General features: G+C 54.1%; 1 protein-coding gene across 5 annotated transcripts; it reads left to right on the top strand.

Moving 5' to 3' along the window:
• Positions 28,443–137,189, top strand: BMP7 (bone morphogenetic protein 7). 5 transcript variants are annotated; one of them, XM_021077320.1, is made up of 8 exons: positions 28,443–29,415; positions 62,865–63,057; positions 89,565–89,713; positions 106,436–106,633; positions 111,886–111,962; positions 113,533–113,643; positions 120,782–120,869; positions 136,223–137,189. In XM_021077320.1, exons 1-7 carry the CDS (start codon positions 28,998–29,000, stop codon positions 120,866–120,868), a joined length of 1,233 nt encoding a protein of 410 aa, XP_020932979.1. In that variant the 5' UTR covers positions 28,443–28,997; the 3' UTR covers position 120,869; positions 136,223–137,189. The 5 variants fall into 5 exon arrangements, with proteins under 5 accessions (XP_020932979.1, XP_020932978.1, XP_005673102.1 ...); XM_021077319.1 differs by lacking the exon at positions 136,223–137,189 and adding an exon at positions 135,004–135,384; XM_005673045.3 differs by lacking the exon at positions 136,223–137,189 and having other exon boundaries at positions 120,782–121,120.

The raw sequence follows: 140,966 nt of genomic DNA, 5'->3' as shown, positions 1-140,966 counted from the left end.
TTTTTTCTGGCCGCACCTGCAGCGTAAGGATGTTCCCAGGCTAGGGGTCGAATCGGAGCTGTAGCCGCCGGCCTACACCAGAGTCACAGCCACAGCAATGCCAGATCCGAGCCTCGTCTGTGACCTACGCCACAGCTCACAGCAGTGCTGGATCCTTAACTCACTGAGCAAGGCCAGGGATCGAACCTGCATCCTCATAGTCCTGTTCTTAACCTGCTGAGCCACAGCGGGAACCCCTTCTCTTTGGATTTTTGTATCTCCTCTGGCACATCTTCACCCACTCCCTGCCCACTTTCTTTTCACTCTCTGGGGTAAAGACAGCAAGCTCTGGGGTGGGGTGGCACCCCGAGAAGCCGCCTGGTATCCCCACCTGCATGGTCAGGTCCACACTGCTCGGCATGATGGGCCTGGGACCTGACGGTCCTTCCTCCTCAAACACCCCCACATGTCCCTCGCACCCCAGCTCCAGCTGCGCCCAGTTTCTCCTCCAAACAAGCCCTTCTGTCTTCCTGGAGGCCCCTCTGCCGGCCAGGGACAGGTAGGATTACCCCTTCCTGAGACAGCCATCTCCCTGACTCATCCTCCCCCCTGGGTGGGGTACCTTTCTGTGAATTTGTAAAAGAAAAAAAAAATTTCTTTAAAGACACCTCTGTGCCATGACCATGTGAGATGTTGCAGGAGGGTAGCAGGGCGGGGGGTTGTGGCGGCAGGGGGGTGCAGGGACTCTGTGCTGTTGCTGCAACTTTGCTGCAAGTTTACCACAACTTCCAGAACAAAATGTTTACAAGGAAAAGGGCCCATTCCTCCCAACCGTCCGTCCTGCTGTGGGCTTGATTTCAGGCCCCACTGGTCCCCTGGGCAGGGCAGCCTGTGTGACTGGCCCTGTAGGTCCTTTGGGTCAGGGTCTCTCCTTTGTCCGCCCTCCAGCCCCCTGTGGCGTCCGCGGGTACAGAGTGGGGCCCGGTCGGGGAGCTACTCAGAATACACACATGTTGGCTCACTGATGCTCCTGGTCGGGGCTTCTCAAAACTTTAACATCATCAGTTTGACCTGTAACCTGGCATTTGAAACCACTTTGCTCAGTGTCTCTGCATCAGAAAGCAGAGCCTGAGACACTGGGTCACGAGCCTGTGATTTCCCGAGCATGTGTGTCCAGGGCAGCTGGACAAGGCAGGAGATGCCAAGCTTGGGGTGGTTTCCAGCACAATGCCAAGCTCAGGATCCAACCTCTTGGGAGCTCTGGAGTGTGAATGACCCTTGGGGCTCAGCCTGCAGAGGCCGGGCTGGACTTGGGCCACTGGCTCAGGGCTGCTGGGACATGGGTGGTTGTTTTCTGTGCCTGTGCAGGAGCAGCTGCCCAGCTGCCATCCTCTGAAGAGAGTGAAGGTTTCCAGGGCCTTGGAGAGTCGGGAGGAGAGCACAGAATCTGAAAGCCCTCGGCAGATGCTGGCACTTGGGGTGTGCAGGACAGACCGTCAGGAAGGGACGGTGACTCTCAAATGAGGGAGGGATGTGCCGGAACCCACGAGCCTGAGCTGGAGCCTGGGGAGATGGACGGGAACTCATGCTGGTCCTCAGCCCCTCTGGCTGTGGTGGGAGGGGGTCTTACCCCGGCCCCCCGGGACCTTCACCAAGGAGCTGAACACACATCTGGCCAAGGAGCCAGAGGAGCTGAAGGAGGAGCCAGGGGAGGGGGGGATCGATGGCAAGCAGTTATGGGTCAAATGGTGTCCTCCCAGAAGATGTGCTGAAGTCTTAACCCCCAGGATCTCAGGGCGTGTCTAATTTGGAGAGCAGGTGGATGCAGATCTTATTTGGTACTTGGTGGAGGTAATGAGATGATGTCATGTTGGAGGAGGGTGGACTCCTAGTCCAGTGGGCTGGGTGTCCTTGAATGGGGATGTGAACTTGGACACAGATACACAGAAGGAAGATGAGGTGACGGTGGAGACAGAGACCGGAGGGATGCAGCCACAAGCCAAGAGATGCCAGGGCCACTGGCAGCTTCTCCCTAAAGGCTTCGCATACCTCGATTTTGGGTATCTGGCCTCCATCACTGTGAGAGATTAAATTTGTGTCATTTTAAGCCATCTAAGGTTTGGTACTTGGGTGTAGCAGCTGCAGGAAATGAATGCAAATCCCCCACCCAAGCTCCAGCGGAGAAGGGCGTTCCAGGAGACGTGGCCTGGCCACGTCTGCACATCGGAGCCACCCAGCCTCTCAGACAAACGTCACCACCTGAGCTGGGTCCTTGCCCAGCTCTTGGTGCCATTCGTGCACGACTAAGTCACTTTGGGTCGTGAGGCATCCTTGCCCGGCTCCCCCAGGAACCGTTTACTCCGGCAGACCAGGGCTCTCTCTGGTTGCTTCTCTTAGTTGTCTCAGGCCTAGCAAAGTGCCGGGCATGTTTTAGGGCTTCTTGTAACTGACCAAAGGGGTCGGGGTTCGAGGGGAGAGAGGAGTGGCCCTCACGAGGCTGGCATCACAGCCCCGTCGGTAGGAGGGGGGTCTCCTCTTCCGGGACCCGTCCTGGTCAGCAGATGCCATCTCAGAGAAAACCCAGCTCTTCTTCCTCGCTCCTTTGGACAGATAGCCCCAAACCCGGGTTATTTATCAGGACAGTAATAACCTTTCGGATGATTTACGGTTTGGAGGGATTACCCGCCAGTGGTGGTAGAGCTGATAGGCGTTTATTACCTACTTAACCATTTAGGTTGAACAAAAAAGGAAAGCCTGGATGCACAAAAGGTGATGAATGTTTCTGTTAAAACACCCTGTTAACATGAGTCATTAACACGACAAAGAACGGCCTGGTCTCCTGACACCAGCCAGGAGGTTGGAAGATCCCACCAGACCTGCGCTCTTGGGGGGCTGCAAGTATGCGGGGGATTTGCTTCTGCTCTGTTTGGGGTGGGGGTGGGGGGCACATTTGTACAGGTCTTAAGCCGGCTGCTTTGTGGGATTCGGGGTTTTTTTAAGAACCCTGACCTGTGTTCACCTCTGGTAGCAGCACGACAAGGCGTATGGGGAAGGGAGTAGCTATCAAAAGAATCCCAGAGCTGTCCTGAAAATCTGCTCCTTATTGAATCATTTCTAGACCGCAGAGTCCAGTAAGGGGCTCCCGACTGGGCCGTCTGATGCTGGTGTGGGTCACTCCGCAGCTGACACAGCACGGTGGATAAGAGACCTTTAATGAGTGGCCATGTGGCAGAAAGTGACCGCGGTGGAGTGGCCGCCAGCTGGGGTTGGGCAGTGGGAAGGGGGCTGTAGGCCGGCCTGGCTTTGAGTCCTCGCTCTACCCACCCTCGCTGTGTGATCTTGAAGAAGTGACTTCTCTCGGAGCTTCAGTTTCCTTGCCTGTAAAGTGGGCTGACACGTGGACCTAGCTCCAGGATGGTCGCAAGGCTTCAGTGAGAGAAGCCCAGCGGAGCTCTTGCATCAGGTCACGCGTGGTGTGCAGCGCAGTGCCTGGCACAAGCCGATGCCAAATAAAGGAGCTCTGGGGCTGTCTCCAGGCTGTGTCACGACATTCCCAGTTCAGCCAAGGTACCCTCTGGCCTGTGCGCTCCAGGATCAGCCCTTCTGTGGAGTTCTGCCAGCTTGTTACTGGTTTTTAAATTTTTCTTTTAGTATATAGCTGACGTTTATCCCATCCCACCTGGTCTTTCCCCCTTGATTCTCACCTCGGCCCCACGAGGTTTGTATTGTCCTTAGCTCCATTTTCCGGATGAGGAATGTTGAGGCTCAGAAAGGGTTAAGTGGCTCACCCAAGGACACGTGGCCAGGAAAGGATGAGTGCCCAGTTCGCGCCCTAATCTGTCTGAATCTTTGTCTTTGGTATTTGCAAATGTGTCTTGCCAGCTGGGAGAGGCAGGAAATGGGCGAATTTCTTAAGGAATCACGTACCAGAATCTTTCATGCCCTTTATCTCAACGAATTACCATGGCAGCACTTCAAAGCAGGTGTTTTATTAGTCTTGATTTATAGCTGCTTGCTCATAGAGTGTTAGTCCTTCGGTACAAGGAGTGTCTTTGGGGAGGCAGGCAGGCTTTGGGGCAAACCACTTTGGGGTTCGGCTTTGCTCTGGAGCTGTGTGACCCAGTATAAGTTGTTTAACGTCTCTGTGCCTCAGCTTCGCCATCGGTAAACCTGGCACCTACCTCGAGGATGGTTTGAGACTCAATGACTTTCTGTCTCCACGCGGGGCTCATGGTCAGGGCTCCGTATCTGTTTCCTGAGATGATTTGGCAGCGACAGGCTGGACTCTGGCGGCCCAGGCCCCGGTTATTGCTTAGCGGGTGACAGTGACCTCCAGGGTTTCTTCTAGTAGAAACTGCCCAAGCTGCTCTGATCCCATTTGATCGCAACTCCCCAAAGCACACCTCCCCATTTCCCTTTTATTTGAAGATGAAATTCATATCTCTGCTATCTACTATGGACGTGTCTGAGAGTAAAAACAAAAAATTAAAAGCCTGGAATTTAAAACCCACAAACCTTTGAAGCTACAGCCAATTGAAAAAATTGCCGTCAACTGTAGTCACTCATGTTTATCACCGAGAGGAAAAAAAAAAAAAAAAAAAAGGTTCACTCCAAACAAAGGCGCTTACCGGGGAGAGGGAAAATATGAGAAGTATTTGGTCAAATGCTTCATTTGCTCCCAAGCCTGCCTCTGAGCAGCTTAACCAGCAAGGAAGGCATTTCACCCACGGGGGGCTTGGCCTCTCCCCCAACCCCAGGAAGTTATTAAGTTGAAAATAATTAAGGTTGCTAAGTGATTTCACCTCTTGTGAAACTGCTAGAAAGGAATCTCGTTGTTGTTTAATTAAAAAATGAAGAAGGGAAAGAAGGAAGGAAGGAAAGAGGAAGGAGGGGTGGGGGAGGGACGGGGAAGGGGCGAAGCGAAGCCAACAATGAGGTGTGCTTAGAGGACGGGGCTCTCAACAACATCTCTTCTTATCACCGAATGAGTGCATTTCCCACTCGGCTGGAAGGTGGTCCCTACCATGGCGCCCGCCCCCCGCCCCCTGTTGCTCCTACCCCTTGCTGGCACCTCTATTTTGGCAGTTGTCTCTTTCCTGCACCCAGGAGAAAACAAAGGGATTTTGAAGTTCTCCTGGCATCACATGCCAGCTTCTTCTAAAGGCACAAAGGGTCCCAGTTAGAACGCAGAGCAGAAGTTCTGAACTCAGCCCTGCTCCAGTGTTTCCCAGTTGTGCGGCCTGGGGAAAGGTCCTTGGCTTTGGCTTGACCGTGATTTTATATCTCCGCAAAACAGGATCGGTAACATACTTGTTCTGGCCACATATTTAGACTGGACTCTTTTTTTTTTTTTTTGTCTTTTTGCCATTTCTTGGGCCGCTCCCGCGGCATATGGAGGTTCCCAGGCTAGGGGTCGAATCGGAGCTGTAGCCACCTACCTACACCACAGCCACAGCAACACGGGGTCTGAGCTGCGTCTGCGACACACACCACAGCTCACAGCAACTCCAGATCCTTAACCCACTGAGCAAGGCCAGGGATCAAACCCGCAACCTCATGGTTCCTAGTCGGATTCGTTAATCACTGAGTCACGACAGGAACTCTTGGACTCTGTTTTTTAAAAGGTCAAAATGGCCAAATAGCATAATTTCACAAGGTCTACCCAAATCAGTTAAAAAAGAAAGAGCACGGGAGTGTTTTGGAAATGCATTAGTCTTGTACTGATGCAAGGCTTTAACTCACTCCACAAGCAGTCACTAAATGTCTTTGAGATGCCAGCACTGGGTTAAGTCAGCATGTCCTGTGGACACTGCTTAATCCTTGCAACAACCTCAGAGATGGATGCACTTGCTTCTCCTTTTATGGATGAGGAAACTGAGGTACATATAGCCAAAATCACATACCCCAAGACATTTAACAGAACGTAGAGCAGCCAGAATTTGAACTCGAGCAGCCTGGCCTCGGAACCCAAAAGCTATTCCTCATTAATTAATCAATCATCAGTTATTTCAAAAAATCTTTATATTCACTCGGTAAATATTTTTGAGTTTTTTAAATGGTGCAGGCATTGTTCTAGGCATTAGGAATACAGTGATAAGGAAGATAAAGTCCCTGCTCCCCTGGGGAGAGAAAGACAACATCCAGCAGATGGATACAAAGTATTACAGATAATGGTAGTAACAGGAAGGAAGATAAGGGGGGAGGTGGATAGGCTATCATATGGTGGGAAACTCTTAAAATCTTTGGAATTTTCTGAGTAATAGGAGTGATCGGAGCATCTTTTTGTTATAAAATTTTGGTCTTTGGCTCTGGTTCCTGACACAGAGCTCCTAAATCCTTTGGAATTTCGTGATAGGAACATATTTTGCTCTAATGGGGTGACTCTTGGCAGATCCCTAAATAGCTTCATGATGGAGCCAGGTCACCAGAAAGACCACATCTTGATTAGAAGCTTGGCACTTTCAGCCCTATCCCCCAACCTCAGAAGGAGAGAGAGGGGCTGAGGATTGAGTTAAGAATTGATTATGCTTATGTGATGAAACTTCCATGAAAAAAAAAGCCCTAAATGATGATGCTAGGGAGCTTCCAGGGTAGTGAACATATCCACATGCTGGGAGGGTGGTACACTCCAGCTCCACGGGGACAGGAGCTCCTGGTTTGACTCTTCCAGACCTTGTCCTGTGTACCTCTTTGTCTGGCTGTTCATTTTTACTCTATAAGATCCTGTATAATAAATCAGTAAATGTAAGTAGTGTGCCCCTGAATTCTGTAAGCAGTTATAGCAAAGTATTGAACCTGAGGGGAGGGGGGTCATGGGAACCCCCAGTTTATAGCTTGCTGGTCAGAAGTACAGGAGGTCCAGGACTTGTGATCAATATCTAATGTCAGGGCCGTCTTTTGGGACCAAGCCCTTAACTAGTGGGATCTAATTCCAGGTAGTTAGTGTCAGGATTGAATTGAATTGTGGAATATCCAGTGGGTATTCATAGAGTTGGAGAATTGGTTGGTGTAGGAAAAAAAAAAAAAAAAAAAACATACGCACATTTGGTGTCAGAAATGCCGGAAGCAGAAACAGAGCATATAGTTGGTGTCAGAAGTGGGATTTGTTGGAACAGCCCCAGCTCATAGAAACATGTGGCTTGAGAAGGGAGAGGATGAACGAATGGGGATGAGGAATTTTTTTTTTCAAGCATCCACACTTTTATTTTATGCATCTGTTCATGTATACACAAAGTGGGAACCTAGATGTCCCTCCTTCTCAGGTTAGGACAGAAGCCTGCTTATTGAAGCTTTTTCCTCCCCCCTCCCCGTCAAGTTTCTTATGCTACATTTTATCTGTTTTTTTCCAGTGTATAGAAGTGAATGCTGAGTACACTTATTTACTAATGAAATTAACCAGGGCTACTAATTTTCCTCTGAGCCTACTTTTGGATGGATTCCATAGCTTGGCATATGGCTATACGGACAGCTCATTGTTGTTCTTTTCTAAGTAGCATGCTGAATCTGTTTAATTCAAGTTTTGTGGTATGTTTTATTTTATCTTATTTATTTTGGGGGAGGGGATGAGGAACTTTTAGTTCCTGGGTGGCCATGTGGTCACCCACGGTATGGAACAGCAGGGGTGCTGCAATCAGTTACTACAGGTTAAGTTTGCCAATGGAATTCAGTTGGATCCAACTCCTGGGGAGCTGATTCATTGGCTGCATAATAAGGAAATGTTAACTAATAAGAAAAAACCCAAAATATATAATACTTTGGTTATCGTTGTCTGTAATTGCTGAAATGAAATTAAAAGAGAATGCTGGGTTGGACCTTGATGCTAAACCAAGCTCAGATTTCAGTCGATCTGAGCTTGGTGACCAGCCTCAAAGCCACCCATAAAGGGACAGTTGTGAGGACCACAGAGAATACCCCCAAGACCTCCAGTCACCAAGAAAGTAACCCATGTGAGGGGAGGGAAGAGCCAAGAGACTTTTGAAACCAAGGGGGCCAGGTTGTCTCATTTTGTGGATCAGTATCATCAACTTCTTGAAGAACCTTAAACGAATTTGAGGAGTGACTAAGTTAGGGCAGTGCCCTTAGTTTGTGATGCTGCAGAGTAGAAGAGGCTGTTTGATAGGGTGGTCTGCGTGGTGATATGGGGGGAGGCCAAGATGGCTGGAGCATCTGGAATGGAGCAGGAGTGGTGAGGGCAGCCGGGAGGGCGGAGCAGTTGGAATCTGCCGTGGGGGCTTCTGGAAGAGGCTAGGGCCACCATCCAGGCAGAGGTGACGGTGGCCTGGGTCCAGGTGCAGGTGGGAAAAGTGGGTGGAGTCAGACTCTACCTTGAAGGTAGAGGGGGCGGGACCTGCTGCTAGATGAGGAGTGCAGGAAAGAGAAGGCTCTTGCCTTTGGTATTCCAGGTCCACAGCTGGTAAGTTGTAGAGAAAGGACTAGAAGTCCAGGCTCTTGAGATCGGTCGAATGTTCTCTTCATCATTCATTCATTTCACAAGCATTTATTGAATGCTTCCTGTGTGCCTGTGCAGACCTGCTCCACCTCATACAGCTTACATTCTTCTGGGGGAGGCTGTGCCTATGGCATGTGGAAGTTCTCAGGCCAGGGAACGATCCCGCACCATGGCAGTGACTGCAGCCACAGCAGTGACAATGCCAGGTCTTTAGTCTGCTGAGCCACCAGGGAACTCTTAACAGCTTACATTCTGGAGGGGAAGGCAGATTCCAAATCACAGATGTCCTAAAGGCCTGTACCATGTGGGTGTAGAGGAGTGAGGTGCCTCAAGAATACGGGGTGATGGGGAGTTCCCGTCGTGGCGCAGTGGTTAACGAATCCGACTAGGAACCATGAGGTTGCGGGTTCGGTCCCTGCCCTTGCTCAGTGGGTTAACGATCCAGTGTTGCCGTGAGCTGTGGTGTAGGTTGCAGACGCGGCTCGGATCCCACGTTGCTGTGGCTCTGGCGTAGGCCGGTGGCTACAGCTCCGATTCAACCCCTAGCCTGGGAACCTCCATATGCCGCGGGAGCGGCCCAAGAAATAGCAACCACAAAACAACAACAACACCAACAACAACAACAACAAAAAAGAATACGGGGTGGGGGGGGCCTTCATTATTGCAGGCTTCCCTGGACCTCAGAGGGACAAAGCTGGACCATAAACATGGCCAGCATCTCCTGATCTCTTCCCGGGGGCCCGGGAGTAAACTGGGCAGCTTCCATCCATGTTCCCACTTCTATCTTGGTAAGAACCTGAGGAGAAAAGAAGGAATTTGATTCCCCTTTAATAAATGAGAAAACTGGAGGGGGCGCTACTGGCATCTGGTGGCCGGGGCCAGGGATGCTGCTCAGTGACCTACGGGGCACTGGACAGCTCCCCCCCCCACCCGCGGCAGAGAGGGATCCAACTCAAATGCCCAGAGTCCCGAGGCCCAGAGTCCCAAGTTTCAGGGGCGGAGGCGGGTAGCTCAAGGTCACCCAGCTGGCCGGGCGAGGCTCTGACCTCAGGGCTTGGACCCCAAGTTCCACTCTCTTCTCTCTTCAGAGTTCTCTGCTATCAGCCCGCTTCCATTACTTCTTGGAGAAAAAGAGATGTGATTAATAAATCAATATGTCAAATAATAAGCACGGTCCACCTCCAGACAGTCCCCTGTGATAGAAGCAGGTGTGTTTTTTTTGAGGGGGGGAGGTGGGCATGAGGGAGACTTGATGAAAGTCCAGAATTTTCCCCACAAAGTCCACATGACCTTTAATTACTTACAGATTCAATAGAATATCATTCCACATGATTTATTGCAGTGAAAGATTGATTAGTAATATAACTTGAATTGTATTCCATTTCCCCGTGCAATTTAAGATGATTTAGTGCCGCATAAAGACTAACCCCAAAGCCCTGGCTTCAAAGAGCGGCAGGCCCCCTGGCTGCTCTGGGAGGGAGGGGCTGTGCCCCCGCCCGGCAAAAAGCAGTTCCATCGTTCCCAACCCTTAACCAAGTGAGGATTCGGATCCTTCCAACCTTGGCCATGGGTCTGGGTCACCTTCTTCTAGCCCAGAGCGTCTCAGCCTCGGGACTCTGGGCATTTGGGTTGGATCCCTCCCTGCCAGGGGTCGGGTGGGGAAGCTGTCCAGTGCCCTGGAGGTCACTGAGCAGCATCCCTGGCCCCACCCACCAGATGCCAGCGTGCCCCCTCCAGTTGTCAGTTGCTAAAAATGTCCCCGTACATTGGCATTGGCCCCTGCCCCCTGGGGGGGCAGATCTGCCCCTGGCTGAGAACAACCAATCCAGACCTCAGCGAACCTGTAAGCACGTTTAAAAGCTCCCTTGCATGTACACAGCTTGAAGTGGGGGAACTTTCTCCAAGGGATAAACAGCAGCTTCTGCTTCCCTGTCTCTTTGGCCCCTGTTGTTACACAGACAGCATCCTTCAGGTCCACTCAGGGGGCCCCTCAAAGGACACACATGTGACCTTGGTCCTAACAGGGGTGTTGGGCAGGCAGCACATGTGCCCCATGAGCGGCGGGTACGTGCCAGTCCTCTTCTTCCCTCTGCATTCCGGATCCTGTCCCAACCAGGGGGACCCCTGGGGCTCCAGATGGAAAGCGAAGTGATCGGAAGGCAGCCCGGGCGGGCGCAGTTTGAGTTTTCGGCCAGGGGAACACGTGTTGTTCCAGTCAGTGTGCTGGCTCCACAAGTTCCTGGGTTTTCAGCTTTCGGGAACCTCTGTCCCTCTGGGATGACGTTTGACATTGCTGTGAGTGTGTAAGTGTGTGTGTGTGTTCCTAACACGTTGCAGGCACTAATTATGGAAATCTGTGGGACAGTCCTTACACCAACCCCCTTCCCTTTTCCATTTTAGACAACAAATAAAATAGCCCAGTTCCCCTTTGCGGCAGGACCACCAAGGCTGAGCAAAGGGCCGCCAGCCCCTCCCGAGGGTTCCCTCGCGCTCTGCTCCGCTTGGCTCTTTCAAGGACGTCTCAATGAGGGGCCTTGTTGAGACGTCCACTAAGGCCCGGCCTAGAAGGGACCATTAAAAACAGTTTAATCAGAACAAAAGAAGTTCTGTTCTTATTGTCCCCTGGTTGCAGTTTGGATGCAGCAGCTGAAAATCTATCTGCACTAAGCAGCCGCTCCGGATCCAGCCAGGCCTCAGAGTCGCCCTCAACAGAGATTTCTGGATGGATCCTTGGAGCAGATAATTTACAACGAAAGCAAAACACAAGGAGAAGCCTTTTTATTTGGCACAAATGTTTCCTATTAAAAGCCTTCACAAGCCCTGGTAACTGGAGTGCTTTTTGCTGCACAAGCTCCAGGTGATCGTGTGTACAGAGCACCTTAAAGGAATTCCTGGCTGGGACGCTGGCCTTGTCTGCGAGGAGCAGTATGGCACCGGACCGTGAATAGCATGTGGAGGCAGAAGCATGTGAAAGGGGTGAAAGGGGAACTTCGCCTAGTTCCTGCTGTGCCCAGCAGGTTAAGGATCCAGCGTTGTTTCTGTGGTGGCTCAGGTCACTGCTGAGGCACGGGTTTGATCCCTGTCCCGGAGCAGTGCCTTAAAGGTAAAGGATCTGGCGTTGCTGCCACTGTGGCATGGGTCGCCGCTGCAGCCTGGACTCTATCCTCGGGCCTAGGAATTTCCATAGGCTGCAGGTGCAGCCAAAAAAAAAAAATTTTTTTTTTAAATAAATAAATAAATGCCTGCCTTGGAAGCTTGGTGGTCAGCGATCTTCTGTTGCTGAGATGTGCCTAACAGGCAGGGGCATTTGTGGTAAGCCCCCAGAACCTTCCGGAAACAGGTCGAATAGCCCCCAAAGTGGAGCTGCTTGTGTCATGGGGGATGGGAATTTTTATGGCCAGCTTCCTGGGGTATCAAATGAGTTCATTGCCACCTCATCTTTGGCCTGGACCGCCTAAAAGAAGTTATTTTTACATTTTTGGCTTTTGAAAACTAGTTCTTAATTTTATTTTTTTTCCTGGGAGATAAAATCTCCAGGGAGACTCGTTTCGGAAGCTCATCTTGTTTGACCTTGAGATTCCTCGCCCAGATTTCCCTGGGAGGGTCGGCTCTGGGGGCCGTGGGCGCTCCTTGCTGGGTCGGGCCTGATGTAGCTCAGAACCATGTTCATTCAAGCGCATGAGTAGATCTGAACAAAAGGAGTCGAGGGAACGAGGCTTACTGTTTTGGATTCAACTTGGAGGAAAATGTGCCTGTTGAGGCCTGAGGAGGACCCCCCAGGGCCGACCCAGAAGAACTTGCCAGAGGCTGCATGGACCACAGCTGGATGGAAGCATTTCTGGGTGAGGTCGAAGAAAAGCCCCAGAGGGAATTCAGTACCAGGTTGATGTCACCACTGTTTCTCTCCCGGGGCCCAGCAGCCAGGCGGGCCAGGGCCCTGTCTGTCTTTACGGCCTGCCTCCAGGAATTCCTAAGTGCCCTTCCCGGGCGGGGTGGGGTGTGAGGCCAACATGAAGACCGGTGCTAGTGACTAGTCACCACTTCTTAACTGTTTAGCCTACAAGAGGCACGTTCAATGGCCATCTCTCTGACTCTTCCTGGCAACATGGGGACAATAAATGAGAGAAAGAATTCTGTCCATTGTACAGATGGCAGAGTCGAGACTGGGGAAGGTTCAATAATTGTGCGGCTCCCACTGTGAGTAGGTGGCAGGTCCTGATCAGCAGGCTGGGCAGGCTGAGATTCTGCTCCCGAGGGAGGCAGGGCTGTGGGTCCACCAGCCACACCCTTGGAACCCCAAGGATTTAATGCAGGAGCTGGTAAATGTTTTCTGTAAAGGGTCGGATTGTAAATAGGTTTGGCTCTGCAGACCATGTGGTCTCTGTCCTAGCTACTCTGCTCTGCTGTTGCAGCCTGAAAATAGCACAGATAATATGTAAAGAAATGGCCTTGGAGTTCCCATTGTGGCTCAGTGGATTAAGAACCTGACTAGTATCTGCGAGGATGCGGGTTCGATCCCTGGCCTCGCTCAGTGGGTTAAGGATCTGGTATTATGGCAAGCCGTGGTGTGAATGGCAGATTCGGCAAAAATCCCTCGTTGCTGTGGTTATGGAGTAGGACGGCAGCTGCGGCTCCAATTCAGTCCCTAGCCCGGGAACTTCCACATGTCGCAGATGTGGTGAAAGGGAAGAAGGCAGAGAGGGATGGAGGGAGGGAAGGAAGAAGAGAGGGCTGTCCCTGTGTTCCAGTAAAGCTGTGTTAACTGAAGCAGGTGATGGAATGTGGCCCATGGGCGGTAGTTCCCTGACCCCTGATCTAGTCCCTAGACTCGATGCACAGTCCCTACCTCAACACAGAGACATAGGCAGGGTGCGTCAGGCCTGCTGTGGCACGTGCTGCTGGTTGCTGTTCTCGTGTCCCTTCTCCCCGCCTTCCTTCCTGCCAGAACTGACATGATCCCTGTTAGCAATGCCCGCTGGTTAGCCCCCCTGGTGCCAAGGATGCCTGCGTGGCCCTGTGCTGGCTGACGAGATGTGTGGCTATCAAGAAAAGCTGTTATTTCCCCTTGTCCCCCCTCCTTCTTCCATTCATCCTGCCTGGAAGGCTGATGGGATGCCCGGAGCTGGGCATCCTGGAACATAGTGAGATCCTAAGGAAGCAAACCCCAGGCTTCGGCGGCAGAGCAGAAAGCTCACAAAGAGGAAGGTGTTTGCAGTGCTTTTGGAGAAGCTGCCTCAGCCTCGGCCTTCCTGCCAGTACATTTTCTGTGTGGGAAAAAAATACACCCTCTTTCTGGTCGAGTCATCATGGGCATGTTTCTGTTAACAGAGCCGCACGCGGTCCTACCAATTCAAATACTGAGTCCAGGGCTGGGCACGTAGTGAGTACTTGATAAGTGATTGACATCCAGTGTTGGTGATGTCGGAAGAGAAATCTTTCACCCTCTCGGGCCTCTTGAATGATGGGGAGGGTGGTAAGGTGACACGTTTTGGCATGGGATTAATTTTAATGCCTTTCCCCCTTCTGTTCAGAGAGCAGTTCGGAGGTGGGTAAAGCAGGGGAGAGGGCCGGGCCGTAGTCATTCCCATGCCGACAGAATCATCCTTTCCCCTAAGACATGGTTGACCTCTGTCTGAATCATCCCTGTGCCCCTGGGGACTGGTACCTGCAACTCCCCCACCGCATGCTTGTAGAGGTTTGGGGGTGGAGCCTTCTTGCCCAATGTGATGGTTCATTCTAAGTGTCAACTCGACTGGGCTAAAAAGATGCCCAGACAGCTGGTTAAACATTTTTTCTGGGTGTGGCTGTACGAGTGTTTCTGGAAGAGATGATTCTCTGGATTGGTGGACTGAGTAAGGAGCATCGCCCTCACCAGTGTGGGCGGACACCTCCATCCGCTGAGGCGCTGACGGGAGTGAGACTGGGAAGAAGTGCCAGTTCACTCTCTCTGCCCGAGCCGGGGCCTCATCTCCTCCTGCCCTTGGATAGCCGCACTCCTGGTTCTCAGGCCTTCAGACTGGGACTGAATTACACCACCAGTGTTCCTGTTTCTCTAGCTTGCAGAGGGGAGACTGTGGGACTTTTTGACCTTCATAATTGCATAAGCCAATTCCTATAATAAGTCTCAGTAAACATTGGTTCTCTGTCTCTGGAGGAGCCTGACTAATTCGCTCCCATGGCATCACTGTTGTTTGGCCATCCAGCAGCCACTCTCCACGGGCTTCCTACAACAGCAAAGGAGCTGAATGTGGTACTTAACTTTCCCAGACTCCCTTGCAGCCAGGCGTGGCCATGTGACCTGCTCTGACCAATGACACGAAAGGGAGGTCCACTGGGGATTTCTGGGAATATCTTCATCCCCAGTAAAAAGAGAGAGGGGCAGAGGAGAGGTTCCTGTGCCCACTCCCTTCTATCTTTGGAGCAGGTTGTTTGAGGACATAACACATGGAGCTTTGGCAGTTGTTTGCGACCTTAAGGTCACAAGGCAGAGAAAGAAAAGCCAATGCCATTCAGAGAGAGGGTGGAGAGGGGAGATGGAGACAGCCTGAGTCCTTGGTGACTCTTGAACTTCTGAGTCAGTTCTAAAACCATTTATCTTATCTGTTGTTGAGAACATTAAATAGCTTTATTATTTTAGACACTAGCCAGGGTTTCCCTGCAGCCAAACACATCCAACACACATTGCCTTCTATAGAACACCTTTCTCAGTCTGGGAAGCATGGTTCTTGATGGCATCCCCCACCCCCCAGCCTCCCCTTCCTCCTGTGTTCCCCACCTCAGTCAAGGGCACACCCTTCACCTCGTCGTTCAGGCTAAAAATCTTGACGTCATCCTCGGGCTCTGTCTCTCCCGCACCCTACATCCAGCCCATCCGGAAATCCTGTTGATCTGCCTTCAAAAAGAATCCAGAGTTCGGAGTCCCCATCATGGCTCAGTGGTTAACAAACCTGACTGGTACCCGTGAAGACGTGGGTTCGATCCTCAGCCTCACTCAATGGGTTCAAGATCCAGAGTTGCCGTGAGCTGTGGTGTAGGCCGCAGATGCGGCTTGGATCCTGCATTGCTGTGGCTGTGGTGTAGGCCAACAGCTGTAGCTCTGATTAGACCCCTAGCCTGGGAACCTACATATGCCGTGGGTGTGGCCCTAACAAAAAAAAAAAAAAGAATCCAGAATTCAATTCAGGATTTTCACAAACATAGTGACTTAAAACAACACACATAGGGAGTTCCCATCATGGCACAGCGGAAACGAATCTGACTAGGAACCAAGAGATTCCGGGTTCAGTCTCTGGCTTCGCTCAGTGGGTTAGGGATCCAGCATTGCCATGAGCTGTGGTGTAGGTCGCAGACGCAGCTTGGATCCGGCATTGCTGTGGCTGTGGCATAGGCAGGCAGCTGCAGCTCCAGTTAGACCTTGAGCTTGGGAATTTCTGTATGCCGCAAGTGCGGCCCTAAAAGCACAAAAGACAAACAAAAACAAACAAAAAAACAACCCACACATTGATTATTTCACAGTTTCTGTGAGTCCGGGGTCTCTGCTGGCCTAACTGGGTCCTTTGTGAGACTGCAGCGAGGGTGCTGGCCAGGCTGGGTTCTCATCTGAATGCTCAGCTGTGGACAGATCTGCTTCCCAGTTTAGGTGGCGTTGACAGCACATGGCTCCTTACAGGCCATTAGCCAAAGGCTGCCCTCTAATGCTCCAGCCACAGGGAGCATTGGCTCTTCCTTAAACACATAAGCGCGTCTTGCCTCAGGGCTTTTGCACTTTCTGTTCCCTAGACCTAGAATGCTTTTCCTTAGGAATGTGAGTGGCTCCCTTCCCACAGCCCCCAGCAGTCTCTGGTCAGACACATCTTCTCCAAGAGGGTTTTACCTGATGACTGTAGCTCAGGTAGTCACCTATGGCATGTGCCCTCTGGAACCTCGGAAACACATGGGCAGCTGGTTAAAGTAGTGAGGGGCTCCCTACTCGGGCAGCTCTCAAACCCCAAGAGGAATTAGATGCTAAATTCTTTTTTTTTTTTTTTTGTCTTTTTAGGGCCATACTGCAGTATATGCAGGTTCCCAGGCTAGGGGTTGAATTGGAGCTGCAGCTGCCAGCCTACACCACAGTCACAGCCACAAGGGATCCAAGCCACGTTTGTGACCTACACCACAGTTCATAGCAGTGCAGGATCCTTAACCCACTGAGCAAGGCCAGGGATTGAACCTGCGTCCTCGTGGGTGCTGATCAGATTTGTTTCCACTGAGCCACAATGGGAACTCCAGATGCTGAAATTTTTTTGTTTTTTTTTTTGGCTGCACCTGCAGCATATAGTTCCCAGGCCAGGGGTTGAATCTGAGCCGAGGTTGAAACAATGCTACAGCTGTGGCAACACCGGATCCTGAACCCACTGTGTCATGCTGGGGATCGAACCCATGGCTAAGTAGTGACTTGAGCTGCTGCAGAGACACCTGATCCTTAACACTCTCCGCCACAGTTGGGAACTCCCAAAAGGGGGTTCTTTGATCAAACCTGGTGCTGGTATCTGCTATTGCATTTTCACCCACTGGGTATCCCTTCCCTGCTTTTTCTGGTGACAGTGGCTGTCAACAACCTCCCCCCTGCCCCCCCACGCCGCCTCCCCCATCCCAAACTGCTTTGGACGAACTGCTCCTGCCCCAGAGCAGACATGGGTCTCTGGTGGGACTTTTAGTGCCCTGACTCCCATCCTGAGCCAGGGGCCATCACGTGACCTAAGAAGGAAATGCAGGTGCCCCATCTCTGGTCCAAGAGGTGAGCCAAGGCCTGGATGTCCTCTCCTGGAAGTGGGATGCACCCCCCGCCCCCGGGTCTCCAGCCAACACTGCAGGTCTGGAACAGTCAGTGGCTGAGACCCCCTGCCCTGCAGAGGAAGCCTATCTGTGGTGGGAAATAATGAACATGCAGACAGATGCTGAGTCAGAAGAGAGAGAAACAAAGCCACAGAGAAGAAGCACTGTGAACCCCGGCCCAGCGTGGCCCGATGGAGCCCTTTTAAGCAGCAGTGCTTCGATTCGGGCCCATCTCACTGGCCCTTGATGGGCCCTGACTGAGCAGCTCAGGGGAGCGCTGCCATCCAACCAAAGACCAGGGAGTTTGCGGTTTTCTTTCCTGAGCTCATCATTTCTTTCTTTTCTTTTTCTTTTTGTGTTTTTAGGGCTGTACCTGCAGCACACGGAGGTTCCCAGGCTAGGGGTCGAGTCGGAGCTGTAGCCGCCGGCCTACACCACAGCAATGCAGGATCTGAGCCGAGTCTGTGACCTACACCACAGCTCACGGGCAACATTGGATCCTTAACCCACTGAGCAGGGCCAGAGATTGAACCCGCAACCTCATGGACACTAGTCTGGTTTGTAACCGCGGAGCCAGGGTTCAGTGGGAACTCTGAGCTCATCATATCCTAAACTTCATTGACCAGAAATTCCTTTTCCCATGAGGTGCATACAGCCATTTGAATGACCGGGGAGGGAGACAGGGCTTTCCAGCTGATGAGACAGCGGAGGTGTGAAGGTGATATTTGCAACATCTAACTCATCTGGGAAATGGGACTGCAAGGTAGCATCTTGAAGCCAGATGTAGAGAATTATCTAAATCCCCCAAACCTTCTGTCTCCTGTAGGGCTCACCTCCTGAGCAAGGAGATCTGTGTCCACACGGGACCATTTTTACAAGATGAATTCTCTGAGTCACAGTCCGTTGTTTTATCTATAAAAATTCTGCCTCGGAGACAGACCAGCTTTTAACACAGGATGGTTTTATCTGCTTGGCCTGTTTATTGCTTAATGCCGAGAAGACTTTCTGAAGTTACAGATGCCTTGAACTAACCTCCAAGCAAGGAGGACTCACTGTGACCACATTCAATTGATTTTTTTTTTCTTCTTTCAAAAATGGAAATGAAAGGACCAAAAGTCTGTAAATTAAATTTTCTGGTTATAATGAGGCTTTTGAACCCCTGTAAATCATCCTTTTGTTTCTCTGGTTCCTACCTCCCATCCCCAGCCAATTCCCACAAGGCATTTGGGAATCAAAGAATATTACCCCATAAAAGCAAAATCAGGGCCATAGTGCCAGAGCCATGGAGGGACATGGGAGCCACAGGTTACAGCGGGGGGAGGGTGGGGGAAGGGGGCTTGAGCCACCGGTAGCTTCTGCCCTTCCTTGAAGCCCTGAAGAAAAAATGTCAGACTCGGCAACTAAGCAGCAGCTGCAGGAAAAGGTCTGGCTCTGAGGTGACGGCAGTCTCTGGAAGCTCTTTGATGTCTGGGACCATCATGCTTCCTGGGCTTTTGCAGCTGCAGATAGCTTGCTGGAAACAGGCTTCAGAGGCGGCTGGGGAAGGGTCTGGCTGGTGAGGGCGCTGAGCTTCAGACCAGGAGAAATGGGTGGGCATCAGCAATACCATGTCTGAACTCTGCTGGCAGGCAGGGCCCAGGCTGGGGGCTTGGGGGCGAAAGCTCTTGGCTCTAAGAATTAGGCACCTGGTAAGCCAACCCAAGGAATTTGTTGGTGTCGTGAAGACACTGGTGTCTGGGGATCTGAGCACGGGGAGCCATCAGACCCCAGGAAAAGCTGGAGGTAGAAGTTATTTCTGGAGTCAAGTAGCCCGGATGCTCTTGGGATTCGCCTCAGGGCCTTTGCACCTGCTGCCGATTCCTCCAGGAGCAGCCCTCCCATGCTTGTCGCGTGCCTGGCTTCTTCTCAGACATCTTCTCTTCTGAGATCTCTCCCCCTCCTGCTGCTCGCTCTCCAGCCTCTCTCTTGGCTTTCTTTCCCTCTTTGGAACTTGTCACTCGCTCTTGTTCCTCGTTTGTCTCCCCCAGCTAGAATGTAAGACATTTTGAATGTCTTTCCATTGCTGCTATCTCAGGGCCTATAGAGAGACTGCCCCATGGCAGGAACGAAATACATTTAGTGAATGAATCAGGAATAAATAAAATCCCAGGCCTGCCAGGTACAGCCAGTCAGGGTGTGCACTGCACGAGTCGAGAGGTCACCACTCCCAGACGAGGGATGGCGATCCAAGGGAGTACAGTGTGTGACCTGAGCCACCGCACACAGTGGCCCTGAGCTCCTTTACGATGCCAGCTTGCTCACGGACCATCACGGCTCTATGCTGGCCTCACTTTCCACCGCCTCACCTGGACTCCCTCCCATTTTCTCACGATGAGCCTCATTTTTTCCCCCCAGGAATTTTCTGCTTTAAATACCCAAGAGAATGAGTCTGCTAAGTCTGGCTAGGCTCTTGATCCAAGCCATGTCATTGATCACTCTGGCCAGCCTGGAAAGGTGGCCCTCGGGTAGCCGCCTCCAGCCTAGTCATCTCTGGCTGGAGAAGGAGCAGAGTGGCCTGTGGTGGCACCTGGGCCCACGCAGGTGCTTCACACAACATCCCAGTCAGGGTATGGCGGATGACTGTGATTACACCTGTTTTACAGGTGAGGAAATGGGCTCAGAGCCTGATAGCAGGCTGTTTGCATTCCTATTTGACCCCATTGCTTTTTGTGGTGAAACCCTGGGAACACCGCTAACTCCTTCTGAGCCTGAGTTTCCTTGTGTATAGAAAGGGAACAAAATACTGACTTCACAAGAGCCCGTGAGGATTAGATGTGGTCATGCAGATAACGCGCCTGAAAACTTAGACTATTTAGCTCCTGTGGCTGCTAATGTCTGTGTTTTCCTTCCCTTTGACACGGAAGGACCTTACACCGTCATCTGCAGGGCTGCTGGGGGCGGGTGGCTGCACCCACTCTGAACTGGGTGAAAAAGAGCAAAGTTGGCTTTTAGGGTTTATATATCCCTGGGACCCAGTTATCTGGGGGCCTGAGCCCTTGAAGGAGAGGGGAAAACACACTGGAATAGTTGAGCATGTGGCTGCCCCGATTTGCAGCCACTGTCGAGGCGGACTTGTCACCTGATCTCCCTGGCGAGGCTGGGCCACGTGATGAGCCCCTCAGGGGCCTTGCCTCTGTGACAGGGTGTCAGCGACAATCCCAACTCCTGATTCTGAGTCAGGCGGTGTTCTAGACAGAAGCTGAGAGTTGCTCTCAGGGAGTTGATTCATGTACTGAGTAAACTTGGAGCATCCACTCAATACGAGACACTATTCTGGGCTCTCGTGAACAAATCAGAACCTAAATCCATGCCCACATGCCAGTGGGCAGAGCAACAACAAACACAGGACTATATAATATTTCAGGTGCTGGCGAGTGTTATAAAGAAAAAGAAACCATGGAGAGAAGGCTAAGGAAGGCAGGAGTGGGGGAGGCAGCGATTTCTGGTGGGGCGGGTGGGGATGTCTTCCCTGGTGAAGTAACATTGGTGCAGAGGCTCAGAGGAGGTGAAGGATGGAGCTGTGTGGATACTGGCGGATGAGCCTTCCAGGCATGTGGTGCAGCAGGTGCAAAGGCCCTGAAATGGGCATTTTACATGAGAGAACCTGGGACACAACGGATGCTTCTTGCTTTACCTAGAAGCGCCCCTTCGTGTCAAAGTGCCAGATATAAAGTATAGGATGCCCAATTAAATGTGAATTTCAGGCGCACAATGACGCAGTTTTAGTATAAGCACATGCCATACGATTTGGGACATACTTATGTTTCAAAACGAATCTGGCCACCTGAAATTCAAATCTAACTGGATGACCTATATTTTTACTTGCTAACTTGCTAAACCTGGCAGCCTTACTCAGCGGTCAGTCAGCGTGTGAGCTATGGAAATAAAAGTCATGGGCTGGCTTTATGGAGAGGCGTGGCTGGAGGAAGTAAGCGAGTCAGAAGCAGGTCGCACAGGATTTGAATGCTGGCCTTCGTGAGCTGTGTGGTCGTGGTCAAGTTCTTGGACCTCTGTGCCTCCATCTCTTCATCTGTGAAATGGGAGACATAGCCTCTAATTTCAGGGCTGCCAGAAGAGTCAAGATAATCTGCAGTGTGTTTGGTGCCAGACAGGCGTGTCATTAATGGCACTGTTATCATGCGTCACATCATATGGGAGATGAGCTCAAATCTGTTCATCTTCCCAAATTACCTTTTTACATGAGTCAGAACTAACCTGTTTAGAGCGAGGGCGTGCCAAGGAAGAGGCAGTAAAGATAGACCCAGAGGAGAAGAAAGAATAATTCTTAAAAAGTGGGCAGAAACACCATGAAGGAGGGTGGAGAAGGAAGAAGAAGTGGAGACGGAGAGAAGCACGCTGGGACGGTGTGGTACCTTGAGGGGCTCCCGGGGGCCAGGAGCCCTGGTCCTTGGAAGACCTGGAGCCCCACAGTTTTCCTCTGGTCTCAGTTTCCCCATCGGCAAGATGAAAGGTATGAACCACAGGTTGGCAGGACTTTGGTTGTAACTGACTAGAAACTCATTACACAACGGCTTAAACTATCAAACATTTTTCAATAAACATAAAAATAAACTTTCAGCCTAAGTAGGTCCCAAACAACACATGGGACGTGCTTATACTAAAAGTTATTCCTTGTTTATCTGAAATTCCAATTTAACTGGGCATCCTATATTTTTATCTGCAACTATAGCAACCCTAGCCCCCTTTCCTGTTCTGTTGAACCAGAGAAACTGTTTCTGTTTTCTGTGTTGGGCATCTGTGAGAAGCTTCTTGACCGCAATTTTCAGCTGCTGAAAAAAAGAGAAAGTCTGTAAACTTGAGATTGATACGATTTCCACGGCCCCTTCTAGCTCCCTGATGCTGTATCTTGCAAAGATCATTGCTACGGGCAGCAGAAGTCATCTGGGGCTGACTGGTGTGGGAAAAGTGTTTACTGGAGGATCTTGGGAGGCTTACGGAACCCCAGAAAGAAGCAGGCTTGGGGGGCTCTGCAGCTGGGCACATGGCCCCAACGTGCTCTGCAGGATAATCGCTTCTGGGGGGGGTTGCCTCTGATTGGCTGGGGCTTGATCACATGGCAGGGCTCTGGCTGCTAAGCAGGCTGGGACAGCGCATCTGGGGATGTTCAGCTCCTCCGGGGGGTGCGGGTGGGCTGGGGAGGAAGGGCTGCTTCCCAGGATGGGGAATTCCCAAATATAGGAAAGGGTTCAGATGTCACCGGAAGGAGGGGGAGGCTTAGAAGCAACAGCAACCAACACGCTTGCTCCTAAAGAAAGAATTCTGGGTTTTGGTATTTCTGGGTGAATTTTCTGACCTGGGGGGTGGTGGTGGGTTTATCAGAACATCAGTTAGAGCAGGGGGTCATTGGGACTTTGGAGAGGGTTAGGGTCTGACTTTGCCGGGGTGGAGGGGTAGGGAGTGGCAGGTTCAGTCTTTTCCGCCTCGCATTCAGTATGCCTTGAACAGTGAATTAAATGGAGCTGCTGAGAAATCCCCCAACCTTGGTGGTCCTGGGGTGGGCTGGGTACTCCTCCTGAAGCAGCGGAGCCCTTTTAAGGCCAGAGGCAAACTGGATCCCCACGTCTGACTGGGAGGTAGCTGTGTTTTCTTTGTTCTAAGAGTTCAGAAATACATGGAATTCGTTGTTCACAAATGCGCATTGAGAGTTGTACATACAAACCAAATTTCCAGCTTCTCTTGAAAATTAGAACTGTCTGGTAACATTGGAACCAAATTCCTGACAGTATCACCCGTGGGAAGGTGCCTTCCTGTGCATACTTGTCCCCGCATCTCCCCGGTTGTGTCTGGGCCCCATCTCCTTGGCCACATGTCACCATGCCTGTGGCCATGGTCCCCATGAGTGGAGTAAGGAGGAGAGTTAGCTGTAACTATAGCAACGTAGAGCCTTGTGGTCCTCAGACCAGGAGCCCCAGCATCCCCTGGGAACGGGGCGAAAGTGCAGCATCACAGGCCCCCTTGGGGCCGGCTGCCTGGGAATCTGCATTTTGACCGCTCCCCAGGAATGCAGGTACACAGTCAGATGGGAGGGGGTGCTTTATAGGATCAAGCAGAGTGGAGAGCTCTCCTCCCAGATCGCGAAGCCGCCAGATGGTGAGGAGCCGGGGCTACGTGGATGGATGTGGCTTTGGCTAATGGTTCTGTCACGGGTGCGCTGTGTGACTTTGGGCAAGGCACTCTCAGAATCGTGGTCTCCTCCGTGGTCTGAGAAGCAGAATAGGCCCCTCCGTGTCAGAGGGTGACACGGGCTAAGGCAGTGTGGGGCTTCGAAGGTGCCTGGCGGAGGGAAGAGCGGTAGGCTTCTCAGCCACTCTTCACACCTGGGAGGGCGGAAAGGGGTCTCTCTAAAGCTGAACCAAGACTAGGAAATTCTCAAAACCAAATCAGATTCTCTCCAGTGGAGGAAGAAATAGCAGCCATGCTAGCAACAAACTGCAGCTTCCCACTTGCTGTCTGGGAGATCCTGGAAATCCCACCTTGGGCATCAACTTTCTCAGAGGGTGTGTGTGTATGTGTGTGTTTCTGTCTGCGTTTTCCATTTGGAGCTGTGGCTACTGCCACGTGTACTTAAGACTGATAGAAATGGTTTAGTGTTTTACTCCCCTGTTTACAAAAATTGTGCAAAGTCCCAGAGTAAGAGGGCCCAAGTCTCTATCTCCAGTGCCATTGAAAGCTCTGCACAGAAAGCAGCATTTAGCTACAGGTGTGCTAAAATCATTTCCTCTTCAGGCTCAATCTCTTTGCACACAAGGATTTTAAAGTCTGTGCACGAGGAGGCTCTCGGCCCCCTGTTCCCTACCGGGGTCTGAGGCCCAGGGCCTCCGGCCTTGGCCAGGTGGGCGGCTGTGCGCGGCGCCCCCAGGGCAGATGGTCTAGGAGTCCTGCCCATGAAGATGAGGTCCCTGCCGCCCACTGAGCGTGCGCGTCAGCAGAATTCTTTCCTTCTTTTTATTGCATTCGAGACATATGCTGACTTGGTCAAAATCACTCTGGCAAGATGTGACTGATGATGTATGAAATGAAAACTCCTTACCCAGGGCCGGGAGGCCGGCGAGCGAGGGGTGTGGACACTGGGCTGGGGGGCTGGCCAGACACAGTAAATACACCTCACATTTCCAGGCCATCTTTCATCCCGGGAAGCTGGCCCCAGGTGTGGAGCAGACGGGGAGATCGGGTTACAGCGCTGGGTGCCCTGCTTGGGGAACCGCAGTAGGGGGTGGGTGGTGGGTGGGGGCTGTCTGCTGGGGAAACGAGATAGGCCCCAGGGAGGTTCCTGGGCCCTGGACCGCATTGGGGGCGGGGGGGGGGTGCTGGGGACAGAGATTGGACCCGGATGCAGGCCGATGCTTTCAATTCTGATGCCTCTCTCCCTCTGCCCCCATGTCCCTGCTCTGAGGCTCTCCCTCCAGCCCCGGATCTCTTAGAGTCAGGATAAATGTGCTTTTCTCTGCTTGGCCCAAAAAGCAGACCATCATGAAAACCGGAGCTGCTTTACTTTTAAGCTTAGGAAGTGTGCATGTTAACATATTTCTCTTTTCATCCAGATGGTAACTAGCATCTATCAAATGCTTTCTCTGTGCCCCAGGCACTTGGGAAGTCCTTTACATGAATTCAGTGAGGCTCTGAATCCTCCCAGCACCCCTACGAGACGGGTGCTTGCCCCCTCCCATTATATAGATGAGAGAACTGAGGTACCCAGATTAAATCCCTGGTATGAGACTGCAAGTGGCAGAGCTGAGGAGAGAAACCGGGCTGCTAGCTCCTACTCAAGACTTCCTCTAAACATCTTGAAGCCTTTGCTGGTCCAGCCAGATTTTTTTTTTTTCTTTTTTTTTCTTTTTTAAACCCAGCCGTACCTACAGCATATGGAGGTTCCTAGGCTAAGGGTCAAATCTGAGCTGCAGCTGCCGGCCTACGCCACAGCCACGCCAGATCCCAGCTGCAACCATGAGCTGTGCCGCAGCTTACAGCAGTGCCCGATCCTTAACCCACTGAGTGAGGCCAGGGATTGAACCCACATCTTCATGGATACTAGTGGGATTCTTAACCTGCTGAGCCACAGTGGGAACCCCCAGCCAGATACTCTGGTTTGCATGCAGGCATTCATTCAGCAATCAAGCAAGCACTCACTGGGTGCCTGTGGAGTCTTGGGGAAAATAAAGAATCTCCCTCCCCCATGGACACAGGAAAGATAAGGCTCAATAGTGGGTGGTGGGGACTCACTGGGAACCTTGTTTCTCCTGGGTCTCAGACTTGGAGAGCATTTTGTCTCCATCTCACATGAGAAAAGATGTCATCCAGAGGGAGGGTGGCGCTGGGAGGGCTCTGCGAGAGGCCTCGGCCTGGCGCTTGCGCAGTCAGCCCTCCATCCACTATGCTGTTTAGGTATGGGCCGTGCCCATTACTACTCATTCAACAGGGCTTACGGAGCCCCTGCCGTGTGCCAGGCTCAAATGAGATGCAGAGAGGGGTAAACTATAATTCTTGTTGCAGGGCAGATGCTGACCAATCAGGTGTTTTCAGATGGAGACGGGGGGCACCTATACCTGTGGCCCCCACCCACAGCTTCTTAAAATCCCCCCCCCCCATATTTCACAGTGGATTAAAAAGCAGAGAGGGCAGGACCATGGTATTTTAGACTTTGGAGGAAAGGCACCCCTTCCTCTCAGCTGGCTGGAGGTAGCCTAGCACTTGCAGTGGCCTGGTCCCCGGAAGCCAGCCCCGGGGGCACAGGCAGCTCTGGGTGGACGGAGCCCGGTGCCTGTTCCTCACTCTGCCTAGGATGCCTTTCCCTGGGAAAGCCTCCCTTCCTGGTCCTCCCAGGACTCGGGTCAATGGCATGTGCTCCAGGAGATCCTCCTCCCGCCTCCCACCACCGCTCCCTGTTTATTTACTCCTGTCACACATCGCGGGCTGAAATGATCCGGGCTGCACGCTCTCCCGTGGACCCCGGACCAGCCAGAGCTCCTCCGGCTGCCTCAGCAGCTCTCTGCGTTAGTGCTCACCCTCCACAGACACTATCCTGGGTCCTTCCCCCGCGACCCTCCCGGGGGACCTGCTCCGCTCAGCTCTGGCAGATGAGTGTGGAAGCCCTGCCTGTCCATCCGGAGAGAGTCAATGGACAATGGGCAGTCCGCTCCTACCCCCAAGCCATGTTTAAGTTTCCTGCTTTGTCTGGCCTGGCTGGAAAGCCAGCTCGCGACGGAGGCCACTGTGTGCTTACTCAGCGGTACTCCCCAGCCCAGCACTGCGCTTGGCCCCGGGATGGGCCGCACAATTTGCAGGGCTCAGTGCAAAATGAAAGCAGGGACCCTCTGTTCATAGATTATCAAGAGCTGAAACATGGCAACAGCAGAGCATGAGGCAAGAGTGGGGCTCTGCCAGGCACCTGCCCAGGTCACATGCCTGTGCAGCCCACCCTGCCTGACACCCAGGAAGTGCTCGGGAAACCTTTGTGGAAGGAAGGAGTTAATGGACAAAGGGCAGGTGGGGGCGCTTTCACGGTGCCTTGACTGACAGGTGGGCAGAGGCGCAGGACCCGTTTCATCTCACAGCCTGGGCGTGTGAACCAGGGCCAGGATGTGACTCGAGTGCCAGGACCTGCAGCCTGTGGCCCTCTTCTCTTCGCCTGGCCTCCGGCCTCTCCCATGTGGCCCCTCAGGCTGCCGTCTTATCCAAAAGCTCCCAGAGGGCTGCATGGCAGAACCACCTCTGCTCCAGAAACCTTCAGAAGAGCAGGTTCCTCCTCACCAGCCCGGGAGCCTTCTGCCTCCCCGAAGTGAGGCTTAGCCAGAGCCCTCCCCTCAAAGGAAACCCTCGTGTCCAAACTCAGCCCCTTGCCTTTCGTCTCAAACTCCCTGTAGTTGCCCCCCATCGAGCCCAGCATCTGGGGAAGCACTGGTCTGTGCGTTTGCCTCCTTGGGGCAGCCCCAGGGAAGGAAGGAGGCAGGACTGAGGTTTATCCCGTGGTCCTCACTGCCACTCTGGGTCAAGTGTTATTTTGCTCCCATTTTTACAGATGAAGCAGCCGAGGCTGTGAAGACCAGCGGTTCACTTAAGGTCCCACAGCGGGTTCTGAGTTGTCTGGGGCACCTGTGTGCCTTGTCCAGTGCGAGCTGGGCCCCAAGCAGGCAGCTCAGGGTCACGTGGGATGAGTGAATGAGGGGAGGGGAGAACAGGCCAGGAGTGTCTGGTGGGGTCTCAGGCACAGATGCTCAGAGGTGACTGGATGCAGCGCCAGCTGGCCAGCTGCACACTCCTCAGATGCCACCAGGTGAGGGCGGGTGGGAAAGGTCAAACGGTGTTGGCTCTAGGGTATCAGAGATGGAGGAGCTATTGGGGCCCCAAGGGAAGGAGGTGGGGGAGAATTCTCCAGCTCACACAATTTCAGTCATTCAACAAATAACGACTGTGCAGCCGCAGTGCCTACCAGGCCCTGGGTTCAAGGGCATCTGAGGGAGGCCTGCCTTGGCCCCCTGGGAGCAGCTCCCTTTCTAGTGGGGAAACTAGACAGTAAAGAAGCACGAATAGCAACCTCATTCCAGACAGTGGGAGGAGTTAAAGAAAACAAGTGCGTGTGTGGATGAGGAGGGGGAGGGACCGTATCTACCTTGGTCTGGGAGGAAGTGGCACTTGAGTGGCACCGGGAGTTGAAGGGTTGTTCAGATGGTGGGGTGGGGAGGGATGCATAGTGGGGAGGGAGTTCCAGGCAGAAGGACTGGCAAGTGCAAAGACAAGCTGGCAACGAGTTCGGGGAGGGACCAGCGTGGCTGGAGTAAAAAGGGGGCAAGGGGCAAGAGGGTATCAGGTGCCACCTCCTCCGGATGCCTTCTCTTTTTCCTGCTCCCGCCGCACTCCCCCAGCTTGTTCTACCGCAGCCCCAATCCCAGGGTCCCGCTCAGGCCTCCTTTCCGACCGGGACTGCGAGTCCGGAGAATGCAGGGCCGGCTCGGATTCCTCTCTCCGCATCCCCGCAGCGCCCAGACCGGCGCTGGGCACCCTGTGGGCACTTGGTAAATATTTGTAGAGCGCTCCAGAAGGAATGAATGAATCCATTGGGCGCAGCTGGGGGAGGGCGGGGCTGAGGGCAGGTGGGAGGCCGCCGGCGCGGGAGGGGCCCTTGGAAGCCCGTCCTCCTCCTCCCCCTCCCTTCTCCCAGGCCCCAGCGCGTACCATTCTGGGGCTCCCGAGGCGGCCTCTCGTGCGATCAAGGGCGCGCAGGATTGGGAGGGCGAGCTGGGGCCCCTACTCTGGGCTCCGGAGTTCGGAAGAGGGTGGGTGGCCGCCGCCCCAGAGCAAAAGCGCTAGAGGAACCGGAGGAAGGAGCGCTCGCTCGCCGGCCGCCTTTCTGCCTCCCCGGCGCTCGCTCTCCCGGCTCCTAGGTTTGCTGGCTGCTCCTCCCACCCGCGCCCGCCTCCTTGCTCGCTCCCTCGCTCGCTCGAGCGGGTTTCCAAGCCCGGCGGTGCGCCCGGGCGAGTGCGGGGCGAGGGGCCCCGGGGCCAGCGCTGAGCCGGGGGCGGGGGTCCGGGCAGAGCGCAGCCGGCCGGGGAGGGGCCATGTCCGGCGCGGGCGCCGCAGGGCCCGTCTGCAGCAAGTGACCGAGCGGCTTGGACGGCCGCTTGCCCCCCTCCGCCACCTGGGGCGGCGCGGGCCCCGGTGCCGGGTGCCGGGAGCCCGGGTCGCGCGTAGAGCCGGCGCGATGCACGTGCGCTCGCTGCGCGCCGCGGCGCCCCACAGCTTCGTGGCGCTCTGGGCGCCCCTGTTCCTGCTGCGCTCCGCGCTGGCCGACTTCAGCCTGGACAACGAGGTGCACTCGAGCTTCATCCACCGGCGCCTCCGCAGCCAGGAGCGGCGGGAGATGCAGCGCGAGATCCTCTCCATCTTGGGCTTGCCCCATCGCCCGCGCCCCCACCTCCAGGGCAAGCACAACTCGGCGCCCATGTTCATGCTGGACCTGTACAATGCCATGGCGGTGGAGGAGGGCGGCGGGCCCGACGGCCAGGGCTTCTCCTACCCCTACAAGGCCGTCTTCAGTACCCAAGGCCCCCCTCTGGCCAGCCTGCAGGATAGCCACTTCCTCACCGACGCCGACATGGTCATGAGCTTCGTCAACCTCGGTGAGTGAAGGCAGGAGGGAGGGGGTGCGCATCTAGGTTAGCAGTCGCTTTGGGACAGGGAGGGGGCCGCTTCTCACATCCCACCCGCCCATCTTTCCACTCCCAGCCGTTTGCAAAAAGCAGTGCCTGGCCGAAGGTCTCCCCCCTCCCCAACCCCCGGTCCTAGTGGACCCCAAGCTGTGCGCGCCCCAGGTAGGGGGACCTGGGCTCGTCTGGCTTGTGGGAGTGTGTGTGTAGGGGGGTGGGGGGAGTAAGGACGGGTCCGAAGCCCTCTCCCGGTTAAGTTGGCGGTCGCACCTCTGGGGCAGGAGGCGCCCGGCGGGCCGCGGCTCAGTTCAAAGCGCGGGGCTCGGTCATGTGAGCTGTGCCGGGCGGCTCGGCCCGCGCTACCTGGATTTAAAGGGCCCTGCATCGGGACGCTGCCTTCCCGCCCTTTTTGCGCCCCTCTCAGCCCTGCCTGGCCCTGGCATCGCGGGCGTCGCGCTCCTTTCCCCGCCCTGGCAAGCCCTACCTGTCCCTTCGCGATGCGCCCGCCTTAGCGTGCTGCGCGCCCCGAGCGCCCCGGGGCCCCTTTCCTGACTTCTGAGCGCCCCCCTCGCTCTCAGCTCTCCTGCCTGGAGCTGGAGAAAAGCGTTGCCATTGCGACCTTTCTATTTTAAATATTTAATGATAGGTCGCGGGCGGGCAGAATCCATTTTCAGCGTTTATCACGTGTGGCGCGCAAACCACGGCTTTTGGCGATTGGGTGGCGAGGAATCTCCGAGCAGACGCCGCCGGGGGTGGCTGGGAGACCCGGCTTCCCACTGGAGTCGCGACCGCTCCGGGGACGGGAGGCTGGTGCTTCGGCAAGAGCGCGGTGCCCCCCCTCCATCTGTGCCCGCACATTCACCAGACTTGCTCAAACTAACCCCCGGCAGCGCGCTGTAGGGCTGATGATCAAATATTTGGTTTCTGAGATAACATGCCCCGATAACGCTGTTTCCTGAGCCGCTTTCATTCTACATGTGTAACTTACTGCGAAAATACGAAGTCAGAACTGCAAACTCACGCCCACCCGCGCTGTGTCAACAGGGAAATAATGATCCCGAAGCCCCCCGCAGGGCCCCCGGGGCGTGGATGGAGGGCCCAGGGACGCTCGGATCAGCCTTAATGCTTCCCTCGCCAGATAAGGTCCCCTCGTTCCCAGGACGCCATTGTCTGCCCTGAATAATAGCCCCAAATCAAATAGAGAGTTTCAGCGAGCAAGGGGTGGGAGGTTTAGATGCCAAAATGACTTCAAGAAAGTTTTAAATTATACTAGGCAGCCTGTTAGAATGAGGCAGCTCCATATGTCCTGGTTTAGAACAATCTCCAAGATGTATGAGGTGGAAAAAAGCAAGGTGCAGATCAGTGAAGTTACCTATACGCTTGTATATCATCCTTTCCTGCTGGAAGAAGACGGTGAACTGGAAAGAGATTGGACTGGGGCGGGTGGGGGGGGGACGTGTTTAGCAAAACTGGGCGGGAGGGGGGCCTTTAGGGATTGGGACTGGGGCTTGATTTTTTCAATGTCTGTGTGGTTTTGTTTTTTCAATGTGTATTTATTACCCTATACCAGAAACTAAAGAAAATTCCAAATGCATACATGTTAATGAATTAATTACAGCAGAGCTCTGCAATCATCCTGAAGCCAGAGATTAAACATGGACCTTTCCCTGACTGGGGATTTATGGTGTCGTCTGTTCTCTTGGGTACCTGGGACTCTGGGTGAATGCCACAGGTCCCAGTGGCAGCCTTCAGAGCCTGGCTGAGGTCATTAAAAAGGTATTTGCAAGCGCTGGCTTCTGTGCTCTGCACACCCCGTTCAAAAAGCACCTTGGTGCTTATGGACCAGCAGTGTGGCCAGACCCAGGCTTCTCCCATGCCAGACACGCACGAGGTTGCCAACTGCTTGCCTCTGGGAAACTTGGGGCAGGGCTGTCTGTCCCCCCCTTGGTGGCGCGAGCAAGCTGGGACTTGTTTGGGAAGGAAGGCCACAGCTGGGTGGTTTTCCTCCCCTGGCTGTACACACACCTTTCAGCCCGTTAGTCCCAGTTCTTTCATCTTGAAAGGACAAAGACCGGCTTGTCTGAGCCTCTTAATCAGTCGGGCCGGCTTTGGGCTTTGTATGACAGTCCTGACTTTCTCAGCTCTTGCTTTCTGAACATCACTCCAAATTAGATGGCAGAGTGGCTTTTAAGAGAGTGCCCTGACCTTGTTTTCTTTCTTTCTTGGTCCCTAAACTCGAGGTAATTAGTTGGGTGAAGACCTGGACCGCGGTTGGGCAAGACTCTTGCTGGACATGCTTCTAATGCCTGTAATTTCTGCTCAGCGGCCGCGTGGGAGGGGACCGCCTGCCCCTCCCATTCTGTGGGGTTCCGGATCTCTCCACAGCAGAGGCTGGGGTAGCAGTGGTGCAGAAGGGGGGTGTAGGCGACCTGGGAGCTGAGAAAAAGCACAGTTTTTCCTTGGATGACAGGTCCCATTGGCCTGCAACATACAAAGGTTTCTAAAGGTGGATTTCGTCTGACTTTCCCCAGACTGAGAAAATGTCCTGGGTTCCTATGCAGCCATGACTTGTTCTCATGCAGGGGACGTGGGGGGGCTGGTGACAGAGATCTCGAAGGGAGGCTGACCTCCCCCACTGCCCCCCAGCCGGCCCCCTCCTTCCTTCCCCCGCATCCCCCTGCTCTCCTGCAGGGCTTCGGCCTGAATTCTGAAGGCTTTTGCAGACCTGGTGCCTTTATTCTTCCTGCTGTCTGCAGCCAAACTGGTTTTTGTCCCTATAAGTCGTTCTCTTCAGCATTCAAGTTTTTTTTTTTTTTTTTGCCAGGCTGAGCAGGATCTAAACTAGCGAGAGAGCAGAGGAGAATTTATGACAAAACCAGGTGCTGAGAATGAGGACCTCAGACCGCACCTCATGACAAAGACCAGCCTGTACCATAAAGCCCGCGTGATGCTCGCTGTGCCGCCAGGGGAGACTCACATCTTCCCCGCCTGGGCCCCTTAAGTTCAATGGCGAGATTTGTAAACTGGTTTGGATTAACAAGCCCCCAACTCCTCTGCGTAGACTTAATTTTGGAATTCAAAACAGGCTACCCTCTCTTAAATTGTCCCTGGGCCATGTGAGTGCTGCAGACTGAATCGGGCCATCGCCACTCCCCACCCCCACCCCACCCCGTTCTTTCTTTGGAGACATCCAGCAGTTCCTTTCGGGAGCTTCTAAAGAAGCTTGGCTGGCACTGGGGGGGTGGGGGGGTGATGCACGTTTATCTCTGGTCCAGGTTATAAAGGACCCAAGTGTGTTTCATCTCCAAAGCTAAATTAAAAAAAGAGAAAGTTGGAAACCTATCATTATTGGGCTCAGCGTATAAAAGTGGCTTTTGTTAATGTAGCCGAAGAGCAGAGAGAAGGCTGTTCCGTTTTACTTTTATTTTATACCATCTGGCGATCCTTTTTGTTGACAAGTGTTTGGCATTAAGATCTCTCCTTTTGCCCCTCAGAACAGGCCCTACCACTGTAGAGTATTAGAAAAAGATTCTGTTACAGTTTAAAAATTTCCTTCAGGGAGTGCTGGCCGAGGGAGCCCCGGGCTGCAGGCGTTCGCAGCTGTAACCTGGCTTGTGTTAAAATTTGGAAGGGGCTGCTCCACATTCCAGCACTCGAGCGCGGCCCTCACTGGTAAGCAGCCAGAGGTTAATATAGATGTCACACAGCCTTCCCCTCTCTCTCTCTCTCTCTCTTTCTCTCTCTCTCGTTCTGCAGAGTGCCTTCGCCATAGGAGTGCACCAACAGCTGTGTTTTTAGTAACCCTTTCAAAATCGCTTCTTTTAAACCTCATTTTCCTGCTTATATAAATCAAAGATCTTCTCCCCCTCTTCCCAAGCATATATGTGACCCAGATTTGAACTTTTTTGATCTTCTCTGTTCGCCGTCTGGAATCAGAGCAGGTTAAGGCCGAGCCCTGGGTGTCAGCGTGCGTGGCTCTTTTTGGGTCTCCTTCCAGGGTCGTCCCTCGGCGGCTGCCGGGTGGCCCGCCGAAGGGGTCAGGGAGGAGGCCTGGGGAGAGAGAGAGAGCGGGGATTCTCTGGAGGAAGCGGCTTTGGAGGTGCAGCCCTGCGAGCGTGGAGTAGTGCATCAGGCCTCTGCCTGATAAACACAGCTGGCCCGCGGTCCCCTGACCACCGGCGTGCCTGCGACGTGAGCGAATATCACATGTCAGCCGAGCTCAGAGGCGAGGGACGACTTCGTTCCAGGGAGAGCCTCATCTAGGTTGATTGATCACCCCATCACTTTAATATCTTTTTTCCCCTGTTGGGTAAGGTCATATTTGGCCCATTGCACGAACCAGCGTGTCCTAACCCTCCCCTAGTCTCCACCCTTCCCTCCCTGCCCATCTCTGTCACCAGCTGATGTTTTGAATGGAGAGCCTTTGCACCACCTGGCTGGCCACGTCCGTTCTTTTTCCATCCCCCTGCGGACCTAGCTGGGGGCTGTCGGCGCGGCCGTTTTCTGGCGGGTCCCTGCAGTGCTTCGCCTTAATGCACTCTGGCAGTGTCACTGGGGTTAGGGCACAGGCAGGGATGTGTGGGACCTGTCGTATTATTGTCAGAAGGAATGCATGGATTAGCCTTTAAAACGTGGTGGTGGGAGAGCGCTGCAGCTGTGTACACTTATTATAAAAGATTTAAGTCCCACTGGTAAAATCAATATATTGAATTGCAGGACCCTCTGCTTTTAATTAGTTTAAATCAAATGCGCCAGTGCCATTTTGCCTCCTCGCGCCTTCATGGGGCGAGGAAATACCAATATTTACACAGAAACTGTTAATTTGTGGTGAAAATGATAACACATTTAGCTTTGCACACCCAAATTGCTCCGACTTGATGGATCCCAGATCAACGTGGAGTTGAGGGGTGACGTCACCTGGGCGAGGCAGCAGGGCGGCGACATCCACGGGGCTTTTTGCCTGGACTCAGGATGTGGCCGCAGGTGCCTGTACCTGTGAGTGCAGCGGGAGAAGATGCTGGTCTTTCAGGAAACTGGCCGAGCCTGCCTTTGCAAGCGAGGTATGTTGCGATTCACCCCCCCCCCCCCCCGTCATCTCAAATCATTTTTCTGAAACATTCCTGCAAAATTGGGAAGCGAAGCGGCAGTTGCCTTTTTGGTTGTTTTGAGTCTGTTCTCCCGGCACGCTGGGTCCTTTGTGCTGGGCAGCTCAAGGCACAGTGCTTTATTTATTCCAGAGCTTCAGATGCTTTTCTTTCCAAGTCCTGAAACAGTTTATAGAGGAAGGGGGGGGTGCTTTCACTGCAAATGATCCCGTGTACAACCACAGCGATTATGTGAACCGTTCGGTATTAGCTGTGTGTTCAGCTGCAATTGAATTCTGGGTTTTGCAGCAAATGGCATTTGACAAATAATATTTGACAAAAATGTGACTTGGTATTTCTTAATATGGAACAGATATTTCTCAGCTAACCTTCCTCCGTGAAAAACTTCTCGAACCCGATGTGAAATGGCAATGCCGACGAATGCCAGGGCTGCCGCTCTGCTCCCCCCCCACCACCCCAAAGTGGAGTGTTTATGATTTGGGGGGATATTAGCAGTGCATGAAGCTTGACACTTACTTATGTGAAACTCAGAGTAGCATGTGTGATGCTGTCCTTTCAACATTCGTGTCGGGAGGCATTGCTGGGAGCCGAGAAAAGCCTTTGCTGATCCGCGTGGAGTGGATTGAATTAATGACAACTACGAAAGCACCAGTTTTAGGGTAATTGCTTTATTGTTTTGGAGCCAGGGTGCTTATAATCCGGTTCCTGTACAAACATGTTTAACGTGTGTTAATGCATTTGCAAACCAGAGCCTCTCAGCACAACCCTGCTTTTCATTAATTGATGTCGGTAGCATGGTACAGTATTTCAAAGAGCTGGCCAAGTATAAACTGTGTTTCCAATTTCCTTCCTTTCCTGTGTTTGGAATGCCAATGTTAATTTGTTCCCATGCAGGAGCAGGGGCTGCCAACTGCGGCTTTCTATAAAGGGCTTCACGGTGAAGGCTTCCAGCCCTCGCTGATGCTTGGGGCTGCCTGGCCAAGTTTCCTGACACTTTGCAGCTAATTCTGGGTGATATATGGAGTGGGGGGTTGGGGGGCTTCACGGCTGTGTAACGGAAGTTCGCGGTGACAACAGAGGGTGTGACTTGGCAAGGGAGACCGGAACGGCATCCACACTGATTCTCTTTAGACACAGCTTAAACCCATGTGTCTGAATCTACTGTGGTTGCCTATGAGCTGTGTGACCTTGAGCAAGTTACTTGACATCTCTGAGATTGTCTCCTCATCTTATAAAGCTGGGTAATCATCGCCTCCTCCACAGACCCCCACGAAGACAAACCATCTCTCGCGTGTGCGGAGTCGGGCACGTAGTTAGTGCACCGGAAACGGTAACTCTTGTTTTTATTTTGGTGGCCAGATCACCATTCACGTCAGTATAAGAGTCTACATTTCAGTGTTTAAGTCCGTGATCTCAGATGCTGGGATTAAGCCACCCGTGTTATTTTAGGGATGTGAAGAGAGTTGCCCACCAAGGTGTGTATATCTTCGTATATGTAATACCGCCCCCCCCCGACACTTGCATTTTCCTCCTCTTTCAGATCAGTGAAATCTGAGCACACCAAACTTACTTGAGCACAAGTGGAGTCTCCTGCTGGCTTTCTCTCAATTTTAGCATCTACGGCTCCTTGAAACTGTACCGCAGGAAAATGAATCCTTGAATGAGGGCTGTACAGGAACGCTCTCCTCACTATCTTCACCACTTTTCTCTAAATCAAAAATCATTCCAAAATAAGAAGTTCGAATTTGGAAAAACTCGCAATGCTGATGTATTTCTTCCCACCCCTTCCTGGAAGGTGGTCAAAGTACAAATTGTCTTTCCCCCGGAGGGAGTGACGAGCCCCAGGCATTCATTAACAGAACAGCACCCTCGTTTTATGGGAGCAGGTGCAAGGCTGCCCCTCACCCCCGCTGCCTCACCTGGGCGGGGCTACCACGAAGCCTTTAGAAGCCTCTGGAGACCAGAGGACACAAGAGAAGGTCTCCAGGGCCTAGACGAGAGGTGGGCTTTCTCTCCCGGGCTTCCCATGAATTCTCTTGAGCTCTCTCTATCCCATTTGAACATTTGAAAACTCCGCCTTAGCGACGCTTAAGGGTTCCCCCCCCATCTTTGCCATCTTTATCTCCCCAGAATAGCTTTCAAGTTTCAATCTTTTGTTGTCTGGCTTAATTAAATTTGGCTGTGAATAGAAAACTTGCATTGTTTCCAAAATCAAGGACTTGCCTGTCTTTAAACATTGGAGGGAGGCCTGTGCCGTCTTGTAATGCCGGCCTCTCTCTTGCTTTCATGTCGTTTGGGGGAAAAAAAAAGAATCTGAGCACTTAGCGTGACAGTCGGCCCAGCATGGTCCCAGGGCTCAGCAGTTCAGCCATGCGCTCAAAGGCAGGTCGTCCTGTGGTTTCGATGACTCGTGTTTGGGCCTTTGATAAAGGACTCTCTTCCTGCTGGTTCTCTCAGACATTCTCACTGCTGCGCCCCCGCACTGCCCCGCAGGCCCCGCGTGGTGTGGGAGCTGCGCAGATGCCGGCAGCTCGCACACCTGAGAGAGGTGACAGTGTTCCAAGGCAGCACCTTCTGAGGGGTTTTCACGGTTTCTTTTCCGGCTGCCCCCTCGGCATATGGACGTTTCCCCGCCAGGGATCGAATCTCAGGCGCAGCTGCGACCTCCGCCTCAGCCGCGGCAATGCGGATCCTTAACCCACAGGGCCCCACTGGTGACTGAACCAGTACCACTCTGGATCCTTAACCCACGGCACTGCAGCAGGAGCTCCTCCTGAGTGTTAAGTTTAACGTTGCATCCCTAGTAATACATTTTTGAGTACGGCCTAAATAGAAATAAACCGTAGAGTTCCCATCCTGGCGCGGTGGAAATGAATCCAAGGCTAGGAACCATGAGGTTGTGAGTTTGATCCCTGGCCTCACTCAGTGGGTTAAGGATCTGGCCGTGCCGTGAGCTGTGGTTTAGGTCGCCGATGAGGCTCGGATCCCGCGTTGCTGTGGCTGTGGTGCAGGCCAATAGCTATAGCTCCCATTGGACCCCTGGTCTGGGAACCTCCATATGCCACAGGTTCGGACCTAAAAAGCTAAATAAATAAATAAATAAATAAAAATTAAGAATCGTTGCAATTCTCGCTTAAAATAAATTTAAAAAAAAAAAAAAGAAATCATGTAACTACTCCTGTTTTAGCATGACGTGTACCTTATAAGACCAGGACTAAAATAGGGATTTAAGTAGGAGGCACTAAAGATAGAAAAATACAAAACTCTAGGATTCATTAATACACATCGTAACTAATGTGTTATTAGGAATTAATGCCAAGAATAGTTTTAATTCATTAGCAAGACAAATTAAATGTTGCTATCACTGAAGTTTTCAATGTGATGGAATCTGATCTTTCAAAAGTCATGGCTCAACAATTTGGGATCAGTGAGCTAAAGGTCTGGCCGAAACTGATTATTTTGATCCTTCAACCAGTTAGCATCAGCAGAGTTCACCAGGAGCTTTGGAAGAACCTGAAATCTTGGTCAGCCCAAGACCACAGGGCTCTGTTGTTCTCTTGTTATGGCTGCACGGTGGGTTGGCATGGGCTCTGCCCACTGGGCAGGTGAGAAGATGCTCAGATCTCCAGGCTGATGGAACTGCCACCCTCTCAAATGTCACCAATTACTGTCCCACAGGGAAAGATAATGTGACTTGTTCTTGGGCTTTTCATTTTTCCAGCTGGAAGTGACACAGGCGCTTCTGCCCACGTTTCATTGGTCAAAGCCAGTCACATGATCAGACCCTGGTGGCAGGAGATTTTAGCTCCACCCCAAGTTTGGAAAGGGGAGCACCAGAAAGAACCTGGGAAATGGCATTAGTGGTGACCACACTATCTAGGTGAAGGCTCTCTCACAAGGCAACACGATGGCCAGGGAGCAAGTGAATTGTTGGCTGCGTTACTGAAATAAGATCTGTATTTTCTCAGTCTCATTCACCAATTATGCGGAGATTTTCATCGAAGCTCAGCTGGTGAATTCCCATCCTCCCTGCCGTCCGTCAGTTCTTGACACTTGATTGTGATTATGGCGTTTCCCGCCCTGTACCCCAGTGGATCTCTCTTGCCTCCCCCGAGCGTATGCACCCGAATTTGGAGACCAGTGTTTCTAGAAGCTTCCTGATCACTGAGGTATTCTCGTGGTTCAACAAGAATAACCACTTCTCTCCGTTCCCACTTGTAAAATGACTCGCCTCTTTAGGACTTGTCTTTCAGCAAAAGCAAGCTTCAGCTGCACTCCGGGTCACTACCTGACCTGGTCTGGCTCAAGAGGCGCTTGCCCTGGGTTGGTCTTTGTCTGGGCCGTGCTGGTGACCGCCTTGGCACGAAGTCTTGCTTTGTGTTCCAGGGCTTGGGAGGCAGTTCCTAGCCCAGGCGGGATCTTGCAGGGTTGAGTCTAGAAACTGAATTCGAGACCCCTTCGTTATCTAAATGCATCGCTGAAATAAGTCACAGTGATAACGTGGGAAGGCTGAGATCTTTCTGTAGCAGTAATGGATTTTATAACAGCCTTCCTTATCAGGTTCCTTATTTAATTTTCTCCAGTTCTGCAAAGCAAGTCACATCATTCCCATTTTAAGGAGAAACTGAAGGTGCCTGAACTTGCAGCAGAGCGAGGAAGTGGTAGAGTCAGCATTTGAATTCGGCTCCGCCTGAATGTAACCCCCTTCACTCCTAACTCCCCGCCCTGTGTAGGTGTGTGACTGGGGGAGAGAGGGCGCAAGCGCAGGCGTGCTGAGACCCCCAGGCAGCCTCCAAGCCCCTGACCTTGCGTGGTGGTTCTGGGCTCTGAAAGGGAGGATGAAGATAAGCAGCACACACCTCACCCTCATTGTCCACTCCGCTTTCAGTTACCCCTCTCCTCCGTCTCTGTGGCTGAGAAGTGACTGTTTGGGCAGGGGGCCCCGAGTGCCCAAGTCCTGGGGCTCTTCCGTGGCCCGCGCCCCCCCCCCCAAACCTCCTTGATGGGGAAATTCCAGAAGCAGCTGGAGACTGCCATGTTAATAGCAATATCTCAGGACACCGCGTGGGAAAGGTCAGAGAGATGGTTTTTTGCTGTATGTACCAGAATATGTTGCATATTGTTTAAATCACCAACAGTCTAAATGCCTGTGAGCAGGGGGTTGGAGAAGGAAATTTGTAATACATTTCTTTGCAAGTGCGTAATAGACCAGAAGGGAAGGCAAGGGCTGCTTATGTATCATCACCGTAGACGCCAAACAGAATGTCAGGGGCGGGGGGGGGGAGGCTGCTTGTGGCAGAAGCAGTCGTCATTGGGTCAGGACCCACACGAGCACCAAATGACCGTATTTCTCTAGGGGACTTGTACCTGCGTGGTAACACTGTGGGAACAGGGACAGCAGGACACATGCCAGCCGCCTTTGGGAAGGCAGAGACGGGATGGGATCGGGGAGAAATTTTAAATAAACTCCAGCTCTTCCGGTCAAGTTTCCTTTATTTTATTTTATTTTATTTTATTTTATTTTAGGGCTGCACCTGCAGCATATGGACGTTCCCAGGCCAGGGGTCAAATTGGAGCTGCAGCTGCCGGCCTACACCACAGCCACAGCAACGCCAGATCCAAGCCGCGTCTGCGAGCTACGCTACTGCTCATGGCAAAGGATCCTTGAACCCAGAGCAAGGTCAGGGATGGAACCCACATCCTCGTGGATGCTAGTCGGGTTTGTAACCCGCCGAACAACGGGACCGCCTCTTTTATCTTAATAATTGGAAACCATTCGGAGGTGCAGTGTGGGATCATGGATTGGCTCTTGGAATAGAACAAGGACACTCGTGGCGGAAAAAAAGATCTGGAGTTCGGTCGGTAGGCGCACATCAATGTTAAATTCTTAGTTTGGACAAGGGTGCCACCCTGGCAGGAGACGCGAGCTGTGCGGCAAGCTGCGTGAGGGTGCCCGGGAACTTTATACTAACTTTGCAACTTTTCTGTAACTCGAAAGGTACCCTAAGATAAGAAGGTTGTTGGGGGAGAAAAAGGAAGCAAGCTTGATACTAATACCTGCAAATTCTTCGCTGGGAGTCCTTGGATGTCAGTTACACAGTTTTCCTCTGTGATTAATTTTCTTCCAGCCCCCGTGACCCAGAACCCCTCCTGCTGGGCCCGGGAGGGTCTTGGTTGGGAGGTCAGCCCTGAGGTGGCTCTTGCTGGTGTGGCCGAGAGCCCGTGTCCTGGAGTCCATTCCGGGAATCGCGCCCCCGAGGCCAATAAGGCATCAATCTGCAGACCCGTGAACACGCCAGGGCCTCAGCCAGCAACCCAAAGCCCCGTGTGGCCGTGTCCTGAGACCCTTAAAACCCTCTCCGCCTCTGCTCACGAGATGCCCCGCGTGAAGCAGTCCTTCGTTTATAAGCAAAACAGAGGGGGCGGGGGTCCTTTGAGGGCTTGGCTTTCCGTTTTCCTCTTGGCCTGAACTTTGTGAGATGCGCCCCCACCCCCCTCATCCGACTCCTTCTCAGGTTCCGTTTTCTGACCGACCTGACCCACGTTTGTTGGGAGCGAAGCCCTTCAAAATGGCAGTGGGGCCTCAGAACCTTCCAGGGCTAGTAAATGTTTATAGGGTGGAGGCCCTGGTTGGTCGTTTCCTTTAGGAGGAAACCGCAAATGAAGCGACTTTGCCTTTTACCTCCTCAAACCCTGAGCTCCTAATTGTCTCAATATCCTGCGCTGGGGGCGGGGATGGGGAACACGGGGTCCGGAAGTCGCTGGGTCCCCTGTGCCTCCAACAACCTCCGAACTTGGAAGTGCCCTTCTGTGGTGGCTTAGAGCCAGGTGTCCCGGCCTTGGCACTGCTGACACTTTCGGCCAAATTGTCCCCTATCGTGGGGACAGTGAACGGCAAGCATCCCTGAGCTGGGCATACTGGCTGCTGGGAGACATCCACCAGGTCTCTGGCCATCACCAGATGTGCTCTGGGGGACAGAACTGTCCCCGGTTGAGAACCACTGGTTTAGGGTAACTTGGCTCACACCTGGAAATTGATTTGGGAACCTTTGCTTCGAAGCCATCGGCCCACGGCGGCGTGTGGGCAAAGCACCGTTTCCAGACTGCCGGATTGTTTTCGGGTTGGAAGGAAGACAGCTTGCAATCAGAACGCGAGCCCTCTCCTGGGAACGCGGCTCCGCCTGGGTTTGAAAGGCCCTGGAGACGGAAATGGAGGTCACATCTCTAAAGAGCCAGTGTCCTTCTGAGAACCAAAATGCTTTTACAGCACTTTTGCCCGACGGTCCTAAACAGTGATTAAATACACACCTAGAACCGGTCTCTCTTTTATACCCTCCTCCTAAGGCCCCTCGGGGGAAATAGGCAAACCTCTCTCTTACCTCGGTCCCCTCCAGCAGGTCCCCTGCTGCGGGCAGGGCTGCTGAGCGGGAAGCTGTGCTTTTCATCTCTCACGACGGGTTCTGAGCAGGGCCACCCGCTGGTTTTTGTACAGCCCTTGAGCAAGAATGGTTTATATATATATATATATATTTTAAAAGGTGATACATGATCAAAAGAAGACGACTATTCCATGATGTGCAAGATGAAATTCAGACTCCAGTGTCTATAAAGCTTTATTGGAACCCGTTTTGTTTGTGTCTTGTCTGTGGCCACTTTCCCGCTACATGGACAGAGGTGAGTGGCAGCAGCAGAGCCCAGGGTATTTATCACCTGGCCTGTTAGCGAAACTTGATGACTCCTGCTTTAGCTGTCTGCACCCTCTACCTGGGCACGGGGAAACAGTAAAAAGCCTGAGTTTTGTCTGCCCCTTTGTCCTCTGCAGACATCCAGTGACACAGGCACCCCATCTCTTCCTGGATGTCACAGGGGCTCCTCCAAGTTTGAACAGACTCTGATTTTTTTTTTTTTTTGTCTTTTATCTTTTTTAGGGCTGCACCCTTGGCATATGGAGGTTCCCAGGCTAGGGGTCTAATCAGAGCTGTAGCTGCCAGCCACAGCCACAGCCACAGCAACGCCAGATCCTTAACCCACTGTGAGTCGAACCTTCAACCTCATGGTTCCTAGTTGGATTCATTTCTGCTGCACCACAATGGGAACTCCGTGAACAGACTCTGATTTAAACAGCTTTCTCCTCTGCAAACTTCCCGGCGTCTTTCATGTGGGCATGCACCGTGAATTCCTACCAAGGGGGTCAAGTATACTGCACAGCTTTTCCTGCATTCACTTCATCCCAGCAGCCCTGTCCCATGTTATGTTTAAAAAAAAAAAAAATCTAAAACGTGTCAGGTAGTAGTTAAGACTGGCTCTGGGATAGGACATGAGTCTAAATCCCACCTCTACTCTTTAGCTCTGCGACCTTGGGCAAGTCATTGAATGCCAGGTTCATGTTGGCACCTGCCTCTTGGGCTGCTGTTTGGATCCGTCCCCTTTGCAGCCTCAGGAGGAGGAGAGCACAGTGTCCACGTGGCAGCAGATACCCAGGAATGTCAGCAGCTGGCAGCGATGCTGTCACTTGTCCGGCTGAAGCTGGGACAGCTCTGGAGCCAGCCCACCTTGCATGCCCTAAGTGCAGCTCCCCTGGGCATAGTGGGCAGTGGGATGCTTCCAGCTTCCGGGAACAGGAGCAGTGCGTGCCCGTGTCCCAGGGACTGAGCCCTGTGGGATTTGGGTCGGGGTCTTCCTTGGCCGGGGTACCCTGTGATGAGGCAGAAGCTGGTCTCTGTTGACTGAGCACGAGGCAAACCAGGAATCTGGTTTTCTTATTACAAATCCTGTTATACTAGAAACTTGCTTCTTGCTGATTGTAATCTGTATTTATCTGTGCGGAGTTTTAGGGAAACACGGAACCACCGGGACAGGCTCTCTGCATGCTCGCCAGCCTAGGGCACAAACAGCCCCTCAGGTTTCAATCCTTGACTAGGGGCTGGCCTACTCTTTAAAAAAAAAAAAAGAATAAATCAGAGTTCCTATTATGGCTCAGTGGGTTAAGAACTCAGTATAGTGTCCATGAGGATGCCGGTTCGATTCCTGGCCTCACTTAGTGGGTTGAGGATCTGGCGTTGCCTCAGGCTGCAGCGTAGGTCTCAGATGAGGCTCGGATCCCATGTTGCTGTGGCTGTGGTGCAGGCTGGCAGCTGTAGCTCTGATGCGACCCCTAGCCTGGAAACCTCCATGTGCTGCAGGTGTGGCCCTAAAAAGAAAAAAAAAATAGCAAAACAAAATAAAAGTAAATAAGTAAAAAACCCACAGTAAAATAGTACCTTTTCTCTTTCTCTTTTTTCCCCTGAACGCTGTTTGTGGCCGCTTTAGTGGGGTGGCATTTCCCTAGAGCCCCGCTTTTTGATATGGGCAGCTGGCGCTCCTCCATGTGCAATGAGGACCCACTCAGGCCCGGCGTTCATCCACTGGTTGCTTTTTATGTGTGAGGAGGCTGCGGCTCCGGGGACAGCGGCTCTGTCTGGCTTTGAGTCCTGGGTCACTGGTGCGTGACCTCATGCAAGTGCCTGAGGCGTCCAAGCGCTCTGGGCGCCAGTTTCCTAGCTTGGGCTCCAGTGACAAAATGCCATTGCCTGAGCAGCTGAAACATCAGACATTTGCTTGCCACCGTTTCGGAGGCTGGGAGTGGAGATCAAGTCTGTTCTGTTCTCTCTCCGGCTTGCAGACGCTGCTCCTTGCTCGCTGTGTTCTCACATGGCCCGGAGATAGGGGCTCTGGTCTCTTGCTCTTCTCAGAAGGGTGCCAGTCCCATCATGGGGCTCCCCCTTCGTGACCTCGTCTAGACCCGATCACCTCCCAAAGACCCCCACCGCCTAGTACCAGCATGTTGGAGGTTGGGTTCAACCCATGGGTTTGGGGGCACGGGCCATAGTTCATAGCCGTTTCCCTCTAATAAGAGGTGGGATTCAGGGCAGCTGCTCAGGGCAGCTGGGATTACGTGAGATGATGGCAGTGACTGCTCCTGGGACTGCCTTTGAAGCCCAGTCTGGCTGCAGGTCTTCTAGGTCCTTCTGTGGACCTGGTGATGGCCTGATGTCCTGACTAGTCCTCACTGGGGATGTCTGTAAGTTCCTCCCCAAGTCCACCTTGGGTCCTCACATTTAAGTCTGTGCATTTTCCTAAGCAGCTTCATATTTGAAAAATCATGCTTATTTATTCAACACCCATTTTAGATTTTGCCGAGGCCCCGGGGATTTTTTAAAACGTGAGATGCTGCATTTGCCTCTTGGTGGGGGCCAGCTGAAGGCAGTGGGTCAGATAGAAGTTGAGCAGAGAGAACATTACCCTTGAGGAGTTCACACTGTGGCACAGTGAGTTGAGGATCCGATGTTGTCTCTGAGGTGGCAGGGGTTTGATCCCAGGCCTGGCACAGTGAGTTAAGGGTCTGGCATTGCATAGGTCACAGCTGCAGCTCCGATTTGATCCCTGGCCTAGGAACTTCATATGCTGTGAGTATGGCTGAAAAAGAAAAAAAGAAAAAAGAGAGAGAGAGAGAAAATTACCCTCGAGATCCTCTAAGAAGGTGCTGTGTTGGAGATAGACACACTCTGTCTCTGTATGTCAAGTCCCTACTGATATACGTGGCATGGCATGACATGACGTGACATGTCTCTGCGTGTCACGTCTCCCAGCATTGAGGTGGGGCCTACCTCTTCTGGGGTTCATAGCATGAAACTGGGCTTAAGTGTGGTGCCATATGGTACCGAAATACTTGCTGTTACTAGCAGCGCCCTCATGAACAGGAGGTGATGCAAGACATATGCCCCCAAAGGCTGCACCGTGCTTCTGCAGAGAGGAATCATGTCTCCTTTAGGACTTGTTCTAAGTCTCAGTGCCCTTGCCTCACAGTGGCTTTAAGCATTAAAACCTGTCATTGTCTCCTACAACAGCAAGTCTTCAGAGAAGTGATTCCAAGTTTGGGGTGGCAGCTCAGGTTTATATATCATCCAGGGATCCATGAGCCTTCCACCTTGCCTTCACTATCCTCAAAGTCCTTATGCCTTTTACCTCATGGTTCCAAGGTGGCTGCTGCAGCCCTAGCCATCACATACAATCTCATGCAATCTCACGTTCAAGGCAAGAGAAAGAGGAAGGGTCCAAAGAGCTCTCCTTGCTTGCCTGTCTCCTGGCTTCCTAGGAGTTCCTAGAAGAGTTCTTTGTAACTCCCTTGGCCCAACCTGGTTTATAAGGTCAGATCTAGCTGCAAAGAAGGATGGAAGGTAGGAAAGTGGCTTCTGACCCACACGGGAGGAGGGTAAAAGTGGGGAAGGAACACGCATTGGAAGTGTCACTGGGTAGCCACGTTCAAATGCTCTAAGTTGTTTCTCTCACCCTCTTTGTTGTTGATGTCTATGTGGTGTATAGTTAGATTTACACGAGTTGTTTGGCTCCACTATGCACAGATAAACAGGGGCCCCAAGTGAGTTTCCAGAGTCTCCAAATAGTAGTGTGTTGCAGTGCACATATGCACAAGGGAGGTTGTGTGTTGGCATCCATTCAGCCAGACCCTCTGCAGCCCTTGGAGAGACTTTAGCTTTGCTTTAAAGTCAAACCTGTGAGTAGGTACACCTCTAGCCCTGACTTTGAAGACTTCACGAGATTCCAGCCAATAGCCAGTTGTTCACTGAGAACAATCTTTATCATCCTCTCCTTGACAAGTGTCAAAAGTTCTTGAAAAGGACCCAAGAAAAGTCAGCATCACTGTCCCTGGAAGGAAGCTGAGGCCAGGCTGTGTCTGGGTCTGAGTTCTGCTCTTGGGACAGGTGCCCCTGTTTTCCTCTGGGAAGAGGATGAACAGATGGAGATGCTCAAGGCATTTTAAGAATCTCTGTCATTGTTTGCTAGCCAGGGGTGGAGAGCTGCTTGGAGGGAAGACCTGCCCATCCTGGGAGAGCCTTGTTTGTACCTTGAAAGCCTGGAAGAGGGTTCTGGGCACATGGGTTGCTTCTGCTTGTTTCCAAGAGAGGCTGATAGGAGGGCCTGGTTGTATCCTCAGGCCCATTGGTTGGACAAGACGATCAGAGGACAAGGAGATAGAGGGTGTTTTCAGGCATCGTTTGTGGGCGGAGTGTGTTTGGTGTGTGACAGAATTACATGAAACAGAATTCTTTGGTTGCAGGCAAATATATATTCAGACCAGTTTAAGGAAGTCAGTGCATCCCCAAGCCTTGAGAAAGCGACTAGAAGGTCCTTAGGCAATCCGGGGGTTATTCTTTCTGTGTTTCTCATCTCTTCCACCGAACAGGTTCCCTCTTAGCCCTCTGTCTCACTGGATTCCTCTGCTACCCTTCCTATGGGGAGAAAGGGGGCCGCCCACGGCAACTTGCAGTTGCGGCTCTCTGCTAGGCACATGCTTGCCTTAGCAGCTTCCCGAGCAGGTTAGAATGGCCACGGGCTGCTGTTCTAACCCGTGCGACACAAGAGGAAATCTGCTGGAGTAGAAACGAGTGGGAGGTGGTTCTGAAAAATACTTTGCTTCCTGATGAGCGACGGATGAACAAACGGGACACTCGTATCCTTTCTTACCTTGAATGTGCTTCTGTGAAGTTTGCATGAGATATCTGGAACTATGGCAGCCGTCTTGTGACCCTTAGGCGATAACGCCTCATGGTCAAAAGTCAGTATGCAGCCAATGGCAGAGCAAAAAGACAGAAGAAACCTGACGTCTTGATGACATGGTTGAGCTACTGCACCCACCTAAAACTCCTGAGGAGGGACTCTTAGGCAGCTTGAATTACATGTTCCCTCATGAATCAGTTGAGTCTAGAAGGTAGATGATGCTACATGAATAAGGTTCCTGGGCGTCGGCCTTTGGCTGCTTGTGGCTGGTTGGGGGGTCAGGGTGTGTGTATTATTTGATTACAGCTGTGTTCACCACGAGAATAACTTTAGTAGCTAACATCTGTCAAGGGCTTACTGTGTGCCACGCACCCTCTCTCCTCTTTACCTGCATTACTTGCTGTGTTTTCATTAACAGCCATTCCGGGTGGGGCTATTGTCAGCCTCCCTGTTTTAAAGACTGGAAAACTGAGCACAGAGAAGTAAGTTGCTGGCCCAGAGCACATGGCCAGGAAGCGTATTTGAATCTGGAAGTCCAGTTACTGAGCTCTCCCTCTTAAACTTGATCCAGAACTGGTCCTCAGGCTTGAAGGATGGATTGGGAGCAGGTTCTTAAACTGCGTTGCTCGTGGGAGGGTCCTAGGTCAGGGCAGTCGGATGCCACGTCAATATTTCTCACGTATATGCTTTTGGCGTAATATCCCCCGTCTTTGATTATCAGGACTTCAGAAACTCAGCTGTATTAAAACTGATAACGGTGTCAGTAGCTTTTCCCCAAAGAGCAAGTATGAAATTGATCGCACTTCTCACAATAGGCGTCATGATAGCAGATGCTTCTTGAGTCGAACTGGAGATGGATACCGCCGGCCAGTGCGGCCTGGCAGCAAAGCTGTTTACTGAAGTGCAGTGTGGGCGCAGGACAGGGCACACATCTAGAACAGTTAGGGATTTTCACAAGGTGGACGCAGACCAAGAAGAGAACGTGACCAGCTGCCCGAAGTCCCCCAGGAGCCCTCTCTCCAGGGCCACCGCTGACCTGTCTTCTAACGCCTGTCTTTTACGCTCATCGGTTTAAACCCATCCATTTAATTGCCGGCGTGGTCTCTGAAACCTCTGTCCTTCGTTTCTGTCGATTCGGGCAGGTGACCCCATTTAGAACCGTGGCACATGAACCGGAGACTCACTTTGGAAATCTCTGGGCATCTCCGCCCGTTACCTTCAACAGAGCATCTAAAACATAATCTTAAAACCATTCTCTTTTTTTTTTTTTTTTGTCTTTTTGCTATTTCTTGGGCCGCTCCCGTGGCATATGGAGGTTCCCAGGCTAGGGGTCCAATTGGAGCTGTAGCCACCGGCCTACGCCAGAGCCACAGCAACGCGAGATCCGAGCTGAGTCTGCAACCTACACCACAGCTCACGGCAACGCCGGATCATTAACCCACTGAGCAAGGGCAGGGATCGAACCCGCAACCTCATGGTTCCTAGTCAGATTCATTAACCACTGCGCCACGACGGGAACTCCAAAACCATTCTTTGGTTTGATCCCGGATTCTCCTTCACTTACTAGAAATGGGTTCAAGGGGCAACAACAGTTGTAAGGGTATTTTGATGGCGCAGCTTGGGAAGTTGAGTTCGGTTTGTTCAAACGTGAGCATGACGTGAGCGAGGGTCTTGAAGGAGGCTGGTTTCCACCAAACTCCCCCCGGCCCACTGCCCCTGGCGCGGCTTCTGAACATCCCTTTACTGTCCTGTTTGTAGAAATGGATGCTGACGCCTCTGCGACAAGTGCTTTCCTCAAGTACGGGGTTTTAGAGCAGACTCTTACTTTGAAAGGGAGATGGGAGCCCAGCATGAAGGAAACGCAGAACAATCTCTTTCTTAGCTGCACCTGCACTGCTCGGGCCTAATGAGTTTAGGGTGATGGAACCCAGACCCCAGGAAGGATTATAAATTCTCATTTGATTTGATTTGCTTCTAAAATACCTTAAACCAGCTGTGCCTGCCCAGCTGACCCAGGAGGCTCTGGCTGCTTTGGGGGAAGGTCTGGCAGGCACCCCCCTGGCCTGGGGAAGCAGGTCCAGGCTGCCTCGCTCTTCGCCCCACCCCTGGCCTCTCCTGGGCCTGCTCTGGTCTGGCCCGTGTCCTTGCCACCCCCAGGACTGTTAACCTCTCTGTCTTGAATTTGCACAATGGTCCTGTAACCGGGGCTTTTTAATGTCCCTGTTTTATAGAAGGCAAAGTGGAGTCTCCCAGAGAGGAGGGTTAACTTGTCCTTTTTTTTTTTTTTTTTTTTTTGGTCTTTTTAGGGCTGCACCCGCCACATATGGAGGTCCCCAGGCTAGGGGTCGAATCAGAGCTACAGCTACCGGCCTACGCCGCAGTCACAGCCATGCCAGATCCAAGCCCTGTCTGTGACCTACACCACAGCTCACAGCAACACCAGATCCTTAACCCACTGAGTGAGGCCAGAGAATGAACCCGTGCCCTCATGGATACTAGTTGGGTTCATAACCCACTGAGCCACAAGGGGAACTCAGGGTTAACTCGTCCTGAGTCACTGCTGATGGACCATTGGCAGAATCCCAACCCCCTACTGCTTCTTGGGCTGAGGGGGGCCGGGAGGGGATTTCTGCCCTCCTAAGGGAGCTTTGTGAGCAGAGTTCCCAAAGCTGGTTCCCTGAGACACTCAAGAACCTGCCATGTGCCAGGCAAGTCAATATTGTGGATGGAACAATGGAGAAAGACCAAAGAATCATTGCTGTCATCGTTGAGGACTTTCCCACGCGCCAGGGACTCCGCAGATGGTGTCTGGTCTGGGCGGTTCTCAAAGGGGACCCCAGACCTGCAGCATCAGCGTCTCCCGAGAACCTTTTAGAAATGCAAGTTCTTGGCCCACACCCCGGATCTCCGGGGAGTCGGCCCGCGGTCTGTGTTTTGACAGGCTCCCCAGTGATTCTGAGCATGCCGAAGCTTGAGGATCCCGGCCTGTTTTAATCCTACACCAACCCATTGAAGTCGGGGCCATTCTCATTATCCCCCCATCTGACAGAGGAGGACGAACTTGCCCAAGAGCCTGAGGGTCTCAGGGCCGGGACTCACCCCAGCCGAGCTCCACGTGGGAACCTCACGTGCTGTGCCCTCTAGGTCTCACTCTCTTGGAGTCCAACCTTGAAGAGAAGACCGTTAATAACAGGTCAACGGTCCCATCAATCAAACACTCGGAGCGGTTAAGTTCTCGGAAGGAACTGAGTGGGGTGAGCGCGGAGCGGGTGTTTAGGGAGCACGAGCAGCCCAGCTCAGCCCCAGGGAAGGGGTCTCGGTACCAGCGCCGGGTGGGGGGCGGGGGCTGGAGCAAATCCCTCCCCTGCCCCTGAGCTTGATGTGTGTGATGCCGCTTGATGTGTGTGATGCCGCCTGATGTCACTCGCCTAGTGACAAGCTCCCAGGTGGCCCTGGGACCCGAGTGGAAGTCGTCATTGTGTAGAATTCCAGTTCACTGGCACGTCCATCATCAGCAGGGGTAGAAGGATGGCGGCTTTCTGTGGCGCATCCCAATGAGGGTGAAATGGACCTCAGGTTACTCATCCCTTCCTTTGTTAGAGTGGGAAGAACTGAGGCCCCATGGGCTTGGGGTCCGTGTCCAGCAGACGAGAGCCCAGGTGGGGCCAAACCCGAGGTTTCCTGACTCTCGCGAGGCTCGTGTGTCTGTTAGCTCTGAGATCCCCAACTTGGCATGGCTGGCAGTTGGGGCTGAGCCATCCCCTATGGCCGGGGTGCTGTCCAGGGCATCGCAGCGTGTTTAGCAGCATCCCTGGCCTTCACTCACTAGACGCCAGCACCTCATGCTCCTAGTTGTGACAAACAAAAGAGTCCACTCATTGCCCAGAGTCCCCTGGGGGCAGGGGGCCAGACTCGCCGTTTGAGAATCACTAGTTGAGCTGAAAATAGCAACGCGCTTCCATTCTCTGCCCTCATTTTCAATTATTCAAGGATGGAGTAGGGCCCCAGAGATCCCTGGGGGCTGTGTCCCCCTCCCCCGGGAGATAGGGTACCCATGGGTAAGGGGTGTCTGCCTCGGTTCATGGCAGAAAGATCCATAGAAACTTGCAGCCCGTTTTTCTTTTCCGCTCTACCAGCGTCTGGGCTTTTCAGGCAAACAACTGGCTTCAGCCCTAGAGATAATTAAACCCATCTTTTCTCCCTCTCCCCACCCCATCCCCTAAACCCTTTGGTCCATTCAATTCACAATGATAACATTGTTCGAGCAACGGCACACATGTTGACACCGAAGTGTTTAATCTTGCGGTACAGTAATCTCCCCGCCCCACCCCCACCCCACATCTGCGCGGCTGCGGGGCCTGTGACAAAAAGCCTGGCCGCCCCGCGTCTCTGGGCGCGCCCCCCTGCATCTAACAAGGAGGCAGTGTCTCCGAAGACCCTCTTGGAGCGCCCGGCGCTGGGACTCCAGGTGGTCTCGTCGGCAGCCAAAAGCATTTGGTGGAAAGTTCGAGAGTTGAAGCAGCAGTTCAGGGAGACAGTGCTGCCTGTGTGCCCTCTGCCAGGCAGGGCCTCGCGTCCTGATGTGGGGGGACCGGGGTGGGATGATGGGGAGACAGGTTAATGTGACACCATCTTCAAGCTGTCGGCCTCCCTTCTGGGTGACGCTGGCATCGAGCAGGAGCAAAATTTACAGACCAGAGAAGGACCTGGGCGGGCCACAGCCTTCACTCTCTGCGTTGAGCTTTTAAGGAGATTAATGTCGTGAGCATGTCATGTGTGCTGGAAGCTGGGGGTAAACTTCAGAGATGTCTTTATTTAATAGTCTCCACGGCTAAGGGGCTGGCGGTGGTTCCTGGCGGGAGGGAGAGGGTATGGCCCAGTGGTGAGGTATTCAGACCAGCCACGTGGCTGCAGGCAAGCGACTTTACCTCTCTGAGCCTCAGTGTTCTCATCTGTAAAATGGACCGATGCACGTGCTTCGCTCTGAGCAGGGGTTTATAAGAAATCAAGGAGGTGAGGTATGTGTGACACACGGGATGTGGCTTCCAGGCCGGCGGGAGGGCTTTTATAATCACATCACTCGGATGGCTACTATCAAAACCAAACCGAACATCAGAAAATAACAAATGTTGGCGAGAGAATGTGGGGAAATTGGAATCCTCGGGTGCTGATGATGGGAATATAAGATGGCGTAGCCTCTGTGGAAAGCAGTATGAGAGTTCCTCAAAAAATTTAAACATACACGTACCATATGACTCAGGAATTCCACTTCTGGGCTCATGTCCGAAAGGATTGCAAGCAGGGTTTCAAAGAGAGATTTGCACACCCGTATTCTTAGCTGCGTTATTCATAATAGCCAAAAGGTGGAAGCAACCCGAGTGTCTGCTGACAGGTGACGGCATAAACAATCGGTAGTGTAACCTCAGGCTGGAATATTATTCAGCCTTGAAAATGAAACCAGTGCCGACACACACTACAACATAGATGGACCCCGGAGACCTTCCGCACAGTGAAATAAGCCAGCCACAAAAGGATAAATACTGTACGATTCCACTTATGCAAGCGACGTACAACAGTCACATTCTTGGAGACAGAAGGTAGAATGGCAGGTGTCAGGGGCTGGGGTGGGTGCCAAGTGGGGAGTTGTGTCTAGGGCCAGGGTTTCAGCTTTGCAAGATGAAAAGAGTTTCGGATATTGGTTGCTCAGCAGTGCGAATGGACTTAACATCACTGAACTGAATGGTTGAGAGGGTAACTTCTATGTTGTGTGTATTTTATCACAGTTAAAAGTGAACATTTAGGGTGTTCCCATTGTGGCTCAGTGGGTTAAGAACCTGACTTGTACCTCTGAGGATGCAGGTTCCATCCCTGGCCTCACTCAGTGGGTTAAGGATTAGGAGTTGCTGCAAGCTACAGCGTGGGTCACAGATGCTGCTCAGATCCCATGTTGCCATGGCAGTGGCGCAGGCCGGCAGCTGCAGCTTCCATTTGACCCCCAGCCTGGGAACTTCCATGTGCCGCAGGGGCGGCCCTAAAAAGACCAAAAAAAAAAAAAAAAAAAAGGTAAACATTTAAAAATAGTTACCTAGCTCAGGTTAGGTAAGTGACAGCTTTGATCAGCTTCTGTCCTACGACAGGACAACAGAGGGCTCTCTCACCCATCGCGGGCAGTCGGGGGATACTTGTAGGATGACGTCCGTGCGGACGAGGAGACACTGAAATATTTTCTTGGCAGCATCTATCATTTTAGACTTTTATGCGCTGTTCCTTTTCTCTGCGTTTAGGGAGGTCCCTCCCTTCTCTAAGAGCAGCACCGTGTATCAACGCTCATGTTAGTGAGAGACCATCTCCTGGTTAGAGTGGTTGGTGTGTCTGTTCAGTTTGCTAGAACTCCCAATTTATGGCATGCCTCTGGCAGCTTTTTCAAGCTCCTTAATCTCGCCATGTAAATCTTTGAATGAATGAGGAGCCATCATCGAGTTTCATGTCTCTGAAGCTGCAGGGCTGTAAATCGCCTGGTGACAGCAGCCTTGGTAACATCAGCTCCAGTGAGTTCTGGCGTGTGCCAGAACCTTCTGGATGAATTGTATCCCCAGCAGGACAGGAAGGAAGGAGCCTGGGCTGAACGTTTCAGCCTGAAATCGGGATGGGGGATTCTGAGCCACGGGACCCTAAGCAGTCAAGAATCTGAAAGCTTGTTCTAGTTTCTGGCTGCTTCGAGCACTTTGGTTGGTTCTTTCGGTTCTCAGAGCCTCATTCTCATGAAAGGGGTTGGAGGGTTTGTCCCCAGCCCATAACGGGGGCTCCATGGTCCAGGCTGAGCTCAGGAAAGCTGGACTCTGCGTGGGGAGCAGACTTTTCAGTCTGGGCTTGCAGTTTTTGCTTGGAAAGTGTCCCTTTGCCTAGAAAATATTTCGTCCCCTCTCATAGTGGCATCTTTGGGGACAGTGAAAGGACCACATCATTTGGAATGATGAGGTTTTCTGGAAACCTTAAAGTTTTGGAAGGAGCTGCTGGGTGATAGCAGCTCCTCCTGGGCCTGGCCAGGGCGGCAGCTCGAGGAGGGCACATGGACAGCTTGGTGAGGGCGACAGTCGCCCTCCCCCATGCAACCGTCTCTCCTCTGCAGCTGTCCATGGTCTTGCTCTGAAGAGTCCTTCCCACCTGACTGTCCCCACCCTTTACTACTTCCTGGGGCCCCTGAGCAGCTGATGACCAAACCCAGCGCAGGGCCTTCCTGTCCCTGTTACCTGAATCTGGCCACTGTCTGGCCGCCTCTTGCCTGTCCCTGGCCTTGCTTCTTCTCCTGCACTCAGTTCTCCCGGCGGTCAGTGGGCGTGTCCTCTATCTCGCACGCAGCCACACCATGGCCCCGGCTCTGCTCCTCTTGCTCGTTGCGTATGTGCATTTTTCCCCACGAAACTTCATCCAGATGCACAACTCACCAGCCCCTAACTGGACATTCTCGCCAGCATTCCAGAGGTCTCTCTTACCAACTGTCCAGTGAAATATCCCCTTGAATTTTCTGCAGGTCACCTTGGGCTTAGGCGTCTGCACCCACTGGTGCATTCCTCCTGCGGCTCCCCCCAGGGAGTTCTCCCCCCGGGCTGGTGGCATTCTTGCCCAGTAGGCATTCCAAGCTGGCAGCCCTTCTCAATTTCCCTCCCTCCCAGTGCTGGCCTGTGACCCATCTTCTGACTTCCGTCCACCCCCACTTCTTCAAAGTGTTTGCCCAGTAGAATTGTGTTCACCCAAAAGCCAGAGTGTTCATTGTAGCTCACTTTGTAATTGTGCCAAACTGGAAACAACCCACATGCCCATAGAAAGACCAACTGTGGGCTCTTGATACAGTGGGGCCAATACAGCAATGGACATGAAAGAATTGCCACTGCACGCAGCCACGGGGCTGGGTGGGAACACGAGTGAAGGAGGCAGAGGCAGAGGGGACGCGCCAGGCAGGCAGAGGGGGCCTGTGTGTGGAGTGTTCGGATGGCAGTCACCTTTGGGATGAGCGAGGGGCTGGTGTTCGGGAGAGGGCCCTGCCGGGGTGTCTTTGGTGCTCGTAGTAAACCTGCTGTGTCCTGCTCTGCGGATGTTTGTGTGAAGACAGTTCATCCAGCGTCACGGACACTCAGGGTCTCTGTGCTTTACTGCACGGATGTTAATCAAGACAGTAGCGACTGAAAGACCAGAAAGGGATGACACCGAGAGTAAAACATTGACTCCAATGGAGGAACGGAGCCCTACTAAGTGTCACTCTGCGCTGGGTCCTGGAGGTGCGTGATCGAGAGACCGTCATTGCTGTGTCCCCAGAGCTCAGGCGAGGGGTCCTCTCATACTTGGCAACTCTCCAGGTCAGAAGAAAGCAGCTTTCTCAGCCGACGGCCACCCGGAGACACCCACAGTTACCTGGGCGAGTTTCCCGCCCGTCCATTTCTGGGTGTCCAAGCAACGGGGCCCGGCTGTATTGCTCAGACCTGCCTCGGTGGCACGGGTTAGCAACCTGCCTCTCATTCGCGAAAGGGCACGTGTCTGAAGGGTTTCTGCATCACTCACAAACTAGAAGAACTCAAACTCCACACCTGAGGACGGATGGGGACCACCAGACCAGGGCATCGAACCTGGAAGGCGCCCCTCTCCATTCGGAGCTCTGCCCTCCCCGCCTGTGGTCTGCTTTCTCATTGACCGGCTTTCTTGGCACAGCAGTGGCCAGTGGCTGCCCAGCGTGCTGCACTATATCCCTAGGGTCCAAGGCAGAGAAAACCTTCAGCGCTCTTTCCCCCGCGGTGCCAGTGAAGAGAAAAGAGGTCCTGTGTTTGGCCCGGCTTGGGGCTTGTTCCCTCCCATCCTCCACCTCTGGGGAAGGGGTCACGGGACAAGACGGAGGCTCCCTTGGGACCATTTGGCCCGACAGGAAGAGCCATGCTGAGACTCTCCAAGAGGGCATGCAGGTGGCACCTACTGGTGACATCCCAGTGAGGTCTGTCCCAACACAAAATGACCCCCTAGGGAGCGGGAGAAATACTCTATCTTCTGAATACCTTTTCTCATGGGTGTAAGAGTTTATTGTATTCATTTGTCTTTTTGTATTGCTCTGTATGCACTTAAGCATGTGTATATGGGGGTGTGTTACTCCTAATTTTTAGGGTGTTAAATACAGTTCTTTAAAGCATAGCTCTGAATGCCTCCCCTTAGGCACCCTTTAAATGCCTGCTGCCCTTCACACGTCTACACAGCGAGCTGCATTTGACTATTGTAATCCACTTATGCAGAGGATGCTGACTTAGTGAGAGGCACACCGGTCCATTTGGTGGGACTACATGGGAGGGGACCTCAGATGCTGAAAGGAGGTGAGAGTGTGTGGGTGACGTCAGGGATCAGAGGCCTTGCCTGACATGTCAGAGGGTCCTGAGGGGACACGCAGGTGAGTGACCTCTACCTTTTACTGACCCTTGTAGCCCAGAATGTCCCCTCCCAGGGCCAGCCTTAGGGTTCTTGTTTCAGGCTTCCATAAAAGAAGGACACTAGAGTTGGCACTGGGGACAGTCATGGGGCTGGTTGCTGTGAGGATGGTGTTGCCAGAATCTCTTTTCTTTGGACTTATCTTTTGGCCTCAGGTCTTTGGGCCTTTTAGTCTTTTGGGGATGAAAGTCTCTGTTCATGCCTGTGAGTCCTCTCTGTCCGAGGTGTTCTAGAATATGAGGGGGGGCGGTTCCCGAGGTGGCTCAGGGGAAACGAATCCGACTAGGATCCATGAGGCTGCGGGTTCGGTTCCTGGCCTCGCTCAGTGGGTTAAGGATCCGGCGTTACTGTGAGCAGTGGTATAGGTCACAGATGCGGCTCAGATCCAGTGTTGCTGTGGCTGTGGTGTAGGCCGGCAGCTGTAGCTCCGATTAGACCCCAGCCTGGGAACTTCCATATTCCACGGGCATGGCCCTAAAAAGACAAAAGACCAATAATAATAATAATACAGGGTGATAGGAGAAAAAGTGGGATTCCTGGGCTCTGGGCTTCCTTAAGTATCTTTTCTTAGTGGGCTCAGGGAAATATCAACTCTACACATTTATTTTAAAACTCAAGTCTTGGGGAGTTCCCGTTGTGGTTTAGCAGGGTAAGGACCCGACTAGTATCCATGAGGAAGCGGGATTGATCTCTGGCCTCACTTAGTGGGTTAAGGATCTGGCATTTCTGTGAGCTATGGTGTAGGTCGCAGATAGGGCTCAGATCTGGTGTTGCTGTGGCTGGAGTGTAGGCTGGCAGCTGCAGCTTCAATTCGACCCCTAGCCTGGGAACTTCCATAGGCTGCAGGTGTGGCCCTAAAAAGAAAAAAAAAAAAAAAACAACCAAAAAACCTCAAGTCTTGGGTCCTCAGTGATGGTAATTTAAACAATAAGCTGTAAAGGGGTAATTTCCCCCTGTACGTGCATGCTTCTATCAGCCTTAACGGTGACGGTTAAACAGTCTTGATCCCTGAGACTGAAACGGTGTAGATTCCACACTGCGGTGGTTTCCATATGATATGAAATCCTTGGGGAGTTCCCTAGTGGCACAGTGGGTAAGGAGCCAGCATTTTCACTTCGGTGGCCCATCTGGCTGCTATGGTACAGGTTCAGTCCCTGCCCCGGGAACTTGTGTATGCCTCAGGCATAGCCAAAAACAAACAGATAAAATAGAATCCTCAGGGAGATGAGATTTGGGATTTAGTTTGAGCTTGGAACTAGTCACTGTTCTTTTTTCTTTTTCTTTTTTTTTCCTTTTTAGGGCCGTACCTGCGGCATACGGAGGTTCCCAGGCTAGGGGTTGAATTAGAACTGCAGCTGCTGGCCTATACCACAGCCACAGCAACTCAGGATCCAAGCCATGTCTGCGACCTACACCACAGCTCATGGCAATGCCGGATCCTTATCCCACCGAGCGAGGCCAGGGATCGAACCCGAAACCTCATGGATCCTAGTTGGGTTCGTTGACCACTGAACCACAAAGGGAACTCCCTCTTTTTTCTTTTTTAAATGTTCTTGCTTGATAAATCACAAGATTATGTGGGTTTTAGGAAGAACAGAATAGTGACATGGTTCATGCCTCTCATTGTCTTAAAATAATTAGGAAAGAAATTCACTCAGAAAGCCATCCGAAAGCATCTGCAAATGTTTGCAAGAAATTTAGTCGGACACTTTATCCGTTTATATTTTACTAAAAAAGAGAGAGAAACCGTATAACCCTGATATCTTTACTGTTTTAGCAGATAAGATACATTTTAGCTAACTCATTAAAAAAAGTTCTATATACACCTGCTGCAACAGACAATCTTCGAGATTTTCTTTCTTCCTTGCTTGGGACTTTAGTGATTATACCTGTGTTAATACCATGCTTATTCAAACATTTCTTTTCTGTTTGATCTATTGTTATTTCTTCCAATAAAGTTATCGTAACCGAACTATGTATATGCTCACATGCACGTATTACTTCTTTTGCACTGATGGTCATGCTTTTTTTGGTCTTTTCTTTTTTTATCTAGGGCCTTACCTGTGGCACATGGAGGTTCCCAGGCTAGGGGTTTAATCAGAGCTATAGCCTCCGGCCTATGCCATAGCCACAGCCATGCCAGATCCAAGCCATGTTTGGGACCTACACCACAGCTCACAGCAATGCCAGATCCTTAACCCACTGAGCAAGGCCAGGGATCCACCCCGCAACCTCATGGTTCCTGGTTGGATTCACTTCTGCTGTGCCACGATGGGAACTCCTGATGGTCACTCTTATAGCTCGTTGTTGGAGAGGCCCCGAAATAGCGACAGACACAAATACTTTCCATTTTCCGGGCGCTGTTGTCAGTGCCGCCTCCGGTGTTCTTCCCAGCAGTCTCTGAGAAAAGGCAAGTATACCCCTGGAGGAAGGGAACACCCGTGGAGGTTAAGTGACTTGGCCAAGACCGCAAGTGGCACAGCTGAGATTTGACCTCAGGCCCCTTGGCTCCAGGGAGAGTTGAGGTCAAGGGTGTGAGTTTCAGAGTTCCGCCGCTCACCTAACTTGTGACCTTGGGCCAGTGACCTGGCCTCCCCGAGCCTTGGCTTCCTCATCTGTGAAATGGGGCTTGGTGCTGGCTCATGAGGTTCCATCCCGGGGTGGCCAGCAGGGCTCAGCGCGGGACCCGTCACGGAGCACGCGCTCGGTCAGCCTGCGTATTTGCACTTCTGGTTCTCTAGCCCTCCTCATTTGTACTGGACGCCCACACCCCCGTTCTCTGCTCAGGCTGATGGCTGTTAGCCCGTGGGAGCTGTTGTGAGGCATGGTCTGGCCCCGCTCTGGGAGCAGGGGACTGAGGTTAGCGGGGGTCTTGCTGAGTCCCAGGCCTGGTGCTTGGGGCTCCCGTGCACCATGCAGAGCACCCCTCTTTGCCGAATGTCGAAGCACTGCACACCTCAGCACTTCTTCCTGGCCTTCGGGGTTTGGCTCTGCTGGGGGAGCAGAGCAGGTGGCTGCAGAGGAGACTGTCTCTGCACCTGTCAGCATGCGGGGAGGGGCGTTGGCCCGGGGACCCCTCCATGTTCCACTGCTCATGTCAAGTCCTGAAATGGGAATGTCTGAGGGGATTTTCAAGGGGTGGCCAGAATGAAGGGTGGGGGCGAGCTAAGCGTTCATGGGGGGCAAGGGAGCTGTAGGAAGGATGGAGGAGCCAAGCGTTGGCTGCTCCTGGCTGGAGGCCCAGCAAGATGACGACCATGGGATGTCCCTTCATCTGGTGCTGGATGGTCTTTGACCTTGGCCGGTGGGGGTGGAGGGGTGGCTGGGGCAGTGCTGGTGAGTTCAGTGGGGGTGCGGGGATTCTCTCCAGGAGTGGTGGCCTCACTGCGGCCTCACCCCCATCCCCTGGTCCCTTGTGGAAGAGCACTCGAGGAAGCCAGGGTCGTCCCCAGACTGTACCCGTGTCCTTCACAGGACAGGCTTGTCTCCCACCACTCCTCCTGGCTCACTCTTATAACACACCCAGGGGCAATGCTGAACACGCACAATTCCACCTCTGGGGGTGCCCACCCACCCAAACACGGGTGCCCAGGTGTTCAAGCAGCACTGCCCCAGAGCCCCAAACTGGAACGTCCCCCAGTGCCCATGACCTGTAGAATGGACCCGTGGACTGTGGTGTGATCCAGCTGTGGGATGTCATGCAGCTGTGAGGAAGCAGGAACATCCATGGCACGTGGATGCATCACACAGACGCTGCCGAGTAAGAGAAGCCCGGCTCAGGGGATAGATGCTGGTCCAGTCTCTGTTCATAGTGTTCCAAAGCAAGCAAAACTAACTTCCGGTTTGAGAAGTGGGCGCTGGAGACGTCCTGTTTTGCTTTGCTTTGCTTTTGCTTTTTAGGGCTATACCCATGGCATATGGAGGTTCCCAGGCTAGGGGTTGAATCAGAGCTGCAGCTGCCAGCCTGCACCACAGCCACAGCAACACCAGATCCAAGCCCTGTCTGTGACCTACAGCTCGTGGCAACATCGGATCCTTAACCCACTGAGCAAGGCCAGGGATCGAACCTGCATCCTCATGGATACTAGTTGAATTCATTTCTGCTGCGCCACAATGGGGATTCCACTTCCTGTTTCTTGACCTGGGAGAAGGTTCCGCAGGTGGGTTCACCATGACAGCACACTGAGCTGCACACGTACAGTTGTGTACGTGCTATGAGTTTGTTGTCACGCGGTGAAAAAGTTCTGACGGCCAAGCAAAGGGACTCTCCTTGCCGAACTGTCAGCACAGCCACTGAAAGGCATGGCTAAGTCTTCTGGTTGGGTGGACCCGGGTTCGAGTCCCAGCTCTCCGCCATCTGGCCAGCAGCCCCTCCACACCTTTTGGGCGTCAGGTGCACCTCCTACCACTGTGGCACTGTGCTCTCCTCCTCGGGGGACGGGAAGGTTGGATAAGCTGAAGGGTGGCTGAGGACTGGCCCAGGGCATTTCCATAGTGACCGAGGGCCCCTCACCCTGGGGTCCCCTCCCGAGGCCCGCCCCTCACAGAAGGTGCCAGAGTAGACTTCCCTCCATAGATCAGTGTGGGGACCAGTGGCATTCCCGCCATCACTCTTTGCCATCCGTGGATGGGGCAGGAGTGTCCCGTGTGGGTACAAAGCTGGGCGGGTGTGAGGAGGATGGCACCGTCCAGTGGGACGGGTTTCTGGAGAGTCCCCTCCCTTGAGGACTTCACCCGTCTCTTCTGTCCCGTGAGGAGAAGCCTGATGAATGGAGGCTTCCCCAGCTCCCCTGGCCTCAGCCCAATACTTTTAGGAACTATGATTAAAGTTTCAAACAGATTTGGGTTTCACAAAGGTCTTTGGGCCGCCGTGCTCTGAACCTCCTTCCTCAAAGGCATTCCCGTCCTGCTTGCCCCCACCCTGGCCACCCTCACCCAGCAGGGGAGCTTTCAGGGCTCGGAGAGCTGAAGCAGGCTGCTCGCGTTCTCCTCTCTTCTGGCCAAGCCGGTTCCACCTTCTCTCCTTCTGTCTCTGGTTCCCCACCCCAGGCGGGAAGTGGAGACGGGGCCGTATCTCCCAGGAGGTGAAAGCTCTCTGCAGATGCTGCAAATAACCTTGACCGTTCTGCGTCTTTGAGGCACTTGACGTGTGCCTCCGTGGCGGCTCCACTTTGGTCCAAAGGATGCATGATGCTTGGGGTCTAAGAGGCAGAGTTCTTGGACTTATATCCATCTTGGCGCTTACCACCGATGAAATCTAGTACCACCGCTAGGATGAGGGAGAGGGGCTGAGTCCCTTTGACTTATTTTGTCTTTCCCGACACCCCCCCACCCCCACTGCCATTCACCTCTTTTTCTGCTTTTAGTCTAAGACTGCTTGTAAACCCTGGCTGCTATTGGAAACATCTGAGGTGCTTTAAAAAAGTACAGGTTTCTGGAGCCCTTCCCCTAAGGTACCGATTCATGTGGCTCTGAGAGGGCAGCGGGGCGCTGGAGCCCACTGTGGGCCGGTATTCCCGCCTCCAGCCTCAGTGACTTCCCTTTGGCAGCTTGAAATCTGCCACGATGGAAACTGGCAAACACTACAGATCGGGTCCCAGAGAGCAAGTTACTAAACATTTACCTGCCCACTCTGGGCTGTGGCATCATTATCTTCTCTTTTTTTCCCCTTCCTCCCTCCGTCCTTCTGCCACACCTGTGGCATATGGCAGTTCCTAGGCTAGGGGTTGAATTGGAGCTGCAGCTGCAGGTCTACACCACAGCCACAGCAAATGCTGGATCTGAGCCACATCTGCAGCCTACACTTCAGCTTGTGGCAACGCCAGATCCTTAACCCGCTGAGGAGGCCTGGGACTGAACCCACATCCTCATGGATGCCAGTCGGGTTCTTAATCCACCGAGCCACAACGGGAACTCCAGTATCTGTATTTTTTCAAAGCTTCCCTGGTGAATCTCACACGCGGCCAGGGCTGAGCACCAGGGGCCTGCGGTTCCCTGTGATGGGCACGGGAAGGTTTATGTTTACCAGTGTAGCTCAGTAATCTAGTCCTACCAGAGGTTAACCTGTTATGTGAGTTAGATCCTGTAACGCTCCCAGCCGTCCGTGAGGGAGGATAACGATGCCCATGTTCAGATTGCCTTGGTCAGCGCCCCACTCGCCCCAACAGGTCGCCGCAGAGTCGTTGCTCTTGTCCACGTGACCACAGGTCTGAGCCTGTGACCCACTGGTCTGCAGCCGGGAGGGTGCAGCCCAGCCCTGATGCACCGTCAGTGCCCATGTGTGTTTTCTTCCCTTTCCAGTGGAGCACGACAAAGAGTTCTTCCACCCGCGCTACCACCACCGGGAGTTCCGGTTTGATCTGTCCAAGATCCCGGAAGGGGAAGCCGTGACTGCTGCTGAATTCCGCATCTACAAGGACTACATCCGGGAGCACTTCAATAATGAGACCTTCCGCATCAGCGTGTACCAGGTGCTGCAGGAGCACTTGGGCAGGTGGGTGCTGTCGCCGGTGTCTGGGAGGGGTCCTGAGCTTCTCCAGCTGCAGAGGAGGTGGAGGCCAGAGGATACGGCCCGACAGGGGCAGGGGCAGACACGGCTGCCTCCCCCAGGGAGCACCAGCCTTGTGCCAGGCCCTGTGTCTTGTTGAAAGATATGTCTTAAAATGGTCATGGGATTTCCCGTCGTGGCTCAGTGGAAACAAATCTGATGAGCATCCATGAGGACGCAGGTTCAATTCCTGGCCTCCCTCAGTGGGTTAAGGATCCGGCGTTGCCATGAGCTGTGGTGTAGGTTGCAGATATGCCTCAGATCCCATGTTGCTGTGGCTGTGGTGTAGGCCTGAAGCTGTAGCTCCGATTTGACCCCTAGCCTGGGAACCTCCATGTGCCACAGTGCAGCCCTAAAAAGAAAAAAAAAAAGTCACGGTCAGCAGATGGAGTGAGGTGTAGGGGACGGCCAGGTGGGCCTGGGGTTCCGTGGCCTCATGTGGGTGCAGTGGTGCATGCGTTTAGGGGATGAGGAAGAGGAAGGACCGTTTCTGACCGTCTCCCTCGCTCCCGTTCATTGCCAAAGCCCAGCACAGGATGTCAGGCCACCAACGAAAGTGGCCACATTTATAATAAAATGTTAGAGGATAAAAATCCCCAAACCAAAGATAAACAGGCAGAAGACTCTTAGCCTTCCAAGACTCTTAAGGTCAGGAACCAAAAGCTTGTGTTGAAAGACTTGAATTTCTTGAGCCCCTTTAGTTTCAAAGCCCTCTGAGAGGTCAGAGGCTTAGCGAGTGAGCCGGAGCATCGAACAAGGACCCTCTGTGGTCCCCAGTGGATGTGACTAAGGGGGATGTCAGGGCTGGGGGACTTTCACCACCCCCTGCCACTCCTCCTCATTAAACGGAAGAAAGGTGGTGTGAACGCTCCCTTATGCTGGGCGTCTACCATCTTCGGCTGGAAAGGGGACTGTTGGCGTATCTGGGGACATAGGAACTCAGCGCCCCATTTGGCGGACACGGTCCTTTGGGGATCATCTTAAATACTAAGAAAACCAAGTTTTCTTGAGTGTTTCTAGTGTTTTGCATTCGTTAATTGCCTCTGCCCTGGGTTTCTTGAGTTTTCTCAAATCAGCAAAAATATTTGTGTTTAAAAATGTCCACAGATGATGTCTCGTCGTCTAGTCTCTCTGCAACCACTTCGGTCACGAAAGCTGCCCATCTTGACAGTACACCCTGGCAGTAAACCAGCATGGTCCTTCTGTGTCACTTCCCAGGGGCATCCTTGTCTTTTAATCCCCACTCAATTCCATCGTGGGGCTTGTGCTGTAAGGAGTTTAACCTGTGTCCTGTGTGCCCACGCGGTGGAGGGCTCTCAGTTTTTCCAGTTTAAGACGATGTGAAGGTGTGGAGGGGGGCAGATAACATGGGATACAGTCCTAGAGACAGAATTGTGGGGTCAGTTGTGGGATGCTCACATCGGTAACTCTGATAGGAGGTTCTGTCAGTTTATAGCCCCGCAGCCACACAGGAGGCCTGTTTTCCCACGTGCACAGGCTCTTTCTTATCAGACTGTGTTGATTTTGGTCTGTCTGGTGGGTGACAAATGGCAACTCAGTGAGGATTAAATTTGCATTTTAGAGTCCCCGATTGAATGCCCTGCCCTGCACTGCTCCCCTGGAGAGAGGGTGGCAGACCCTCCTGGAGGGGTGGTACCTTTCTGGAATGGGAGTGTGGCTCAGGGGAGGTGGCTGACAGCCTTGGCCATCACCTCGGAATCTTTTTTTTTTTTTTTTCAAATAAACAATTTTTGTTTTTTCTATTATAGTTGGTTTACAGTGTTCTGTCAATTTTCTACTGTACAGCAAAGTGACCCACTCTCTCTGACACACGCTACAGCAAAGTGACCCACTCTCTCTGACACGCGCACGTACACACACACATACAGACACGTACATACATATGCTTTTTCTCACATTATCCTCCATCATGTTCCATCGCAAGTGTTAGATATAGTTCCCTGTGCTACATAGCAGGATCTCATCCACTCCAAATGCAATAGTTTGCATCTATGAACCCCAGACTCCCAGTCCATCCCACTCCCTCCCCCTCCTCCTTGGCAACCACAAGTCTGTTCTCCAGGCCTATGAGTTTCTTTTCTGTGGAAAGGTTCATTTGTGCTGTAATTAGTTTCCAGATATAAGTGACATCACATGGTATTTGTCTTTCTCTTTCTGACTTACTTCACTTAGTATGAGAGTCTCTAGTTCCATCCATGTTGCTGCAAATGGCATTATTTTGTTCCTTTTTATGGCTGAGTAGTATTCCGTTGTGTATATATACCACATTGTCTTAATCCATTCATCTGTTGATGGCCATTTAGGTTGTTGCCGTGTCTTGGCTATTGTGAACAGTGCTACAGTGAACATGCAGGTGCGTGTGTCTTTTTCAAGGAAAGTTTTGTCCAGATATGTGCCCAAGAGTGGGATTGCTGGGTCATATGGTAGTTCTATATTTCGTTTTCTGAGGTATCTCCATACTGTTTTCTATAGTCATTATACCAATTTACATTCCCACCAACAGTGCAGGAGGGTTCCCTTTTCTCCACACCCTCTCCAGCATTGGTTATTTGTTGACTTGTTAATGATGGCCATTCTGACTGGTGTGAGGTGTCATCTCATAGTAGTTTTGATTTGCCTTTCTCTAATAATCAGTGATGTTGAGCACTTTTTCATGTGCCTGTTGGCCATCTGTGTATCTTCTTTGGAGAAATGACTGTTCAGATCTTTTGCCCATTTTTCATTTGGGTGGTTGGTATTTTTTGCTGTTGAGTTGTATAAGTTGTTTGTATATTTTAGAGATTAAGTCCTTGCCAGTTGCATCATTTGAAACTGTTTTCTCCCATTCCGTAGGTTGTCTTTTTGGTTTTTTTTTACAGTTTCCTTTGCTGTGCAAAAGCCTGTCAGTTTGATGAGGTCCCGTTGGTTTAATTTTGCTTTCATTTCTGTTGCCTTGGAAGACCGACCTAAGAAAACATTTGTATGGTTGATGTCAGAGAATGTTTTGCCTATGTTCTCTTCTAGGTGTTTGATGTTGCCTCGTCTTATGTTTAAGTCTTTAAGCCATTTTGAGTTTATTTTTTGCATGGTGTGAGAGCGTGTTCCAGTTTCATTGATGTGCATGCAGCTGTCCAGGTTTCCTGGCACCACTTGCTGAAAAGACTGTCTTTTTCCCATTTTGCATTCTTGCCTCCTTTGTCGAAGATTAATTGACCGCCAGTGTCTGGGTACCTCGGAATCTTACGAAAGGCACTCAGGTGCCCCCATTAACCCTGGCGGGCTGGGCGCTGGCCCCCAGACCCAGTGATGACAAGAAGCACTGAGTTCATTCCTCAGGGTGACTTACGTTTGTTCTGTACTCTGACGAATCCCCCAGGACTCTTGAACAAGAGTTTAACTTTTCTCGTGAAGGCTGATGAGCAGGAGGCAAGCCACGTACCCAGAGGCTATGATTCATCAAGAGCACTGCATCAGCCCCCTTGCGCAAACTCAGAGCCCAGCTCACACCCCAGGTCTGCTGGTAGGCTCCCCAAACCTGCCTCAGAAACCTCTATCAGGAGGTCCCGTCGTGGCTCAGTGGAAACAAATCCGGCTAGGAACGATGAGGTTGTGGGTTCGATCCCTGGCCTCGCTCAGTGGGTTAAGGATCTGGCATTGCCGTGAGTTATGGTGTAGGTCACAGGCACGGCTTGAATCCCATGTTGCTGTGGCTGTGGTGTAGGCCGGCAGCTGTAGCTCCACTTCAACCCCTAGCCTGGGAACCTCCATATGCCATGGGGGCGGCCCTAAAAAGCAAAAAAAGAAAAAAGAAAAAGAAAAGAAACCTCCATTAGGAGGCTGATCCTCAGGAATGTAGCTGCGCCACATGGGTTTGGCTGAGCAGGACCCAAGGGCTGATGGGTGTCGCCTGCGAGGCTTCTCCCCCGAGTTCTCTGAACAGGGCTTCGGTCGCCCTCCCCGGCCCAGGCCACCAGGGTCAGCTGGGAGGCTGGTGATGTGGGCCCCTTCTTCCTGCGAGTGGGACTGGAGCACCCTGGGGCACTGCTCTGCATGTGGGGGGGCATCCGGCCCATGGGTCCCACACCTGCTGTGTACTCTTCTGCTCCACGTACTGGGAAGAGCAGCAGAGACTCAGCACCTGGCAGGATGGGCCAGGCGGGCACCTGCCTCCCTCGCGGGGTCAGAGGCCACCGCATTCGGAGAGCCCTGGGGGAGCCCCGAGAGGCGCTTCCTCAGCCACCGCTGAAAAACTAGCCGCCTTGTCTGAACGAGGGTGAGGGGTGTGCCGGGTTCCTGGGGCTGCCCTTGCAAAGCGCAGATTCAGGGTGGCTTGAAACAGTAGCAGTGTCCTCTCGCAGGGCCGGGGCCGTGTGCAGGGGCGGGGCCTGCCTGTCTCTGCCAGCTTCTGGCGGTGGCCGCCGACTGCTTGCTTGGCTGTCAGCGGCGTCACTCCATCTCTGCCTCTGTTGTCACACGGCTCTGTCTCTGGCGCCCTCTCTGTGTGCCTCTGTCCTCCCCTGATAAAGAGACCAGCTCTTCTGGATCAGGGGCTGCCCTGCTCCAGTCTGACTTCACTACCTAACCAATTAGGTCGGAAGAGACCCTAATCCCAAATAAGGTCACATTCAGAAGTCCCAGCGGTGGGGCTTGAGTGCACCTTTTTAGGAGATCTGATTCCACCCACAGCAGGGGCGGAAGAAGACGGGCAGAAACAAGTAAGCAGGGAGTTCCCGTTGTGGCGGAGTGGAAACGGATCCGACTAGGAACCATGAGGTTGGGGGTTCAATCCCTGGCCTCGCTCTGCGGGTTAAGGATCTGACATTGCCGTGAGCTGTGGTGTAGGCTGGCAGCTATAGCTCTGATTAAACCCCTGGCCTGGGAACCTCCACATGCCGCGGGTGCGGCCCTAAAAAGACAAAAAAAAAAAAAAGAAAAGAAAAAAAGAAACAAGCAAGCAAATGATGGACCCACTGATCTGAGCAATGTGGTTGGGGAGAGGGTTTCAGGGAACTGGAAGGGTCACCGTCCTCGGCGGGGACCAGCTTGGGTCGTCGGAGGGCAGAGGGAGGTGATGATGCCAGGATGGGGCGCCACCTGGTCCTTGTTTATTAGATGGAACACGGGGCTCCTCGTCTCTCTGCCTGTGTCAACCTGCGGGTTCATGGGCACCTGCTCCTGTCACAGTTTGAAGTGGCCACCCTCTCAACCCTGCCTTAGATCCCTGGGGGTGGATCCAGGGGCCCTGGGAGCGGGGGAGGCCGATGTCACCGCATTGGAAGAGGGACAGGGGAGACAGCTGTGGCAGGGTTGTCTGACCAGCAGCTTGGCCACAAGCCTCCTCCAAGAATGCTCAGCCCAGCGCTGGGCTCCTGCCTCGTGGGCTTTGGGCTCTGCTGGGATACCCAGTCCCCCGCCAGCAAATGTTTGAGCACCTGCAGTGTGCTGTGCGGTGCAGGGTATAAAGGAGAGCGGGGAGGGGACTGAGGGAGGTGGGCGGGGCGGGTGGGCTGCTGGCTTTGGGTTCTGAGCTTTCTGTCTGAACTTGTAAGAAGCAAGACGCTTATTCTCCAAAAGTTGAAGGATTAAAAATTTCCCCCAAAAAACAACTGATTTTTTTTTTCCCCAGTTGGGTTTTATTTTTGAATTTAGAAGCAAAATGATCCTATTATGTAATCCCCAGATGCGATGACCCAGCTATGAAGCGGGTGGATTCAAATCCCAACCCCGTATGCCAGTGTAGCCTTGGAAGCCACCCCCAGAACCTCGCTTCCCCTCCGTGTAGACTGGATAACGGTGGGCTCACCCCCCAGGGGGTGCCGAGGATAAAGGGAGTCCACTTGGCGTAGTAAGCACTCAGTAAAGCTTTACTGGCTGTTCGTGTCGAATCCTCACGGCACCACCCGCATCCTCAGCATTGGCAGTGCCCAGCCCTGCTGCTGCTTCTTGTTTTAGGGCTGCTCCCTCGGCATATGGAAGTTCCCAGACTAGGGGTCAAATCAGAGCTACGACCTACACCAGCCACAGCCACCCCAGGTCTGAGCTGCATTTGCAACCTACACCACAGCTCACGGCAACGCCAGATCCTGAACCCACTGAGCAAGGCCAGGGATCGAACCCGTGTCCTCAAGGTTACTAGTCAGGTTTGTAATCTGCTGAGCCACCTCGGGAACTCCCCGCAGAGCCCTTCTCAGGTAGGTGAAGGGCCCGGGCTTGGCCGTGGTGCCGCCTTGGCCGTCTGTGGCGCATCTGCTAACTCTGCCGTCTCTGGTGGAGGTGGAGGCCTGAGTCTGCTTGCAGTGGACGCTTGTTTGCATTCCCCCAGCCTGGGCCACGCGTCCTCTTCAGGCCGAAGGCCTCGGGCCAGTTGGGCCCCTGAGAAGAGCCCTGGTCCTGCCCCCCCCCCACCCCCCGCCCTGCTGTGTGGCCGCCTCTCCCTCTGCGAAGGGAGCTGAGGCCTCCCTGATGCCGGCTGGCCAGCTGTGCAGAGCTCGGAGCTGGAACATCTGGCTCTCTGGCGAGCCTCCGCCTGAGCTCCGGGAAAGCCCCGGGGGTGCCGGGGCTTAGCTGGCTTTGCATCGGCCTCCGCGTCTCCCCTCCTTGTGGCAGCCACTTTCCACAGAGTCCTCTTGATCTCTTGGAATCCAGATTAAATTCCGATAATGAGCCGAGCTGGAGGCCTTCCATGGCCCTCGGGCTCCGCTTGCATCGTGGCCGGACAGCTGGAGAGGCGTGCGGGGCCGCCCTTGGCGGCTGTGGGGTGAGGGGGCTGCCAGGCAGGCCTGGGGATGGTGGCCTTGGCTCCAGGAGCTTTGCTGGGGGGGGTGGGCAGGGGGCTAAAGGATCGAGTCTTGCCCTCCTTTTCTGCTCCCTGGGCCTGCGGCTGACCAGTCAGGACTCAGCTTCCAGGAGCTCGTCCGACTTCTGTCCCCAGTGGCTCAAACTCCAGTTCCAGCTCAAGGTGAGGGGGATTGGGTGGGGGTCCTGCAGCCCGCTGGGTTTCATTCGTGGAATTTGGACTCGATGGCAATTTCCATCCTCCTTCCTCCCCCTCCCTCTCCTCGCAGGTCCAACCCCCACCAACCACCCCCCCACACCGTGCTACCCCACCTGTAGGGGTGCAGTTGGTCAGTGAGACACCCTGGGAGCCGCAGGCCAGCCAGGCCAGCAGAACTGGCCTCGGGGAATCAGCCACTGCCAAGGTCAAGCTGAAGTTGGCGGCTGGATGAAAAAATGTCCCTTGGTCTGTCTCAGGGACTTTGGCTGCCAGGAGGGTGACCTCAGAGTGGTCTCCAGGGCCAAGATTGGATCAGGCACAGCCTGAGTCACTCTGAGGAAGAGTGAGTGTCCCCGGGAGGGGCCTGGGCGGGGTAGGGGCTGCTGCTGCAGGCTGTTCCTTCAGCCCAGGGCCGCAGAGGAGGGTGGGGCAGGCGCTGTGCCCTGCTGCCCCTGGGGCAGGGGCGGGGGAGGCTCTGTAACCTGTAGCCCGGAGCACCCCACCCCCACCGCAGGCGGGGTCATGGGTCTCCTCAGCCAGGACCCCCAGCCCTCCAGGGAGGTGCACCTGCTGCAGCTCTCACCTCTTGAGAAGGAGCTGCCTCCAGGGCTCACCTGGAGCTTTAACGGCTCTCCCAGCATCAGCGGAGAACGCCCCTTCGGGTCAGACGGCTGGGGTGCAGCCTGAGCTTCTGCGCTTCTGACAAGCTGGGGTCGGGGGGACGTGCTGGGGGGAGAGGAGGTCTTACTGGGGACCCTCGCAGTCCCCACACCCCGGGGCAACCCAGGGCAGCGGCGGCGGGGCCTCGGCCCCTTTCTGAGTCTTTGTCATGTCAAGTCAAGGTTAAGTTTTAGTTGGACTTCAGTCTCCTGAGCATGTCTGGACCAAGGGATGTGGTCACCATCCAGGGTACTCGAGGCTTCTTGTTTGGTGCTTCCTGGATGCGACCGTGTGCAGGCCCTTGGCCTTCGCTGGGTGCCTTTGAAGTGAGCGTGGGAAGACGATGCCCCATTTACAGGCCTAGAGACTGGCTCAGAGAGGGGCCGCAACTTCCCTGAGATCACACAGCTCGAACATGGCAGCGCCGGGCCTCGACCTCAGGTCTCTTAGATCCCAGGGCTCATGTTCTTGGTGCTTCTTGCTTGCATGGGCTTCGTCCCCTGGAGGCAGCAGGCTCAAACTGGGCGACCATGAGTCCCAAGCAAGTCCTACCCTTGGCTGGGCGTTAGAGTTCCTGGGGGGCTTTGACGACTCTGGATACACCAGAGTCTGGGGTGGGGTTGGGCATCCGTAGTTTTGAAATTCCCAGGTGACTCCTTGTGTAGCCAGAGCAGAGCACAGCTGACTGGGGTCACTGCTCTCATCTGTGGGTCTTCTTCTCCACCCGAGAGGGAAGCAGAGAGATTTCTTTTGGAAAGGCTGCCAGGTTCCCTGTGGCTTGATCTCTTCAAGAAGGCTGTTTCTCTTCCTTCTGACTGAGCCCCCCTACGTGGTCCAGGTACCGAGTGACAGTGGCACAGGGAAGGGGCAGGCCGAGGGTGCAGAGCCTGTCAGGTTCCGGTTCTAGAGGCTTCTGGAGGCTTCCAGAGCCTCTCTGCCCAGTTCCACATCTCTTGGCTTTCACCTCGTGCTGCTACAAATGAGCCCCAGGGTGTGTGCTGTCATTTTGAGCTGCTTTCTCAGAAGTTGCTGGGTCAGCTCCCTAGACGGCAAGGAGGGGATGCTGGCTGCCCAGGGATGGCCCGAAAGTCCTGGAAGGTCATAGGAGAGCGGCCTGCTCAAGGACACCCGGGCCCGCGTCCTGGCTGCCTTCCTCCAGGGGCCCCTCCAGATCCCAGGACCAGAGCCCTTGGGGACCACTCACACGTCCTAGGGGATCCCTCCGGAGAAAGCCTGCATCCAGCAGCGCCCCGCTGAGCAGACGGCAAGCCGCCGTGACCCAGTGCAGGAGGTGCCGGTCCACGTGCAGCTGCCTGTCATGCTTGGCAGCCGGGACCAAACGTCCAGATGCCCGTTGGCTTCCTGTCCTTCGGGCGAAGTCCATTGTGGGCCTTGGTGCCTTCGTTTCCTTCCCTACTTCATCCCCACAGCAGCCTCGTAGGGGAGGAGGGGTGGTGGTCAGGGAGCCCGTGCTGACACGTTCTGTCCGTCCAGTGCTTTCGGGGTGCCCACCGCTTCCCTTAGTCCTCACGATAACCTTGAGACGCCCGCATTCTCAGGGAGGTCAAGGGGTCCTCCCAAGGTCACACACTAGAGGTAGAAGTCAAAACCAGGCACTAAGTAAAATTTCAGGCGCTGGGGCCGCACCCCCAGAGTTCTGATGAAGCAGGTCCCAGTATCGCCTTGACACGGGGTTGTTTTTTTAAGTCCCCAGTGTGGACTTGCTCCCTGTTCTGTCCTGGTCCTTCGAGGAGCTGAGGGGCCTTGCGGGAGTCACGTCCTCCGTTCAGTGGGGGTGGCAACTCCCGGGAGTGCGGGGGCCATGGACGATGCTGGCGGGTGCCAGCGTGGGATGCCAGGCTGAGCCGGTGGCGGCCTAGGTGCCTTTCTGGGAGAGGAGATTGCACGTGACCACGCCCGGGAGCATTTATGAGGCGCTTCTTCTGTGTCGGCCCCGTTCCCATCACCGCACGTGGATCTAAGGCTTAATGACCCTGAAGAGCAAGGTGACCACATGTCCCGTGGGGGGTCCCCTTGCCGACCCGCCCCGCAGGAAAGGGCTGCCTCTTCACGCCACATCCAAATGCATGATGTAACCCGCACTGGTTAACCGTTTGGTTAAGACCTCTGAGCAGAGAGAAGGGTGGACTGCCTTCACCCACAGTGACAATGACAAAGCTGACTGTCCTGAGCTCTCGGCATGCAGTACTATCCAGCCCGCCCCCCGGGAGGTACCATCACCCACCCCATTTTACAGACAAGGAAACTGAGGCCCAACAGCAGGTGAGGGATTGAGGAAAGGACATTTGCCTCTGTGCCCAGGCAAGGTTTCCTCCTTGGCTGGTGGATGCGCATTCCCTTCCCCTTTGCGGCACTCCTGGGCGTCAGGGCCTGGGAAGGAAATGTGTTTTGCGCACAAGGAGGCCGAGGCCGCGAAGACGGAGGCCCTGCCCTGCCTGCCCCAGGGATGCTGTGAGGACAGCCAGTAAAGATCAGGAACTTGGGAAGCAACTGGACTCGCCTCTGGCCCCCCACTTGGAAGTTGCATGAACTTGGGCCTCCCTGGGCCTCGGCAAAATACGAGTCGGAGCTGTGGTGACCGTGACGGTGGCCCAGCAGCAGGGGCAGGGACGGACGCTCCATGAGGACAGGCATCCGGTGTGTTTTGAATCCTTCGTACCTGGAACCTGGCTTCTAGCAGGCGCTCAGCAAAGCACGTGTGCATGAATGAATGAGGAAGACCTGGCCTTCTAACCGTGGGCTTCCTGAATCGGCAGACCACGGCGACGCCTTGCATGGAAAGGTTTCAGCACCAAGCATGGCGGCTGGCATGAGGCCTGTGAAACAGGCACCTGCTGGCCGAGGGAGCGCTGGCCACTGAGCACTGCCCCCGCCCACTTCCTGCATCTCCAGCTTGGGTCCGTCTGTCCTAGCAAACCTTCCACAGTGTTTGTCTTCCAGAGCTGAAACCCGAGAATGCCTCATTTGTGACCTTTCTGCAGCATCTGAGCCCAATTTCCAAAAAGTGAAAATTGCCCATAATTATAATACTTCTCGATCCTAGGGAAGTTTCCCTGTGATGATTTTAATTATATTATTTCGAGTGTACATGCCAGCGGGTACCCAAGGGTGGATCAGTTCTCGCCTGCAAACAGGGGACATGTCAGCGTGTGTGCCATGGCCTCGGTTCCCGACGCTGGAATGGATTTGGGAAGAACAGGCTTTCGGGTTGGGGGCTGGCCGTATAACTTGATCCCCGCACTTTAATTCCAAAAGCACTTCATACTTGGACCTCTGCTCGTCCATAGGAGTCTCTTTTTCCAAATGTATTAACATCTGTGTTTCATATCAGGGCCTGTAATTGCTTTAGCCTTTTTGGCAGGAGACAGAGAGAATTACTATTTTTCAGTTTGGTCATGAGCGATCATCTGTAGCTGGGAAGAAAAGTGCCCGCTCAGATCTGCACTCAGGATGGGACATGCAGTTCACCAGGGAGTTAAAGAAGCCCTTTGTTAGGGAAGCCCTTTGTTTCACGTTCAGGGTGGGAGTCTGTGTCTGGGTAAATGCTCAAGGTTCTTTCCAAACACTGGTTCTTCCTTTGTCTTTTGATTGCCAGCCGTGGTCAGCACCGTTTTCTGCTTTTTCCCCCATAATAATGCCCATGGCTTTTCATTGTGTCACTCAGAATGGAGGAAGGATAGTTGACTCCTGGCCTGCAATCCAGCACACATACCACTGCCTCCCCTCAGGGACCCAGGGCAGGCATTGCTAATGGATCACAGTGCTCCTTCTGCCTCACCTGAACTTGGCCTGAATCCTCAGTACAGCCCCACTAAGTGAGGCAACCACTGCTAGTTGAGTGAAGTTGCCATCGAGTGAAGCCTGCTGGCCTGTGGTCTCAGGTCAGGTTTCCCTGAAGCCAGGTGCTGAGATGAGGATTGTGTGTGGGAGTTCCCACCGTGGAAACGAATCTGACTTGCATCCATGAGGATGCAGGTTCAATCCCTGGCCTTGCTCAGTGGGTTAAGGATCCGGTGTTGCCATGAGCTGTGGTGTAGCTCATGACTTGGCTCCAATCCCATGTTGCTGTGGCTGTGGTGTAGGCCGGCAACTGCAGCTGTGGTGTAGGCTGGCAGCTGCAGCTCCGATTCGACCCCTAGCTTGGGAACCTCCATATGCCTCCAGTGTGGCCCTAAAAAGACAAAAGACAAAAGACAAAAAAAAGAGAGAGAGAATTGTGTGTGAAAGTGAATGATTAGAAAATGTTTCCAGGAGTTCCTGTCGTGGCTCAGTGGTAACAAACCCAGCTAGCACCCATGAGGTTGTGGGTTCAATCCCTGGCCCCGCTCAGTGGGTTAAGGATCCGGCGCTGCCATGAGCTGTGGGGTAGGTTGCAGACACGGCTCGCATCCTGTATTTGCTGTGGCTGTGGTGTAGGCTGGCGGCTTCAGCTCTGATTCGACCTCTAGCCTGGGAACCTCCATATGCCATGCAGATGTGGCCCTCAAAAGACAAAAATAGAAAGAAAGAAAAGAAGGAAGCAGGCAAGGGGCGATGCTGTGCTGAGTCCCATGGAGGTGACTTTGGCTTCTCCTATGGGGGCCCCTTGCCCCAGTCAGGTTTCTCAGCCCGGGCGCTACTGACATTTGGGGCACCCCTGTGCTCTGGAGGGTGTTTAGTGGCCTCTCTGACCTCCCTCATGAGGGGTCCCTGAACCCAAAATGTCTCCGGACATTGTCACAGGTCCCTTGTTAGAGCAGAATGGCCCCTGATTGAGACGCACCGGGGAAGGGGAGGGGCGCTTCTGCTCTGGACGCTCACAGGTGAAGGGGGTGCTGGCGCCTGGGCGGGGAGGCCTTGGGGAGCCGTGGGGCCCAGGTGGAAGGATCTGAGATGTTGCACCTGCGCACAAGCTCCAGGGTGCTGCTGGCCTTGACCCAGACATGGAGTGGAGGCTCCCTCCCCACCCCTGTCACCTTCCCGCCTTTCTGTTCGCCTTGCTCACTGCTCTCCCACCGGCACCTGCTCACAGGCCTCCATCAGGCCCAGGTCTGGGATGGGAGGGCCCATGCTGACCTGTTAGAACCACATTCGAAGAGAAAACCACAGATTCCTGGTCTAACCCCAGCCTGTCTGGTGTAGGGCTAGCAGTCTTTGTTAGTATTCTTCTTCTTTTTAAGTTTTTGTTTTATTATTTCTTTTCATTTTTATGTTTTGCTTTTTATGGCTGAACCTGGGGCATATGGAAGTTCCTCAGGCTGGGAGTCGAATCGGAGCTACAGCAGCTGGCCTACACCACAGCCCCAGCAACATGGGATCCAAGCCACACAGCTCACGGCAACACCGGATCCTTAACCCGCTGAGTGAGTCCAGGGAGTGAACCCATGTCCTCATGGATGCTAGTTGGGTTTGTTACCACTGAGCCAGGACGGGAACTCCTCTTCTTTTTTTAAAAGATTTTTTTAGAACAGTTTCAGGTTCATGGCAGACTTGAAGGAAAGGTACAGGGATTTCTCCTGTACCTTTTCAAGTGGGTCTAAGAGTTAGAAGAGGGGCCCCCAGAGAAACCTGTCATTGTCAGAGGAAAGGAGATGGGGCCTCTCCTTGGGAGGGTTTGCTGTCAGAGCCCTGCTTCCTCAGGCCGTACACGGTACATGTGCAGGGCTCAGGGTGCACCTCTGGGGCCCAGAGTTCCTGGGAGAAGAACCTGTGAGGCCCACAGTCTTGATTCCTGGGCTGGAAGAGGAACCGCCAGCTTCCCCTTCATCGTGGGGTCTCTCACAGGCCCCACCCCCACAGGTCATCATGGGTGGGGTTCTTGCAAGGTCTGCTCCCGCCCAGGGTGGGCCACTCCCACCGTGTTGACCTCACCAGCCGTGACCTCAGACGGGGCCTCTGTCTCTTCTCACTGCAAGGGCCGACTGGAGCCGCAGGCTGGTTGCTTCTGCTCAGCCCTGGCCTCTCCCACCCAAGCCTCTCTGACCCTATGAATGTGTGCCACCCTCTGTGGAGTCAAGGCCCTCAGAGCATCCTTCCCGTGCAGGTGGGCAGGGGCAGGTGGATATGGAGCCCCGCCCCTCGCACCCCAGCAGCATCCCAGGGCCCAGTGGGGGTGAGCCGCAGATGCCCACAGCTCCTCGGCCTCCCCTCTTCCTTGCCACCACTCTTTGCTCTAAGGAGCCACAGTCTCAGACCTCCCCCTCCGTCCCCGGCACCCTGAGTTGTCCCGATTGGCTTTTGTTTTCAAAAACCTTGACTGCGGGTCTTGCCGCACTAGCTTCTGTCCGCAGACTTCACTGCTGCAGTCACTTCCTCTCTCCCTCGTCCGCCTGCTTCACTGAACTTTTGTGCGTCTGGGTTTGGAATCTTAAAACAGTCTGTGGTTCCAAAAAAAAAAACGTAGGAAAGACGACCCAGCACGAAGACTGTGTTTGTGTTGGTGTGTTTAATCCTTGAGTGTTCGTAAAAGAGGCTGAATTTACCTCGTGCTATTTTGGTCTGGAGCTGGAGGAAATGGGGCAACCGGGGAAAGTCTCGAAAGATGAGTCCGCATCCTCGGCGTCTCGTCCGCCCACCTCCACGGTGCCAGATGCGGGCAGCTGCCCGGCCCCATGGGATTTCCTGGCCGCCTCCGCCGCTCCACACGCTCCCTGCGAGGCCTGGGAGGCTCGGGGGTCCAGGGGTGGGGGACACCAGGGGACCTTACGTTCCCTTCCCCGAGGGCTGAAATCCCCAGTGTGGCTCACTTCTCATCCTTTGGTTTCTTTATGGATCCCACTCAGGTTGAACGAAATGGCAGGGCCTCCAGTTTTCTGGAAATTCTGGGGCCCAAACCTGGAATCTTGAGTAAGGAGGAACGGGAGTGGGGTCCCACAGTGCATCTGAGATTGACTTTCCTCCCAGCCGCAGCCCCTGCCCGTGCATCCTCTCGCTTTCTCCTGACACAGGCGGATCGAGGAGGTGCCCTTGACCAAGTGCTGAGGGCACAGACTTGGAGGGGGTGAAGCCCAGGCAGCCGGCAGCCTCCAACTGGGGGGCGGCTGGGGTGCCTGGCCACCCTCTGGTTACCCAGGCAGGCCCTGTGGGAGGTGGGAGGCGTGGAAGGGCCTGGGGACGGACCCGTGTGAGTGGACCCAGTGCCCATGACGTGGGAGGGGGCTCCTGCTGGGCACGAGTGGGGAGGGGCGCTGAGGCCCAGGGAACTGGAGCCAGATCCGTCTCTGGAGGCTCCTGAGTCATTTGAAAAAGCCCCCTCTCTTCCTTTTTAAACAACGCCGACTGCAGCCGGTGACAACCGAAACCCTCCTTGTTGGTAAGAAACACCAAGGCTACCAGCACATTCAGTCCACACCCTTGAGACCGACTATGTGTTACATGGTTTGCTCGGTGCTGGGGCTCTGGCTGTGGTGAGCCATGGAGGACTGGTCCTGATGTGATGGGGAGAGGAAGACCCGCAGAACCATACGGACACATTTAAACTCCAGCCTGAGAGCTGAAAAGGGGAGGCTTGGCGTCTGTCTGATGAGCACGTGTCCATCAGGGCATCGGCGAAAGCTTCTCTGGGGAGTTGCAGGATGGGACGGAGCTAAAAGGATAAGGAAGAGTGTTCCAGGCAGTGGGAACGGCATGTACTAAGGCTGGAGTGGGCTGAAGACTGGTATAGATGAGAGCCTGAAAGGAGGCCCCGGGTGGCGGGAGCACTGGGGGCCGGGCGGAAAGGGGACTGGGTGAGAGGAGCCCTCGGGGAGGCACGGGGCCAGACCACCAGAGCTTGAAAGGTAGGGCGGCTGAATACCCCTGTGTGCCCACCTGGAATTAATACTGCCTTCCTCCTCTCCCCAAAGTTCCCTGCCTTGGACGGATGGTTCCGTGGTCTCCCTTATTATGGAACACCTTAGGGAATGTTGGCTTTTTATCCTCAGAGCTCACAAAGGGTATAGGGCAGGGCGGTTACCTATTCAGGTTACAGGCTGCTGGGACGGGGGCCTGGGGGATAAGGAGGGAGGAAGGGCTCCCGAGGTTCCTCCAGGTGCCCCCCCCGCCCCCGCCCGACTTCCCTGAGCCCCAGCCTCCCACCTGCGACTGGACAGCAGCACCTCCCTCTCCGGTATCATAGGCTTCGGAGAGCTGTCTCCACGCCGGGCTGTGCTAACCTCAGTCAGGGTCAGAACGAGGCGGTTGTGAGTGTGTGTGTGTGGTCCGCTGCGGCGCAGAGACTTCAGCCTTCAGCTGCACGCTGGCATCTTGACTGAACCATCCCCGTTAAGGCAGCCTCGGAATAATCCTCTTCATTATCCTCACTTTACAAACTAAAGAACCCGAAGTGGAGACGTTGCCTCGCCCAGGGTCACTCCACGGGGATTCGATTTCAACTTTCCCAGGACCCAATGCCTTGTGTTGTAGTGTCTACGTCCCTGACACCCCCCCGCCCCCCGTCAAAGTGTGACCCAGGGGCCACCCTGGGAACTGCGTCACAGAGAGGATCCTGGGCTCCACTTAGACCTCCTGATTGTTTTCTCCTGCTGGTAGCTGCGTCCCATTTTTAGCTGCAGCCCTCATCCCTCCCCACCTCCGGCCCCTGTGATCTGTGATTTGCACGTGCACACGAGTCTGAGAGGCTCTTCAAGCACACTCCATGGCTGGGATAGACATTTCTTTGCAGCAGGACTTCTCAGAGCCTTTAAAGAGCTAATGTACATTATGAAATCGCTTAAGAAGAAATGGTCATGTGATGCTTCCCAATCTTATCTGAATACAGAGCCTTTTTGATTTTTGACCCTTTTTATTTTCCTCTCCTGGATGTCTTACTCATGGGAGGTAGTTTTCGGGACCTCGATAAACCCCGGACCCTTGCTTTTGCAGTTGGGGAAACCGAGACCCAGACCTTCATGGCTGCTGACTTGCTTCCTGACTTTGACATCACAGGCCTCTTGGACCCTGGACAGGAGTGTTCTTGACCTTCCTGTGAACGCCCAGGTGGGGGGTGAAGAAGGGAAGAGAGGAGGGTGAGACAGACAGACAGACAGACAGACAGATGGTCCTGTGTGGGCAGCTGTGGGCTGGTGACTCGCAGTCCGGCTGCGGGAGGAGGACATTGTGCTTCTTTGTGTGTTTTTCCACCTTTCTTCCCAATGACTTAATTTTAGTCTTCCTGGACATGCAAGACCTTAAAAAGTGTTTTAAAAAAGCCTCGGACTCCCTGACTTCATCTTCCTGTCCTGGGGACGCCAGGGACTGTCTGGGTGACTTGGAGGAAAGGCCGGGTACTCCCTGAAGCCCCAGGTGGGCTGCCCGACCCAGGCTGGGCCTTCCCCTGCTCAGGGCCCAGGAGGGGCACGCCCTGGACCGGGAGCCCGGCGGCGGCCACGCCTGCTTCCTCTGTGGGCTGCTTTGATCTCCTTCCCGGCTTCCCTGAGGGGCTGGTGTTTGCGCGCTGGGCTGACTCCAGGTGCGCCGGGCTGCTGGCTTCCCAGCCTGACTCACCCTCAGCAGCACCGGGCCTGCCCCCCTCCGTGACATCATGTCAGCCTGGGAAAGCCCTGGCTTCTCCGTCGCTCGCTGTCTTCTGAGGAATGTCCTCGAGGCCCAGAAGCAGTTTACAACATGCAGGCTTTTAAAAGTAAAATGTCCAGCCTTCAGCTGGAAGAGCTGCAGAGAGAGGGTGAGGGTGATGGTAGGGTCAGAGCAGGGGCCAGGAGAATTGCCCAAAGCCAGTCATCTGCACTCGCTGCTTAAAACTCTCCCCAGCCTGGAGTTCCCGTTGTGGCTCAGTGGGCTAAGAACCTGACTTAGCATCCATGAAGGGCTTGGGCCTGGTGTTGCCATGGCAGTGGCGTAGGCTCCAGCTGCAGCTCCCATTCAACCCCTGGCCTGGGAACCTCCATATGCCGCAAGTGTGGCCCTAGAAAAAGAAAGAAAAGAAAGAAAAAAAAGAAACTGTTCCCGGCCGCCAGTTCCCCCAGCATCTGAACCTTCCCGTGGCCAGAGGCCACCCTGCAGCTTCATGTTCCTGCCTACCGCTGAGCTCACGGAGCACCTGCGCCCTCCTCCATAGCCTCTCTCTGGAGGCTTTGCACATTCTGTTCCCTCTGCTGGGATACCCTTCCTGCCCTCCTGGCTGCATCAGCCCTGCTTACCCCTCTGGCTTCCCCTGGGAGATGCTTCCCCAAGAAGGTCCTGGCCGGACAGCCTCAGCCCCAACTCCAGGGCTTTCCTTGGTCTTCTTGTCCAGAGGGCTCTTCCTCTCCTCCCCGCCTGCAAGTCAGTGTTGATTGTCACTGTGCGGCTCACTCACAGCCCCTGGCCCAGAGCGCTGTCTCTGATGCCTTTGTGTCTCTGTTCCCAGCGGGGCTGCTGAATGTAGGAGGTGTGCAGAGTGGGTTTTAGGAGTGAGTCTACTAGTTCCTCTGGCTGCTGTAACAATCACCGCGAGCTTAGTGGCTGCACACAGGTTTGTTCTCTTTAGCTCTGGAGGTCAGAAGCCTGAGAAGGGTCTCTGCGCTAGTAGCAAGGTGTGCCCTGGGGCTGCCGGCCTTCTGTTCCTGGCTTTTTCCAGCCTCTAGAGGCACCTGCATTCCTTGGCTTGTGACTCCCGCCAGCAGTCGCATCATTGTGCCTCTGCTTCTGTCCCAGCATCTCCTTCTCAGACTCCCTGGTCCCCTGTTTTCACTTACAAGGACCCATGTCACTACATGGGGCCCACCCAGGTAATCCAGGATAATCTTCTGTCTCAAAAATCCTTAATTCAGACCTCCTGTTATGGCTTAGTGGATTAACACCCTGACTGGTATCCATGAGGATGCGGGTTCCATCATCTTGCTCCTTGGGTTAAAGATCTGGCGTTGCCACAAGTTGCGGCGTAGGTCGAAGACGTGGCTCTGATCCTGCATTGCTGTGGCTGTGGCATGGGCCAGCAGCTGCAGCTCTGATTCCACCCCTGGCCCAGGAATTTCCGTTATGCTGCAGGTGCCTCCCTAAAAAGACTCCCCCCAAAAAATCCTTAATTTAATAACTTCTGCAAAGTCCCTTTTACCATTTGATGAATAAGATTTGGGGATTCGATGTGCCTGTCTCTGAGGGGAGTATCGTTCTGCACACCACATAATCCCAAGTTCCCCTTTCTTCGATGGCATGGACGGGGGAGGAGGGCACTTGTCACTGGCCAGCCACCTTCTCTCTTGGGTTCTCTCTGCCTCCTCAAAGGCCCGGGAGGGATCCCTGGCCGGGGCCCTGAGGCGAAGGATGGGCCCCTGGGCTTCATGTCACTTCCCCCCGGGGGCTGGCGCTCCCTGGTAAGGATGTTCGCTCAAGAGCTGCGCACACAGCAGCTGCCCAGGATGCCCTGCTGTGGCGCTGCTGCCTCCCGGCCACCAGCCAGACCTCCTGGAGAGACCTGGAGAGACCTGGATGGCCCCGAATGTGGCCCTTCCAGTCCCCAGAGGGAGTCATTTGATGGCAAGAGTGTTTTCCATCATGCTGCCCTTGACTGAGGCCTGGGACTGGGTTCTAACTCCCATGAGCCACCAGTAGCCTCTGCACAAGACTCGGGCCTCCGAGCTGAAAGTTAAAGCAGCTGGATAGATACCCAAGGCCCGGTTTGGCTGTGAAGACCCTGGATGCTGGGATGGCTCCCCCCCCTCCCCCCGCCGCAGGTGGAAGAAGGCGTCATCCCCACAGTCCTAAAAGGTCGGAGAGAAGAAGAACGACACTGGGTCCTGAGACTGGACAGGGGCCAGTCCCAGGCGACCCCGTCGGAATCTGCATTTTCTCAGGCTCCTGCCTGCAGAGTCCTGGGGCCAGGAATCCTTGGCTCCCAATCTGGGCCCCATCCTGCCGGTTTCAGGGCTGTGATCCCCCTTGCTGAGTGTATGCAAAGCGTTAATGGTTCCTCTGAGGCCCTGGTCTGAGGGGGTGGCAGCCTGCATCCTGGGTGAAGGCCCTCGAGATCACAGTCTCTAAATAGCCTCTAAGGAGCCAGAGGGCAAAAAAAAAAAAAAAAAAAAAAAGAGTTTCCACCTTCCCACGTTGGGATTTTAAAATACTTTTCCGTCACAGTGGAACTTTCCAGGCGAAGGTGGGCTGAGATGCTGGAAACTGGGTCTGGTGACGATGTGTGTGATGTGTGTGCGTCCTGCCTCTCCTTGTGGGTTAGATCTCAGCCCGTTCTCACGGTGTCCCTGGGAGGAGGGGCTCGAAAGCGCCAGGGACAGGCTGTCCCCAGGCTGCTGGTTAAATATTACCACCCCTCCCGCCCCGGTGTTGGGGTCACCGGTGGTTCACGCCTGGCAGAGAGCAGGGCTTTGGGGAGCCTGGGTTCAGGAGGGGAGAGGCCCTCCTGGGGGCTTCAGCGTTCCTTTCATCGGGAGCAGCAGGAGAAGGTGGAAGGAAGGCGAGGTTTGTGCCCCAGCTCTGCTGCCTCAGTGCGAACTTGGAAGAGCAGGTCCACCTGTCCCCACCCATCGGGGAAGGGGGGACACCAGGCCAGCCACCTTGCCCGTGTTTGTACCACAGACCAAGGGCGACGTGGAAATATGGGGGCCCCGTTCGGTCTCTTCAGAAATAGGATGTGCTTGCTAACTTAAGGCAATGTTTTTTGCAATTTTATTGAAGTGTAGTTGATTTATGATTTTGTTCATTTCTGCTATTCATCAAAGTACCTCAGTTACACACAGACACACACACACAGACACACACACACACAGACACACACACACACACACACACATTCTTTTGCGGACTCTTCCATTATGGGGTCTCACGGAATACTGATTCTAGCTCCCTGTGCTGTACAGCAGGACCTGGTTTATCCATCCCATGTGGAGTTGCCTCTGCTAATCCCAAACTCTCAGACCTTCCCTCCCCCACCCGCACACCTTCTTGGCAACCCTAAGTCTGTGCTCTCCATCTGGGAGTCTGTTTTTGTTTCCCAGATAGGTTGATTTGTGCCGTATTTTAGATCCTACATGTAAGCGATGTCGCGGGCATCTGCTTGAGACTGTGTTGATGTGTGTGGAGGGGGAGAAACATGCTGGAGGGATTTGTTGCTGCCACCCCAGAGTGTGCGCCCCAGGCTGGCCGTGGGTGGCTGTAAGCTTAGCATGTGCCAGGGCTTTAGCGCTTTTTATTGCCAAATGGTATTCCATTGTATGGACTTAGCCTGTTTTGTTATGTGTTTGTCATTTGATGATAGTTAAGTTGTTGCCCTTTGGGGGCATTTTATGAGGAATGCTGCTCTGAATATTCATGTATAGGGCTTTCATTTGTCTTGGGTAGTAAAATGACTGGGCCATATGGCACCTCTGTGTTCTACCTCTTGAAAAACTGTTGTCCTAGTTTCCAAAGTCGCTGCACCCCGTTTATATCCGATCCACCAGCAGCGTCTGAGGGTTCCAGTACCTCCACGTCCTTGCCAACACCTGCTGCTGTCTGCGTTTTCAGTTTTGGCCGTGCTGGCGGCTGGGATCCGCGTGTTCTACGGCCTAATGATGTTGACCCTCTTCTCAAATGTGCACTGGCCATTCGTATATCTTTAGAGCACTGTCTATTCAAATTGGCCTTATCCATCTTTTTTTTTTCCTTTGGCCTTTTTTTTAGGGCCACAATCACAGCATATAGAAGTTCCCAAGCTAGGGGTTGAATCAGAGCTGGAGCTGCCAGCCTGCAATCCCCGCAACGTGGGATCCGAGCTGCGTCTGCGACCTCCACCACAGCTCACGGCAACACTGGATCCTTAACCCACTGAGCGAGGCCAGGGATGGAACCGTGTCCTCATGGACACTAATCGGGGTCATTTCTGCTGCGCCACAACAGGGGCTCCCCCGCCTTATCCATCTTTGGAGTTGGCAACCTGCTGCCTTACTTTGCAGGTTTTTACTTTGTCCGCTTCCATTTTCTTGACCAATTTGCATAATAAGAAAGAATTCTCTCTTGATAAGTTGGTAAATTTGGTAAAAAGTACAGTGCAAAATCATCTGGATGTGGGATGGGAAAGGCCTTTTATTCCTATTTCAATTTGTTAATGCATATTTGGTGACTCATATTTTCTGGTTTTTTTTTTTTTTTACCATTTTTAGCATTTTGTGTTTTCCCAGAAATTTGCATACTGCCCATCCTGTTTTATAACACCTTTTTACTTCATGCCACGTTTCCCTCATGGCAGGAGGTCTGTCCTTTGCAACAGCCTGTGGCCCTTGGATGGACTGTATGTTTTTACCAATCCTCCCAGGAGACGACTCGTTCTCAGTTTTTCTGCTCCAAACACAGTATGACTGTTGTTTGGGTTCTATCTCTGTGGTGAACAAACCACCCACAACGCAGCGGCTAAAACAACAATCATTTTATTGCTCAGGAATCTGGGCAGGGCTCAGCCGGGCAGTTTTTCTCCTCTTTGTAGCACCTGCTGCCTGCACTGATGAAGCAGGGAGCTGGGCTAGGCCAGAGAGCCCACGAGGGCACCTTATCATCGGGGGCTGGTTTGGTCTCTCTGTCTCCCTTCACAGCTCCTCCTGTCCACACCCTCTGCCCCCTTCCCTTCTCTGTGATCTTCTTCGGCAGCAAAATCACGTCCCCCATCCACAGGCCAGAGAAAGCAGAGCTCTAAGCCTCTTACTTACCTCCCAGCCATGGACATGGCAGGGGCTTCCCTCCATGACTGAGCACAGCAGGTCAGATAACCCTGGACCTGAGAGGTGCGAGCGAGCTCACGCGGGAGCTTGTTGGTGCGACGTTTGCAGGAAATCTACAACCCTGAGCATCCCGATACACTCATCTGGTGAGTGTTGGAGTCGGAGGCGAACACGGGGCGAATGGACGTGGGTCTGTTGCTCTGTTGGTGCCTCTTGGGAAGTTGCATAACGACCAGCACCAAGAGAGATGAAGTCCCTCCTAGAATGTCCTGCTGTCCAGCAGGGAGCGAGCGTCGACACCTCCATGACTGGTAGTGACCGGTAGTGACCAGGGCGATGCTACAGGTGCCTTGGGCGTTTGTCACCAGGCTGGTCTTCGGTCGGCCTCCGCAGGGCTGAAGGAGATGGCATGTTCCCGCCACCTTGCAGAGCAGGGACTCGGCCTCCAGTTAGCTGCCGTGCCCACTCGCCTGTCTATTCCCTGCCCCCTGGATGAATATATTCCCTGCTGCACACAGTGTTGTCACAGGAACATGCATCACGTGGGATTCGGCAGCCCCCTGGGTCTCCTGGCCCCTGGGCGAGAGGGCGCGTTAGGGAGGTGACAGGACTGACTCAAGGGCCCAAGGGCTCAGGTCACACTTCCAGTGCTATGTCCTGGTTCTGTGACTTAGAAGGTTTATCCATGTGGACAGTTGGCCTCGATTCTCTGAATCTCCCCTTCCTCATCTATAAAATGGGAACAATACCCTGACTGTTGGGGAGCTTGGGGAATTGGTGCACGGAAAGCACCCAGATTCCCAGCAGAGGGGAAGGGGAGAGAATGCATTAAGCTCCCTGGAGCCCCCGCCCCGAGCTGTTCCTGCCACTGCTGTCACCTGGGCGGGGTCACGGAGGCCGGTGCGTTCAAGGTCAGGACAGATAGCACCAAGGGGCTTGTCATCCGTCTCAGGTGTGAAGACCGTTGTGCTTCTACGCTCACAGATGCCAGAGGCGGCAGGGACAAGGTCCCACGCTCCCAGCTGACAGCCTGGACCCGGCTGCTGAGCGGTTTCTCCGCCGTCCCGTTCCCGCCGCCAGTCCAGCGGCAAAGCGACTCCCTCCTCCCGCCTCAACAGGGCTTTCCTGTCCCCCGTGCCTTCCACGAAGGTTCGGCTCTTCCCAGCAAGCCTGGAACAGACCGCCAGCTAGGACCCGGGAGCGGAGTCCAGGCGTGCGTGTTGATTCACGATGAGTCAATGCTCGCCTGTAACATCTGGCCCTGCTGTCCCGGGCTGTAATAGGAGAACGCTGAGTATCGTTTGGCAAGGCGTGCACCCTTCAAAGGCCCAGTTCTGTTCCCCAAGTTACTATTCACTGTTTTCCCGTCCATCAGGGCCTCTCCGGATATCTGGTCACATTTTCCTACAAATCACAATTTTCCGGCAAAGCCACCCCCCAGGTTTGTGACTTCTGTGCTGTGATCCGGATGTCGCCTACGGGGCCCTGGGAGCCTGAGTGGGTGAGGGGATTGCTTTGACTCGGAGTGGTCTTTCTTCTCTCATCCGATAACTGTGGAGCCCCACTAACTGGTTCATGGACAGTCGTGGTCACTCTTCATAGCCAGGAAGCCATCAAGGCAAACTGGAGATGAAGAGAGCCGAAATCCTCATTTGTAAGTTTCAAATCTGTGTGGACGTCACCCCGCCAGGTTGGTTCTGAAACTACCTCCAAAAAGGTACCGGGAAGAAATGCAAGTAAACAGGTCATGAACCTTGCTTAAATTCTCTTTGGCCGTGGAAGTCGAACTTGGCCTCACAAAATGTTCTGTGGCTCTGCAAAGACGGCCTTGCTCCTCTGACCTCTGTACTGGGGAGGCAGTGAGTTTCCTACCATCCGAGGGGACTTCCGTTTGGCCGGCGAGGGACAGTTGTGCTGTCTTGTATTGTGGCTACGTTTCATTCACATCAAATCAGCAGCGGCATCTCATCCGTGCGTGTGGCGCAGCGTAATTCAGCATTTTCTCAGCTGGGTTCCAGCAGTCCCTGAATATCACTTCACATGTGGGATTTGGGGGCACGCGGGGTGGGGAGTGACCTCCATCCGTGGTCCTGCTCATGTTGTCCATCACCCTGGGTGTCCTGCCCTCCCGTGGCAGGGACCTGACGAGGCCAATGAGATCCTCTGCTCTCAGATTTTTGGATGGAGATATTGAAAGAGGGAAATGGAGTTGAAGTTCATTCCTTTGATGACTGTGCCTTGATGAGACAGCCCTGTACCTCGACCCTGCCTTGGCTCCTGTTTCTCAGCCCTGTTCTCCACCCCCGTGTGGACTTCTCTGGGTGAGCTGCTAATCTACCAGTCCATTTCCACTGGGTTCTGAGTTAAAGTAAATTTGAGACATTAGCTAACGTTATGGATTTGTTTTCTGCATGCTTCTCTGAATCTTGAACGTATCGGTGTGGTCCATACATGTCTAAGGTGCTACGGCAGACAGCGAGTTATAATTTGACAAACCTCCTAAATCTGGGGGTCTCCTGGCCACACAGGAAACATCAAGGGGGATGGCTGGTGCTGGTATGAGGAGGGGGAGTTCGGGACGCAGTTAGGGGGGAGATGGGTGCCTCATCTAAAGGGGGTACTTGCTGCTCGCTTTGGCTGATGGCTTAGTGGGTTATATTACAGTGAGCCTGACTTCTAAAGGCTCTGAAAGGATAACTACATCTGAGCAAAGGTAGTGTCCGGAAGACCCGTCTTCTTGAATGGTTGCCAGCCTTGCAGGTGGCCTGGTTGGGTTCCAGTCCTGCCTCAGCTGTGTCCTCACCTCAGGCAGGGGTGCCTTTCTGAGCCTCAGCTGTGCACTCTGCACAGCGGCGCAGTTGATATTACCCACCTCAGGCAAGGACTCAATGACACGGTCTGGGCAGGCGTTTCAACCCAGGGTCCAGCACGTGGTCAGTGCTCAGGAAATAGTTGTTCATCTGATAATGTAAGAGCAGAGGAAATTCCTCCTAATCCCCAGGAAGATTAGATCCCTCTGGGTAGGATAGATGCTGACAGTACCCTGGGGCAGAGGCTGGTTGGGAGCTGTTCATCACTGTACCCCACTGCCTGGTACAGCGTAGGAGTTCAGCTATTTTAATTAACTATCAAAGGACTCAAAATATTTAAACTTCGAGGAGTTCCCATCGTGGCTCAGAGATAGCGAACCCCAGTAGTATCCAGGAGGACGTGGACTCCATCCCTGGCCTCGCTCAGTGGGTTAAGGATTGGACATTGCCATGAGCTGTGATGTAGGTCACAGATGCAGCTCGGGCCCCTCGTTGCTGCGGCTGTAGGGCAGGCCAGAGGCTACAGCGCCGATTGGACCCCTAGCCTGGGAACCTCCGTATGCTGAGGGTGCAGCCCTACAAAGACAAAAGTTTAAACTTTGAATCCTTATAATTAAAAGTGCAAAAGAGATGTTAGGATAGCTCATATACTAGCATCGTGCTATCTAGGAATGTAAAAACCCATCCACTCATCCACCCATCCATCCATCCATCTTCCATCCACTACAAGGCCAATTGTGATTTTATCCATTTTTGGTACACCTCTCTGAGGCAGAGAGAACTGAATGCCCCCTCTGCTGATGATGACTCTGGCTGGGCTCATGGGCCGTGAGGAGCGTGTGCACCAGTGCCCAGCACACCCTCAGTCCAGCACCTTCCCGGCTGACTGACCTTGGGCCAGTCATGGTCTCACCGCGGATGCCCTGGAGATGATAACGTCCCCACAGTTCAGGGCAATGAGGCTTGAATGAGACGATGTGCGTGGAACACTCGGGGCAGTGCCTGGCAAGAGGCGACTCAGGCAGCACACGTGGACTCCCTGCCCGGAGACTGCCAGGCGTGGAGGCTGTATAATTCCTGCCGCCTGTACTCTGTCCCACTGGCACCCTGCTGACAGATTTGAAGGACACATTTGTCTCATAGCAGCTCCGTCTCCTGCACGGCCTGTCCTCACCCCAGCTGCTGCTCAGGGGTCTCCATGGCGGGATCCCCGCCTGATGAACTACCTTTGGGGGGCTGGCCGGCCTCCTCCTACCTCCCCCACCTCAGGAGGCCCTCCTTTCCGTCAGTGCGGCGGGCTGGCTCGTCCAGGGCCTGACCCGCAACCTGCTGACCTGGAGCCCACCTCTCTCTGCTCTCTTGCAGGGACTCGGACCTGTTCCTGCTCGACAGCCGCACCCTCTGGGCCTCGGAGGAGGGCTGGCTGGTGTTCGACATCACGGCCACCAGCAACCACTGGGTGGTCAACCCACGGCACAACCTGGGCCTGCAGCTCTCGGTGGAGACACTGGATGGTAAGTCCCCAGCTGCCACCCCCGCTCGTGCCCGTGCAGCCCTCAGCCGTGGACTTAGGGCGGATGGCAGCAGTGCCCCCGCTCCCTTCCATCGAGGGTAGGCTTCCCCTCCTGCCTGCCCAGTCAGTGAAGCCCAGCCTCTTGATCCCAAATGGAAACCAGTCCCTTCCCCTTTTGCATAAGACGATGACGCAGTGGGCAGGAGCTGGATTGGGAAAGGCCCTGGTGCTCAAAGGGAGGCCCCCACCAGCGCTAGGGGCCTCCCCCGTTAGAAATGCAGGCTTTCTGGCCGTGCCAGGCCTACCGCTTCAAACCTGCACTTTCACTGAGCCCCAGCGGATGCCCAAACGCAAACATCTGAGATGGGCTTGCACAGCTCCTCACACTCAGGACACAGGACATTCTGGGGTGTTCTGGGCATTGCAGCGTGTTTAACGGTGCCCCTGGCCTCCACCCACGAGAGGCCAGTAGCATCTCTCCCTTATGACAGCCCAGAAATGTTTCCAACATTGCCAAGTGTCCCCTGCAGAGCAGAAGTGCCCCAGTTAAGTGGAGTTCCTGTCGTCAGATGAATCCGACTAGGAATCATGAGGTTGCAGGTTCGATCCTTGGCCTCGCTCAGTAGGTTAAGGATCCGGCCATGAGCTATGGTGTAGGTCACAGATGCGGCTCGGATCTGGCGTGGCTGTGGCTGTGGCCGGCAGCTGTAGCTCCAATTGGACCCTTAGCCTGGGAACCTCCTTATGCCGTGGGTGCAGCCCTAAAAAGCAAAAAAAAAAAAAAAAAAATTACCCCAGTTAAGGACCACTACACTGGTGCAAAAGCATCACCCTCTTCTCAGAGCCTGAGTGTGGCGCTGAGCCCCACGTGCTTGGAGAACCCGCTGTTCGAACCCCCCCACCCTGGCACCTCCCACCCCACACCTGCATCCATCTTCTCAGAGGGCAGGCAGGAAGGCGAGTGGGGGCTGGGCTGCGGGCCATTTCTCCTTCCCAAAGTGTACTTCTTATTAAGTGGGGGTGGTTTTAGGGCGAGTAACTTCTTTACACCAGTTTTAAAAAATATAGAGTAAGTAATACATGCCTCTGGCTCAAAATCCCAAAGTCACAGGCGTGTGTAATGGTATATGGTTTCCTTCCAATTCCTTCCCCTAGCTGCTGAGTTCCCCCTTCCAGAGGCAGCTATTTCCATGTTTTGGGGTATCTTTCTTTGCAGAGATGCCTTCTTAAGCAGTTGTATATAGATTCTGTTTTCCATTTTTTCTCCCTCTCCGCCAAATCCCGGCACAGCATACACAGTGTGCTTCGCTTTGCTTTTTTCACCTGACAGTGTAGCTCGGAGGTGGGACCTTTTCCGCTGTGAAAGAGCTTCCTTGTTGGAGTTCCCTTGTGGCGCAGGGGGTTAAGGATCCAGTGTTGTCACTGCAGTGGCTCAGATCTCTGCTATGGCACGGGTTCGATCCCTCGCCGGGAACTTCCATGTGCCATGGGTGAGGCCAAAAAAAAAAAAAGGAGCTCCTTTGTTCTTTAAAGGCTGTTGTATGTTTGCGTCCATGTGGGGAGAGTGGAGTCAGCAGCTCACTCACTGCGTGACTTTGGACAGCTTCCCTGAGGCCCCAGATCCTCGGCTCCTCCTCTCCAGCGCTCAGGTACAGGAGAGTCTGGGCCACTGGGTTGTTCTGAGATTAAAACAGGAAGAGTTTGAAAAACAGGGCACCGAGGTACCGAGGCATCTCCTAGGCTTCTTATCACAATGCAGATTCTGGTGCAGCAGGTCTGGGGCGGAGGGCAGGCTGCGGCCCCAGCAGCCCTCAAGTGATGCCGAGACGGCCCGTCCCCAGAACCGAGCTTTGAGTAGTGAGGACTGAGAACGGACCCAGCTCATAATACACCTGCTCTCAGTGAGAGCGGCGGCTGCTGCTGCTGCTGTTATGGTGACTGCCACCCAGAGTGACTTCGCCAGTCCTCAGGGGATGGACGTGCAGGTGTTTCCGGGTCGCCCACTCTTAGGAACAGGGCTGTGGTGAGACACCTCCGTGCACGTGTCCTCAGCCATTCGAGTGGATGTAGCTCAAGGAACGGTTTCTGAGAGTGCCATGGTCCGTCTGTGGCCTGGATCACTGTCGTCAGTTTACCCTCCTGAGAGGTCCTTCCCTCTGCACCCCCACCGGCAGCACATGAGGCACCCATGTCCCCTTCTTTGTCAGCACAAGCTCTCAGACTTACCTGGCTTTGCTAATCTGATAGATGACACATGGGGTCTTGCAGTTTTGCTTTGCTTTTCTTTCCTCTGTGCAAGGCTGGGCCCTTTCTCATGTGCCCTGTTTGTAGTTTCCTGCCCCTTGTACCTCAGCCCATCTCCTCTGCCCATTGTTCACACAGGGTGTTAGTCTTTTTCTCCATTTTATTTTATTTTATTTTTTGCTTTTTAGGGCTGCGCCCCCGGCATATGGAGGTTCCCAGGCTAGGGGTCGAATCGGGGCTGTAGCTGCTGGCCTACACCACAGCCGCAGCAACACCAGATCCAAGCCTTGTCTGCAACCTACACCATAGCTCACGGCAATGCCAAATCCTTAACCCGCTGAGTGAGGCCAGGAATCAAACCTGCATCTTCATGAATACTAGTCAGTTTCGTTTCCGCTGAACCACAACGGGAACTCTTGAGTTTTCACATTTTTAAATGGTTGAGAATTTTTTTTTTTAATTTAAATTTTTTAAATTAAAAAAAACCCATATATTTTGTGACATAAAATTATATGAAATTCATATTTTGGTGTCCATAAATAACGTTTTATTAGTACACAGTCACACCTATGGGTTTATGGATCACCTGGGCCTGCTTTTGTCCTGTACCAGCAGAGCTGAGTTTTTCTAACAGAGCTGCTATGGCCACCAAAGCCGAAAATATTATTTTCAGAAGTACCGTTTACAGGAAAAAGTTTGCAACCCCTGGCCTATACCAGAATTTCTCAAACTGTGTTCCGTGAAGTGTCCGTGGGTATCACTGGGGAAACGGGATGGGTTCATGATCAGTTAAGTGCAAGAAATGCTAGGTTGGATAAACTAAATAGGTTTCCCTGCAGGACTTATCAGAGCCTTTATTTTGCTGGTGTCCATTGTGAGTCTCCTGATAGGGTCCATATCATAGAAGGATTCCAAACTTATTTGGTAGTAGAATCATTCAACGTTTGTTGGTTCAAATCCCAGCTCTGCTCTTTCTACACATGACCCAGGTGAGTCCCTTCATGTCCCTCATCTGGGAAATGGGCTTAATAATTCTTCCCACCTCTCAGGGTGCTGGCAGAGGATTAGATGAGCTCATGCAAGTGAAGAGCTTAACTGCTTAACAGGCAGTGGCTGCTGAGCACACGGTAAGTGCTTTCCGCATTGACTCCTGAAATCCTGACATTCCAGTCTCTGGCATCCCCACGTCCGTCAGAATCCCTTGGGTGGCACGTGGAGCATCCAGATTCCCGGGATCCACCCCTGGGCCCCCTGATGGCGAGTCCCTGCAGATGGGCCCAGGAATCTGCCTTTTCTCACAAGCTCCTTGGTAACCTGGGGTCTGGCCCAGTGACAACACCCTGGCAAGGTCTTGCCCCAGGTTTAGGGTACCCTGTTTATAAGCCCCATTCAGTGTAAACCTTTTTGCACTGGGTGCCAGTGTAGGTTAAAAACCAGCAGGGCCTGCTGGGGAGCCCGTGGATTCTGGGGTCCTTTTGATGGTCAGGCTGGTGTGAACATACTGGGTGCCAGCCCCGCGTCACCTGTAGAGATGGCCAGAGCCCTGCCCTGGGACCACCTACTAGCATCAACATAAACTCAGTGAGCTTTGCCACCTTCGCCAGCACCCGGGGAAGGGTTTCGTGCCTGGCACCCACGCCCTCTCCCAGGACGCCATCTGGCAGGGGAAAAGGTGGGGCACCGAGTTGGGGGTACAACATCTTGCAGCCCCTGGGCGGCTGCCGGGACATGCAGCCACGACACCCTCAGCCTTGGTTTGCTCACCCACACAACAGGCATGTTGGTGACGGGCATGCAGGGAGCTCGCTTCCCTCCTGGTGAGGCAAAGACCTCACAACCTTCTTTCCTGGTGCTTGGTGCCAGGCAGGGTGAGCCCTGGGTCGGGTCAAGGATCTCCAAAAGCTACCTGAGACCACCCAGGGAGCCGGTATCTGTTCCCTCTTCCTCCAGCTTCCCCCCCGGGTGTTCATCAGCCCTTGGAGGGGCGCAGCTGGAGAGGCCCACAGACTCCCCCGATACCTGGGGCCCATCAGGAGCCAGGACAGGGAGCTTCGGGAAGGAGGGCCGGCACCTGCTGGCCTTGCCTGTAGGGAAGACAAGAGGCAGCTCTGTCTCCTCCCCGGGGCAGTGGGAGAGGGGAGAAGAGGTGCCCTGAGCGGAAGGGACCCTGACGCCAGCTTGGAGGGCTCTCCAGCTGACTGGGGGCTCTGCGGGTGCTGCTGAGAGCTGAGCCCTCGTGGCCGGCCAGGCCCCGAGCTTGGGCTCCCAGGCGGGGCCAGAAGTGGACTTCAGGGCCCAATAGTCCGCTGCTCCTCGGGGCAGCCTCCCGGGACCTTGGGCAGGTGGTCCAACCTCTTGCTGCCTAGTCCCTACATCTGTTCCTCGGCCATAATTACAGCTGGTTGGGGAGGAAGAGAAGTGAATTCATGGAAAGCACGGAGCCCTGGGCTGGCGCCCTGTCCGTGCTCATGAGTTTTAGGTATTATTGCTGCCATCGATGTGTTTGATTCTTACAACGACCCCGCCCGGGCAGCATGTCCGTTATCCCAGCACCTTACGGAGGAGGAGACCCAGGCCCAGCGACTTGACTGGAGTTGCTCGTCTCCCAGGGTAGACCAGGTCTCTGCTGCAGATCCTGTCCCCAGAGTTGCTCTTGCTGGGGAGCCTTTTGGGAAAGTGGTTCCCAGGCACCAGCCCTGGGGACAGCGTGTAACTGACAAGCCCCTGCTGGGGGCCGAGAGCCTGGGCCCCTGCAGCACCCTGGTTCCCTCTCCATGTCCCCGTTCCTGGGGAGGAAAGAGTTCACTTCCCGCAGGACCACCTGGAGGAGCCAGCATCACAGAATGGCCACGGGTCCTCCCTCCTTTCAAAAATACTGTAAATTAGGTTTATGGCCATCTTGGTATAACAGTGAAGGTAACCTTGACGGGACTCAATATTAAGACATTTTCCGCGACTCTAAAAAGTTTACGCTTTGTCTTCTGATTTTAAAAGACATTAAAATCTTTTCATGGGCCTCTGAAAGCACCATGGCCTGGGCACTGTGCCTGAGGACAGGTTGGCGCTGGGCCCCCATCCCAGCCCGGAGAGCCATGCCAAACCCTCCCTGTCCCCAGCGCTGGTTGTCAGAGCCAGGCTCCTACCTTCAAGAGCTTCTTTGCCTGCCTCGAAAGCACATCTATTCACTCAACAAACATTTGCATGGAGCTACAACGTGCCAGGGACGGTTGTAGGCACCGGGGTCACAGCCTGAGCAGGACCAGGCTTCGGCTGTCGTGTTGTTCACATTCTCGCAGGAAGAGGGGACCATCAGGGGACCACAAGCTGAAGGGCAGGGATGAGGCCGTGCAGGCTGGTTCTGGGCTCCGAGGCCGGCGCCGGGCTTTCTGCTGCTCTCAGGATCAACGCACACGGTTCCTGGTGCCGCCTTCCATCCCGGAGCTGCGGGGCGGGGAAGACTGCATTGGCCTGGAGACGTGCGTCTTTGCAGACATAGAAGCCCCGAGTCATCTGTTCCCAAGACAAGGACTCCAGCTCCTTGTCCAGGTTTGCAAGGTCTTCCTCGCCCTCATGCCCTGGGAGGCTCAGGAGGAAGCGCCCGTCAGCCCAGCCTCTCCCATCCAAGAAAACCGCATGGGGGCCTCACCTCCCCCTCGCACGCCCTCGTTGGGGGCCTCCAGCTGCTGCTGCACATCTGCCGGGCTCTGAGACCAGGCTGGCCCCTCCCCGACCCCCCAGAGTCAGAGGCAGGCACGCCCTGGACGTCTGTGTACACAGAGGGCCTCAGGCCTCTCTCCTGGGGATTGAGAGCACGCATCTCTGTCCTCGAGCGTACCATACCGGATGGGATCAAACGGGATTGCAGGGCATTTAAGGGACTGAGGGCGGGTGCTGCGCAAGAGTGACGCTGGCCGAGGCGGCTGGGCACAGGGCCCAGGAGGGAGCTCTTCGCCCGCAGGGCCTGTGGAGACAAACCCCATGCAGCCGAGGCCAGCGAGTGCTCCCAGCCTCGGCGCAGCGGGTTCCCAGGTGCCTTCAGCTTTGCCATGGCGTCACATCCTGTTTGTCCAGAAGCCAGAGCAAGAGAGTAACCAAGAGGACTCGGTGACCCAGAGGCTGGGGTGGGTCCTTCCAGGGCCGGTGGGCAGTGATGGCCAGGATGGCTGTGGGTCATTGGGCCAGGCAGATGTCACGAGCATTAACGGCCTTCTCACTTGTCACTTGGGCCTTGGTCCATCGAGAGAAGCGGCTGGATTAATGTGTTTTGCACAATTAAAGAGGAACACTCTTATGCTCTGGCCCCCCGGGGGGTGCCTGATGGCTCTAGGCCTGGAAAACAGAGAAGTCACGAGAAACCAAGATGCCCCTATGCACGTGGGCTGCTGGGTCCCCTCCTCTCCCAAGAGGCCTCCTTGTGCTCCCTGCCTGCTCTCGAGGCTTTTCTGGGCCGGGTGTGTGGTTTCTGCTCATGCTTCCCGGGGCCTGCCAGCGGTGGCCTGATGCGCTGGCTCGTCCCTGTCCTCAGCTCACCTCCCTGGGTCCTGCATCCACACCACTGCCCACCTGGCTCGCCTCTTCGAAGGACCTCCCCTCCGAGCCTCCGTGGATCCCTCCCTCCCTCGGAGGCCCCGTAGATTGTCCACACCGGACCTGGGCCATCTCTCCTTTCTGCATCCATCCACCTTGACCTGGTGAAGGTTCCATGGCATGGAGCCCGCTTCCTCTGTCAACAGGGGGTCCGTAGTTCCGCTGTGGAGCAGAGCCCACATTCCGTGATGCTTATTGCTTATCCCTGTTGTGCAGCAGCAGCGGGCAGAACCAGCTCTGCCAGGAATACTTTCCTTAATAATAGACAGTAGGGAGTTCCCGTCGTGGCTCAACAGAAACAAATCCGACTAGTATCCATGAGGATGTGGGTTCATTCCCTGGCCTTGCTCAGTGGGTTGGGGATCTGGCGTTGCTGGCCGTGGTGCAGGCCGGCAGCTGCAGCTCAGATTCGACCCCTAGCCTGGGAACTTCCATATGCCACGGGTGCAGCCCTAAAAAGCAAAAAAAAAAAAAAAAAAAAAAAAAGACCTTAAAGTGTGTCTTATCTCATGGGGGCATTTATGGTTTTCTTTACAAGTCTGGAAGGAAGTGGATCTGGGGTTGGTCAGAGCAGAGGTCAGCAAACCTTTTTTGGAAAGTGCTGGACAGTGAACGTTTTGGGCTTCGTGGGTCAGACCCTCTGTCGAGTTTCTCAGCTCGGCCACTGTATTGGCAGTAAAGACGGGCACAGAAGTGCAAGGCTGAGATCCAGTCAAGCTTTATCTGCAGAAACAAGCGGTGTGCTGGCTTCGGCCCACGGGCTATAGTTTGCCAGCCCCTAGGTTGGGGCATCCACAGCAGTCAAGACCCCCTCCCCTGCCCCGGCCCCGCCGTGGGTGTGTCGGCAGTGCCCGGAGACTCCCCCCTGCTGGCAGGCCGGCGGCCCCCGTGCCCGGCCTGGAGGAGGGGAGCAGGTGGGCTGTATGAGGGAGGGTTTCCTCTGCCTCTTTAGGGAGGTGCCTGTAGCACCCATTCTAGAAGGGGTGGCCTGTGAGGCTGGGAGGGGTCTGATTGTCAGCCTGCTCGGGTGGCAGGGGTCCAGGGCATGGAGGGCTGCACGGTGGCGGTGTCAGCCTTTTTGAACGCTCCTAGGACCAGGCCTCTGCTCAGATGGGGAGCGAGAGTGGCTGACCCGCTTCCCTGGCCCCTTCGGATGGCAGGCGTGTGGATTCTGGCTCCGGTGGACTCTGAGTGTGCGGAGACAGTGGGGACAGGCAGCGCCAAGTGTTCACTTTGGCTTCACGTCCCAGATGTGAGGTGGAGAGCCATGTGAAAACCTGTGCCCGAGTGTTTCTCATGATGTTCACACTTAGCCACCTGGAGGCCACCCAGATGTCCTTCTGCAGCTGAATGGGTCACCAGGTGTCGTACCTCCACACTGTGGAACATACAGGAGGAATGGACCGTGAAACACGCAGCAGCCCCCGTGAATCTTAAAGACCCACAAAGAGGACACAAGATGATGCCAAAGACCGGGAGAGCCTTTCTATGAAAATTCTAGAAAACACCAAGCTGTAGGTATGAGAAGGGGTCGGTAGCTGCCAGAGGCTGGGAAGCAGAGAGGCAAGTTCCCCACCTCGGCGCCGTGGACCTTTCGGGGAGGGGCCGTCCCGGGCACCCTGGGATGTTTAGCAGCATCTCTGACCACCACCCACTCGATGCCACCCTGGCCGAGTGTGTGAAGATGGAAAATGTCTCCCAGTGCGGCCACGTGTCCCGTGGGAGAGGCTCACCCAGAGGTCCTGAGCTAAAGCAGCAGGAGGGAGCTCTGGGGACGCGGGAGGGGCTCTCCATATCCGCCCATGCCCACGCTAAAACCAACAGATCTGCATACAGAAAAAAGTCAGTCTTACTCTATGTTAATTTGAAAACTAAAATTTAAGAAAAGCCGAAAAACCGAAATAGAAGCAAAGCACCCTGCAGAGAGGCAGACTGTGAGTTCTTCAAAGAAATGACAAAGTCGTCACCTGCCTGTTGGCTGGGCCAGAGGCCAGCGGTCAGTTATCTTCGTCTGTCGGGAAAGGCTCTCTTAGGAGCCCCCTTGGCAAATAAGATAGAGATAGACAGCCAGGAATTGCCGAATCTCCGTATTCCCACATACTGAGAACACGCTTCAATTATCTGAAATTCACATTTAACGGGGCATCCTGTAGATTTGCTTGCAGAAATCCGGCACCCTACCTTGGGCAAGTCTTCGTGGTCTTTCTTTTTAACCTATTCATCCTTGTCTAGAATATACATCTTTTTCAGTTTCCCAAAGATATCAACTTGCGTTAAAATACTATGTCTAGCTCTTCTTCCTGCCTTGATCCATTAATTCAGCACCTCAATCCCCCTGCCAAAGACGCTGGCCTGGCTCCCTAGTCTGTGCTGCCTGCCCTGGACGTGGGGATGCAAATTATCACAACAAATACTTGCAGGTGTGAAGTAAAGCCTCTATAGCGGAGCATCATAAAACAGAGGAATTCCTCTCCCAGCCAGCCCGGTCCGCTCCCTCACTTTCTCCGCCCTTTGTGGGGCGTATTAAAACGAAAATAAACTTTATGTATGTATATACGTAGCCGCATATGTTGTAGATGCTTCAGATTTCTCTTCTCCCGTGTGGAATCACACGGTATCATGTTCTGCCCCTCGCTGCCAGGACCTGTCTTGTTCCCGTCTGAACCCCCAGGGTGCAGAGGGATGCTGGGTTCGGGGCAGGTGGCCCAGGAATATTTGTAAATAGTGAAGACATTGTTTGGGTGGCTGCTTGGTACTTCATGCCGTGCCCTCTTAGTCAGTAAAGCATCACGTTGTCCCTGGGTCTTTTGCAGTGAGAAAACTTGACCGCAGTGACCTACGTCTGTGTGTCTGTCTAGACGCGGGCTTACTTTAGCGAGTGTCTGTGACATCTGGCTTTCGACTTGGGACATTTTGCCTCCCAGGGGACATCGGAAGGCTCTGGAGACTTTGGCGGGCTGCATTTTGGGAGCAGCCAGAGAGATGCTGCCACCCAACCCCCTGCACTAAGGCGGCCTTAGGACCCATGAGGGCCCCAGAGAAGCACCAGCCCAGGGCCCAGGGCCCTGGGAGGAAGCCGGCTGTGTTTGCCATTGCTCGCTTGGCGAGTGGCTTGGGCCCGATTTTGGCGCGCTATCCTGTGCAGGGCCACCAGGGATGGGGACCATCCCTGCCCTGCGTTGCCAAGCTTTAGGAGGAGGAGGCCCTGCGTACAGGGCCAGAGAGGCTGCCCTGAGTGCCATGGGGGCCCAGAGGAGGGCACAGAGGGAGGGGCTCCCTGGCGGACCCCCGCTCAGTTCCTCTCTGCCCACTTCATTCCCCACCCACCCAGAACATGCCCGGTCCCCCCTCGTCCCTGAGCACCTCTCGCTCTCTGGTCAGCTCTTGTGCGCCCCTGTACCCACACCCAGCTTGGCACCTGCACACCATGGTTGCATCTTAGATGGTTGTCGAATGAACTAATAGATGAAAAAATGAATTGGTTGCTCAAGCCCGGGACAGACGAGGGTGAGGCAAAGAATTTCCAGATGGGAGGCTCCTCTGCAGCCGCAGGCGATGAGGTCAACCTGTTTCATTGACGAGGAAAGGTGTCCGCAGGATGTCGCCCCAAACCAGCCTGATGTGAAGCAAGGGCCGCACAGTCCTCGTTAGGGACCGTGAGGGCTGCACACGCGTGTTTCTGTGGGTCTGTACACGCGTGACGGGCTGGCGTCACAGGCCTGGGACCGTGTACCTCGGACCCCGTGCTTGGTTTGATGCTCTGCTATCCCCATCTGGAAATTCTTTTTTTCTGTCTTTTTTTGCCTTTTCTAGGGCCACACCCCTGCTATATGGAGGGTCCCAGGCTAGGGGTCGAATCGGAGCTGTAGCCGCCGGCCTACACCACAGCCACAGCAACAGGGGATTCGAGCTGCGTCTGCGACCTGCACCACAGCTCACGGCAACACCAGATCCTTAACCCACTGAGCAAGGCCAGGGATCGAACCCACAAACTCATGGTTCCTATACGGATTCGTTAACCACTGCGCCACGATGGGAATTCTTTTTTTTTTTTTTTTTTTTTTTTCCATCTTGCAATTCTTATTCACTTTCGGTCAAGAGGCTCTGCACTTCCGTTTTGCCCTGGGCCCAGCAGATTCTGCGGCCAGTCCTGGTGCCCAGGGATGGCTGGGAGATGGATCCATCCTGCAGGACCCCAGGTGGCCTCTGTGCAGGAGGTGCCGAGGGACACAGTTTTTGCTCTGCACTTGGCTGTTTGCAGATACCAGGTAGTGTTGGCGTAACCTTACCACCCCAAGAAGCCCGGGGGCGGGGAGGGGACCCAGTTCAGAGTCCGTTTTCCCAGATTCTTCCAAGTGACCGTGGCCACATCTTTGATGTTTAAGGACTAACTACCAGGAAGGTGACGTCCAGCCTGGGCAGAAAGTGCCTCCTCCACAGCCCTGGGTGGCTGTTTGAGATGTGGTCCTGGGTCAAGGGGACCTCTGGGCTCACGTGCAGCCCCCACCCCATGTTGGGGGGGGGGCTTGACCCCTGGCTTAGCACATGGGGCAGCCCAGGAGAGAGGCTGGGGGTGTTTGCAGCTCCAAGATGCCGTGGGATCACAGCTGAGAATGCGGCCTTTGGCTTCTGACCCATTTTGGCCTCACCACTGACCCACGGCAAGGCCTTCATCCCGGGAGCCTTGTTCCTCTTTGAAAAGTGACATCACTGGCTTCCTTGCGGGTCCCTGGGGAGGGGTGAGTGGGCCATGAGCACCCTGTCTGCTGTTGGCTGGGGTGGGGGGAGTATTCATTCATTTACTAAGTGGTCATTAAGAGCCCACGAGTGCCAGACACTATAATAGGCGTCCATACTATGTATTAGCAAACACTGTCCCCCAGGGTTCAGCTGATGGGTCATCCCTGCCTCTGTTTTTATTTAATTGTACTTAAGGGAAATTAAGATATAAATCACAGAGTTCCCATTGTGACTCAGTGGTAATGAACCCGACTAGTATCCATGAGGACGTGGGTTCAATCCCTGGCCTCGCTCCATGGGTTGCGGATCCAGAGTTGCCCTGGGCTGTGGTGTAGGAGGCAGACACAGCTCAGATCCCGTGTTGCTGTGACTGTGGTGTAGGCCAACAGCTGCAGCTTCTATCGGACCCCTAGCCTGGGGACTTCCATATGCCACAGGTATGGCCCTAAAAAGACCAAAAAAAAAAAAAAAAAGCTATGATTCACGTAACATGATCTTCACGAGCTAGTGGTTTTTACTACCTCGCCCTGTTGTGCAGCCACCCGCTGTCTAATTCCAGAACACTTCCCCGCCCCCAAAGAAATTCGGTGTCCACTAGCGCTGGTCTCCCTCCCTCCCCGCCCCCTGCCCGGTCCCCGGTCCCTGGCAGCCACTAGTCTACTTTCTGTCTCTGTGAATTTACCTACTCTGGACATTTCATGTGAATGGAGTCATACAGTACGTGATGTCTTGCGACTGGTTCCTTTCACACAGCCTGTTTTCGAAGTTCACCCATGTTGTCACATGGATCCGTCCTTCATTTCTTTTTACGGAGCGTAATAGTCCATTTGTGCCCAGGTACCACGTTGTGTTTATCCTTTTATTGGCTAACGGACATTTGGGTTGTTTCCACGTCCTGGCTATTATGAATAATGCTGCTGTGAACACTTGTGAACCTATGTTTTTAGCTCTCCTGGGTCTATGCCTGGGGTGGAGTTGCTGGGTCACATGAACACTCTGTGTTTAACTCTTTGGAGGAGTTGCCAAACTGTTTTCCAAAGTATCTGCCCCACTTTTATAACCGCATCAGCCGTGCATGAGGGTTCTGCTCTCTCCACATCCTCACCAATACTTGTGTATTGTCTGTGTCTGTTTTAGCCATCGTAGTGGGGGTGAAGTGATATTTCATTGTCGATTTCCATATCCTTGTTTGTTGTTGAAGGTGAACGTCTCTTGTTGCGACATTCGGCGTTGACCTTGAAAGCCTTGATCATTTCTCATACTTGGTGATAGAAGGGGGTTAATCCATTCTTGCCCTCTGAGTGCCTGCCCTATTCCAGGCCCATGACGGCTGGCCACCATGTTCTCTAGTTCTCAAGCCTCTAAAAAAGGGGCAAGAACAACCCTGAGATGGCAACTCAGACTAAACAATCAGAGGTTTATTCCTTTTGGTGGTCGGGGTGAGAATCAAGCTTCAGGACTGGTTTGATCCAGCAGCTCCATGACATCACTAAAGATTGCATGTCTGTCTGTCTCTCTGCTTCCAGGTCAGCCCCATTTGGAAGTGTGGTCCACTCATGGTTGCCAGGTGGTGGCAGTTTCTGACGCTCTCTCTCCATCCCTCCTCCCTTAGTCCTGTCCAGGGATAGAGAGGGTTGCTCTGGACCCCAGACTTGGAAGCTTCCAGGATACCTCTCCTCCATTTATTGGCTAAATGGGGTCATGTACCCATCCCTGAACCAATCATTGTAGCTGGAGGATTGTTGCCGAGTATTAGATCACAGGCTCCACCCCTGTGTTCAGGCTGCAGTCAGTTTAAGGCACAGCTGCCTAAATAAAATTGGGTCGGGCACCAAGAAAGGGAGGTACTGTGAGACAAATGGCATCATCCCATTTTGCAGGTGAGGAAATGGAGGCGCAAGCCCGCAGCTCCACCTCTCTCAGCCCACACAGGCTGACCAGCGGCAGATGTGGGTTTGAAGCCCTGGGAGACCCTCTTCCACGCCCTCTGTCCATCTGCCCCTTTCTCAGCTGCAGCCGTGGGTCCCCACCTTGGCCGTCCTGACATGGGCCAGAGCCAGCCAGACGCCCTCCCTCCGAGGCACAGTGATGGCTCGCAGTGCTTGGATTTACTGGGTCTGGAACAGCATCATGTTTTCAGGGAGGCATTTTTATTTTGCCCTAAAAGCTTTCCAGGGGGGACACAATTCCTTGGGGCTTGGCTTTAATGGTTTCTTTTATAGAATCGTTGTTCAAATTATAGATGAGTGAACTCGAGGAAACCCTGCTCAAGAATGCGGCGGAAGCCAACGTGAACGGGGACAAGGGGAAGCAGTGGTGGGAGGGAGCTCGTCCTTCGCAGCATTTGTTGTCGAACAAGCAAAGCAAACCCATGCTGCCAACCTGGTCCCTGTGGGGCTGGGTTTTGGGACACAGGGTGAAGTGGGTTTCAGATGCAGATGAGCCCGGGGCCTCCGGAAGCAGTGCTGTCACTGCCCTCTGACCCTCCCACACAAGGTGCAGGCACCAGTCTTGTGGTTATGCAGCCTGACATGGGTTCGGATGCAACTTCCAAGCTGGGTGTCCTTGGGCAGGTTATTCAGTCTCTCTGAGCTGTCTTGTCATGAGTGAGATGGGCGTCCTTTGTCCTTCTGCTTTATCTTTCTTTAGAATACTTGTGCCCAGCAGACATGGTATGCGGTATATATTGGCTAGTGGCTCATCGTTACGGGAGACAGTAGCCTGTTCTCAGCCCCCATCGCGCTCCACCCACCGGCAGAGCAGGGGGCGCGGTGACTGCTTCGTCTGCCTAACCGCCCCCCTGCCCCATCTCCAGGGCCCTGTAACTCTGGGCGTCCCCTTCCTCCTCTTCAAGCTCTTCCCACATCCTTCCCCGCCAGCCTCATTCCCAGACCTCTCGGTGCTTGCCCAGCTACATGCCCTCCCCAGATCAGCGCATCCCGTCTCCATGCCGGCGTGGACCACTGCCCTTAGCTGGTGTTTACTGGGCAAAGCTTTGTGCAAAGCTTTGCTGGGAGAAGCATTGGTGTGTTGAGTGGCAGAAGCGGGACCTGAGCCCGGGAAGGCAGGTCCTGGCCCAGAACAGGTCTGCCTCCAAGTCTGTGTGTCCCCCCGGATCAGGAGCCAGGCCCGCTGCCCTCCTGCCCACTTCCCTCTGTCGTCAGATGGGAATTTCAGACAGGAGCCTCTCGTTCCCGCTGTGTTTCGTCCCCTGCCTCTCCCCCACCAGTTCTCCTCCCCACCCCAACTCTGCCTTGGTTTCCCCACCTCCCCAAGGGTACAAGGGACCTTCCTGCATATGCCTTTTTTCGTAACGTCCTGTGAATCTGTAATTACTTCAAAACAAGGCATTGGAAATAAAATACATTCTAAAAGTGGACTTAAAAATGAACCATCGAGGAGTTCCTGTCGTGGCTCAGTGGTAACGAACCCGACTCCTATCCCTGAGGACTCAGGTTTGATCCCTGGCCTCGTTCAGTGGCTGGAGGATCCGACATTGCTGTGAGCTGTGGTGTAGGTCGTAGACACAGCTCAGATCCCCCGTTGCCATGGCTGTGGTGTAGACCAGCGGCTTCAGCTCCAATTTGACCCCTGGCCTGGGAACCTCCATATGCCTCTGGGGCAGCCTTAAAGATACACACACACACACACACACACACACACACACACACACACACAAAAGAACCATCGAGAATCGAACCATTTATGGCCACCTCTGCCCCCACTGCCCGGAGTCCATGCCCCGTCACCTCTCCCTGGACTGTCCCATTTCTGTCTTTGACCCCTGCAGTCCAGGCTCCAGGGGGGGCCTGGGTGTCTTTCACAAACAAGCAAGTTGCCTGCTCCTTAGCTGACTGCCTGTGGTTCCACTTCCTGCAGAGGCTGAGTGTGTTCTGGGGCCTATGATGGCAGAACTTTATTCTTTCCCAGTCAGGAGGCTGGAGATCTCAAACCAGGGTGTCCCTGCTCTCCTTGTGACCAGACACACACCAGTTGCGCGCGCGTGTGTGTGTGTGTGTGTGTGTGTGTGTGAGACCTTTTTCTTTTTTTTTTCTTTTTTTTTTTTTGTCTTTTGTCTTTGTTGTTGTTGTTGTTGTTGCTATTTCTTGGGCCGCTCCCACGGCATATGGAGATTCCCAGGCTAGGGGTTGAATCGGAGCTGTAGCCACCGACCTACGCCAGAGCCACAGCAACGCGGGATCCGAGCCGCGTCTGCAACCTACACCACAGCTCACGGCAACGCCGGATCGTTAACCCACTGAGCAAGGGCAGGGACCGAACCCGCAACCTCATGGTTCCTAGTCGGATTCGTTAACCACTGCGCCACGACGGGAACTCCTGTGAGACCTTTTTCTAAGGACACAGTCATTGCAATAGGACCCACCCTAATCCAGTGAGACTTTAACTAATTGCAAAGATGCTCCTTTCAGATAAGGTCACACATCCTGAGATTCTGGGTGGCCATGAACCTGGGGGACACTGTTCAATCCAGGAAACAGTGGAGGCAGAGAACCAGCCAAGGTCCACAGGACCCTGCGTTGTTTGGGCCCCCCCACTGTCCCCACCCCTCTTCTCACCCTCAGTCTCTCCCCGAGCGTGCAGTCAGTCTCCCCACTACTCCTGGAACAACCCCACTTCCATCTCCAGCTTTTGTGGTGCCCTCTGCCTGGAGCGCCCTCTCCCCTGACATCCAGGGGCTCCCTCCCTCCCTGCCACCCGGCTCTCTGCTCAGATGGCCCCTCCGTGCAGAAGGCAGCAGTCCCTAGGGCTGCCTGTTCCCACCCTCCTTGGCACCAAGCAGGACTGCCCCCACCCCTTGGGCTTAGGTAGATCACATGACCTGATGTGGCCAATGAGAAGTGAGTGGAACAGCAGCCTGTCCTGCAAACTCGAGTCCCACCCCTCCCCTGTCTGCAAGCACAGGTGTCACCTGGTCTGTCTGCCCCGTGTGTTTGCTGCCCACCTTCCCCACCAGCATGCACACCCAGGGCCCAGGGAGTTTCCTCTCTGTGGTACCCGCTGTGTTCCAAGCTCCTAAAACCTTCTGGCGTCGGGACACTTGTGATGGACGAGTGGTGAGGGCGTGGGTGAACTGTGAGGCTTGCGTCCCCACTAACTGCCTCTCCTGTGCCTTTGACTGCTTCCCGTCTAGGGCAGAGCATCAACCCCAAGTTGGCGGGCCTGATTGGGCGGCAAGGGCCCCAGAACAAGCAGCCCTTCATGGTGGCCTTCTTCAAGGCCACCGAAGTCCACCTCCGCAGCACCCGCTCCACGGGTGGCAAGCAGCGCAGCCAGAACCGCTCCAAGACGCCCAAGAACCAGGAAGCCCTGCGGGTGGCCAACGTCGCAGGTATGCCCGGGCGGGAGGGTCGGGCCCGCCCGCGGGACCCCGGCCAAGGCATGACTCGAAATCCACGCCTGTGCTCAACAGATGGTTCTGGACCCAGTGCAGCCGGAGGCACGACCCCCAAGTCCCTTCCTGCACGGAGTGCACCAGCTTCACCGTAGAAACGGTGCCATAAATTCATTTCGAATGCAAGTGGCAAAACACGAGTCTAGCAAGACCCCAATCCTGCAAATTTCTAAACAGACAAAACAGTAAATGAGGGAAAACTGAAAATATGCGTGGGAGGAAAGACTCCACGCCAGCCACTGACCCGTGGGCATGAGGCTGCCCGGGGAGGGGCGAGGGGGAAATTCGGGGCTTTGCTGTAGCTTTCATTTTATTTCTTCAAGGAAAAATCACTTGAAACTCCTGGCAGGTCTCAACAATTGGCTGAATATGGGCGGGAGGGTTTTTTGCGAAGGCTTCCTGGCTCTGGGTTCATTGAGCCGGAAGAGGCCTGGGGTGGGGAGGTGAGAAGGGGGGCGGGGAGATGGCAGAACAGCCCCACCCTCAGAGTCACCTTATATTGTCCACGGCTTCTTCGCCTCACCTGGCCAATTTTGACACTTCCGTTCATTTTTCCTTTTCCAGGGGGAGAAAAAGTATGATTCTGTGGCTGGTGTCGCTTTTAAGAGCAGGGCTCCCTGCTGGCTGCTGCTGGCTGGTCTGCAATGGCTCCAGAGTTTGTGGGCAGAGATTTTGTACAAATTCTTTTCTGGCAGGTGCATCCACTCTTTTTTAGGCAACTCAAAGGGGACCTGTGATTCCCCCAAATTAAAAACCAACCGGATCCCTTCATCTGTATTGGGAGCCTCCTCTATGCTGGCCACTTGGGGGAGGGGGTTTGACAGTGAAAGCCCAGCCACGGGCTGGAGGGGCAAGTGGCCGCCACTCACAGCCACACCAGCAGGCCGGGGAGTCAGGAGACGGTGACGAGGACTCTTTAGGGGGTGGGTCAGTGAAGACCTCCCGGCAGAGAGCTTGAGGGCCAGCTGGTGCCACGAGGCCAGGCTGGGTGGGCTGGAGACCAGCGCTCCAGGCAGTGGGGCCTGCAGGTGTGAGGCCTGGGGAGGGAGGTTTCGTGGCAGCTTGGGTGGGGGCAGGGGGAGAGGCCATGTGGCTGGGACGCGTGGGGAGGGTGGGGCTGGGGAGTGAGCAGGGCCAAGTGTCCTCTCTCGGAGCCGCATCCTGAGTTTTGAATTTCATCCAAATCAAATTTGGAAGGCTTTGCAGCGTTTCAAGCTGTGATGCGGGGCGGGGTTGATAAGAAGCTTGTTCTGGCTGCTCTGAGCACGGGGTGAGGGGGGAGCAGCAGGGCGGGGCGCTCAGGGAGGGTCGTGTGGGGAGTCCTTAGAGGCTTTTCCTCATCAATCAGTAGGAAGGGCTGGCAAACTTCATCCCTGCAAAGACTCCTGTTCTCAGGGTCTGTTGGGTTAAGGAAGTGGGGGGACCTGGTCTCAGAATCTTAGCGTTGGACACCCAGTCCCCCCACCACGTCCCACCAAACCCCCCTCAATCGCCACTTACATCACCCCCGGGCCAGGGCTCTCACCACCGCACGTGGCAGCTGTTCGGCCTGGCTTGAGGTCTGCCTCCTTCTCTGGATTTCCACTTCTTGGCCCTGCTTGAAGTTCCCCGGGAAGTTTAGTGCCTGGACCGCTCTGCAGGCTTCGTAAACCCCAATCCCTGAGTGAGTGTGGCTGTGCACACACGCCCACCCCGTTTCAAGTGCTGGGCTGGGAGTCCCGCTGCCGGGCCACACAAGTCGGCGCCCCTGGTGCCGGGGGACACGCCAGCGTGCCTGCAGGCCGCCCCCGCCCCCCAGAGGCCTCGGACTGCTCTTCAGACGGCGCGGTTTGGGGATTGAGAAACTGGGTTCCACTTCCTTCACCCCACCCACGTTTGGCCCCAACTCCCTGGTCACTAGCCATCTCGCCAGATGACCCATGCGGGTGGAGCCGAGTCCCAGCACCAGTTCTGACTTGTTAGCTGTGCAGGCCAGGCTTGCGGAGGTGTAGGAAGCGGCCTGTCGGCTCCTGCTTGCCCGCCCGCTGCTGCAAGGGCGGAGGGGGCAGGGCCCGAGGGACAGGGCAGCTGGGCGCCTGCTTCCTGAGCATCTTTCCTTCTCTTTTCTCATCTCTCTGCTACGAAGAAGTCAGAGTGAATTAGGGGTTCCCACTACTCCCTCCCAGAGCAGCCACGTTCCAAGGAGACCTAGAGGAGACAGGTGTCTGGGGCCCCTGATGGCAGGGCCAGTCCCCTGCCCCCGATAGTGACATGCCAACAACTAGCTTCATGAGCTGCTCTGGGCCTTGGTCTGCTGGGCCTTGGGTTTTGACGTCAAGCCAAATATCATTGCTTCGTTTTAAGAAAGGGTTGGGCAAGGTGGCACTCAGGCCACCAACTCGCCCTTCCTCTGCTCGTGGCAGACATTACTAAGCAATCATGGCGCTTTCTTCTCACTCAGCCCTCACATAGCTTCAGAGTAATGTTGGCACTCGACATGCAGCTTCTTTGCTACACCCGTAGCCCAAACTAATGTGCTCAGAGCTGTGTCCTGTTCAGGCTGCCTCGTGCTATGTCCCAGGGAAGGAGGGGGAGAAGGCCTGAGGGGTTGACGTTGCTACCTGGGGCCACAGGTGTGGTCTCACAGTGATGGATTCCGCTCAGTGTCTGTGCCTCCCAGATGGTGCAGTGAATGGCCCAGGAGGTGGCTCAGGCTCTTCTCTGATGGTTCCCTTGACCTTGGCCTTGACCTTTGCATGCCAACAACCACCCAGCCCTCCAGCAGCCCTGCTCCCCAGAGCTGGTTTTCTCTCTCACAGCCCTCAGGCTAGGTCCCCAGGTGGGAAAGGGGGACGCAGGACTCCCCATCACGGCTCCATCCTCCCTGCCCCCTCCGCACTGCCAGCCGCTGACCCCAGCTCCGCCTCCTCGTGCCTGGAAGGCTCCAGGGCCCAGCCACCCATCCCTCTACCAGCCACCTCTCCTGTCCTGGTCCTACCTAGCCCTCCCACCCAGCCAACCCCGACCTCCTGCTGGACTCTCCCCTCCTGGGTTCCCCCCTGGTCCTCCTCTCGTTTCCTTTGCTTCTTACACAGACTTCACTTCCTCAGCGGGCCCAGGTTAGCGCCCATCCCGGAGCAGCACCCACACGCCCTTCCTGGCCTCCTGGCCTCCCTTAGTCCCCGCGCTGCCCAGGCAGACGGAACGTAATCTGTGTACTCGTTCGGTTATCATCTGCCTCTCTCGCTGGAAACTAAGCCCCTCGATGGCAGGGGTTTGTTTTGTTCACACTTTTAGCTCCAGTGCCTAAAACAGCATCTGTAAACTCACAGACACTCAGGAAGGACTTGCATCAGTGAATGAATGAACGGATGGTGTGCTGCGCACCCAGCCCTACTCGGGATCTCAGGGCCTACACTTCTAGAGTCTACACCTGCACCCAAGCTCACTTCCACTCCCTCACTGGGGTGACCGTCATAGGTGGGACCCACTGGGATGGCTGGCTGCAGGTGACGGAAGCCCAGGGCCAGTGGCTTGGAGCATTGGGAAGGCGGTGTTGGGTTGGGGGGGCGGGTTCGTCTTTCCACCCCAGCCTCACCATCCACACTGGCTTCACCTCAAGGCTTTGGATTCCCGTTGCCATAGCTCTTCCCAGGAGGAGACGACCAGCTCTTCCCGTGGGTCTTTCTTGGGCCCAAGGAGACTTTTTCCAGTGGCCCCACCTGTGCCTCCACCTGTGTCCTTAGATTGGGCCACTTGCCCTTTACCTGAACTGACACCGTGCTCCTCGGGACAGGAGGTGAGCTCCTGAACTCAGGACTGGGCTCTAAACTCATCATTGGCAAGGGCTGGGGTTGCCATGATGACCCCAGGCTCCTGGGAGGACCACCCGCCAGGCCATCAGAGAGAGCCGCTGGGCTGGGGAGCCGAGCGCAGGTCTGGTGAGCAGGCAGCCCCAACTCATCTCCTGGGCTCTCCTCGAGGTCCTGCGAGAAGTTCTTGGGCCCCTCACCCAGAGTGTTCCTTTCCTCTGGGGACACTTGGGCCGTGAGGAGGCCAGGGCAGTGGAAGAAGCTCAGGCGTGGGGCCCTCCCTTACGTGTGTGTTCACTCCGCAAGTCCTGGTGGCCTTGGACTTGGAAGTCCAACGATGCTTTCACAGGGCCCTTTTGAAGAGGTGACGTTTGAGCAAGGCTTGACTATCAAGTCGGAGCCAGACATACAAAGATTCTGAGAAGGAGCATTCCAAGCAGAGGAAAGAGCAGGTGCAAAGGCCCTGAGGTCAGGATCGTCTTGGCAGCACATTCATGGTGTGGAAAGAAGGCTGGCGGGACTGGAGCTTGGTGGTTGATGGTTTGGGAGCCAGGGCCATGTGGGGCCTTGCAGGCCAAGGATAGGAGCTGAGACATTGCTCTAAGTGTGATAGAAGGCCTCTGGGAAGTTCTAGGTGGAGGAGAGACAAGTTGTGGTTAAGGAAAGATGAATCCCCCTAGCTTTGGGGCTCAGGGAAGATTGTGCAGTGGCGACAGTCGGGGGTGGGGAGGTGCGGTGGAGGGGAGAACGATAGAAAAGAGACATAGACACAGGGCGACAGAGAGAGAAACAGATTTCTGCATGTTTACAAGCACTCAGTTCCTAACCTCAAATGCCTACAAACTTTTCATACTTCTGGAAAACCCCAGGGCATAATTTTCATTCTTTGGGTTTTTCTGGAAGGTCAGTGGGATCTGACTTTGGCCCTCTCATTCCTTCTTGGTGGCTGGGGCTTTGTCGCAGGCCCTGTCTGCATCCCCTCTTGCCCCGGGCAGAGCGCTAAGCCTCGGGTGGGGGGCTGGCCCCACGGTGGGGGGAGGTTGAGGGGAAGCGGTCCCCCTGATTGGGCTCTTGCAGCCAGCGTGGTGGGCTCTGGTTAGAGATGGACCCTCCCATGGGGAAGCTGGGCAGATGTCAGCCTCCAAACGAGAGAGAACAGAGAGAGCTGGCAGCTAAGGCTGCGTGAGAGGGTTGGGGCACTGCTGCCTCCCTCCCGGAGGCTGTTTGCTGAGGATTGAGGCTGCAGGTGCTTGAACGGCTATTTTGTCAGGAAAGCCACCATCCCACTTTCAGCGTTTGACGGTGTTCACACCACTGCCTTGGACAGAGGAGGCTTTAATGCGGGTGTGTTTCCTTTTCTTTTCCGCTCTTCTGCTCCTCCCGTCCTTGTCAAAGCAGAGAACAGCAGCAGTGACCAGCGGCAGGCCTGTAAGAAGCATGAGCTCTACGTCAGCTTCCGGGACCTGGGCTGGCAGGTGAGTGGAGGTGGCAGCTGGCTGTGGGCTCCCCCGTGCCCCCTCCCCACGGCAGGGGGGCTTCATTCCATATGTGCAGTGAGCCGTGATTCTCACCTACGTCGGTATCGAGACTGACTCCAGCATCAAGACTCCACGGTCAAGAGCCCTAATTAGGAGAGAGGATTTAGGGTCCGGCTCTAGGGCTGCCTCGTGAAACCCAAGAGCAGCTAGAACCAGAAACCCACACGCTGTGCGCTATGAACCTCATTCTCCACGTGAACCCCATTTCCACTCTGCGCTGGCTGCTTCTCGCGGACGTGGCTCCCTTGCTCTGCCCTGTCTACCCCTCCTTCCCCTCCTGTGATTCAGGTTCCCAGGGAAGGTGTTCCCATCATGGCTCAGTGGTAATGAACCTGACCAGTAGGCATGAGGACCAGGTTCGATCCCTGGCCTCGCTCAGTGGGTTAAAAGATCCAGCCATTGTCACGAGCTGTGGTGTAGGTCGCAGACGTGTCTCGGATCCCAGGTTGCTGTGCCTGTGGTGTAGGCCAGCAGCTGCAGCTCCAATTTGACCCCTAGCCTGAGAACTTTCATAAGCCGTGGGTGTGGCCCTAAAAAGACCAAAGGGGGAAAAAAAAAACCAAGATTCCCAGGGAAGGCACTGATTGGCCTAGCTCAGGTCAGGTGCTTGTCCCTGAACCAATCATCAGTTTTAGGGGCGGGATCATGTTACAGGGCCACAGCCCCCCCTCTGGAATCATTTGACTGGAGCAGGGCAAGGATGGGGGGGTGAATCCTAGAAAAAGCATGAAGGTCAAAGGATCTTGCAACTATTCATGGGTGCCTATGTGGTTCCAGGCCCTTTTCTAGGCACCGGAGATGCTGCCTTGGGTGTAGCAGTGAACCTGCCCTCATGGAGCCTGAGCACCTGCCCTGGTTTTGTTGTCCCCTCAGCAAGCTGGTAGCTCAGGTCCCAGATTTGCCCTCAGGGCGCTTGTGCCCACAGCCAGCTGGGTGCTCTCCTGCGATTCTGTCAGCACTCCTACGACAACAGCCATGGTCTGAGGGGTGCCAGGCCGTGCTTACGTTCTAGTGCCAGAACAAAGCCCCCAGATGCCCTTGGGTCACTGAGGATGTCCTTCTCGCCAGAACGTTTCTGTGCGAACCCCGCCACATGCATCCTTTGTCGAGCAGCACGTGTGGTCCAGGCACCCCTGTCACCTGCCTCCCGGGTGGGTGAAGTGAGGCCCAGAGGTTTGGTTTAAAGCAAACCGCCCATGTGTTACCACTTTGTAGGGGTGAGGTTGATGCCACCCTGTCCTGTGCCGCTTCCAATGAAGAGCAAGCGTCCATTCCGGGCTCAGCCCAGCCCCATGGTCGTCCCCTCATGTTGCCGTCTGCTGGGGCCACGAAAGGCTCTGCTGCCTGTTTCCCCTGCCTCTGCAGGAGCCCCAGCCGCCCGGGAGGAGGTGGGCCGTGCCTCTGACCTCAGGGGCCTCGGAGTCTGGCCCACAGGAGGCGGGTTTCAGCCCTGCCGCTCCCACCCTCCCCTCAGCACGCCCCCCACGGCCTCCCCTCTCTCCCGCAGGACTGGATCATCGCGCCCGAAGGCTATGCCGCCTACTACTGCGAGGGGGAGTGCGCCTTCCCACTCAACTCGTACATGAACGCCACCAACCATGCCATCGTGCAGACGCTGGTGAGTGAGGCCTGGTGCCGTCTGGGGTGAGGTCAGCTGGCGGGAGCGAGGCCTCCAGATCCTGCCCTGGGCTCCTGTGAGCTGGCCCACGGCAGAGCTCTGCCCATGGCCACATGGTGACTCTCTGGAGCCCCGGGCACTTTTGCTTTTGTGGGCCTTTCCTCCATGAAATGAGATTAAAAATGGCATTTAATAACGTGCCTGTATAACCTTCATGCATGATCTTTAACCCCAAAGTTCATGTAGTTCTCCTAATTTTAAAAGAAATTAGAATGCTTTCATGGGCTCCTAAAGGTGTATTGGGCAGAGATCATTGTGCCTCATGACAAAGTGGCCCTGGCCCCGGCTCCATCTGGGTACCGCTGTTCCTGGCTGTCGGCATCCACGCCCACAGGCTTCCCCCACCCCGTCCCCCAGCGTCGGAGCTTCCCCTCGGTGGGCAGTCTTGAGAGCTCATTCCCTCCCAGAGCGCCTGTCTTTGCCTCCTCGCCTTGAACTTCACGGCTCAGCCATTCAGTGATGTTTATTGAGCACTGCATGTAGACCCCACACTGGGAACTGGGGACACCGCAGGGAAAAGCACACAGGGAACAGCACCGATGAGGACGCTGCCCTCAGAGCCTCATTTTCCAGGGGAGGAAACGGTCAAGTAAGCAAATGAGGAAACTTGAGGGAAAGGGAGGGGAAGTGATAGGAAGATGGAAGGACAATGAGACAGAGATGAGGGATGATGGGAAGAGGTGAGGGACATGGGACAGAGGTGAGGGATGATGGGACAGAGGTGAGGGATGATGCGACAGAGGTGAGGGACATGGGACAGAGGTGAGAGATGATGGGACAGAGGTGAGGGGTGATGGGACAGACGTGAGGGATGATGGGAAGAGGTGAGGGGACATGGGATAGAGGTGAGGGGTGATGGGACAGAGGTGAGGGATGATGGGAAGAGGTGAGGGACATGGGACAGAGGTGAGGGGTGATGGGATAGAGGTGAGGGGTGATGGGACAGAGGTGAGGGGTGATGGGATAGAGGTGAGGGGTGATGGGACAGAGGTGAGGGGTGATGGGACAGAGGTGAGGGGTGATGGGACAGAGGTGAGGCTACCATGGGGCTCTGAGAGCCTTCACTGGGTCCTTGGGGGATTCCGTGATGGTGAGATCAATACTCTTAACAGCTGCCCAGCGACACTCAAGACCTGTTATTCTTACCACTTTACCAACAACAATGCTGGTATTGGTTAGGGACTTGGTTCTTAGAACCTGAGCTTCCGAGAGCTTGGTAGATACTTGCTTGCTGTGAACATTCTCTAGGCCTTTCCTGACAACTGGTCAACCTCCTCGGCATGAATACTTCTAAGCACAGAGAGCTCACTACCCAGGCCACCCCCTCTATCCTGCAGGTCTCTTTGCTCCGGAGCTCTGCGTTTCATTTTGTTTTGTTTGTTTGTTTGTTTGGTGGGGTTTTGTGTGTGTGTGTGTGTGTGTGTGTCTTTTTGCCTTTTCTAGGGCCGCTCCCGCGACATATGGAGGTTCCCAGGCTAGGGGTCTAAGCAGAGCTGTAGCCACTGGCCTATGCCACAGCCACAGCAACACCAGGTCCGAGCCATGTCTGCGACCTACACCGCAGCCCACGGCAACCCCAGATCCTTAACCCACTGAGTGAGGCCAGGGATCAAACCAGCAACCTCACGGTTCCTAGTCGGATTCTTTAACCACTGCACCACGACGGGAACTCCTGTGTTTCTTTTCATTTAGTGACCTGCCTCCCTCTTCCCTTGTCCCTGCCCCATGTGTGTTACTTCTTAGGGAAAAAGTTCCTCTACTTCTTTTCTTTGGACCAGGCTCTGCCCTTTGTTAGCATCGCTTTGCCAGAGCCTCCTCCCAGTACAATAAACTCTGAGACCTTCTCCAGGATTGACGGTCGTCAGGCTGGACAAGAATAGTCACCCCAGCCTGTTCCTGTCCCCTGTGCCAGCGTCCCTGCTCCGTCCTGGTCCCAGGACCAGCGGAGGTGATGGGGGTGTCTCGCGGGTCACCAGGAGCACCCCGGCACCCTCCACTGAGCCTTGCGTTCATGGTCCACGAGCAAGAGCCCCACGGCCCAGTGACCACACACTCAATCCACGTTTCACCCGTGAGCTCTAGGGTTAGAATGAATCCTTTGATGATTCTGAAATGCGGGTTATTTATTTATTTGCTTTTTAGGACTGCATTCGTGGCATATGGAAATTCCCAGGCTGGGGGTCCACTCGGAGCTGCAGCTGCTGGCCTACGCCACAGCCACAGCCACGCCAGATCCAAGCCATGTGTGCGACCTACACCACAGCTCATGGCAATGCGGGATCCTTGACCCACTGAGCCAGGCCAGGGATTGAACCTGCGTCCTCACAGATGCGAGTCAGATTCGTTTCTGCTGCGCCATGACAGGAACTCGAGGGTCATATCTGAGTCCTTGCCTTCCCGAGAATCCGAGTGAAATAGAGAAGAAATGAGCTAACATCTGGGGTTTACTGTAAAATGATCCGAGGCCGGAGCATGTGGGGGAAGGTTTAGACTTGTAAGGTTTGAAATTGTCCCCAAAACCATCTGAGAAGGGTGCCGGCTGGCATGAGAGGTCGCCGACTGGGGCTGGAGTGCAGGCGGTCATCTGTGGCGTTTCCACTCGGTCCACACGCTGTGTTGGGAACCTGGAAGTTTCACATAAAAACAAAACAGGGCTGAACTGCCAGCCTGTCCTGAACCCTCGGCGCATCCGATGGCACTGCCTTGGGTGGCTGTGGGCAGCAGTGGCCGTCTCCTTTTAGTTTGCCCCACTCCTCACTCTCCCCTATTGTCTGACTCCTGACTGAGTGTGGTCATCAGTGGCACTCGTGTGGCCCCTGCCGGCATTTGAATTTGTTTCCCTCCAACCCTCACCCTCCGGAAGGTGCACAGAAGCCCTTGAGCAAGAAGGAGTAATAAACCTGGGCAACCGGCTGGCATCTTTCTCCATTCTTTTTTTTTTTTTTAATTTATTTTTATTTTTTGTCTTTTCTAGGGCCACACCCGTGGCATATGGAGGTTCCCAGGCTAGGGGGTCTAATCAGAGCTGTAGCCACCGGCCTAGGCCACAGCCACAGCAACGCAGGATACAAGCCACAGGAGCTGCGTCTGCAACCCACACCAAGCTCCCGGCAATGCCGGATCCTTAACCCACTGAGCAAGGCCAGGGATCAAACCCACAACCTCGTGGTTCCTAGTCAGATTCGTTAACCACTGAGCCACGATGGGAACTCCTCTTTCTTCATTCTTAGCTTCTGGACCTTCTCCTTCCTTGCTGATGTGCACCCAAGTGTTTGCCGAAATTCTCTTCCTCTTATTTTTATTCCTCAAGAAGCAGAATCGTCTCGTGTAGTCTAGACTTGCACCCTCCAGTGCTGTCCACTTTTAATGTGTGGTTCTTGAGCACTTGACATGTGGCCAGTCGGAACCAAGATGTTTTGCAGCTGGGTTTGGAAGACTTAGAACAAAAAAGAAAGATAAAATATCTCATTAGTGATATCTGAGGTTAAGTATATGTTGAAATGATAATATTTCTGAAATATGGGGCTCAATCGAATAGATTGTTTAAATTAATTGCACCTCTTTCTTTTCCATCTCTTAAAATGTGGCTCCTAAAACACATTAAATGGCCTGTGTGATGTGCTTGATGTTTTTCTTGGGCAGGACAGATCTGGCCCAGAGGTCAGCACCCTTTTTCTGAAAAGGGCCGGATAGTAAATATTTTCGACTTTGAGAGTCAACGGCCCCAGTTGAGCTGTCCGCCTCTGCTGTTGCGATGCCGAAGCAGGAGATGCTGTGGTGATGAATGGGTGTGGCTGTGTGCCCATAAAACTGTATTCGTAAAAACACGCGGCGGGGCAGGGCTCGGCCTGTAGGCCAACCCTGGTCCAGCCCCGTGCTTCTTGACTTGGGGCGATTTTGCCTCCTGGGGGATGTTTGACAGTGTCTGGAGGCAGTTTTAGTTGTCAGGGTTGGGAGCCGGGGTCCGAGTGCCTCTGACGTTGAGTGGGTGCAGCCCAGCGAGGGTGCCAGACCTCCCACAGTGCACAGGGCAGCCCCAAGACAGAGCGGGACCTGGCCACCCGCTTGCTAGCTGTCGGCTGCGTAAACCCCTGTGCGTGGGTTCTCCCACCTGTGTGTGATCCAAGGATAAAGCCTGGAGCCGAGCTGGTTATCCATCAGGTGCTTAGAACCGGGGGCGCCAGGTACGTGTTGTCTCCGTGGCTTTTGTCCCAGCAGACGCGCGGGGGCCAGGCCGAGGCGATGCCCGGTCGCAGCCCACCAACGTTTCGGTGTGTGTTCCAGGTCCACTTCATCAACCCTGAGACGGTGCCCAAGCCTTGCTGCGCCCCGACTCAGCTCAACGCCATTTCCGTCCTCTACTTCGACGACAGCTCCAACGTCATCCTGAAGAAGTACAGGAACATGGTGGTCCGGGCCTGCGGCTGCCACTAGCCCTGCCCGAGGCCCGGCCACCCAGGGCCACCGCCGTGGCGAGGAGCCCGCAGACCAAGGCGGCTGCCTTGCCAGACCGTCTGTCCCCCTCCCCAACCTGAACGGTGCAGGCGTGTGAGGGTATTTGGGAGGCGAGTGGCTTTTGATCAGTGGTTCGTCGGCGGCGTCCTACGGACGAGATCCTACAAGTTGCTGCAGGCGAAACCCAACCGCAGGACATGTAGCTAAAGGAAAGTCGCCCGGCCACGAGCCCTGGCTGCGAAATCGCGGCCGTGCACCGACTCGTCCCAGGGGTAATGAGGAGCGCCCGTCAGCCAGGCCGCCGGCAGTGGGAGGAAGAGGGTGCGGCTGGGGGTGGGCACGTTTGTGTCTGTGCGAGAGGAAGACTCATGCGGAGGCTCCTGTAATACATGTCACAATAAAACGAATGAATGAAAATGGTTAGGATGTTACAGATATATTTTCCTAAACAATTTATCCCTATTTCTTGGTTTATTCCGATTTCATAAACAGAAGCTGCGGCCGGCGGAGGGAGGGAGGCCCCCTCTCCACGCCATCCCGGTTGCATTCTGAGGCCTGCCGAGGCTCACTGTTTATGGAGACTCACCCAGAATCCAGGATTGGCCCGGGAGGGGAGAGGGAAATTTTCTGCTTGGAGTTGGGAGTGTGTTGACCTCGAAGGAAAAAGAGGTTCCATGGTTCAGCAGGGTGTGTGGTGGCAGAGATCCAGATAAGCGTCGGAAGCACCCGAAGAGGCTAGGCACTAGCTTTCCAACCCTGCTGCCGTAGGAAGCCAGGGAGAAGTGGCAGAACTTGAGCTCCGCCCTGAGCTGTGGCCAGCGTATGGCCCTGTGTAAAGAGGCGCCAAGGAACCTAGCTCTTGGCAGGGCTGGAGAGGCAGGGGCTCGGTCCCTCACCCCGGAGGCGCTTGCCGTGGTCATTGGTGGCAGCGTCCTGGGGTCTGGGCTCCAACGAGGGCCTCCGTGGTCACCTCTGCTCATTCACAGACCCCTCTCGGAGGACTCTGTGAAAGAATGGGCCCCAAAGGAAGGGACCAGTGACACGGTGGGAGGTCTGCTGGGTGCAGGAGGTGCCGATGTGGATCGCAAACCCAGGACTCCGAAGCTGTCTTGAGATTGACGGCCTGATCAAGTGTCCCGACTCCAAGGTGCCGTTTCTGACACGGCTCTTGGCACCAGCCTCCCTGGCCTTAGCTGGTGCGTCCCCTAAGTGGCGTGCCCCAGCCTCCAGCAGCAGCACGGGCCTTGGAGACGACTGGGCTGTCTGTGCTAAAGAGCAGGGCTGCCCAGGTGAGGCCAGTGGCCCTGGGATTGGGTCCAGTGGGGACCTGCTTCTCCATGTTCATCACCTTGGCCCCTAGAAACCCCAGGCCCCGGGTTGAATTTTCTTTTATTTTTTCTTCTTCAGTAGCTTGGGCTGCAGCCTTTATGCTGCCTGATCAAGGGGAAAGAGTTGCTCTTTTTGTTATATTTCGTCTTGTCTGTTGCCAACTTTGGGGATGTTGGTGCGCTTCCGTCCTGATGCACGCTCTCTCACCCTGTCCACCGCAGCCGACCTCTGGCTAGTGTCATTTGTACATTGAAACATGTAAATAGTTGTTACAAGACAAAGAAATTATTTATGTCCATCGGAAGCCCATTCGAGACCCTCTCGGATCCCTCGTTCACGAGGGGGAGCTCGCCTCCCTTCGACCTGTTTATTTTCGTATTTAAGACTATTTATTAACGGTCAGACCAATGTACCTTCAGCTGTGGCATCGAGCAGGCCTCAGAGAAAATGCTGTATAAATAGACAAAATAAAAAGGGTTTTGACTTTGCAATAAAAGGAGACATTTGGTTCTGGTTTGGGGCCTGTGTGTGTGTCTGTGTTGTTTTTTTTTCCCTCAACGCCCGGACCCTGGAGTCGTCTCGGTCTGCCGAGACTCTGCCTTGGCCTCCACCGTTAACACGCTCTTTATCATCCGGGCCCTGGGGGGCAAGGGGCGCTCGTCAATATTTGGTGCAGCTGTGTGGGGCTCCGGGCAGGAGAAGTGGAAGCAAACAGCAAATGTAAATTTGGTAGGCCCGACTACAAAGATCTTTGATTGAATTACAGTGCAGCTGTCAGCAGCTGTTTCAAAGAGGCAGGGGGTAAATTAGCCGTGTTTACTGCTAACATAGTTGAAAGATTTAGTCATCCCAATAAAATAGAGGCACAAGAAAGAAAAAAAATAGTCGTGGGAGTGGGGGAGTAAACACCCCAAACTTGAAAGCAGCGCAAGCCCCAGAACCGACAGTGTCCGGTGCAAATTATTTCAGCGGTTTGGGGGCTGCCGTTGGCTCCCAGCTTGAGCCGAAGCTGGCTCTCAGCCGGCCTGGCGAAGGCAGCCAGGGGCCCGCTGGGCGCAGAGCAGTGCGCGGCCGCACAGCCTGGAGCAGCTTCTTGGGTCCCTTGCTGCTTTGAAGTGCGTACTGAGGTCACCTGACGGATGTTAGGATCTGGGCCCATGACTTGGCCAGGCTGCTGGCTCGTCCCCCGTTGCCTCAGATGAAGCAGCCGCTCCTAACCAGTTCCAGCCCCCGTGATTTCCAAACCCTGCTGTCACTGTCCCGATGCGTGATGTAGCTCTTGTTCTGTTTCCAGGCTGGAGACGAGTCGCCAACCAGAGGGCCAGATGCAGCCTGCAGACGCGCCTTGCCCCTCCTGCACGGTGTTTATGCATTTTTTTGAAGTGAGTTCGTTGCCAACACGTTTTTGAAAATCAGGAGATGGGGGTGAAAAAAAACCCCTCAAATTCCAGCTTCTCTTGAGCAATCGGCAGATCTGGCCACGCCTGGCCCCGTTCCTGCGTAGACGCTCCCAGCCGGAGCCAAAGCACCATCGTTGGCCGCAGTCTCCACTGCTCCCCATTGTCTGTCTCAGGAAGGTGTGAGTGTCAGCTGCCATTTTACAAATTGCAGGTCTCTCTTGATTTGTACCCGTGTCTCTGTCCAGAGTCGGAAAGTGAAAACTGGGCTAGGAAGGCCATACATTCCAGGGGAAAGAGGACAAGCCTTTTGTTTCTCTCGGGGGCACTTTCCCCACTGGTCCCCGTGGGCAGGTGTGTTTGTGGCTGCAGCGCCACCAGTGGCCTCGTCTTTGGCCTTCACCTTGCCCCACCCCCACCTCCGCTCTGCTCTGAGCATCCCCCCAGCCTGGCTCAGGAGCACCTGTGTCAGGGGTGTAACTCCCACACTTGCCCCGAGGTCGCCGCCGGCCGTGCTGAGAGGGCGCCAAGAGGTGAAGGCATTTACCCAAAGTCAGCAGCTTATAATTGCTGGCGCTGGAATTGGGGCCCCAAGCCAGGCTCGACCCCGGGCTCACCTAACATGGAGTCTCCTGGGTCTGCTCGTGAAATGTGGGGATTGCTGGCCCCCAGCCCTGACTCTCCAAGCAACCCTCCCCAGTTCCCTCTTCAGCCCCTGAATCCGTGCCGAGCTCCGGGGCCGCGAGCTCGAGCCTGGGGCTCCCCTGCCTCCCAGCAGCCCGAGGGCCTCCGTCTGTGGGGCGATGCCAACTTGAGCTCCCCCAACCACCCACCCACTTGCCGCGCCATCGATTTTTGCTCCGTTGCCTGGTGACCGTATGCATGGCCCTGGGAGATGGGGGGGGGTTAGCGGTGGTCACTGGGGCCATCCGCTTGGCACACTTCCACGTGTACGGGCCACTAGCACGAATTAGTGACGTAAAGCCACAGACACATACGCTCGCAGTTCTGGGGGCTCTACGTCCAAACTCATTGTGTCGGGGGTGGGGTGGGGGGCGCACACGCCCTACAGATGCTCCGGGGACGAACCTTTCACGTCTCCTCCAGCCTTTGGTGGCTGCCGGCTTGCTTGGCTTATGGCCACACCACTCCAGTTCCTGCAGCTGCCTTCACATGGCCTCTCCGCTTTTCTCTGTCTTTCCTCGTGCGTCTCACTTGAGAACACTTGTCAGTGGACTTAGGGTCCACCCAGATAATCCCAGATGGCCTCCTCTCCCCGAGATCCCTAATTACACCCACAGAGATCTTTTTCCCGATAAGGTCACAGTCACAGGTCCTAGGGACCAGAACGAGGCCATACCTTTGGGGGGGACCATGACTCAACCCCCAGGTCCCTCCCCTGAGGCCTTGCCCCCTCTCCTGCCTCCGAGTTTGGGGACCTAGGAGAGGATCCCAGGCAGCCTCCGAGGTCCGCGCAGTGCCCCCGGCTGCCTCTGTGCTGAAGTCTGAGTCCAGCAGCTCCTCGCCCTGTCCCACGACTACAAGGGGGTTGCGGGAGCCCAGCCCAGCACCTCCCCACACCCTGACCAGTTCTGCCCCTTCCCCCATGTGGGCTGGAGCCACTCTGGGCCCACTGGGCTAGATGCAGGAACGCCAGGCTGGGTCAGCCGCAGAGGAGTGGGCTGACCTAAGCAAGCGTGGCCACTGCTGGGGGTGACCACACCTCAGTGCCCTTCATGGGAACAAAGGTGACTCTGAAGACAGCACAGCCTTCCTCTTTGGCTAGAAGCCTTCATTCATTCATTCGCTCACTCACTGGTTCACTGCATAGCCTGTGGGCCAGGCTGTGGGCACAGGAGACGCAGGAGCAGGGCAGAGCATCAGGGGCACCTGTGCTCGGCAGCACAGGAATCCAGTGGTGACTGGCACAGCACCACAGCTGTGTGTGCCTCTTCCTCCGTACAAAGAAATCGGATCTTATTCTAGGACTGCGTCGGTACAAAGGTGTGCATAAACCAGGCTGCATCCTTTGGTTTCTTATCGACTAATTTTAAAAGATGTTGAAATAGGGAGTTCCTATTGTGGCTCAGCAGGTTTCGCACCAGACTAGTATCCATGAGGATGCGGGTTCGATCCCTGGCCTCACTCAGTGGGTTAACCATCTGGCATTGCTGCGAGGTGCGGTGTAGGTCGCAGATGCGGCTGGGAGCTGCCATTGCTGTGTAGGCCGGCGGCTGCAGCTCCTATTCCACCCCTGGCCTGGGAACCCTCCATATGCTGCAGGTGTGGCTCTAAAAAGCAAAACAAGATGTTAAAATGTTTTTGTGGGTTCCTAAAAGTACCATGGGCCCCGGGCACAGTGTCTCCTGTGCCTGATGGGCAAGCCGGCTCTGAGGGTGAGTCATTCTGTGCAGCCATTTAGAGGAATGATGAGCATTAGGAAGAAACGGGGGTGGGGGCGAGGGTGGTGACAGAGGCCAAGCTCTTGGAGAGAGTGGTCAGAGAAGGACTGAAGGGAAGGCGACAGGGTCACCATAGGGAAGAGGTTTTTGGTCTGAAGGATTGGCAGGTGCAAAGGCCCTGACCTGAGGCTTGCTGGGCAGGTTGGACGATCAGCAAGCAGGAGGCCCACCCGTGTGGCCTGAGCAGAGCGAGTCGGGCAGGAATGAGGTCAGCGAGGCGGCCACGGGGGGGGGACTAGACAGCTTTGGGGGCTGCAGGAGGACATTGCTGTGGCGTCGTAGGAAAGCTCTGAGAGCGGGAGGGGACGTCTTAAGAAGCAAGAGCTAAGGGATGGGCCAGGGAGTGCGGGAGGCCTTCAAGGAGGAGGTGGCATTTTAGTCTTTCCGGCCCCAGTGGAGTCTTTCCTGTGGCCTCCTCTGCAGAGGCCAGAGGTGGGGTGAGCGCTGGCACCCCTCCATCTGGTGTTTGGGATGGGAAGTGGTGTCCGGTCAAGGTCACACGTGGAGGCAGCTGAGAGCACGCTCAGCCACTTCCCCAGGAAAAGACCCATGCTGCCGTCTCGCAAATATTCGTGAGGTGAATTCTCACGCCCCAGAAGGAGCGCGTGCTGGGCAGAGGGGCCCAGGATCAGCTCCAGCTCAAGCCCAGCTCACTTAGTTAGCTGGGGCACCCTGTGTACTTCCTGCCATCTCTGGGCACCGGTTCTTCTCTTGGGAGATGGTGTGGTGCTCACCGCGGTTATTTAGGGTGAGAATCAGCTGTATGTTAACTACACAGCAGAAGAACAGTGGCTTAAACAAGATAGAAGTTTATTTTAGCTCATTTAAAAGAAGTCTGAAGGCCAGTCATCCAAGGTCAAGATGGCAGCTCCACTGTGCCGTTCAGAATGTAGTCTCTTCCTGTCTTTCTGCCATGTCATCCTAACACATGGCTTCCCTCGTCACAATTCCCTTTGCGGTTCAGTATGGCTGCTGGAGCACCAGCCATCATATCTCTACTCTAGGCCGCGCGCTCCCTTTAAACAGCCATCCCAGAGAGCAGACAAAATATCCAGTCACCGCTCATTAGCAAAAATATAGTCGCAGAGTCACACCTAACCACAGGAAAAACTAGGAGTCATGGGCTTTTATGCTGGCTGACAAGCTACACAGTCAAAAATCAGCAATCAGGATCCCATTACTGTGAAAAATTCGTGGATACTAAAGATGAACAGCTAGCCATATGTATTACCTTTCTATTGCTGCGTAAGAATTACCAACCCAGTGGCTTCAGTCATCAGCCATTCATTATGCCTTCTGTGGATCGGAAGTTTAGGCACGTGGTAGCTGGGTTCTTTGCTCAGGATCTCACGAGGCCACAATCGAGGCATCCGCGGCTGCATCTTCACCTGCAGCTGGGGTTCTCCCGCAAGTCCACTGAGGTTTCGGGCCAGGTTCAGTTCCATGCAGTTGTAGGACTGAGGTTCCCACTCTCCTGCTGGTTGTCAGCCACCCGTCATTCTCCGCTCCCAGCAGCCCTCATCAAGTCCTTCCCATGTGGCCATCTCACAACACAGCAGCCTCATTCTTCAAAGCCAGCAGGAGGAACTGGCCTGACTCTTTTAAGGACTCACCCTACTAGATAAGACCGACCCAGGATGATCTGCCTTTGATGAACTCAAAGTCAATTGATTCGGGGTCTCGATTATACTTGCACAATCCCTTCACCCCTTTTTTCCCTACACCGATGGCATGTGGGAATTCCTGCACTAGGGATCAGACTCGGACCACAGCAGTGATAACGCCAGATCTTCAACTGCGAGGCTACCAGGGAACTCTAAAATCCCTTCGCTTTTGCAAGTGATAATTACACATCGGGCAGAAATCCTGGGGCCTGTCTTAGAATTCTGCCTCGCACAAAACCCAGTCTGTGCTACACACCCCTGGCTGGAGAAGTGTTAGAAACACTATGTACATAGAAAGTACCAGGCACGTGGCCGATGCACAACCAAAAGCTAGTGGCTACAGCCGAATAGAGGGGTCTTTCCAAAAAGAACCCCCCCACCCCACCAAAGGAGCTGAACAGTTTGAGGTGTGACCCTCACGTGCCCTGAATCGTTACCCATAGTCCCCAAATTTTCTTCCTTCCTTCCTCTCTTTCTTTCCCCTTCCTTCCTTCCTTCCTTCCTTTCCTTTTTTGACTGCCCTGCAGCATGTGGAGTTCCCGGGTCAGGGTCAGATCCAAACCACAGTCGAGACCTAAGCCTCAGCTGTGACAACGCCAGATCCTTAACCCACTCTGCCAGGCCAGGGATCGAACCCGCATCCCAGTCCCCAAACGCTGCCGATCCTGTTGTACCACAGTGGGAATGGTCCAAAATTCTCCCTAAAGTCACTGGTCACCCCAGCTACTCCCCTATGCTTGGGGAGGATGATGGGATGATGGGTCTGGATCTTTGTAAAGCACACCACAAGCTGAACACTCCCTCTGGGCCCCCTGCCCAAGTCACATGAAGTGCCTTAAGCTTGAGCTCATTGAATCTTTGGGACCAGCCTGGGAGTCATGTCCTCTGACCGCCCTTCCCACGTTAGATGAAGATGCAGGGAGGTGTTTGCCCGATGTCAGCAGGTGCAGGGCTGCACACCTCCAGGAGGCGCCGTGCACCCAGTCCCTCCAGGGTGGACCACGAAGAGGCAGCCCTGGCCCAGCCCTAGGCTGGGGTACCCGAAGGCAGGATGGACCCCCTTTCACTGGACCCAGCCCTTCTCAGGGCCCTGTCCCCATACTCAGGTTGGACCCCCTCCATCCCTTTGTGTGTCACTTCTAAGCACACTCATGTGACTTCTGCTAGACACGCCTTCCCTTTCCCTGTGGGTCAGGTCCTTCTGGCTCAGACCCCATCAGGGCTCTGACACCAAGTTCTCTTGGTCTTAGATTTGAGGAAATAAAAACAGAAGAGGAAAAACACAGAACTCTCCAGAGTCTTTGGAGTCGTGACAGCTATTTGGACGGAGGCAAAGCAGACTGGGCCGGGAGGCAGCACTGCCTTCCCCGATGCTCCATCCTACCGACCCACCCACCCACGAACATGGTGGCAGAGGAGGTGGCCAGGTGGGCCAGGGAGCCAGGCCCAGGGCTGGCCCGACGTTAGTGCTGAGGCGTGCAGCGTGGCCACCATCATGGCCTAGCACCACCGGCCAGTGTCCAAGATGGTCCCAGCTACCCCTGGCCAGGGCTGGCTTCGTGCGTGTGTGGCCCACATGGGGCTCTGCGCTTCAAAAAGCCCTGCGTTTCCATGTTGCTCTGGGTCCCACAGCTTCTGTAGCCAGTCCTGTGCCCGGTGGACCAAACAAGAACTTTGATGTCAAGCCCAGGGTCCAGTCTGTTCTCTGCCACCTTCACTGTTCACCAAAGACATTTGAGCACCTTTGGGCTGTGCTCAAGGTCTTGAGCAAGGACGATATGCTCAGTGGACCCTCCTTCCTCTTCCTGGGATCCTGGTGGTTACACTGGGCTCGCCCACACAGCCCAGAAAATCTCCCCATCGCAACATCCCTAGTCACATCTGCAAAGTCCCTTTCGCAAGGCAGGACACAGTAAAAAAAAAAGTAACTATTTGGTCTTTGTGTCCATTTCCCAGCACAGAGCTTCTAAAAGCCAAGGCATTTCCTGAGTGATGGGAAGTGTGGGAGTTTTAGGATGGTCTTATTTTTTATAACCAGCTCCTTTCATCCCTACCTGGGTTTATGCTAATGAGCCGGTGCTTGACTTAGCAGAGGACCGCCCGTGACGAGAGGGTTGGAACTTTCAGCCCCACCTCCTGAGCTGCAGGAGAGGCTTGGAGAGCTTCCAGGTGGGCGGAGTGCGGAGGTGCAGGGAGGATGTGCTGGAGGCCTGGGAACCGCGTGCCCTTCCCCGCTGGCCCTCGCCCCACACGGCTCTTTCCCGTGGCTGATCCTGAGTTGTATCCTTCTTAACAAACCAGTGATAGGAAGTAAAGCACCTTCCTGAGTTCTCCAAGGTCCTGGTAAATTCTCAAGCCTGAGGAGGGGGCTATGGAAACCCCCCTGATTTATAACCAGTTGGTTACAAGTACAAGTGACAACCTGGGGTTTGCACTTGGTGTCTGAGCCCGAACCAGTGGGGTCTGGGCTGATGCCAGGGATTCGTGTCAAAACTGACTTGTGGAGCATCCTGTTGCTGTCCAGAGGTTTGGACACCTGCTGGCATGGGGAGAAACGGCCCCATCCCACATTTGGTGTCTGAAGTGTGAGGGAAAGTGGTTGATACAGTGATGTTGATAATTTACGTCACCTTTGGTAAGATGACACAGTCACAGCTTGGGAGAACTGGGGCTCGGCCATCTTCGGGGGCCATCACAAGCCTCCTGCACCCCAACCCCATCACCCTCTCCTCACAGAGTCCACCCACCACCCGCCTCGCTGGTCTCCATCTCAGGTGTGCACTCCTGCCTCAGGGCCTTTGCACTGGTCCCCTCCCGGACCCCGCCAGGTATGCTGTTCCTCCAGACAGGCGCAGGCTGTTCCCTAAGCACCTTCAGATCTTTGCCCCACATCCCCCTGTCTGTGAACCCTCCTCCGATGCCCGTTGGTAACCACAGCCTCCATCCCGGCCTCTCTGGCCTCTTTCCTGCTCGTCTTCCTCCATCAAGCTCCTGGCCACCTGGCAAACGGAATGTGTTGGTTACCTGTGGGCTCTCCTCCATCCGGCCCTCCGGAGGGATTTGTCTGTTCTGGTTGCTGCGGGGTCTCCAGGGCCCAGCCCAAGGCTTGGCCCGCAGCAGAGCTTCCTTGACGGGATGCCATGAATAAATGCCTGTACTGTCATTCACGAGCCCGGAATCAGGAGACTAGGGCTCTGCCTCTGGGGGCCTTGGAGAGGGCTCAGCCCCCAGCCCCTGACCCCTGCCCTGCAGATCAAGGCTGGGCTGCGGGCTCGCTGTCTGCTCTACCTGACCGGCCCCTTTGGCATCTGGGTAGCATTTGGGGGCCATGTGTACCCAGAAACGTGCTTTTGTGCAGCAGCCAAGTGACCCTCTGACTTTCACCTCAAACCCGGCAGTCGTCTTCACTTTTCCTGGTCTAGGAAGGGAAGTGGCTGGGGCACTAGGAGCAATAACCCTGACTTAGATCCGTGTTTTCCCAAACACACGTCATTATTTGATGGCGAGCGAGCTGCCAAGCAACAAAGTAATTCCCAGGAGAGAGCGCGCGCGTGTGGGTGTGGGCGTGGGCGTGGGGGTGGGGGTGGAGGTGGGGGCAGAGGAGACGCTGCCTCAGTTTGCTCCGAGGCCCACACCCTTGTCCCTGACCCTTGACGGTACACATCCAACTTAAGCAAGTTAGAGAGATGCTGAATACAATTGGTTTCAATGGCTAAAGCCGACGGAGAAATGACATATTTGAGCTCTGACCCTTTCTAACTGAATCCAGATCCGTCATCTCTCTGTCAAGGACATTTCAGCCGCAGTCATCCTACTTCTTTGGTCCAGCCCCTCCAGCTGGCAAGGCACCTTGGCTGGTGGGTGGGTGGGTTGCCCAGAAGCGCTATGAGGGGGAAGGAGGGTCGTTCTGAGCAAATTCCTTTCCCAGGTGCCTTTGGGGGGCTGATATTCCCCTCGGTGGAGCCTCCTCCCCCCGCCCCCCAAACGAGCCCTGGTCTTTGTTCCGTTCTTGTTCTGCGTGTTGATGAGGGAAGGAATGACAGATGACCTGGGCCTCCATCCCGTCCTGTCTTTCTGAGTGGTCCCTAAAATAATACCATTAGTGGGGCCAAGCGGAGGCTCCTTATCTTCAGAGGGGCTTGCTGATAACGCTGAGTGGGGCCTCTCGGATGCCCCGGGCCGAGACGGGGCGGTGGCCGTGGCCTTGACGTGTTGCAAAAGTCTTTGCTTCCCGGTGACCTGGTGACATTCCAGGGGTATAAATAGTCTGGCGGTCTGGAGGCCTGCGTGTGCAGGCGTGACCTTGGTGGCAGGGTCCATGACACCCACCAAGAGTCACGTGGGTACCGAGACCCACCACGGCTCCTGCCCACCTGTCCCCATCCAGACGGGGCCTGTGGACCCGGGGACGTCACGGGGTGGGGGGCTCACCCGGTGGGCACATCTTCCCAGCTGTGACTTCCTGTCCCTGCCGTTGGCTGCGGCGAGCTCACCTTCGAGGTCACTCTTCAGGCCCCGTTCTGGCTGTCCTCGCCTCGTCCTCGACCTTTGCAAAGGTCGATTATTCCCGATGCTAGATTTGGAAATAAAGAACCGCACATGGAAAAGGTGAACAATCACCCATCAATCCAGTGTGCTCCTCCCCCGGGCTGTGACCACTCGGCACAGTTCCACTCTGCTCTGTGGCTGCATCCCCTGGCGGCCGACACCCGCACGGACGCCTTCGGCTCTGCCTCTGCGCCAGGCGCTGTCCTGGAAACAGAGAGGCAGGTGGACAGGAACCTGCTCTCCCGCACTCACGGGCCGGGGGGCGAGAAGGGTGAGACAGTCCGGCGGAGCCAGACAAGCAAGAGACCACCCAGCAGGCAGGGGACGCGGCCCCAGCAGAGACAGCGACACGGTCAACATTCATGGGGCGGTGGTGGTGCCTTTGGCCACTGTGGGACAGGTTTTCAGAGAAGGCTCCTTGTATTTCTGCAGAGACAGGATGATGGGGAGTTTCCATCAGCCTTGTCCCCACAACCCTTGGGCAAGGGAAACACAATCAAGATTATGTGATTGTGGAGTTCCCGACGTGGCGCCGTGGAAGCAAATCCAACTGGGAGCCATGCGGTTGCAGGTTCGATCCCTGGCCTTGGGTTAAGGATCCAGCGTTGCTGTGAGCTGTGGTGTAGGTCGAAGACGGGTCTCAGAGCCCGTGTTGCTGTGGCTGTGGCATAGACCGGCAGCTGTAGCTCTGATTAAGCCCCTAGCCTGGGAACCTCCATATGCTGTGGGTACGGCCCTAAAAAAGACAAAAGATAAAAAAAAAAAAAAAAGATTATGTGATTGTATTTATTTTTAGTTTTCTGCTGAAAGATGATATTCATGCAGAATAGTCACAAGGTGAACATGAAGGGACAGTTTCTGCACCTGGAATAAATCAAGAAATGGCATCATGGTCCCCAGAGGCCCCCTTCTAGTCCTCCCCCAACCCCCAGGGTAACCACTGCCGAAACTGTTTTGTCTGTTTTAGAAAATAATGCAAACAAAATAGTATAATACTTGTTCTGTTGCACCTGGCCTCTCTGCCTCAATATTATGACTTACCCATCTTGCTGTGTTTATTTGTAGTTTGTTCATTTTTCATAGCTGTATAATATTCCACTCTGTGAACCTGGCAAATTTGTTTATTTATTCTTCTGTTGATGGGCATTTGGTAGTTTCTGGTCCCCCCTTTTTTTTTAAAGGAGGTCCTGTTGTGGCTCAGTGGTAATGAACTAGACTGGTATCCATGAGGACAAGGGTTCAATCCCTGGCCTTGCTCAGTGGGTTAAGGATCTGGTGTTGCTGTAAGCTGTGGTGTAGGTTGCAGGTGTGGCTTGGATTTCGCGTTGCTGTAGCTGTGATGTAGGGTAGCGGCTGCAGCTCTGATTCTATCGCTAGCCCAGGAACTTCCATATGCCTCACGTGTGGCCCGAAAGAAAGAAACGAGAGAGAGAAAGAGAAGAGAGAGAAAGAAAAAGGAAGGAAGGAAGGAAGGAAAGAAAAGAAAAGAAAAAGAAAAAGAAAGAAAATGCTGCTGTGAACATTCTTGCCTTTGGAGACACATGTCTCTGTTGGATCTAGTCTTGAGAATGGACCAGCATAGCCGGGTCGCAGGACATGTGAATTGCCTGCTCTGGTTGATTTGGCCAGACTGCATCGCCAGGTGGTTGAAGCTCCATCCTCACCAGGAGCAGGTGAGAGTCCCATTTGCTGGACATCCTTGCCAACCCTTAATATATCTGGGGTTTTGTTTTGTTTTGTTTTTTTCATCTTACATATGCTGGTGAGTTATTCAACTGAATTTTGTTTATTTATGTATTTATTTTTATTTTTTAGGGCTGCAGCCGAGCCACATGGAAGTTCCCAGGCTAGGGATCTAATCAGAGCTGCAGAAGCCGGCCTACGCCACAGCCACAGCAAGTCAGGATCCGAGCCGCATCTGCGACCTACCCCACAGCTCATGGCAACGCTGGATCCTTAACCCACTGAGCAAGGCCAGGGATCGAACCCGTGTCTCATGGATCCTAGTCGGGTTCGTTAACCACTGAGCCACGATGGGAACTCCTCAACTGAATTTCGAATTTGCTCATTTGAATTAAGTCTTCGAAGTATTTAGCGGCAGGGGCAGGACCAGGAGTGGAAGAGAGAAAAGCTCTGCCAGCCGTGGCTTTGTGCGCTGCAGGCCTCCTGTGCACCTGCAGCTGGCCTGGGTCCTTGCACTTGCCCTTCAGTCCACGCCTTAACAGAGGTGCTGTGACGGCCCCCATGCTGTGGGAAGGGCCCCCTCTACTCCCCCTACCCACACAGAGGGACGCTGGGCAGACTTAGCCATAGCCCTGGAGAAAAGGATTTGGCCCAGAGAAAGTACGTGATTGCCACAGTCACACAGCTAAAGGCAGAGACTGGAACCCAGGTCTGTCCTCGTCCAAACCCTGGCACTCTCCTGCCCCCACAAAGGCGCGCCCCCGGCCCAGGTCGGGGAGACGGAGATGACTCCACTCCACTCCCAGACCCAGGATTGTTTCTTGCTTCTCTTGGCATCTGCCCAAGGCCACGAGCCGCACCATGCGGGGGCCACCGTCTGAGAACTTGAACCAGAGTCCAGGGAAGGAGCTTCTTGCCCAAACCCGTATGTGGATGAATTAAAACAAAAACAAGTGACCTCACTGGTCATCCAGCAAGTGCAGCACAAAGAGGGGACTTGGCGGCATCCCGCTCGCTGACGCCCAGAAGGGCGAACCCGATCATCCAGACTGAAGAATTCACTTTGCTATTGGTCTCACCCCACCAGGAAGCCTGGCAGGTCTGCCGTGCGCGCCGGGACGGCTGTGGCGAGGACGCCGAGGGATTGATTTATTTAGGATTTATTTAGACTGCTTCCCAAAACAGGTTTTGTGGGAGGCTTAACCAAAAAAACTTGAACACGTGAAAAATACAAAGATTACAAATAAAACTGGAGTCAGGGAGGGTTGGTTTTTGTTTGCTTGGTTTTTGTTTTGAAGTAATGAAGTTAGCGGTGGGGGGCACCTGGCCTGGGAGGACGACACAGATGTTCGAGGGGCCACCTTTGGGTCAGGAATGCTGACCCCGAGGAAGACGGTAGAGACTCAGAAAAGCTGGGCTCTTGCTCAGGTGACCAACTGCCCTGGTGTGCCAGGGACACAGCTTTCCTGGCGTGTGGACGTTTCTATGCTAAAACTGAGAAAGTCCTGAGCAAGCTGGGTTGAGTCGGTCACCCTCGCCCTTGGTGACATCACGGAGGCTGCTGAATCCAGCTGCATCTGAACGTGAACCACCCCACCCGTCCACCCTACCGCTTGCATTGCAGATGTATATACCAATGAATTCTTTTTATTCCTTTTTTTTTTAACCCATAGAAAAGTATCCTTTTGTTACTTATTAAATTTAATTGCTATTTGTGCAGAGGTAAATAAAAAGTTAAGCTATAATATGAGGTTTATAATAAAGAGCAGCTGTGCTCTAGCCACCCCCCCGCCCCGCCCCGCACTGACTCCTGCTCCCAGTGGGATACAGATTGATATTCATCATTTTGAAATTTATTGTTCTAGTTACTTGACGGGCATGTGAAATCTGGACATTAATGCCTTCCAGAAGAAACCCGTTGTTCGTTTTACTCTTTGAGCTCTTTCTTTTCCTATCAACCTCTGTTTTTCTACATAAAATATGTTCATACTGTTCTTTCTTGATTTCCTGTTTTAGACGTTAACCATTGACCTTTCGTATGGAAACATGAGCATTGGAAACCTCACACTGCTTTCCTGCAGAGACTTCTTCTCCCACATCTTCTCGGTCTATTGATTGATCCCAGTTTTTGGTGCAGTGAATCTTTAGGGTTCAAGTAATTACGGCTTTGTCAATACCGTTGGCCTCCACCCCATGTAGGATATTATGACGTCATTTCCTGCCCTGTCCACACTTCTGTTTTCCGGGAGTTTATAGTTGCCTTTAGAAAATAATCCCCTCGGTTTTCTTTGTATCCATCATGTGTCTTTCTCCAAGACGCCAGGAAACAATTCTAAACCTTTCCTCAGCACAAACACATCAGGTAACCTACTGGGTGACTTTCTTTTTGTTTTCGTTGTTTCAGTGTGGTCTCCTGGTTCCCACACAGGGGCTTCAGACTTGGAAGATGGTCTGGAAGTCCCTGCTGGGACTTGTCTTCACCCCAGCCTGGGACTTGCCCTCACTCCCTTCTGCAAAGGGGCCCCCTTTCCAGGCTCCTCTGCCTTCTTCTTTCATGGTTTACACTGGTGGGTGATTGAATCAAGTTTCCCTGGAGCTTCCTGGGATGAGGTAGATGGGAGGCAACTTTCTGAAACATCTGATATCTGAAACATCATCATTCTAGTTCACACTTGGGTGGTTTAACCCAATATAAAATTCTAGTTTGAGAAGAATTTCCCCCCAGGTGTCTGAAAGTTAATAAGGCTTGGCGTTATGCGCTTCATAGCTGCAATAGTTCTAGTATTACTCTTAAGAAGTAATACTATTGTGATTCCTGTTCATTTGTATAGGAAATTTCCCCCCTTCTTTCTCTTTGGAAACTTAGAGCATCTTTTATTTATCTCCAGTTTTCTGAAAAATGTTAACGCTAGGATAATTTCTCCCTCTATTCTATTTCCTCTTTCTAAAATTCCTACTAAATGGAAGTTGTGTCCCAGGATGGAACCTTTAATTTTCTTATCTCTTACCTCGAGTTTTCCGTATCTGTGATTTTATGCCAAGTTTTGGGGGTATTTCTTCAACTTTATCTCTCAATTATTCCACTGACTCGCTTATGACAGTTTGGCAAGAGTACATCCTTGCTTCTCTGAAAGTTTTTTTTTTTTAAATAGCACTTTCTTCTGGTTTCACCAATTCAGTCTTGTAGCTCTGTGGTACTATTAACCATGTTTTTAGTTTTTCTCTTAAGCGCGTTTCTTCTCTCTGCATGGTCTGTCTCCTCATGTCCTGTTGTTTTCTCTTTATTCTTTTTTTTGGCATTTTATTAAAGTATAGTAGATTTGCAGTGTTGTGATCCTTTCTGCTGTAGTTCTGTTGCTTTCTGCTCGTTTTGGTTTCCAGTTTTGACATCGAGGTGGCCCCTGGGATGGGAAGGGGTGAGGCTCCCCGTTTCCCGTAGTGCCCCTTGCTTAAGCATCCCCGTTTTCACAGCAGGTTCCCTCCGTCTTTCTCTGTGCTGGCCTCCATGGTTTGGGAGTCTCAGGTTTAATCTCTGCAGGACTGACCTCCCTCCTTCCAGAGAGGGACTAGAATTATTAGGGTGTCCACTTTTCTGGGGCCCCTGATGTTGCCCACCCAAGCTTCCTAGAGGTCAGCTTTTCTTATGTAGGCTCTCCTGAGCTTTTGAACATTTTGTGGGTGTCCTTCAGCTGCTGTGGTCCCCTCTTCTATTCATATTGTTCTTTAGGTTTATACCTTTACTTAAAATTTCCTTGGTTACAGGTTTGGCACAGTCTCTGGATGGAGCAAAGAAAAACACACATATGCTCAATTCCCTGGATTCACCAGGAAGAAGGTGACCAACTTGTCCTGGTTTGTCCAGGACTTTCTTGGTTTTAAAACAGGAAGTCCTGCATCCCAGGAAATCCCTGAGTCCTGGGAAAACTGTCTTCCTCCAGCTGTAGCTTCGGAGACTCCTTCGCCCCTCCTGTCGTCTGAACCCATCTGCGTTTGGGGGTCCCCAAACAGCCACTGAAAACGCCCCAGCTCACCCGGGGTGGGGAGGTCCTCACAGCCTCCCAGAATGACGCAGACCAAATCACTCATATCGCAGACACTCACAAGTGTCTGGAAAAGTCCCTGTATTTCTGGAAACCCCAAAGATAAACGGCATGCACGACTATCATTACTGAAATTGCTGGCTGCAGCGGAGACGTGCAAGTCCAGTGGCCTCCTGGCGGCGCAGCCCCCGCCTGCACAACCTCTGTAATTATAAGAGAGCATTTTAAATTGTTCCAGTCCAAACAAGACCTGGAAATGCAGAGAGCAGCCTGGTCGTTAGGGCTGGAGATTAACAGTCTCCATGGAGGAGCCTGGAAGGGTTTACTCACAACCCAGGGCAGGGCTGGCGGTGAGGTGCTCACTGTCTCTGCAGCAACAGCATTTGTAGGGGAGTCAGCGGGCCTTCCCCAGCACCCCCGATCTGCCTTCACCCCCAGGAACGGGCATGAGGAAGGTGCCCTTTTGTTGGGTTGATGCTACGCTGTAGTCCACCAACTAAGCATGCACTTGGACGAACTGGCATGTTTAAAATTAAAAGGCAGATGTTTTTATGATGAGTTGAGCTTAGCAATCCCTCACCCTTTAGAGCAAGTTAATTTACGCAAAGTGGGAGGGCAGCCCAGCATAAGGCAGTGGCTGGAGGGCAGGCAGGAGGGAGGCTGCAGAGGAGGGGCTGATGGTGGGTACCCCGTGCTTAAGTCCCAGCCCCACCCTCTTATGGGCGGTGTTTTTGACCTCTCTGAGCCTCGGTTTCTTTAGCTGCAAAATGGATGTAATTCTAGCATCTACTGCATAGCTCTTGTGTAAAGATTAAAAAGAAAAATAAATACCATGTGCTTGGCATGTTATGAAAAGGTGGAACAAAATAACTGTACAGTGATGGGTGTTATTCTTGCTGGTTGGTGTTATAATCATCGGGCTTCTTTTGCCATTCTTCAAGGGACCCACCTGACTCTGCAGGTGGGAATCGTCCCCACCCTGCTGTCGCCACTGCCTGAGATGTTCGAGGCACACCCAGGAAAAGAGCAGACCTTCAGCCAAACTTCCGCTGAGTGAATGAGACCATAATTCATTGGAATTCAACTAACCAGCCTTAACCCGATCTGCTGCCCCCAGCCGCGACACGTCTATACTGCATAACACAAAGGGAACAAGCAAGGACTCGCCCAGCAGATCCTGGGAGAGGGCGGGGACCCAGCCGACCTGGAAGCACGTCCACTGCCTCCATCACTCAAGGTGATGCTCCAGCGCTGTAGCAGCACAGGTGCTAGAGGGAGGTCCCATCAAGCTTTGTGGTCCTGAAAGTGGTGGAGAACCAGACGAGGGAAGGGCAGCACGAGTCCGGCATGAAGGGGTCGTGGAAAAAGCTGACCAGCTATGTTCTTTATCTCCATCTCCTCTGGCCCAGAGATTTCCCATGAATTGAGCTTTCCCACCCCGGGGTCCTTGTCTGAGAAGCGTCAGGGCACATCTCTGCGTCCCTTCCTTTGTCTAGCAATCGGGCAGAGAGCTCAGTCTCACGGGCAAGTGGGACATCCAAGGCAAACATATCACCCTCTGAGGAGCCCCTTAGTTCTTGTGCAAAAGAGAGGGGGAATCAGGGGGGGAGTGAGAGGAGGAATGATTGAATGAATGAGTGAGTGAATGAACTAGGCGCCTCCCTCTCCAGGGATGCGGGCACGGTAAGTGCAGGTTTGTAGAAGGCCACAGGGCTGGAGGACCAGACCTGCCACAACTACCAGGACGTCCCAAGCTGAGTCAGTCCCTCCCTCCCCACTTCCTGTGCCTCCTGAGTCGCCAGTCCCTCTGCGTCTGTCTATTCTCCTTCTTCCATTTCGGCGGGGGGTGCGGGGAGCAGACACTGAGCAGGCAAAATGTAAAAATTCTCTTCAATGGTGGTGGTTCGGGGATGCTTAGATAAAAGCAGTACTCAAACCTTTATTGATTTGTGTCTCTGTCCCAAACACCCGGAAAATATCTTGAGGCATTGCTTAATGATCCTTCTGCCTTTCCTCTGTGCCTGGAATGTGGGTGTGATGTCTGGAGGCACAGCCGCCATCTTGCAACTGTGAGGTGATAAACATGCCAGCGAAGGGAGACATGGGAAGAGAAAGGGAGAGAATCAGAGGGTGCGAGATGGACACACACAAAATCTAGGAGAAGAGTGAGGGGGAAAGAGAGGAAAAGAGAGCAAGAGGTGGAGAGAAGATGGCCCCATGAGTCGCCACTTTATCTGAATGTTGACTGCTCTGGGGAGCCCCGCCATCTGGGCACCACTGTCCTTGGCCCTCCATCCTTTATGGCCTGAACTAAGGTGAGAAGGCTGCTCACCTCCTGGTAAGGTCAGAAAGCTGTCCCTGCCCTGGGGAGGCTCTGGAGCATTCGCACCACCTGTCCACCAGAGACCCTTTCTGACCTCTGTTTCTGCTTTGGAACGCAGGATGGAGTAGGCAGCGGGGAGGAGGGAGTCCTCCTGGGTGGGTGTATTGATTTGGGGCCTCTCCCTAGAGGCCTTGGCAGCAGATGTGTTTTCCGAAAGAAAAAGAATAAACACAGAGACTCCAGCAGGGGAGTGGTGCGGGTCTGGCACACAGGCAGCTGGGACCACGTGTGTGCACGTGGGTGTGAGCGTGTATGCACATGCGTGTGGGCGGGGTCACTGTGCTGCCACCGTCATCCTACCGTCACTGTCTGGCTCTTTGGAATTTCCAAAGCACCTTTTCAAAAATATAACATCCTGCAACTCACCCACTGAAAGTACACAAGTCAGTATTTTTAGTACATCACGGAGCTGGGCAATCGTCACCACAATCAATTTTAGGATACTGCCTTTGCCTCGAAAACAAGCTCTGCTCCCATCAGCCGCCTCTCCCCCACCCACCTCCAACTCCTGACCCCCTCTGTCTTCGGCCGCGTCTGTGGGTTAAGCTCTTCCAGACCTTTCATGTAAGTCAAGTCCTACATGAGGTGGGCTCTGTCCGGCTTCTTTCATGCAGAATAATATTTTCATGGGTCATCCTCGTTGCAGTATGTACCCTATTTCTTTTATGACCAAATTATAGATTCCATTGTATGGACGGACCACATTGTATTTATCCACGCCTCGATCGAGGGGCATTTGGGTTGTTTCCACTTTGGGCTATTATGAATAATGCTGTTATAAATATCCACGAACAGATTTTTTTTTTGTGGCACCCACAGCATGTAAGAGTCCCAGGCCATGGCCCGTAAAGCACTGGTTCCTTAACTTGCTGTGCACAGGAAACTCACTCATGTACAGGCTTTTGTGTGGATGGATGTTTTTTATTTCTCTTGGGTATAGACTGAGTGGGATTGCTGACTCATATAGTAACCTTATTTATTTATTTTTTTTGGGGGGGGGTCTTTTTAGGGCAATGCCCATGGCATATGGATGTTCCCAAGCTAGGGGTCTAATCGGAGTTGTTGCTGCTGGCCTATGCCAGAGCCACGGCAACGCCAGATCCAAGCTGTGTCTGTGACCTACACCACAGCTCACGGCAACGCCAGATCCTTAACCCACTGAGCGAGGCCAGGGGTTGAAGCCGTAACCTCATGGTTCCTGGTCGGATTCATTTCCGTTGCGCCAGGACGGGACCTCCCTCCTATGTTTTAACTTTTGAGGAACTACCAGACTGTGATCCGAAGTGGCTGTGCAATTTTACATACCCACCAGCCGCACAAAAATGGTACAGGTTTCACCACTTCTTCCTCAACCCTTGCTATAGTCTGTCTTTTTAATTCTAGCCATTGCAATGGGTGTGAGATGCTGTCGTGTCATGACTTTGATTTCATTCCCCTGGTGACTAGCGATGCGGAGCATCCTTTCATGTGCCTATTGGCCACTGGTACATCTGCTTTGGAAAAATACCTATTCAGATCCTTTGTGAGTGTTTCAATCGAGTTATTTGTCTTTATTAGCAAAGCACTTTTATAGGCACGCATTCTTTCTTCTTCTTCTTTTTTTTTTTTTTTTTTTTTTTTGTGTGTGTGTGTGTGTCTTTTTAGGGCCGTACCCATGGCATATGGAGTTTCCCATGCTAGGGGTCCAATCAGAGCTGTAGGCACCAGCCTACACCACAGCCACAGCAATGCGCTATCCTTAACCCACTGAGTGAGGCCAAGGATTGAACCTGTGTCCTCATGGATGCTAGTTGCATTTCTTAACTCCTGAGTCATGCGGGGAACTTCAGCACACACTCTTCTGTCCCATGTCACTGCTACAAGATAGCATTTACTATGTCGTCACCCATTTTTACAGATGAGGAAACTGAGGCCACTGGGGAGGCCACATAATTTGCAGGGCCCTGTGCGAGGCTCCTGGTTCGTAAATCATTCAGAATCTCAGGCAGGTCAGCAGAGCATGAAACCAGGCAAGAGGCCCTGTGTGTCTGCACGGCGCCACCACCAGCAGAGCTGCCCCTGTCTAACTCACTGTCACCATAACAGCTACCATGTGTGTGGCGGTTACCAGGTGCAGGGGCCGTGCTGGACGCCTGGCTACAGGGCTCACGGGGTCCTGACAACTAACCTGGGGGGCAGCTGCCAGTGCCGCCTGCACCTTCTAGGTGAGAGACGGAGGCACAGAGACACCGCGAGCCTCGTCCAAGGTCTCAGCGTGCACGCGGCAGGATGCGACCTGAGGTCTGACTCGCGGCCCGGAGAGGCGCTGCTGTGTGCTGCCGTCATCCACAGATGTCACCCACCGGGTCCTTCCCATAGCCCGCCTGCCTGAGACAGCGCCACGGCGATGATGTGAAAACCGACGGGGGCAATGGGGGGGGCCTCAGTGTGGCACACGCATTTCTGAGCAGCAAGGGTACCAGGATATTAACCCACCAGCTCTGTCCATCACAGTGAGACTGGCTCTCCCGGGCCTAACTCCAGAATGCTCCCTATGTGCCATGTTGTGCTAAATACATTCAGTCCTCCAAGCACCTTGTAAGGTAGGTTTTATTACTCCCATTTTATAGATGGGAAGGCTGAGGCCTGGAGAGGCAAATCTACTTGCTCAGGGTTACTGTCCTAGAGATGGGTTGAGCTGCGATTTGCACCCAGACCCTCTGGGTCCAGAGGCCACTCTCCTAACCTCTGCAGGGCATGGTCCCTATGCCCCTTTGCTAGCAATGGCGGCCCCAATGGCCAACAAGCCCAAGGTCTCAGTGTCATCCCGGACCTGCCAACGCCGCTGCCCAGGGCTCTGTGCCTGGAGCTGGTGGTGGTCTGCTCGGCCCCGGGGTTTATCACTGTGCTGTACACATCCTCGGCCCCCTCCCCCGCTGCCCGGGGCTCCCGCCCCTTTGATGTGGTTCCTGTTTCCCAGCCTGCATCTGGCCTGCACATGGAGGGGCGGGCATCTGAGCACCCACTGCTGCTTCCCCAGCATCTTCCCAATTCTGTCTTCCTGCCTGGGGCTCTGCATTTGGAGGGGCCTGGGGTCAGGGGGCTTGGAGGCAGCCTCTGGGGAGACACAGAGACCCAGCACCCGGTCTGCTCTTGAGGAACGAGAACAGAGCAGATGGTCACTGCGACTGCAGCAAAAAGCTGCCTTGCTGTGAGCCCCCCAGTGTCCCCCTCATTGCCCCGGACCCCCTCTGCCCCATGTCCAGCATCAAAAGGTAGCAGCATCTGCCCACTGGGGCAGCCAACATCAGCCTCTGACAGTG

This window comes from Sus scrofa, chromosome 17 (genome assembly GCF_000003025.6).
Source record: "Sus scrofa isolate TJ Tabasco breed Duroc chromosome 17, Sscrofa11.1, whole genome shotgun sequence".
Taxonomy (NCBI): domain Eukaryota; kingdom Metazoa; phylum Chordata; class Mammalia; order Artiodactyla; family Suidae; genus Sus; species Sus scrofa.
This window is presented reverse-complemented; position numbering and strand designations above follow the sequence as displayed.

Coding starts and splice junctions, on each gene's coding strand:
- BMP7 (XM_005673044.3), top strand. CDS start 28,998: ATGCACGTGCGCTCGCTGCGCGCCGCGGCGCCCCACAGCTTCGTGGCG. Junction 89,714..106,435: donor CTCGGTGGAGACACTGGATG/GTAAGTCCCCAG, acceptor CTTCCCGTCTAG/GGCAGAGCATCAACCCCAAG. Junction 113,644..117,987: donor ATGCCATCGTGCAGACGCTG/GTGAGTGAGGCC, acceptor TGTGTGTTCCAG/GTCCACTTCATCAACCCTGA.